General features: G+C 38.1%; 9 protein-coding genes across 14 annotated transcripts; 6 read left to right on the top strand and 3 right to left on the bottom strand.

Moving 5' to 3' along the window:
• Positions 1 to 451: 451 nt before the first annotated feature.
• On the bottom strand, positions 452 to 2,132 carry lrrc10 (leucine rich repeat containing 10). The gene is made up of 2 exons (XM_084397287.1): positions 2,017 to 2,132; positions 452 to 1,760 (listed from the first exon to the last, which is right to left on the bottom strand). Exon 2 carries the CDS (start codon positions 1,733 to 1,735, stop codon positions 923 to 925), a length of 813 nt encoding a protein of 270 aa, XP_084253413.1. The 5' UTR covers positions 1,736 to 1,760; positions 2,017 to 2,132; the 3' UTR covers positions 452 to 922.
• A 2,017-nt stretch (positions 2,133 to 4,149) lies between these two features.
• Positions 4,150 to 16,402, top strand: cnot2 (CCR4-NOT transcription complex, subunit 2). The gene is made up of 15 exons (XM_084397277.1): positions 4,150 to 4,231; positions 5,312 to 5,431; positions 6,520 to 6,592; positions 6,707 to 6,854; positions 6,941 to 7,120; positions 9,490 to 9,566; positions 9,693 to 9,818; positions 10,005 to 10,129; positions 10,327 to 10,447; positions 10,931 to 11,087; positions 11,186 to 11,247; positions 11,329 to 11,378; positions 11,459 to 11,559; positions 11,661 to 11,805; positions 15,753 to 16,402. Exons 2-15 carry the CDS (start codon positions 5,324 to 5,326, stop codon positions 15,837 to 15,839), a joined length of 1,560 nt encoding a protein of 519 aa, XP_084253403.1. The 5' UTR covers positions 4,150 to 4,231; positions 5,312 to 5,323; the 3' UTR covers positions 15,840 to 16,402.
• Positions 16,403 to 17,374: 972 nt separating this feature from the next.
• Positions 17,375 to 35,198, bottom strand: washc4 (WASH complex subunit 4). The gene is made up of 33 exons (XM_084397275.1): positions 35,017 to 35,198; positions 34,120 to 34,259; positions 33,972 to 34,025; positions 33,736 to 33,801; positions 33,149 to 33,194; positions 32,730 to 32,797; positions 32,557 to 32,639; positions 32,433 to 32,475; positions 32,249 to 32,352; positions 32,004 to 32,124; positions 30,021 to 30,144; positions 29,804 to 29,931; positions 29,564 to 29,724; positions 27,712 to 27,838; positions 27,290 to 27,415; positions 25,761 to 25,868; positions 25,538 to 25,684; positions 24,865 to 24,944; positions 24,199 to 24,304; positions 23,986 to 24,102; positions 23,502 to 23,670; positions 22,404 to 22,558; positions 22,252 to 22,326; positions 22,062 to 22,166; positions 21,016 to 21,150; positions 20,816 to 20,924; positions 20,648 to 20,714; positions 20,294 to 20,380; positions 19,095 to 19,242; positions 18,906 to 19,002; positions 18,631 to 18,827; positions 18,454 to 18,550; positions 17,375 to 18,371 (listed from the first exon to the last, which is right to left on the bottom strand). The coding sequence occupies exons 1-33, from the start codon at positions 35,075 to 35,077 to the stop codon at positions 18,310 to 18,312; spliced, it is 3,513 nt and encodes a 1,170-aa protein (XP_084253401.1). The 5' UTR covers positions 35,078 to 35,198; the 3' UTR covers positions 17,375 to 18,309.
• Positions 35,199 to 35,665: 467 nt separating this feature from the next.
• Positions 35,666 to 45,619, top strand: slc41a2a (solute carrier family 41 member 2a). The gene is made up of 11 exons (XM_084397278.1): positions 35,666 to 35,967; positions 36,897 to 37,282; positions 37,359 to 37,466; positions 40,245 to 40,316; positions 40,395 to 40,539; positions 42,616 to 42,762; positions 42,862 to 43,009; positions 43,131 to 43,210; positions 43,290 to 43,421; positions 44,627 to 44,775; positions 44,846 to 45,619. The coding sequence occupies exons 2-11, from the start codon at positions 36,905 to 36,907 to the stop codon at positions 45,005 to 45,007; spliced, it is 1,521 nt and encodes a 506-aa protein (XP_084253404.1). The 5' UTR covers positions 35,666 to 35,967; positions 36,897 to 36,904; the 3' UTR covers positions 45,008 to 45,619.
• Positions 45,620 to 46,478: 859 nt separating this feature from the next.
• nfybb (nuclear transcription factor Y, beta b) lies at positions 46,479 to 50,580 on the top strand (the record flags this gene model as incomplete). 2 transcript variants are annotated; one of them, XM_084397218.1, is made up of 7 exons in its annotated part: positions 46,479 to 46,595; positions 47,483 to 47,576; positions 47,886 to 48,019; positions 48,229 to 48,426; positions 48,570 to 48,648; positions 49,599 to 49,678; positions 49,827 to 50,580. In XM_084397218.1, the coding sequence occupies 7 exons, from the start codon at positions 46,479 to 46,481 to the stop codon at positions 49,857 to 49,859; spliced, it is 735 nt and encodes a 244-aa protein (XP_084253344.1). In that variant the 3' UTR covers positions 49,860 to 50,580. The 2 variants fall into 2 exon arrangements, with proteins under 2 accessions (XP_084253344.1, XP_084253345.1); XM_084397219.1 differs by lacking the exon at positions 46,479 to 46,595 and adding an exon at positions 46,665 to 46,737.
• Positions 50,581 to 55,619: 5,039 nt separating this feature from the next.
• Positions 55,620 to 67,623, top strand: LOC311282843 (uncharacterized protein). Its single transcript, XM_084396900.1, has 4 exons — positions 55,620 to 55,733; positions 61,286 to 66,052; positions 66,136 to 66,195; positions 67,111 to 67,623. Exons 2-4 carry the CDS (start codon positions 61,336 to 61,338, stop codon positions 67,242 to 67,244), a joined length of 4,911 nt encoding a protein of 1,636 aa, XP_084253026.1. The 5' UTR covers positions 55,620 to 55,733; positions 61,286 to 61,335; the 3' UTR covers positions 67,245 to 67,623.
• A 293-nt stretch (positions 67,624 to 67,916) lies between these two features.
• Positions 67,917 to 70,705, top strand: LOC311282849 (protein AMN1 homolog). Of its 2 annotated transcripts, none has more exons than XM_084396911.1 (7): positions 67,917 to 68,100; positions 68,183 to 68,347; positions 68,441 to 68,570; positions 69,030 to 69,247; positions 69,791 to 69,847; positions 69,933 to 70,044; positions 70,140 to 70,485. In XM_084396911.1, the coding sequence occupies exons 2-7, from the start codon at positions 68,309 to 68,311 to the stop codon at positions 70,211 to 70,213; spliced, it is 630 nt and encodes a 209-aa protein (XP_084253037.1). In that variant the 5' UTR covers positions 67,917 to 68,100; positions 68,183 to 68,308; the 3' UTR covers positions 70,214 to 70,485. The 2 variants fall into 2 exon arrangements, with proteins under 2 accessions (XP_084253037.1, XP_084253036.1); XM_084396910.1 differs by having other exon boundaries at positions 67,921 to 68,100; positions 68,218 to 68,347; positions 70,140 to 70,705.
• A 2,357-nt stretch (positions 70,706 to 73,062) lies between these two features.
• etfbkmt (electron transfer flavoprotein subunit beta lysine methyltransferase) lies at positions 73,063 to 75,314 on the bottom strand. The gene is made up of 3 exons (XM_084396909.1): positions 74,900 to 75,314; positions 74,650 to 74,780; positions 73,063 to 73,764 (listed from the first exon to the last, which is right to left on the bottom strand). The coding sequence occupies exons 1-3, from the start codon at positions 75,181 to 75,183 to the stop codon at positions 73,409 to 73,411; spliced, it is 771 nt and encodes a 256-aa protein (XP_084253035.1). The 5' UTR covers positions 75,184 to 75,314; the 3' UTR covers positions 73,063 to 73,408.
• An 8,002-nt stretch (positions 75,315 to 83,316) lies between these two features.
• Positions 83,317 to 98,689, top strand: LOC311282844 (uncharacterized protein). Of its 4 annotated transcripts, XM_084396901.1 has the most exons (24): positions 83,361 to 83,447; positions 83,740 to 83,975; positions 84,068 to 84,132; positions 85,238 to 85,517; positions 85,662 to 85,759; positions 87,359 to 87,482; positions 87,589 to 87,714; positions 90,025 to 90,150; positions 90,241 to 90,345; positions 90,538 to 90,726; positions 91,269 to 91,495; positions 91,626 to 91,893; positions 92,521 to 92,622; positions 92,778 to 92,912; positions 92,998 to 93,071; positions 95,003 to 95,087; positions 95,188 to 95,269; positions 96,050 to 96,126; positions 96,211 to 96,312; positions 96,407 to 96,447; positions 97,099 to 97,165; positions 97,260 to 97,451; positions 97,960 to 98,020; positions 98,173 to 98,413. In XM_084396901.1, exons 2-24 carry the CDS (start codon positions 83,796 to 83,798, stop codon positions 98,268 to 98,270), a joined length of 2,904 nt encoding a protein of 967 aa, XP_084253027.1. In that variant the 5' UTR covers positions 83,361 to 83,447; positions 83,740 to 83,795; the 3' UTR covers positions 98,271 to 98,413. The 4 variants fall into 4 exon arrangements, with proteins under 4 accessions (XP_084253028.1, XP_084253029.1, XP_084253027.1 ...); XM_084396902.1 differs by lacking the exon at positions 97,960 to 98,020 and having other exon boundaries at positions 83,317 to 83,447; positions 83,789 to 83,975; positions 98,173 to 98,689; XM_084396903.1 differs by lacking the exon at positions 97,960 to 98,020 and having other exon boundaries at positions 83,348 to 83,447; positions 98,173 to 98,689.
• The last annotated feature ends 4,451 nt before the right edge of the window (positions 98,690 to 103,140 follow it).

Genomic DNA, 103,140 nt, shown 5'->3' with positions numbered 1-103,140 from the left:
ACATCACAAAGAAAGAAAGAAAGAAAGAAAGAAAGAAAGAAAGAAAGAAAGAAAGAAAGAAAGAAAGAAAGAAAGAAAGAAAGAAAGAAAGAAAGAAAGAAAGACGTTGGCACACTTCATATCAAGAAAGCTGATACCCTTTAATTGAAATATTTGTGTTACAAATGGCAGAAAAAATATGTGTAAATTAAATATTTAATATTTCAATTCATAAATATAAATACTTTAATTCTAATATCTAATATATGTCCCAATTGTTTATTATGAATCTGATTAATATATATATATATATATATATATTGCAATTATTTACATTTAAATAATTTCTATACACTTCTATAAATCTACTATAAAATATATACTAGTGCTGATTTCACAGACCAGGCTTAAGCCTATCCAAGCCTAAAATGCATGTTTGAGTTGTTTTAACTGAAAGAAACTTGCACTGGCACACTGTAAAAAAAAAAAAAAAAAAAAATGAAAGAGTTGCTGCCTTCAATTTTAAAGTACAATCAACTTGGATGTTTAAGTCATTGTAACTTAAATTACATTAAACTGACTTAAAAACTAGTTGAATCTTGTATAACTTGTGAAAAAAGTTGAAAATTGCTTAACTTATTGTGATGAGTTAAAGCAATGTAAAAACATATGTTGTCATAACTTATTGATCATAAATTTTTTTGACAGTTATGTCAGTGTCTCAAAATGCCTGATTTAACTAAGGCCTAATCCTGGCTTAATGTAAGCCCTGTCTGTGAAACCAGGGCTATATCTATTATAAAACCGATAAAAGACTATAGAGAAATCATTTTCACTTTTCACAAACACCCTATTCAGCAGTCGTCCTCTGCAGTTTCAAAAACTCATCATTATCTTGATGCTCTTTGTAGCTGTTTGCTCTACGGTTCCTCACTGATCTTCTTCACTCGGTGTCTTCCAGTGATCCCTGGACCTTCACGCTTGCTTGGACAACATTTCCATCACCCTCATCTTCCTCACCATCAGAGCTGTCGGCCCAGCGCCCGACCCGCCTCACGCCCTCAGCCACCACGGGTGCGTTCACACAGGGATTGTGGTCGTAGATGACGAGCTTCAATCCTCTTAAGTAGGCCAGCGACGGAAACTGCTGAATGCGATTGCGGTCCACATCGATCACCTCCAAGTAATGCATCTTCAGCAGCACAGGAGGGAAGTCATTTAGCACGTTCCCCGCCAGCCAGATGCTGCGCAGCTCCTCCAGTCGCCCGAGCTCGGAGGGTAAACTACGTAGCTGATTGTAGCCCAAATGAAGGGTCTTGATGTTGGGAAGCTGGCATATTACTCGAGGGAACTTGGTGAAGCAGTTGGTCTCCAGCCACAACGTTTTAAGCTCTGTGAGTTGCCTCAGCTCCTTTGGCAGCCCGTACAGTCGGTTATTACCGAGGTAGAGGATGTTCAGCTGAACGAGGCTGCATACGACCAGAGGAAGCTCTTCGAAACGGTTGAAGTCCAAGGCTAGAAGCTGGAGCTTCTGCAGGTTTCGCAGCTCCGACGGCAGGTTGCTCAGGTGGTTGTCGCTTAGATAGAGTTTGACTAGTTCATTGAAAGCAGAAGCTCTGGCTGGAAAGCGACGTAACTGCCGGCTACTCAGGTCTAGAGTACGATCAAGCGGCATCTCCTTCAAGTCGCCTACTAAGAAGCGTTGACATCTCTCGGAGGGCACGAAGGCCACGGCACCCCGCACAACATTTCCCATCTTCTGGTCCACACATTCATGGTCTCTTGAAACACAGTATAAGGGTACACAAGGGTCAAACATAAAGGTTTCTGGAGCAATGCTATCCACTCTTAAAAATAAAGGTTCTTTATTGGCATCGATGGTTACATAAGAACCTTTAATCTATGGAAGAATGTGAAAGGTTCTTAATGGAACCCACGATGCCAATAAAGAACCATTATTTTTAAGAGTATACATAAGTGATACGAATGACACAATGAAAAGACTAAATAAAAACTTAAATATTCCTTTCTTCTTACCAGGTTGCCGAAATGTAGATCTTCATTTACCATCGAGCTTTTTTGTCAGAAAGACTGAGAGCGCAAAATGGGCGTCAGTGTGGTGTTTCGTGCTCCTGTGTTCTGCTGACACCTCTGCCCTGCCAGTCGCCGAGAGCACCAGAGATGACATCCAGCATGCTCCTCCCCATTCCGGATAAATGATTTCTTCCAGCTCTGGAAGGTGGAGCTGGCCGGGAGCTGTGATAAGCCTAAAGGTGTCTTGTGATTAAGGAATTTGAGGGTCATCTGAGACCTTCTATTTAAGCGCTTTTATCTCAAGTCAGGACCCTCTGCATAACTGAGACCACTTGAGTGCACCACCCCAAAAAGATAAGACTCACCCAGTTATGGACAACCAGTAGAGGCTGTCAACATCACATGGCATGCCACAGTATTTGGTTGGGAAAGTTTATGAGTAAGAATGGGAAATAAAAAAAAAGAGTTTTTTTTCATAATCAAACTGAATATAATATATAATAAAAAATATCCTGTTAAATTTACGGTAAAAACTGTAAGCTGTGGTTGCCAGAAATTCACCGTAAATATACTGTGACAGTTTTTCCAGCTCAGAATGCCTGTATATTTTACAGCTTATAACTGTATATTTTACTAAGTGATATAATGTTAATATATGTACTTTAAATTACAAAAGTTACCTTTTTACCGTAAGACGTTAACCACCACAATACCACATGATGAATCAAGGTTCGTAATTGGCCTGTTCATACAACATATTAAATACTTAAGTAGCCTACTTATTTATAAGTAGACGGTGCACAAGGTCATACGTACAAAGACAAAACACCATCAGGGTAACATAAATGACTCTAAAATAATGCAGTACACATTAACTACATAACATAAACTGTAACACAAAACAGACTAATGTACCTTTCTGATAACAAAAATAAGAAGAAACCAAATTATTTATTTAAAAAAATGTAATCATATGTGATGTGTAAAACAGGGACTTCTGGAAATGTCATTTCAACAGTTTTATTACTGTAAATTATATGGTAATTCATAGTTCATAGTACTTGCAAAAAAACATAAATTTGACAGTATGTTATATGTGAGGTAAACCATTTACAGTGGTGTAACTTACAATTCTTTCAATTAACATGTTTGGCAATCTAGCATATATATATATATATAATTTCTAAATATATATACACACAAACATATAAATATGTCATTTTGATTAAAAGTAAAAAATTATATATGTATTATATATATATTATTAAACATAATTTCAATGTTTTTTTTTTTTTTTTACAAATGTGATGGACATGACAAACAAAAGCTAAAGCCTTCTATTCAATAAATTCACAGAATTTTATTCTTGTATTAATGCTTTTGTCTTCATTATGATATCAAACAGTTTTAAATAAAATCATATACTATAAAGATTATGTAGAAAAAAAAATAGGATAATAATGCATTTTCACCATATTTTATTCTGCGAAAATAAGATTAGCAGCACCGAAATGGTACTATCTTCGCTTCTGCTATACATAGCAATTGTATACCCAGTTGCTTTGGATTTTTAGGTTGTAGGTTAACATTATTTAAAGAAACACCTTTAATGTGATATAACACCACACTGTGTGGCTGTATTTTGGGATAATGACTGGCTGACTGTACATTATCCATTATTTACATGCTGCTTTCGAGTGTTTTCGAAACAGGCCTTATACACCTATCAGCGAAAAGTTTGTAACTCCTAGTATTAAATGTTGAAAACATCCCATTTCTGTATTACACCTCAAATTATGCATTATTAATGTTACCTGCACTTGGCTGCAGAGGTAAAATACACATATTCTGTAAGATAGTAAGATTTTCTGTATTCTAAGCAGGGCTTGTTAAATGTCAGACTACAAAATATTATTATAAAATATCATAAGTGCAAAATATAAACTAAAATCAAATGAAACTGTGCTGGTGTGATGTTTCAGGTATAAAAAGAGTGTAATGGTGAGTGTAGAGTGTAATGGTGTCATTCTATTATAACATAATACATTTCTCCTGTAGAGTGTCTAATATCCAGCAGAATGTGTCCAGCACAATTTTCAGTCTAGTATGAAATAAACTGAAGGTCAAGGGGTCAGAGGGTAAAGGCTATTCCCCCAGCATTCTCGCCTGTAGGATACACAGCCATCTTGGATCTGCGAGGAGAGGGTAAATTAATGCGGTTAGTCAATTTCATTTTCACCCTAAAAAATACATTGCACAACAGGGTTTGCATCGCATATACAGGGCCAAATGAACATTTGCAGCTTTATGCGTTTGTCCAAGCAGATATTTAGTAGCTGAATGAATGCAATGACACGTTTGCACGGCTTAACTGGTTTCTGTTTTTGTTCTGGAGGCCAGAGTTAGCCGACTAGCGCTGAGTGCTAACAAAAACAGTCAGCCGAGACAGGCCTAAACCATTTCAACAGATAGATACATGCGTTATGTATGTCTAGATATCTAGTATAAAACTGAAATATCATGACTAATATAGATTAAGAGGTTCAATGTGTTTTGGTTTTCATTCATCTTTATTTAAGCCGAAAATGTCTAGTTAGCAGCTACATGGCTATCGGCAAAGCTAACTAGCTGATATAAATGAGAACATTTCGCGACATGCCATTGTTTATTTTACTTATTTATCTCTGTAATTATGTTCGTAACACCATAACACATACGAATCAGTTTTAATAGTGTGAATGATGTTACGGTGTATTGAATTGTGAGTTTGTTAAACTATCTGGCTAGTAATTGATGTTTCTTTATGGATTTAGCTGGTGTTTTAAGCTGATTTTGTGTTTGTTGTCAGGTGTCAGTTCAGAAAGCGATATTTGTTTTGTTTTACAACCATACACCAAATATCTGCTGTGCTTTGAATAGATTAATACATTATTTGTTCAACAACGTACCGAAGTAGCAGGACAATATGCTCTTATAGCATACGATTACTCGCTGAATTACAGTTAAGTTTAATCTTTCACATCCTAATTGCGAAATTTAGGTGTAAATTGTGCTGAAAAAAACAAAACAAAAACAGCCTGTACGTTTTCATAATGCTTTTTAAAGCAGTATATAGCCTTATGTCTTGTTCTGCCGTGGTAATTCATTATTTATTACAAGTTCTCAGTATTGCCATATAGAGCTGGTTAATGATACGTCCACTTGATGTGTGCAAAGATAATCTGATATGATTTTGCTTCAGATATGGGTGATCAGGAATTAAATATCTTGGTTTTAACCGTCTCCTCTTTTTCCGTAGGTGACAAACGGAATGTTCAGTGCAACGAGAAAGAAGTTTGAGGGGGTCGATAGTGACTACCCGGATGAGAGCATGTACTATGGCCAGCAGTCAATGTTTCCGCATCGACCGGAGAAAGACGTAAGAACAGTCGTTAGTTAATTCTGATTGTTTTGTCCATCGTGTCTAATGCTTTTGTTGACCATAGGTCCAATAGAATGACAACATATTACAGTATTATTGGCTTCTTTCACATGCACTGTGACTGCGAACATTTCCACTGACCTGACCACCAAAACATTTGTTAAAATGTTTTATTTCCAAAATAATAATTCATTTTTTTATTTTGCAATAGTCCTTCATAAATGTATATATGGTTCAAAACATTACTGAAACTAATGTGAATGCCACTATAGTGTCATAATTTCCAGACTTTAGAAGTTGGTAGCGTGCCAATAAAAAATCACGGCGGGAACAAATTATGACTACAATTTAGCTGCTTTGTATTTCCCATCTGGCAACACAACAGAGATAAAGCACACAGATAAAGCATCCAATACACATCTAATGTGCGTCATAATTTGTTTTTATGTCGCATTAGTGCTAAAAAGCGCCATTCATTTCTCAGTAAGGGGAATAGAGAGAAATGTAAATGAGAAATATACAGTACCATTCAATAAATATATATATATATGTGTATGTATATATATTAAAGAAGTTAATAGTTTTATTCAGCAAGGATTCATTGATCAAAAGTGACTGTAAAGACATTTTTGATGTTACAAAATATTTCCATTTCATATAAATGCTGTTCTTTTGAACTTTCTAGTCAAAGGAATCTTGAAAAAATGTTTCACAGTGTCTACAAAAATATAAGCACAAGTATTTTCAACATTGATGATAATAATAAATGTTTCTTGGGCAGCAAATCATCATATTAGAATAATTTTTTATGGATCACGTGACACTGAAGACTGGAGTATTGATGCTGAAAATCACAAGAATAAATTACATAAAAAAACAAGAATATGAATAATAACAATAATATATTTCACTATATTACCTATCAAATAAATGCAGCCTCGCTGAGCATAAGAGACTTCTTATGTACATTCTACAACTTATGGATATGTGTTCATGTAAATATGTATATGAAAAAGGTTTCTAATATGTGTGTTTAATAATGTCAGATCTTGTTTACATAGTATTTAAAAAAACTTGTTTCACAGATGCTGCCATCTCCCTCGCCGTCATTGTCAGGTCAATTGTCACAACTTGGTGCGAGTTTGTATGGTCCGCAAAGTGAGTACAAGTCTTCGATCTGGCTTATATTACTGATAAGTTGTTGTGCTTCTCATAAAAGCACTTTGCACTCTGATTCTGAGCACCATTTGATCAGTGTTTCTTAATTTGTAGGTGCACTAGGTTTCTCAACAAGAGGTATGAGCAACAACAATCCTCAACTGAACCGGAGTTTAACACAAGGCACTCAGTTACCGAGCCATAGCACCCCAACCACAGGCGTCCCAACAATGTCCCTCCACACACCACCATCGCCGAACAGGTACGCCATCTCCTCCGTGTGATTTATGTTGTGTGGGATGACGTGATCTGCTGTGCTAAATCCCTGCCTTGCTGATGTTTCCGCAGGGGCATCCTTCCCATGAACACCAGGAACATGATGAGCTCGCAGGTAGGGCAGGGCATGGGCATGAGCGGCAGGACCAACAGCATGGGCAGCTCTGGTCTGGGCAGCCCTAACCGCAGCTCTCCCAGCATTATCTGCATGCCCAAACAGCAGCCAGCACGCCAGCCATTCACCATCAACAGGTAAGACTGGCCACACGCGAGTGAGCAAACACAACTTGATTTGGTAAGGCTTTTTGAGGCTGTGAGTTTAACATGTCAGTTAGTACAGTTTACTATTTAAAAAAAATTCATGTACAGAAGTACCAGTGCCAAGACAGTGGTCAGATTGTTGACTTCTGAAGACACTTTTTGTAACGTCGAATGCTTTCTTTTTCCACAGTAATAGAATGTCTTTAATTTATCTTTATCGTTTATGGCACGGCTCAACAGTAAGGATTGAGGGTTAGGCTAGCAGCCAAAAAAATACATGCAAAGTGTCCCTATTATGCTTTTTTTTGAGAGGCTGCTCACTGTAGAGCCATGGGTCGAGTGTGAAGTCCAGCTCCCCCTCTCTGAATGTTATTTGGGTGTAATGGGTGGAGCTAGAATATCCAATCTCACCCTAATCCTAACTCCATAACTCCACCCATAACATCCAGAGAGGTGGAGCTGGACGTCATTTGGCTCTGCAGTGAGCATCCCTGTAGTTTGTAATATAGCTGTCTTTGAATGTAAAATCTCTGCAAAGTTTCGAAGAACAACGTGCAGATAAATAGTAGGGATGGGCATTTTTGTCAATATTTTTATTTCGAGTACTGATATATCTCAAAAATGACTACTCATGTACTCAGGGGTGGGGCTTGTGTGGGGGCGTGGCATGTCCGTCAGGGTGATAATGAAAATATTTCAATTAAAACATAGGCCTGTTGAAAAAATGACAAGAAAAAAAGAACACTGCTGGATTATTAATAATATCAAACTTTTTTTTGTTGTTGAAAAATTAACTTCTAAAAGGAATATGACTGTCTCAAATAACCAAATCATAGTCAATAATGTCGGGCATTGGCTATGAGCTGACGCTGAAGAGTGATTGAACACCGGTAAACTGAACCGCGTTGCTAGCGGGTTGATGAACTCAACCAAACGCATTCTATATGAGATTAATCAGGTACATACAACATGAAAATAATATTACGACTTACTTCTGCACAAATGGATGCGAATGCGCACGTGAACTTGTCTGAATGTGTAACTCCGTTGTGGATGCGCTCTTCCCGTAACAACTCTGAAACACGGGCAACTAAAGCACAAAGAATTCTATCACAATAGTGTTTTCATTATAATGTTATGCAAATGGAAGATTGGTGCATTTTCATGATCAAAGTGATTCCAGGCATCACTGCACACTTTCAAATCAATGTTTTCAAAAAAACATTTAGTCACAGCGATCATTGTTTTTCATGATTGATCGTCGCTATCACACAGAGTACTCGTGCTCATCCCATATAAATATTGTTATTGTCTCCTAAAAGAAAGAAGCGATTCTGAACGACCTGAAACGAGTCGTCAGTAATTGCAGTCTTTCTTCCTGCATGAACCTACGTAGGTTTGTAATACTTTTGCATAATGGGTACCCGTAGTCTTCATTGGCTGCCTTTGAACAACGTCTGCTTTTACCCTCGAACACTGTAGGTGTAGCTGAGACTGGAAGAGTTTGATTCGTGTTGTTGAAAAGAGGTGATGCGGCAATGTTTATGAGAAAACTAAAGTGTTTTTTGACCTTTGATGCATGTAAATATATCATAGGAGACTTCAAAACAACATAAGCAGCCTTTAAAATAGCATAATAGGAGCGCTTTATGATTATTACAGCATTATTTTGAAATATTGTTAGAATAAAAAATTACTGTTAAAAAAGCAGCCATTACTCCACTATTCAGTCTTCAAAATCATTCTAATATGCTGATATTCTGCTCAAGAAACATTTATTATTATCAATGTTGAAAACAATTGTGCTGCTTAATATTTTTGTGAAAACTGTGATCTTTTTTCCCCCCAGGATTCTTTGATTAAATTTAAAAGAACAGCGTTTTTTAAATGGAAACCTTTTGTAATACTATAAACGTCTTTACTTTCACTTTTGATCAATGTAATGTGTCCTTGCTGAATAGAAGTAGTGTGACCCAATTGCACACTTTCGTCAACTGGATCGAAACCGGATCAGCAAGCCATCCTTATTGTTGAGCCTTGTTAATGGACTTTTCCCATTTTTTCCCATTATAACCGAATAACGGGCCTAATTTTTTGTTCCTAATTAATGTTTTCTCTGCACATTTATGGTTGATGGGCACACACCATCTTGTTAGAATCTCCTTTCTTAAATACACACTTTGTTCCTTTGTTTATTGCTAAAATTAAAGCTGATTTTATGTTAAAAAGTGGATTCTCATAATCTTAAATACATATTATGTATTTTAATTAACTTTCACCTTAGGCCAAGATAAGGCCAATCAAGACTGATTAAGACTGACCTTAACAAAAGGGTCAAATCCTCATGTGTGTCATTGTAGTATGTCAGGATTTGGAATGGGCCGGAGCCAGGGGTTTGGAATGAACTCCTTATCCAATAACATCTTCAACGGGACAGGTGAGTGCTTCATTGATCGCGCTTGGTGATGACACACCATGACAGGAAACGTGACGCTTAAATTATGTTCTAGAAAAAGAAGCATTCTATTCTCATTTTATTCTTTTTCTATCATCTGTGTGGCAGACGGGAGTGAAAACGTGACAGGAATAGATCTCTCAGAGTTCCCAGCACTTGCAGACAGAAGTCGGAGGGAGGGAAACGGCAACCCAACACCGTTGCATAATCCGCTGGCTGGAAGGGCACCCTATGGTACGAGTTCATTTTACACAGTCGCATCACTTAGCAGCCGGAAACCCAAACCCTCTTCGTTTTTATGACTAAGCATGCTTCTCCTTCAATGGATGATGTGTTGTGAATGCATGACAAGTTCAGTGGTTTTATTTTTATTTTCTCACAATTACCCTCAAACCTTTGTTAAAATGTATCTCTGTGTAGTTGGAATGGTCACAAAGCCATCGAACGAACAGTCGCAGGACTTCTCGATTCACAACGAAGACTTCCCAGCCCTACCCGGGCCCAACTACAAGGACCCGACATTGAGCACGGATGAAAGCAAATCAGTCAGTACTGCCTGAATTTGATCTTTCATAAGCTTAATAGAGAGATATAAATAAACGTGTAAATAAATAAATAACGTGTCATTGTTTTGCAGGATGGGTAAGGATACTTGGCTATTCAAATTTGAAGTGATGCTGTCCAGTGCTGTGACTGTTGTTTGACCTTTAACTCATTGTTCTGGCTTCTGCTGTCTCCACAGAACTTGAACTCCTCAGGCAAGGGCAGCTCAAGTGCAGATGGACCCAAATTTCCCGGCGACAAGACATCATCAGCACAGAATAACAACCAGCAAAAGAAAGGGATCCAGGTGTTGCCTGATGGTGAGGCTCCCTAGCAACATTCACGGATGTATTTCAAACAACTTCCAGCTTTGAAAACATAACTGTTGAATAAAACAAGTAATGTGCTTTTTAATCAATTATTTTAAAGTATCAAGAATCTGCTCAGGCAGGTTTCAATGCACCAGTCAGGGTTTCCATTTCAAGTTTATACATTTAAAAAATATAATAATAATAATAATAATACTTCCAACCCCATGAAAAGTCATGGAAAGCAATATCTTACCCAAAAATGTATGTCATTAATGACTCACCCTCATGTCGTTCCAAACCCGTAAGACCTTCGTTCATCTTCGGAACACAAATTAAGATATTTTTGATGAAATCCGAGAGCTTTCTGACCCCCCCATAGAAGGTTATCTCATCTGATAATTACAGGAAATAAATGAATTGGTCAGAAGATGTGGGAACCCTGTCCGTTGGAAACACTAAATCAAACTTGACATTCGTTCTCGTCTTTTATAGGCAAGGTAACAAACATTCCCTCAGGAATGGTGACGGATCAGTTTGGAATGATTGGACTCCTGACGTTCATCCGGGCAGCTGAGACGGACCCTGGGATGGTTCACCTGGCTTTAGGAAGCGACCTAACAACGCTAGGACTCAACCTCAACTCTCCAGAGTACGATGCTTTAGTTTTTTGCCAAATATTGATTTCTTGTCAATGCTCTCTTTTCGTCCACACATTCATTTCTTCATTTCTGTTTTAACTCCTTGTAGGAATCTGTATCCTAAGTTTGCATCTCCCTGGGCTTCAGCTCCATGTCGACCACAAGACATTGGTAAGAGTTCATTTGACCTAACTGGTAAAGATGGCCAACTCATTTTGGCTCTTCAGTAATGAATGCAACTGTTTTTTTTAGACTTCCATGTTCCTTCAGAGTACTTAACCAACATTCACATAAGGGACAAGGTGAGGTGATAAACACTGCAATAAAACAGCATTGAAATTGTGATGCGCACCCAGCTGACCTCATAATGTGCTCTACACAGCTGGCTGCAATAAAACTGGGGCGATATGGTGAAGACCTGCTGTTCTACCTCTACTACATGAACGGAGGAGACCTCTTACAACTCCTCGCTGCCGTCGAGCTGTACGAGCTGATTAAGTCATTCTTTTCCCCAAAATTTTTTTTTGGTAACCAACCACAGGTGGACGTCGAGAGGTTAAATGGAACGCTTTGTTGTATTGCAGTTTCAACCGGGACTGGCGGTACCATAAAGAGGAAAGGGTTTGGATTACAAGAGCACCTGGCATGGAGCCCACGCTAAAGACCAACACCTACGAGAGAGGAACATACTACTTCTTTGATTGTCATAACTGGAGGAAGGTCGCTAAGGTAAAGATACTGAAATCGGTGTCCTGAAATCTTTTTGTCTTCAGCTACGGAGAGCTGGTGATAGTCTTTTGCTGATATTTCTGAAACCTAACATTGGATTTGTGCCATTTCTAATGGCTCATGCCGATATCTAAGAGAGCAGCAAGATGACTGTTACAGTAATGACATATAGTGTAAATAATAGTCGTGACCAATATAATTTTTTTCAATTATACAATATGAGATAACTCTGTATAAAATATCCAGAAAGTGTAGATGATGTTAAATAACCATAATTTAAGGAGTTCACCCAAAAATGAAAATTCTGTCATTAATTACTCGCCCTCATGTCGTTCCAAACCCATAAGACTTTCATTCATCTTCGGAACACAAATAAAGATCTTTTTGATGAAATATGAATTGAGTGGTTTAGTCCAAATTTTCTGAAGCGACTTGATCACTTTATATGATGAACAGATTTAATTGATCAGTGAAAATAAACTGCTCAACCGAACCTGCTTGAACCATTCTTAACACACTAGAATGAACCTCATTGGTTCTTACGGAAGCTCAAACGTGCTGCGTAACATGATTTTTTAATCTCATTGGTTCTTGCGCGAGAATGAACCTCATTCGTTTTTTGTGGAAGCTTAAACCTGCTGCATAACACACAAAAATGAATCTCATTGGTACTTGTACGCGAGAATGAACCTCGTTGGTTCTTTGTGATTCTTTATTTATTAAACATTTTGTGTGTATATCTATTTACAACAAAGCCCAAGATCTGCCCATAACCATAAGACTAAATAAAAATAAATAAATATGACAAGAAATTAACATAAAATTTTGACCAAAACTATGTATAGAAGGATCTCAAAATCTTTTTGGTAAAGCCTCAATAAGGTCCAACCAAAATTGTATTGTCTTTCTGTTAGCACCAAGCACTTTAGTTGTGGTACACTCCAAAAGGGCAATGTCCAGCAAATAGGACATCCAGATAGACATAGCTGGGGTAGTTGGTTCCAACCACAGTTTTAGGATAACCTTTTTAGCAGCAATAAGGTCAGCGGACAGAATCCTCCTTTGATTGACAGACAGTGAGGAATCATCCAGCAAAAGAAAAACCAGAGGGTCCTTTTGGATCGGAATCCTCAGAAGATCTGTCAGTAAGTCCTGGACTGATAGAGTTCCAGGTTTTGATAGAATGGCATATAATTGGACCAAACTTTTCCAGAACTTTCTTAGGTATTCAAGTAAAAGGTAAATCCAAGTGGTCTCATTTGGTATGCTAAAATAGGACCAAAAATCTGGTAGCGATAAGCCTCCATGAGGTTTTAGCCTGTGCATAGATTTGAGATGAATTCTAGGCCGTTTATAATTCCATACGAATTTTGTTACTGCTGTACGAAGCTCTTTAAAGTAACCAATAGGTGGTGCCAGAGGTAAAGTTGAAAATAAAAAGCTCAGCCTATTAATCTTAATAGTGGCCATCCTACCATGAAGAGCCAAGCAGAGTGAAGACCAACACAGAAGATTACTCAAAATGTTATCTAGAAGAGACTGGTAGTTCCACTTAGAAATGTGAGATAATGAAGAAAAAACTCTAATCCCAAGATAATTAAACTGGTCGGTCGCTGACTGGAATCATAGTGAGTAAGGCCTGAATCTCTGATTTAGCTGCTAAGTTAAGGGGCAAAAGTACGTATTTGCTCCAGTTAATTTTATAACTGGACAGTTTACCAAATGTATAAAATAATTTGAAGCATTCTTTAACCGAATCTGCGATATTTGATAGATATAATAGAATGTCGTCAGCGTAGCATGAAATCTTATGAGACATATTCATACAGCTTATAGAGGGACTTTTGCAGAGCATTGTCTAATCGCTTGGGCCAAAGGCTCTAATGATAAATTAAAAAGCAAGGGTGACAGGGGACATCCTTGGCGAGTGCAATTGCCAAGACGGAAGGAAGGAGAAATATGAGGACCAGTAAGAACTCTGACTGAACAATCAAAATAGATAGTTTTGTCAGCTTGCACGAAAAAAGAACCAAACCCAAAACGCTCCAGGACAGAACACAAAAAATTCCACTCAATTCTGTTGAATGCTTTCTCTGCATCCAGAGAAAGGACTACAGAGGAAGCTCTATAGGAGTCTGCTTGTTGAATAATGAGGAAGCCTACGTATATTGTCCGCAGCAAATCTCCCCCTCAGAAAACCTGACTGATCATACTTGGATCAAATCTCCTACACACCGATCCAATCTTAAGGCCAAGACTTTTGCCATCAGCTTTGAATCTGTGGATAGAAGGCTAATTGGCCTATAGCTAGAACACTCAAGAGAATCCTTCCCTTTCTTCAAAAGCAAAGTTATTAAAGCTGTGTTTTGGTGCCTGTGCAGAGCACCTTTTTCTAAAGAAAAATTAAAAGTAAGTATCAAGGGAGCCACTATGTCCCATAATGTCTTCAATAACTCTGGGGGAATCCCATCTAACCCAGGGGCTTTATTACTGCTGTCTAATATATCGCGCTGAGAATCATTTAATTTGGGAAGATATAAATGCTTAAGGAATAAATAAAAATTTGTTGGGTCAGTGCTGGACTCTGAAGTATACAAATGTTGATGATAGGATTCAAATACTCTATTTACATCCTTAGGTTGAGTATATGCTGAACCCTCATGCCTAATAGCAGATCTGCTGGCCTTCACCATCCTTCAACCTCAAAGCCAAAAGCTTAGAGGGCCGTTCTCCATTGAAATAATAAGATTGTCTAGTACGGTGTATGAAAAATTCAGCTCTATGCAAATATCTAGATTTTAATTCTGACTTAAGGACGTTTACTTCTTTGGTTTTGATCTCAGAAAATGTACCTTTTAATTCCTTCTCTAGTAGATCAATTAGTTTTTCTAATTCGATTTTATGGCTTTCTACGCTTTTTACTGAAGGGTGAAAAACTTTTTTAACATGAGAATGAACCTCATTGGTTCTTGCTGAAGCTCAAACGGGCTGCGTAACACCAGAATGAACCTCATTCGTTCTTGCTGAAGCTCAAACGTGCTGCGTAACACGAGAATGATCCTCATTGGTTCTTGCTGAAGCTCAAACGTGCTGCGTAACACGAGAATGAACCTCATTGGTTCTTGCTGAAGCTCAAACGTGCTGCGTAACACGAGAATGAACCTCATTGGTTCTTGCTGAAGCTCAAACGTGCTGCGTAACACGAGAATGAACCTCATTGGTTCTTGCTGAAGCTCAAACGTGCTGCGTAACACAAGAATGAACCTCATTGGTTCTTGCTGAAGCTCAAACGTGCTGCGTAACCCGAGAATGAACCTCACTGGTTCTCGCACATTAAGCGATCATGCTCGAGTTTCCGTTTACCACGACTGATGTGTGAGTTGATGATTGTTTATATGTGAATAAAAGCCTAAATTCAATCTGTTCATCATATAAAGTGATCATGTCTCTTCAGAAAATTTGGACTAAACCGCTCATTTCATATGAATTAGTTTTACGATCTCTTTATGAACGCTTTGAAGCGTCAGAGTGTTAGTTGCGTAGCTGTCAAAGATTTTCCTTCGTGTTCTGAAGATGAACGAAAGTCTAATGGGTTTGAAACGACATGAGGGTGAGTAATTAATGACAGAATTATATTTGTGTTTTAAATGCATTAAAATGAATTGTAATAAATATTGTTTAATTTGATCAAAAGTACTTTTTATGGGATTCAGTTAATTTTCAAACGTACATGGCAAAAATGTTTGAATCGATCTGCTGCAGTGTGAACATTGATTAAATATTACTCATTATTTACAAAAAAAAAAAGTTGAAAACTGAAAACATGCACCTTGAAGTACTTATTTGACCAGTTGTGCAGTTACCTGTCGATGCTGATAGTGAAGTGCATGTCATATATATATATATGTGGCTAGACGTCAGCTCTGTGCTTTCCTCTCGTCTCTCAGGAGTTTCACCTGGAATACGACAAGCTAGAGGAGCGGCCTCACGTGCCAACCACCTTCAATTACAATCCGGCCCAGCAGGCCTTCTGAAGCTGCGTCCATCAGCACCCGTGAGCTCTAGGAGCGATCGGCCAGAGACAGCCAGCCGACCTGCCCGACCACAAAAAACCTGGTTTTATTCCTCAACTGTCTGGACAAGAACTGCGGGAGGGGGAGGGGAGGGTGGCAGGGGTCTCCACCTTGAGAACTGGGGGGGAGGGACCCTGCCTTACAAATTATGTGCTGCCCGAACACAAAAAAACACTTCTATATATTTTCATTCTGTTTTTAAATTCCCCTCTTACGTTTTTTTTCTTCTTCTCCCTCCATTTCATTTCGAGCAGGGTCAATGTTTTGTTTACTCCTCTGATGGAAAGCCCCTTTTGGTGTTTGCCTGGAGTCTTTGAAGTTGCAGTACAGCACACAAACACATCCATTGGTATTAAAGAGAAAAAAGAAAAAAATACGCAGTTCGCGCTTTGTTTTCCGAAGCGCGCTGCGCTAACAAACAGGACAGACACAAAGACAAATCCAATACATGTGAATACACAAGGGCAAAAGAAAATGCAATGTTCATTGTTGCACTATTTAGTAATAAAAGAACACAAAAATTGTTTTCTGCTTTTTTTTTAATGTGGGAAAATCGCTCCGCTCACATCGTTGTCTGGAAGGACGCGCGGCCCTGTCATTAACATCATGGAGGTGCTTCCCCCCCCCCCCACCCCCTTTTCTTTCGTTTGTCATTCCTTTTGCTCCATCCACCTGCGTTCCTCATCCCGAGCTGTTTTCTGCTTAGTTTCAATAAACCCCAATCAGACTGTTTCAGTGACCGTTGCTGGGCACAAGCCGCGGACCAGGCGGTTGTGAGCTTATCAAGAAACATTGTTCCAGAATGAATACAAACCCTTTTCAGTCTTTGTTACGATTTTGTAATAAACGTGTACATTTTTTTAATTTTTTGACATCACATGAATAAAGATATGTATGTATGAATGTGTATATATATGATATATATAGATAGATGTATCTATATATATATATACATTACGTCTATTTTGGAAGAAGTAACTATGCTTGACCTCGTTTTTAGGAGGTAAACAGAAATGGCATTATGTGGTAGAAGCAAAAATGCAAAAGACAAAAAAAATTAGTGAACAGTATGTTGAGCTGCCAGACGGGGAATCACGTTTGTTACCCTGTGCACTTAAAGACCAATTCAACTAAACGAATAAAGGCGACACGGAGGGCCTACCGAGGACATCTGTATTTCGGGGAAAAAAAACCCACGGGGGTGGAGACATTTCAGCTGCAGCTATTTGAATAGAAGCATTTCGTAGGAAAGGGAAAACCGATAGTACGAAAAACAGACCAATCTTGTATTTTCTGACCACATTTAAGGCTCCCTTTCTTTGTAATAAAGCAGAACGGCTTTCCTGAACCAGTGTTTGGACTCTGTATGGGACGGGGTTGTGTGGGTGAGACCGCACTTAACAGTACCAGCATGCTGTTTGTAATCTCTCTGTAATGCATGACTAAAACTAACATGCCTTTTCCTGTTTCACATGAGCAGACGGTTTGTTGTTTTTCCTCCAAGTATTTTAATAAAGATGCCATGAGGTTAATGGTTAATGCACACAAACTACTTACAAGCGGTCAAAATAGACAAGAAAAATCAGATGGAACGTCACTGATGTGTAAGTGTGCTTTCCGATCACTGTTGAATACTGTAAGACGGCAGAAGCAGCTTTAAGGCAAGTGCAATTCAACTTCCTCCATCACGGTGCTCAAGGACGTGTGTGTTTTTGGACACATTTTAAGCTGCACAAATATCATACGTGGCACATTTCAAAGATGATGGAGTTGAATAAGATTTGGGCATTAGTAAAGTAAATTAGTACTCTTGAGTCTTGACAAGAAAAAAACATTCTAGTTTCCATAAGTCAACATTGAAATACCAAAAATGAAAGGTCTGTCATCATTTACTCACCCTCATGTTGTTCCAAACCTGTATGAATTTCCTTTCTTTTGTGGAAGAACCATTTTTGTTCTAACAATGAAAGTAAATGGGGTCCAAAATAACTCTTATTAGTCCCCACTGTCTTTCACTCTACTGACCAGAAAATGTTCCACACAATAAAATACGGATTTTAATTTGACATGAGGTTGAATAATTTTCAGAAAATTTCATTATTCATTTTTGTATTTAAAAAAAAAATTGTATTGTAAATGGTGGTTTTATCATCTAAAAATACTTGTGATGTTAAGATACCTTCATCTACTAATCACATTTCTCAAATTTACATGAGCTTGTCATTATCAAAAACATAATGCTTGCATAAAACATGTAGATGCATAAAAGAAATATGGTCTAGATCCACAGTCAGTTCCAGTCTAATGAGTGCAGGTGGCGTAACGCCAAAATGAGTTTAAGACGCTGTACAGACTCCAACAGAAGTATAGTGGCTGGAGGATCAATGTTTATAACCTCCATGATTTATATCATTCAAGCCGCTTCGTAGTTTCACTTGCCGCTTGGTTCGCCCTCAATCGGTGAGGAACCGGGACCCGTTTTGGCAACATCCTCTGTAAAGAGAGCTTAAATAAGTGTCTACGGCACAAAAAGTCACTACAAGATGTTCTAGAGATCATGGATCCATTAACCAACCTCTGTCCTTCTTCTCCTGGGTCTCCTCGGCTGCTGTTTTATCGGCCCTGAAGAAGATCCGAGCGCTGCTCAGAGAGAAATAGAGCAGCTCGAACTCCTACAAATGGAGAGAAGATGTGAATAAACAAAGCGATTGGCCATCATTGTTTGAGGAGCATGAAGATGCGAGTCCCACACCTGCAGATACACGTCCAGTCTCTTCTGGGTCAGGTTCATGGTCTGCAGGAGCTTCTCATCTTGGCTGGTGGACTGAACGTTCTGCTCCTTCACTACTGCGTTCATTTCCTTCACGTACTTTTCCCTCACAGCCTGGAACCAATGGAGGGAGTCAAACTCCTGATACTGGTCTAGAAGCTTCAGGATGTAGGCGACGCCTGGAAAACACGGGAAAGGTCCTTGAATATATCGTTCATAGATAAAACACCATTGGTGCAAGCGCAATGAACACGTACCCATGGCGAAACCATCGTCTGTAAACGCAGCTCCCACTTTGTTCTTTTTGTTTAGTTTTTCTTTGCAGCCGATGGAGTGCTCCACGAAATTGACTGTCTGCGAGGGAGAGGAGAAATGAGCGTCACGCACGTGATGCTGCAGTTTGCAAGAGATTGACACGTCACATTTTCACAGATCTGAAGACCCACCAGAGGAGGAACAATCATGTAGAAGTTCCTCAAGTGCATGTTCTTAACACTGCGAAACTCGGGTGCGAAAACCCCCACCAGCATCTTGAAGTACTCGGTTCCTTCAGCTGAGTTGCTAGTCAGGTCGCTAAGCACACAATCCAGTTGGCTGAAATAAAAAATAAATAAATAAATATACAGTATATATTATTATTGGTATGTTTTGACCATTATTTTTTAAATTAATAATTTACTAATTATTATTATTAGTATGTTTATGATTGGGGGCTTTTACATTTATATAAACTTTTGAAGGGTTTGTGAAGACGATACCGTTATCATCTCTGTGTAAACTACAAAAACACGAATTTGTGCAAATGGTGACATCATGCGCGTAACATGTTCAGTCTACAGACATCGCCACCTACTGGCCTGGCATGAATAATACAGTGTTTTAAGTAGTTTTCACAGATCCGTGTGAACGAGATCGTTTTGAAAATGTTGTCGTCAGTACACGAAAAACGCAAAGTTTTTAGTACATTGTTGTTGTGTAAACATACCCTTATTATTTATTAATTCTGTAGTAATTCTGTATTTTAATGATTGTTATTATCAGTGTAACCAATAAATATAAAAAGACAATAGTAATAATTACCACTTGTTTATTGTTAATATTATTGGTGTTTTTATTATTATAATTAATTACTAATTATTTATTGTTATAATTATTTATCATCATTATTATATTTCAGTTATTAGTATTTTTAGTATTTATAAATTATTATGTTTATTATTTATTTAATAATAATAAAGTATTTTATATTATTAATAGTATTTATATAAAAACATTATATTGTTATACATTATTATTCATATTATTATTAATGTTTTAGTATTTATGGATTAATAATAACTAATGAATACTAAAAACTATTAAAAATAATAATTATTTTGATTGCTTATTGTTATTTTTGGTATGTTTTGATTATTATTAATATTGTTGTTGTGTTTATTATTTTCGTTATGATTTATTAAGTATTATTAATTAATTATCATCACTACTTTATTTATTATTAATGTATTATTATTATTATTATTATATATTTTTTAATTGTTATGTTTTATTATTTGTTTATTAATTCCATATAATATGTTCCCATGTTGCGTGCAAGCCAGCATGTGGCAGAGACGCTGATTGAGTGAGTTATGATGTACAGTACCTGGCGGCCTTCTGCGTCTCGTCAGAAAGACCTTCCTCTTTCACAAGCTCCTCAAAGTTCACAATGTCCTCTAGATCAGGAACAAACCTGGAAGACATCTCAGTGTGAATGCTAAATGAATATTTTATTATGTGCATACCATGCGTGTCTGTTTTATCTCTGAGTTCCATGTGAGACGACTTTATCTAGCATTAATCAATTAGTCAATTATTACTATGATCTGAATGTCTCAGTCAAATAACATTTGAGTGTAGTAGTCAAGTGTGGCTTCATTTTTCTACAGTGGAAGGAAGCGGCGACAGGCTGTCCATCGTTTTTTACAGTCTATGATAGTAGTAGAAACTGATGCTCTACCTAATAGCGCTACTGCAGCAGTGCAGCCCTCCCGACCGAATCATGCGCACATAGCCCATTGCATTGCCTGGAAGAAAGCAGAAGAGAGGGAATGAAAGAAACCTCATGGGATCGTTCACCCATCATTTAGTTCTAGATGCGTTTAAAAACCTTTAGACAAAAGTTTACCGATCTGACTGATGAGCTGTCTGTACTGATCCAGGTAGCTCTGACCATCGGGAGTAAGACCCAACTTCCTGATGCCCCGGTTGAACTTCTCCGCTCGCTCAAAGGGGTACTTCAGACAGCAGACACCAACAGAAGAACACGTCTTCAAAAAACTGATATTGCTTCACGAAAAAACGACATGCAAATGGAAACCAACATACTTTCTGATCGGTCTGATCCTTGGTTTCCCTGAAGAAGCGGATGTCTTTGATGAGTCTGGATTTGATGTGCTCGTCATACATGAACTGACTGAAAATGTAGAATTTCTTGCGGAGGAACTGATACGTGAAGTTCACCTGCAGAGAGATACTTCAGACCATCAACATTAGCGGTCGACCGATATATCAGCCGATATTTATCATGCTTTAAGGCCGGTAAGATTTTCTGTTTGGCAGATGTCAGGAACAGACTTTTATTTTGACGGTGTGTGCTGGACTTTTATTTTGACAGCCCTGAGAACACCAGTGCCTGAGAGTTGGAGCTCTCGTTCTCTATCGTCATTAGTTTACCGTCTCTGTTAAATAAATAAAGTAAATGGTATATGAAAAAGTAGGGATGTGGCCAAAGCTGAATATCTTATTCGGATAGACACGGACAAAGAACGCATTCTACGGAGCCCCTAAAGGGACATGGTTAGGCTTGCTGCGGTAGAACGAAGGATCACAAATTCGCATATTGATAGCGGCTTTATTTTATTTATTTTTTCTAACAATCTCATATTTTTCCCATAACCATGTCCCTTTATTGTCCCTTTCAATTCAGTATTCAGCTTATTGTAGCATTTGCTTTTCTATTATTATTATTATTAGTAGTAGTAGTAGTACCTATACTAGTATTACACTTTAGTAATATATAGTAATAGTAATACAGTAAAACACTACAATAGCACTACAAAATCAAGAAGTTGCCATCTAAATTATAAATCTGTTCATTTTATTTATTTATCAACAAGTAAAAACAAATTAATTTGCTAATTATTTATTTCTGATTTAATAAATATGTCAAATAAATCTAAATTTAATTTCAGAAACTGGTGTGCATGCGTTTTTACCATCTTTAAATTTAATAGTTTGAAATCATTTGTCTCGGCTTTAAATCAGCCACTTTGCTCTCTAAGATAAAAAAATAAATAAATCAATTTCGGTCGACCATTAATCAATATGATGAGATATTTCTGTTCACGTAATACAGACGGATCTCTACATACCGTTGTGTTCATGATACCCGTTCCATGAGTGCGAATGGAGTTGGCAATGTGGCGGATGTTAATGGTATTTAAGTGCTTGTTGTTGCTGGTCCTCTCAATGAAGATCTACACACAATGGAGAACAGGTTTTACACAAACACGTCAACTAAAGTACATTTGTGGACCGATAACTTCAGAGGTAAAGTCTTGCCTGGTTGTTTAGGTTGTAGAGGTAGCGGGAGACGAAGACGTGAATGTTCCTCATGATCTCAAGGACGTCCAGACCCTAGAAGACAACAAAAGTGACGCGAGGCTGAATGCGACATGTCATTTTTGAGCTGATCCGTTGAGTGAGGTACACACCTGCTCCAGAGTTTGGCTGGGGAGATGGGCTTCAGTCATGACCAAACCATAGCGCTGTGTGGCGAGATTCCTCATCTCACTGTACGTGGCCCAGTCATGAAGAGCCACAGTCGTCAAGTTGTAAAATGTCTTGTCTAGATAGTGAGTCACATAGGCTGCAGGGAACAGAGGACTTAATCTTAATATCTTACACATCTGGCTTAGAAGACAGAGATAAGGCTCAAGGTTATGACATTATAACCAAGGACCCCTTAATATGATGATCCCAAGAGAAAGGCTCTTTTTCACTTTATTTTCATCTATAAAGGTATTGTTTTTAAATCACATATACATAATACACAAAAAATGTAAATACATATATATATATATATATATACACATTATATATATATATATATATATATATATATATATATATATATATATATACACACACACACACACACATATATACATTATATATATATTTATATATATATATACACACACACACACACACACTGTATATATTATAGTATTTATTTTAATATTTATTATAGTATTTATTTAAGAATAACATTGATATTTTCCACTTTACTAAAGCTATTTATTACAAAGTTAACTAAATTCTATAAAATTATACAAAATTACATATAAAAAAAATTCAACCCATGATTAATGTTAAATACATCTTTTTACTATGAATTATTGTTAAAAATAAATTCTTAAATATGTAAAAAATACATTTAGTAAGACAAGAAAACAAGAAAAAAATAATAATTGGGATTAATCTCATTATTTTCGAAAAGACAGAATGAAACAATAATATCAGATTAAATAAATGTGTTAACACATTGTTTAAAAAATATATATTAATATTTTAACAAGTTGACTTGCAGTGCTTAAAATACATTTTGTAAAAAAAAATTTATAGTTATCAGTATTAAAGGTACAGTACTAAAAAAACACTAGTTTATGACTGTTTTTGATGTGAAAAACCTTGACTAACATTATATAAGTAAATTTCAAGGACAAAAGACAAACATGCAGGATATGTTCCCTTTAAAGAACTCATTATATAATTTGTGTGACTCATGCATTCAGTCTTTCATTCCCTACCTTTGATGTCGATGAAACGGTTGAAGAAGCGAATGGGCTTGAGAGAGAAAAAGTGTGCCAGATCCTTCATGCCCACTTTGAAAGGATTTCGGTCATCCAGTTTGAGGTGTGTGTGCACAGACAAGCGCAGGTCCTTCTCAATCTCCTTACACAGCTTGTCTAGCAGGTGCTAAAGATCAGAAAAATGACTAGTGTAAGAAATGAGTCTGCCCCAACCCAGATTCCACTCCAAAATAGGTGGCTGATCATGCTCATTCCCTAAAATGGCTTAATTATCATAGATAAGAACAAATTAAACAGTTTTATTGTTTCTGCACCATTTGAGTGGATTACATCGTGAGTAAATGGCCATCAATTGTAGAATGGGAGCAGGTGAGGGACCCTGAGAACCATCTCAGACAATAGGGTGTATCATCAAGATCTTCAACGTTATCATCATCTTTTATTACACAACAAAAAAACATGCATCCAGCACTTCGTTTACCTCATTGAGGATTTCCATGATCTCAGTGTCATAACACTCCAGTAGCTGATCACATGACTCCATGTGTTTGGCGTGCAACATGGTGGGTACACAGTCTCTGAGAGCACTGAACATGTACTAGAGAAGATATATACATATTAAAATGCCATGTAAAAAATAATTTCACCAAAACTCTAAGTGGGCATTAAGGATAGATAGTGTTATGCGTTTTACATGAATTCTGGCCGCATCCACAGCGTTTTCATACACGTCATCCAGGTAGATGGGGAAGACAGTTCGATGCCAGTACAGAAAACTGCAGTCGCATTGCACTTTGACTCTGAGGAGAGAGGATATCCCATCATGCACTTACAACACAACCACAGATGTCAGTAGCCGCGTTTCCATTACCCTTCAAATTGCGCAAATTGAAATTGTGAATTGAAAATACACCCAATGGAAACACATCAATTTCGCAAAAACTCCCATTTATCGCAAAAAAGTTCTTACGCTCGCATGAGGTGGTTTTTCAGGCAATTCGAAAAAGGAATATTTTGCAAAACTGCAATGGAAACACTTTTTGCGCATTTACAGGTCACCTGACTTAGAAGGTGCGGTGTGTTTGGACAGAATACGAGACGGAGTTCTTTATTGAATTCATAAACGACAAAAGAATGACAGAAATACTGGATTCTAAACCTCAAAGAAAGACCTCGGAGCAGAAATGAATGAGAAAAACCCAGAAACACTTCATATGTGCCGCTCACAATATAGCCTAAGGGTCTTTCCTTGCCATTAATGCTTGGATAACACGCCTACGTTTCCTTCCATTAATAATAATAATGCAAATCTTTAATGGAAACGCGCCTACAGACTCAAAAAAACAAATTCAAGGCTCACCGCTCTCTTAGTTCACTGATTAAGTCCAGCTTTTTCAGCACAAGCTGTAAAGGCAGGAGCTCCTCATCCTTGAAGGTTTTCTGTGCAAAACAAAAAACAAAAATGCAATGAACAAAAAAATGTTTTTACATCAAACATAAAACATCAACTAAAAAAACAAAGCATAAAATAAAACAAAAAACAACAAACATAAAAAATGAACATAAAAAAACATAAAACAACGAACATCAAACAAAACAAAACAAAAAAAGAATATACAACGCATAAAACGAAACCAAAGACAACGAACATCAAACAAACAAAACATAAAAAAAAAATAACTAACATCAAACAACCCCCCCCAAAAAAAAAAAAAACATTAAAAAAAAAGCAAAGAACATCAAACAAACAAAACAAACACAAAACAATGAACATCAAACAAAACAAAGAACATCAAACAAAACAAAACAAAAACAAAACAATTGAATAATAAAAGATATTTAATAAACAAATTAATAAAATATTTGTATTAATGAGAAAATAAACTCCATGGGCATTTTGAAACATAAAAAAGTCAAATAAACTGGAAGTAACTTTAAGGCTTCAGAACGATATTTATTTTAATAGTTTATATGCGAATGTCACAAATTGGCCATTAATTTGATTCAAAAGCACTCAGTGGATTTATACTCACCATCTGAGTGCCAACACTGAGAGCCAGAGACACTATCAGTCTCCTCTCTTTGGTGCTGGGCCCGTTCAGAGTGTTCTCAGCCAGAACCAGAGCCGACAGCACGTCCAGCCTCTGCTCGCTGTACTTCTTATCAGAGATCACTCGTTTCTGAATGAGGACAACCACCAATCATTAGAATGTCTGGTCTACAGAGCTGGTGTATGTGAAACGGTTGTGTTTGTACCTTAGCAGTAGAGATGGAGGCCAGAGCCTGAGACTGCAGCTGTTGCGTGATGTGAGACACAGAATCTGCTACGACCACTGAGCGCCGGTGGAATGTGTGCTCCACAGCCTGTGCTTGACAAACACTCACATAAACACTGTGCACTTCCGTAGCAGATCCGTAATGCACCCTACAACTACTGTAGAGTACTTGACTTATGGGGGACACTGCCTAGTGAACTAGAACTAGTGCACACAGCCTAAAGAACGCTAGTGCACACTATCTATCACTGCACAGTGGAACTTGCATACTACCTAGTGTACACTTGGCATCTAGGATAGCCTGTACATTACTAAATAGTTTTTTAAAATGTACTAGATTTATAGTGCACACTACTATTAGTGTTTACAAATTTGTGCACACTACAACAATCATACTGGATATGTAGTGAACACTACTACTAATGCGTAAAATAAAAAATGTCTAAATTTGTAGTGCATATCATTATTAGTTTCCAAATGATTGTGCACACTATAATATACTATATTTTTAGTGCACGCTATTAGCGTTTAAACTGTGAGTACTACAACTAATGCACTAAATTTGTGCAGACTATTATTAGCGTCTAAATTGTTGAGCATACTAAAATGTACTAGATTTATAATGCGCACTACTACTAATGTATCAACATTTTTATGTAGGCTAAACTAAACATACTAATATGTAGTAAACACTACTATTCATTTCTAAAACTATATACTAGATTTTTAGTGCACATCATTAATGTCCAAACTTTTGTGCACACTACAAGTAATGTACTACATTTGTAGTGCACACTATTAGTGTTGAAAAAATGGTGAGCACTGCAAATAATGCACTAAATTTTCAGTGCGGACTACTATTATTGTCTAAATTACTGACACTTACAATGCATTAGATTTATAGTGCACACTACTATTAACGTTGACATTTTTGTGAACACTACAACCATCATACTAGATATGTAGTGAACACTAATATTAATGTATAAATTAATGTACTAACTTTGTAGTGCATATCGTTATTAGTTTCTAAATTAGTGTGCACACTACAAGTAATGTACTACAGTTGTAGTACATCAGTGTTTAAACTGAGCACTACAAATAATGCACTAAATTTGTAGTGCAGACTACTGTTATTGTGCATACTACAATATACTAGATTTATAGTGCACATTACTATTAATGTTGACATTCTTTCACACGGTCAATATATTAGTTACGTAGTGAACACTACTACTACAGATAAAATATTGTCCAAGTTGTGTTCTTATGTTGTCCCTACCTTATGTTTTATGTCCAAAAACTACAACTAATGTACTACACTAGAAGTGCACAATATTAGTGTTTAAACAATATTAGTGTTAAAAAAGTATTGTGTAAATTACTGTGCACACTACATTGAAGAACAGCCGGTATATAATAAACACTGCTCGCATATGAAAATAAAACGTTCCTAAAAATATGTTAAATTATTTGCAGTTAAAAAATATTGATGACTCATCAACCCACTTTTAACAACTCCACCAATCGGCACAGGGCCTTCACCGAGGTCTTGGTCATGGGCCGCTGCATGGACATGTACATATTCATAGTGGTCTTGATGATGGTGCTGATGCTGTAAGCGTACAGGATTCCCTGTTGAAACACAGACACATCTGGGTAACACTTTAGTTTAGGGTCCAATTCTCACTATTAACTAGTTGTTTATTAGCATGGATATTGACTGTTTATTAGTGCTTATAAAGCCTTATTCTACATCCCTTAATCCTACCCAATACCTAAACTTAACAACTACCTCACTAACTATTAATAAGCAGTAATTAGGAGTTTATTGAGGCAAAAGTCATAGTTAATAGTGAGAATTTTCCAACTCTTTTAACAACATTTTTAATCCCAAAAATAACACAAAAGAAGAAAACTTCGATCTCTACCTGCACAAATGTATTACACCTGTTGCTCAAGTCCTCAGACAGTTTTTCTGGTTTTGGTTCTTTTGATAATATCGACTCCATCTTCATCATCCAGGAGGTCACAAATATGTAGTAGGACTGCATGTCTCTGCACACAGGAACATAATCAGTCAATGGGGCTTTTGCACCCGGTAGTTAAAGGAACTTAGTTACAGGAACTAGACGTTCCTAAATGTTCCCCTAGGGCCATTTTCCTGATTGCATTCGCACCGATAGTAGGTTGCATTTGTTGTTGTGACTTATTTTGACGGCGCTGAGAACGCCAGAGCCTGTCTCTGTCTAATATGTATAACAGTCCTGTCTAATATGTTATAAGATAGAACTGTTATACAAAGAAAGTAGACAGTTTATGAAAAAGTGTTAGCGTTTGCCACGTGGTTGATGCCCAATGTCGCTAGCTGAGCAGAATTACAGAAATATCATTACATAATCACTCAAAGTCACGTTGGATTTTGTCCTTTGCGTGAAGGTTAAAAGGTCCATCTTTCATTGTTTTCCATGTTCGTAGAGTTAGTTTCTGGAGTAAATATATAGGCTAAAATCTGTGTGACACAGATTTTTTTTTTTTTTAAATGGCGTGCGTTCGGCCAATCAGCATACACTTATGTCACTGATAGTTCCTATTGTGCTGGGTTAGACCCTACTCTGAAGCAGAAGCTAATTTAGTTCCCTCAAAAAGGCGTTCCTAAAACTAAAATCATTCCCAGGTACTTCCACCTAGTGTTGCACGGTGCACCGATACTTCAAAAGTATCGCTATTCTCGGAAATTTAAAACGTCACGATACCTAAATTTATTAGTATCGATACTTCTAAGAATGACCGCGTTCCAGATTTGTAAGGCCGGCGACATACTGGCTTGGCGTGTCCGTTTTTATTTCAGCTCCCATGTTAAGAGCTAGCGTGACACGCGCGCATGCTAGAAATAGAACCAACGCCTATTTTTCACGCGACACGCAAGCGTGTTGGAATCGTTTCCAGGCAAAATAGAATAGGAAAAGATGTTTCTATGTCATTTTGACACAAATGCATGTTAATAAATTACATTTTGATGTTTGAAAGTCTAGGTTTTGACATAAATGCAGATATAAATGTAATTTAAAAAATATATATATTATCGATTTTCAAATACTGCACCTCTCAATACAGAACAAAATATTCTATAGCCTATTTTGCCGTCAACACGGGCCGAGGTTGTCTTTGCTGCTATATATTTATGTTTAACATGAAGTATAGGCCTTCCACAACTCTCTCCCCATATGTCAAATATATCACCAATGAGGCTTATCATATGTTACCAATATTAAACATTGTTTAATATAATCACTGTTCATATTTTTATTCAAAGTTCATAATCAAGATAAAATTATTACCGGTAACTCTTATGTTTCTTATGATAACTGAGATAATGCTGCTAAATTTATTATTTTTTTACCTTGAATGTCATTGCTCTAATTTATTTTTTCGATTTTGATATTTCATATTTTGTTCAAATGTTTAATATATCTGCTGTTCATATGTTCATTTATTAGTGTGTTATATGATTAGAATGTTGTCCCGGTTTTAAAATAAAGCACAGCAGTGATATTTGAGAGTGTTTCTCCCTTTTCAGGAAAAGTATCGAAATCGCAATTCTTGACTTGGTATCGGTATCGAAACAATTATTTTGGTATCGTGACAACACTACTTCCACCATTAGTTGTAGGGACTATGAAAAGGTTCGAAAGCCCCTAATATAAGGAACCATAAATCTTTATAATGACATAAGATACACGGGCAATGAATGAATTGTTGAGGCTAAATCATAAGTCTTACTTCATTAGTGTCTGTGCCTTTTGCTGCAGGAACGCATCTCTGCTGCTGCGGATGCTCTGGATGCTCTTCTTGTCCAGTAGTTTAGCTGCCGCGGGGACTTTGTTTATCAGAAATGTGTCTGGAAACCAGATTATATTAGCTGCTAATGTCACTGCAGGGACCTGGAGGATTAGAGAAGGGAAAGAGTTTTGATAGAGCAGATCTACACGTGCATAAATCCCACTAGTTAAGTGTACTCACCTTTTTACACACATCTATCAGGGATTTGTAGATCTTCTTGTCCACTGCCCTAAAGATGTGGAAGTGCAGCACAAAGAGACCACATACGCCCGTGTACTTATCCCGCTGGTCAATCTCTGACGGCTCACCTGCAAGTCACATGGCTGTGTTGTCAGTTGTCTATAGCTAAAACAAAAAGTCTCATTAATGCGGTTTGGAATTCAAAACATATACAAACCAAGCTTTGACTCAATGTTGGCAAAAATGGTTCTGATATTATACGCAAACTCCTCTGCAAAGGCACCGTTTTTAGAGACCGATACACCTTCTTCTGGGTTATCAAACCTCTGCTCCACACAAGCCTGCACGAAAACGGGAAAAAACTCTTAATAACCAACAGCCAATATAGGTATGACGTGAAAACCTGGAAGACTATTTCGCCAGTGTTTCGCTTGAGATTTTCCTATGGGTTTTTAAATCTATGAGTGAAATAAGGTTTGTGATAAACATAAGTTGACGATACTTGAATGTTTTGTTCTACAACATAAATTACACGCACCCATATCGAAATCGCAAATTTTGAAGCTGTAATGTTTTTTGTTTTTTTTAAGCGTATGTTTCAAATAAGTAACTAGATAAGAACGTTTGGGGATTGAGTGTGTGTAATTTACGTTGTTGAAGAAAAAGTCTAATGGTGCCTTCACGTGCTATGGTAATTATGGTAAATACCAAAAGCCGACATGGGAAATGCACATGAACACCCCCTCATGTGGTATTTTCCACTGGGCAACTCGTAGAATATTTTGATGCACGAGTTGCCGAGATGAGATAACCTTTGACCTTTTCAAAATGGCGGAGAGCACCGCAAGAGTCGTGAATACTGTTAGCATATAGTTTTTGTAGCCTTTACAATGTTGTGTCATTAACGATTGTAATATAATGCGTTAACACTCAATTTTCAACTTCGCCGCAATTTCCTTGGTTCATATTTAATCATTTTATGTCATGTTTTTTTTTTTTTTTTTTTTTTTTTTTTTAAATATGTTTTAATCATCAGAAAGCACCACATTTACGTTTTTTTTTTTTTTTGTAAAGATAAAAAGATAGTCTACTGACACAGAGCTCGTGGGTACTACATTACGACAACAAAAGCACTTGAACACAACACACTGGTAAATACCAGTCCACAAGTGGAAAATATCATCTTTCCCATAGCACGTGAAGGCACCATAAGTATCGAATTAGTCTTCCAGGTTTTGACATCATCCCTGCTCCACTCTATTATTTTATTTATTTAAACTTTAAGACAACACATTCACAACACATTTAACTTCTGTAAAGTGACATTTCAGTGACCAATAATTCAATAAAAACTTTGTGAATGATATATGAAAGATATCATAATTTTTTTAATAAATGTATACATATTAGGGCTAATATATTATATATATATAAACAAACTTTTTTATGTTAGATGCGATTAATCAATTTGACTGCACTTTATATATATATATATATATATATATATATATATATATATATATATATATATATATAAAAATTATATATATTTAAATATAATGTTATATTATATATATTTTTATTTTTTTTATTTTTTTTTGGTGCAAATTGATTAATCGCATCTAACATAAAAAAGTTTGTTTATATAATACATGCGTGTGTGTATATATATATATATATATATATATATATATAAATAATGTATATGTGTGTGTGTGTGCATGTACGAAATATATATATATATATATATATATATATAGAGCACACACACATAAATTATATAAACACAAACTTTAATGTTAGATGCGTTTAATTGATTAGACAGCACTAGTATATGTTTTTGACTTGTACTTTTTTTATATTATTAAATATTTGTAAAACAATTGTTACATACAATAAAGTGTACTGAGAAATTATAATAATTATAATAATATTAACATAAATGTAACATAAACACACACAAACACACACACACACACACACACACACACACACACACACTAAAGTGATGTCCGGAGGGAATATTTGTTTTTAATGAAGATCAAAATATGAGAAGTATGTTATATTGGGAAGAACAAAACACTAAACTTGGTTATGGTGTTTATCAGACAAAATTATTGGCAAATATTGGCATTAAAGGCAAACTATAGCTACAGACTTCATTTTACTATGCAAAAAAAAAAACCTGAATGGTGTTGACCTGAAAGATCATGCTGTCCAACAGCTGCCCCTCCAGCTTCAGTAAGAGCTTCTCAAAGGGCTTCAGTTTCTCCTCTGGAATGGCAAACTTAGCCGGGTTATGATGGACAGATTTCAATAACCTTCAGAAAACAACACAGAAAAATCTCTTCATCAAGAACCCCAACACATTTCATAAATCCCTTCTTTTTTTTAAGTCTTCAGTTCATTCACATTAATTTCAACATCTAAATGGTCCCACTCTACCTTTTATACATCTTCCAGTGTTCCCTCAGTGTGGCGTGGTTCTCCATGATCTCATCCAGGGTGATGAGGACCACCAGAAGTTCTCCCAGATGTTCGTACACTGCCTGATTGTGGACAAAGAGAAACCGTCAATACATAGACGTCAGGTTATCAGTGAAGAACCACTTGAAGATTACACAATTACCTGAAAGTGTACGCCTGTGGACTCAATGATTTTTGTTGCACCCCTGAGATATAAAAAAATAATGATTCAGCAACACAGCATTCATGTAACACTACATAACAAGTAAATATTGTATATTTCTCACTTGCTGCTGTTGTACAAAGCAGCCAGCTGGTGAACCATGTTGACCACCACCTCAAAGCAGCGCGACACAAAGCAAGACAGCTCCTGTTACATAAAAGCAGAAAAAATATATATAAATCTATGCGTTCAGGGCTCTTAATTTCTTTTGAATGCAAAAAGATCATGATGTCAAACCTGTAAGAAGGAAATGAAGCGTCCCATCTGAATCTGAGACTCTCCCTCGACCACACTAGTGTCTGACACTGCAATCCAATCAAATGGAGTCATCACATTCAAATGCCGTCATGCAATACATTTTTATTATTATTAAAAGGCACAGGTTAGTTCAATCAAATTAAAGTCGAACATGAATAGCATTCAATTCTAGCTGGATAAAATAATTTCCCGTTTAATATCCACTCAGATATATGATTATTGAACTAAAATGGGAATAATGATTCCCATTCCCAACAATGATCCCCCCTCTGATTTGTAAGTCGCTTTGGATAAAAGCGTCTGCTAAATGACTAAATGTAAATGTAAATGTAAATAATGTTCAATTTAAAAGATTTGCATGCAAACTGAACAGCAAAAACCAAAACAACAATCGTTACCTCCTTCACCATAATACAACAAGCCATTGTAGAACTTGGTTTCAGCCTAAAAGTAGACAAAAACATTATCAGCTTTGCTAAATTTACATCAGATTAATTGACTTTATAATCATCTGTTCAAAAGATTGGTGTTGGTATTGTTTTTAAATACGTCTCTTATGCTCACCACTGAGGCTGCAATTTATTTGATCAAAAATACAGTAAAAACAGCAATATTTTGACATATTATTACAGTTTAAAATAACTGTTTTCTTTGTTTTCTAAAATGTAATTTGTTACGGTAATGCAAAACTGAATTTTCAGCATCATCGAACATCACATGATCCTTCAGAAATCATTCTAATATGCAGATTTGCTGCTCAAGAAACATTACTTATTATTTTCAATGCTGAAAGCAGTTGTGCTGCTTAATATTTTCATGGAAACTGATCTTTTTTCAGGATACATGCTGTTCTTTGGACTTTCTATTCAACTGAAAAATAAATTCTTTGTTACGTTTTTAAACGTCTTTACTTTTGCTCAATTGAATGCGTCCTTGTTGTATGTTCTTGTACTATTTCCATTTATTACTCCAGTCTCCAACTTACCTCATATTTCAGTTTTTTAACCTCACTGCAAAGAGCTGCGTACACTGTGATGACTTTATTAAGCACCTAGTGAAGAGAGAAAGAGAGAGAGAGAGAGAGAGAGAGAGAGAGAGAGAGAGAGAGAGAGAGAGAGAGAGAGAGAGAGAGAGAGAGAGAGAAGAGCAACAGGTAAACTCATAATACATTAATTTCACCAAACTGCACATTGTTCAAAGTTGAAGCAAGAATTAGCATACCTTATTTTCTGTCTTGATGAGTTCCAACAGTGAGGACTGTTCATACGGCAGGAGCTGGTGTGGAAGAGCAAAGACAGTGATCTTAAATAAACGCAATTCGACAAGAAATAATCCCTGATATGAAGATGTAATAATAATTCCACAACACCTTCAAAGCGATGGGATCCAGAGTGAAGTCCCATACATCTCCGATAGAGTCGTCTAGGGCTTCTTCAATACCCTGGAGCTGAGCGGTGTATTCTTCTAAAAACTTCTCATAGTTTTTGACCTGCACCTCTGTGTGTATTTCTGCACAGGAAGGAACCAAATACAACAGATCAACGAAACAGTCACAAAACCAGCAATAAAAGCTACAAATGATTTCCTTCCTTATTTGGATGAAAGGAAATTCTAAAAAAAACATGCATTTGTTTAAATAAAAATGTATGTATATTTATATATACAGTAGTCAACATTTGAAGTGAAAGTTAATCAAAGTTGTCAAAATCAAAATCAAATCCATGTATAACTTTAATGAAATCTCATTATCTGACATTATAGTAAGGTGATATCTTGTATAAAACAAAATAAAAAAAGCTATTTTATCCATCTGGGTCTTTAGGTCTGTAAAGTTTGACCTCCCCAGTTATAGACCAAAATAATTATATTATAGCATGTATTATATTCGGAGTTTTGGCATGTAAATCTAACTTAATCATAACTTAAATTAAATAATATCATGTGGATGAAAAAAAAGATTAATATTCCGAGCACTGAATTCACTGGCTAATTAAATGAATTACATATTTTGGCATTAAAATAAATCAAAACCTCAAACACAATGATGTGAAAACACTTCCAAATGAAAGTGACAGTCTTCCTTATCAAATGTTTGTGCAGTCAATAAAGCCCACACACATTAGTTCTAATCAGAGTGTTTGAACTTGGCCACTTTCCCTGGTCATCTGACAGCTGGCTAATATTTCTCAGCTAGCAGCAAGATCTATACATATTGTTCAGATTTGTACACATTCCTAATGTCATCCCGATCAGACGCGTTACTTACTTTGTGATCCATCATCAAAGCGGTCAAACTCCCAATCAGGAGATAACGAATCCACAGCCATCCTGATAGAAACGACACAGACTTCTGTTTTCAGTCAGCTGCCATTAGGTCAGTCTGTTGGGGGTTTACTGCACAGGAGTCTGGAGTCACATGATTCGCACAGTCAAGAGAATTTCCGGTCTGCGCTTCTGGGTGAAATTCATAATAAAAGCACGTAGAAAAATTGCCAGATGTTTATTTCGCCCAGACATTTACGTTTTGTATTTTTTTACATATATTTTAATATATTTTAATATATATATATATATATATATATATATATATATATATATATATATATATATATATATATATATATATATATATATATATATATATATATATATATGAACTTTTAAATTATGCTCTGAAGAACGTTTTTTTGGATAATAATGATGAAAAGTCGTAATTTTGATCAAACAAATACAAGAAAAGAAGATCAAATTAAATATTACATTTGTGTACATTTATAATCTCCGATATATAAAAAAATAAAAAACATTGCTGTACAAGAATCAGTGACTTTTGACTTGCAGTTATCACTCTCTCCTGCGGGTGGCGCCATAAAGCACAACGACAACACAAATGATGGAACAACTTTCTCCTCGTAATTGTACGATAGAGAATTGTACAGATGAATGCATTGTTATATTTACCAGTCTGTTGAACCGCAAACGCCTGAAGGCCACATTCATAAAGTTTTAGTCTGTCCTCGGTTTTCTAATGAGAAATGTGTGCCAAATGAGTTCATGGTCAGTATGAGCTCAGCACAAAGAGATTGACTGACTTCAGTCACACAGTCAGTCTGCTATTAATGTGTATGGAAGGCTGAATGAGAGAAAAAGTAAAAAATGTGCTCGGCAACCACCACATGTTCAACTTGTTGGTTTTAGGGCTTTTTGCCGCTTTAAGGTAAGGTACATTTTTGTAAACATTGAATTGAGGTTATAAGTTTATGATTACTTTCAGTATAGTGATTACCTGAGCACATCTTATTAAATATTAAGCATTTAAATGTTCTGTTTATATATTGGTATGTTAGACCAATATAATCACATGTACTGAATGATAATTCTGTTTGTAAATGTAGATGAGAAATATGCACTGCTCTGTGCTTTTATCAGTTTAAACTCTAATGACATTCGCTCTCAAACTTGGCTTCACAAAAGCTGAAGAAACATCTTCACAGCAACGTTAGTTTTTTTGTAATTTGATGGTAATTTGGTAATATAATACAAAGTATAGTGTTTTAATATATTTTGAATATATTTTCAAAAATGACCGTCATTATCACAGCTGTGAAAAAGATCCATTATGCCCACACTGTGCCATAGATAGCCACAGAATTAATTTTTCATCTTTCATCAAATTGGTGAATTCGTAGAAAAAAATAAATTTTATTGCTTATTTTTGGACAAATAAAAACCTCTAACTTTGAACTTTATGCTTAACGGTTAAAACTTGATTTACAATTTTAATTCACACAAACGAGACTGTACAATATCAAAAGCTGACTGTAAATATGTTAATAATTGGAGAGCGTGTCAACCCAATGATGTACAGCACAAAATAGTGGTATCATCTGCATAAAGATGATACCTAACATTATGAATATTATCACAGATGTTATTTATATATAAAGAAAATAACATGGGTCCTTGGACTGACCCCTGAGTAACTCCTTCAGAGACATGCAAAACAGATAAGGTACAACCCTCTAAAAGGTTGATCTAAAATTCATCTGTACACATGATTCATTGTATCAAATATCTTTACATAATTGACTTCAAACAAACAACTCTTGGTACTTTGAATTCAAACACCTCAATTCTTTTCAAAAGGTTGTGTAATGGGATCCATCACTGAAACAAACCAGAAAGAGTGTGAGGTGACCTCAGCCCACCTGCCATCCGGAGAAAATGGGCATCAATTTATACCAGAGACCAGAAGACCTGACATAGAATCAAGCTTCTCTCGTATCTGCAGTAAGGAGTTTTCAGAGTCAGATCCTCTGCTTCTTAATGCGGGAACAAAACTTGGACAACATCAGGACAACATCGGGACAACATCGGCTTCCTGGGCCATATCGCAGGATGGTTCTCAGAATTTTCATGTCCAGGAGATGCCAAGTGAGTCGATGTGGGCCATGGTGATACAGATTTTGGTTCCATTCCTCCTGGCAGGTTTTGGAATGGTGCTGGCGGGGATGTTGCTGGACCTAGTGCAGGTGAGTGTGGGAGATGATCTTGGGTGGATGTTTTGGATTTTTGTCTCTAAATTGTTGTCTTGTGTTTATAAATTAGCACTGGGAAGTTTTCACTTCTGTGACCGAGATCTTCATACTTGTCCCACCTTTACTGGGCCTAAAGGGGAACCTGGAGATGACAATGGCATCAAGACTCTCCACCGCTGTAAGATTACTATGTTATCTATATACCTATTAAATCCCACTGGACCAGCATTCATTTTCAGCCTGGTTTATGCTGGTTTTGTGCCAGTCTAAAAGCCATGCTTTTCCCCAGAAAAAGATTTAGGGATGCACAGTATATTGGTACCAATATTGGCTATAGGCAATTATTTGTTGTTTTTTTTCAATTCAATTCTATTTGCTAATTTTCTCTAATTACCTTTGCTGTCATTTATTGATCACTTACAATTCATCTTTAAAAAAATGTATTACACTGCTAAATGTAATTATTTGCACATCTCAAATTGAATATCATTTTTAATGCTGTCAAATCGATTAATCGCGATTAATTGGATCTAACATAAAAGTTTTTGTTTACATAATATATACAGTATATGTGTGTGTAATGTATAATGTATATATCTATAAATATTAGTGCTGTAAAATCAATTAATCATGATTTATCACAATTTTTGTTTATATAATATATGTATTTATATATATATATTATATATATATATATATACATACATATATATATATATATGTGTGTGTGTACACACCTATACACTCAACTAAAGGATTATTAGGAACACCATACTAATACTGTGTTTGACCCCCTTTCGCCTTCAGAACTGCCTTAATTTTACGTGGCATTGATTCAACAAGGTGCTGAAAGCATTCTTTAGAAATGTTGGCCCATATTGATAGGATAGCATCTTGCAGTTGATGGAGATTTGTGGGATGCACATCCAGGGCACGAAGCTCCCGTTCCACCACATCCCAAAGATGCTCTATTGGGTTGAGATCTGGTGACTGTGGGGGCCATTTTAGTACAGTGAACTCATTGTCATGTTCAAGAAACCAATTTGAAATGATTCGAGCTTTGTGACATGGTGCATTATCCTGCTGGAAGTAGCCATCAGAGGATGGGTACATGGTGGTCATAAATGGATGGACATGGTCAGAAACAATGCTCAGGTAGGCCGTGGCATTTAAACAATGCCCAATTGGCACTAAGGGGCCTAAAGTGTGCCAAGAAAACATCCCCCACACCATTACACCACCACCACCAGCCTGCACAGTGGTAACAAGGCATGATCCATGTTCTCATTCTGTTTACGCCAAATTCTGACTCTACCATCTGAATGTCTCAACAGAAATCGAGACTCATCAGACCAGGCAACATTTTTCCAGTCTTCAACTGTCCAATTTTGGTGAGCTCGTGCACATTGTAGCCTCTTTTTCCTATTTGTAGTGGAGATGAGTGGTACCCGGTGGGGTCTTCTGCTGTTGTAGCCCATCCGCCTCAAGGTTGTGCGTGTTGTGGCTTCACAAATGCTTTGCTGCATACCTCGGTTGTAACGAGTGGTTATTTCAGTCAAAGTTGCTCTTCTATCAGCTTGAATCAGTCGGCCCATTCTCCTCTGACCTCTAGCATCAACAAGGCATTTTCGCCCACAGGACTGCCGCATACTGGATGTTTTTCCCTTTTCACACCATTCTTTGTAAACCCTAGAAATGGTTGTGCGTGAAAATCCCAGTAACTGAGCAGATTGTGAAATACTCAGACCGGCCCGTCTGGCACCAACAACCATGCCACGCTCAAAATTGCTTAAATCACCTTTCTTTCCCATTCTGACATTCAGTTTGGAGTTCAGGAGATTGTCTTGACCAGGACCACACCCCTAAATGCATTGAAGCAACTGCCATGTGATTGGTTGTTTAGATAATTGCATTAATGAGAAATTGAACAGGTGTTCCTAATAATCCTTTAGGTGAGTGTATATGTGCGTGTGTATATGTCTATATATATATATACACAAACACATGCGCACACATACACACACATATATAATATATATATATATAATAAGCCTGGTGGAGACACTCGTACAAAGAATCTCTTTTACATTCTTGGTTAAATGTTCTTATTATATTTAAAATGTATTAAATGTGTCTTTGCATCTGTAATCCACAATGTGAAAATGTCCAGTATTAAAAATTATGGTTCCTTTTATTGGCATCTACTGTATATGGTTCCATGAAGAACTTTTAACATCCGTAGACCCTTTCTAGTGCACAAAATGGTTCATCATTGAGGAAAAAGGTTCTTCAGATTATTAAAATTTTCTTCACACTAAGAAAAAATAGTTATTTCAAGAACTGTAAACTGAAAGGTTATTTTTAAAACCCCAAAAATAGTTCTTCCATGGCATTGCTACAAAAAAAACAATAACTTTTAGAACCATTATTTTTAAGAGTGAGGGGAAACTTGGAAATATCTGGGTCATTTAAAAGGGGAAAAATAATGTAAGCTAATTCATTAATAACTCAATTAATACAATATTTAAAAGCCATTGACTTTTTATAGTAATTACTCATTTTTATAGTTATGCTCATCAAAAAAAAAAAAAGCTTTAATCTGCTAGATTTTGATTTTCTTCCTTCGATTTTGACAGTATTCACAAACGACTGGAAAAGTCATGGAAGTTTTAAATTGATTGAAATATGTGGGAAGTGAGAATCCTGATCTGCCCACTGTCCCATTACACATGATCTACTTTTTCCTCCTTGTTGAAGTCTGATCTGCTGTATTGTATCTGCGTTGTGTTCTTTCCCCTTCATCACATGCTTTTGTCATGGTGAGGAACTTCATACCATGCTGTGAATAAAAACAGCCCTCAGGGTTATACAGGGTTATATTTAGTTTTGTAATGCTTTATATTGCATAAAGAAAGCAAATAAACACTCATTCAACTCTTCAATATCAATATGGCAGGTGAATGTAGGCAGAATGAACTCTCCAAGCGAGAAGTGGAACCTGATCATCGGAAATCTTGCCCTCAAACAGGTTAATGCTGCTCATTTACTCATTTGATACTTGTGTGGTTCTGTTCTGTTCTTCATTCATCTTAATTTGTCTCTTTAGATACAAGCTACAGTTCTGGGCTTCCTGGCTGCTCTTGTAGCATCGGCTCTTGGATGGATCCTGGAAGAGGAGCTCTTCATGAACCACGTAGCTCTGCTTTGCTGTTGCAGCATGGTGACAGCGTTCACAGCATCTCTGCTGCAGGGTTTGCATCCAAATTTCTGACCAATTTCTATCGACCTAAAATAGACCATTTATAACACCATTAAATGCTTCATGGTCATCAAATACGGAGGACAGCATCTTTGTCGGTGCTGATCATGAGGTTATTCTCACTTGAATGGCTTTTGGCTTGTGATCTTGGCCACGCAAACCCATTTTCCACACAGGTCCCGAATATAGACCCAATATCCTCAGGCCACATAGCTCACATTATCAGTATTTAGCATAAATGGATAGAACTGTCAGTGTGATCAATGGAAGCAGTTCCTTAGTGATGACAAACAAGGTTAAGCACGGTTACTGGGTAATAACAAGGTTATTTCTGTCATGACAACTCAGGAGATTGGTATGGTAATAGAGATTAGCATGGTAATGGATATGGCAATGTTAATGTATTTGGTCAGAATAGATCTGCTACGCTTCTGCTGCTGCTGCAGAGCAAGTACCGAGACTTGCTACTGCCAATACATTCACAGACATTGCTGTGAGAATGTAAGACATGCTGCTGCTGCTGCACATGTAAAGCCCGGGACACACCAAGCCGACGGTCGGCCTTCGGGCAGTTTTTGTGCGTCGGCTGAAAATTGGTCCTCGTCAGCTTTTTTTCGGCCGATTTGACATGTTGAAACGGTACAGATAGAAGGCTGTTCTAATGTTATGTCATCTTACCTGAGTGTTTCTTGGTGAATATTTCAATATTAACATGATCAGAGTGGAATAAAGAAAGTGTTTAGCAGGATTGATATTCAAAACGGCAAGCACGCACTGCTTTGTTAATGGTTTGTGCATCTGCAGCGTCGGTTTCCCTTTTTGAATGACGAAGCTAGATTAATATATCTTCAGAAATAGATAGTGTTCTCATTTACACGCAGGTGTAGAACGCGCATTCTAGCTGACAGTCGGCAGTAGTTCGCTTGGTGTGTTCAAGTGCAGCTTTTTTTCCCCCGACGCAGGCGACAACACTGTCGGCTTTCATCAGTGCTAGTTCTTTGGCGTCCGTTTTTGGTGTGCCACTATTTTAAAGGGATATTTCACAGCTGGAAAGATGAATGTGTATTTAAATTGGGTCATTTATGTAGTAGAAATGTGAAATTATTTTAGAAGTTGGTGCCTTCTAGACTGAGAAAAGCCAGAAAATGTATGTTTAGCTCATGTGGATGAAGACAACAACTCCCAGAATGCACTTCCTTCGCTGCCCTATGAGGCCACTCCCAAGCCACGCCTACCGGTTACAGAGGGCAGTATCGGAAGAAATGATACAACTAGGCTACTAGTTGACTCGAAATTGAAAAGACGCCGTTTTATCGTGAAATCCCACCCCCTATGGGCGGGTTGAAAACATGCGGAACGAGCTCCTACTACTGGCTGTAGTCTCTAGCCTCTGGCCAAAAAAGCCTCTGATGACGCAAAATTACGATTTTTGCGTCATCTGAGGTTTTTTTCCAGAAACACAATACAGAAATCTCTCGTATCAGGGGAACATGAGGGAGGGAAGCACGGTCATTCGAAAATACTACCGGGATTCTACTGATACAAAGCTTAGTGTTAATCGGTGAACTATCCCTTTAACATACATGAATTAACCCCTGGCAGATCTATACAGGTGGAGCTGGGGAAGGTGCAGGGTTTCTGAAAGAGCGATGTGGACTGCTAACATGCTAACAGCAACACTACCGGTATTTGTTTAAATGTTAAGCCGCAGCTCATTGGCCGCTGATACAACAACAACCAATCAGCTGTGCTATGTGGATAATGACGTGATCGCTACCAAATGAGTTAAAGACCTATCAGCCTGCACCATCTAGAGTTTCATGCCAGAACTAGGTATTAACCCCCACACTCTTAAGGTGCGGTCATATTTACCGTTGTTTGGTTTCTGTAGGAATCTACCTGTTTGGAAATTTCACGGAAGGGCGAATGATTTCCTCACACAGATTTTTGCGATGAGTTTCCGTACGAGTTAACTGACCCCAGACTTAGTGTACATAAGAATTTATTTGTAAATTTCATACCACGTATATAAATTCTGAATTGATTTGATATATTAATATTTTTCCAGGGATCTTAATGGTTGGTGTGATTTTGGGGTTCAAGAAGGTGGGCGTCAACCCTGACAACATAGCCACGCCCATCGCTGCCAGTTTTGGTGACCTCATCACACTTGGACTGCTCGCCATCATCAGTCAAGGCTTTTTTTACTGCATGGGTGAGAATGAAAGACCAGTTCACTGGACAAAGATTAGTTTACTGAGAGGCTATTTTTACTCTCTTTAACACCCTTTTATTTTGTAACTCTGGTTTGTAGAACCTTACCCTTATATTACCTACCTGGTGTGTATTGTTTTCCTGTCCCTGACGCCGGTGTGGGCCATTCTTTCACTTCGGCACCCTGAAAGCCAAAAACTGCTGTTCTCCAGCTGGGAGCCAATAATAACCGCACTGGTGATCAGCAGGTAAATGTTCATCACTTAGTACATCAATATAAGTCTATCATGGACCATTTTGTGATGATGCAACTGTAATTAAGTTGGTACAACCAGCTTATCTTTTTGTTTTTTTATTTCATATCTCCAGTCTTGGAGGACTGATTCTGGACCGAACCGTCGCAGAGCCAATGCTTGAGGGAATTGTTCTCTACACTCCTGTTATAAATGGTGGGTCAAGTAAAACTCACTTGCTGTGTTCTGATCAACTGTGTCTGTTTTAAATTTCCAATATCAACCTTTCCTTAAGGTGTTGGTGGTAATCTGGTTTCCGTCCAGGCTAGTCGTGTAGCCACGTATCTTCATTTTCACTGTCCGCCGGGCGAACTTCCAGACGACTCTAAACGATGTTACTGCCCCTGCCGCAGCTTTTACACCACAGGTAAAGGCCCTGATAAACTCACAGCGAAGTTCTTTTGTATTCTTTACTTTGGGGTAAAAGACTTGAGGTATACCTTTGCAGTGGTGTACTGTTAGAGAACATCCTGAAGCCATCCATACTGTTTGGAGCGACGTTTAGATGTAAATACGTGCTGCGTGCTTTCCTCTCAATAACAAAATAAAAACAGTAGTTAAGAAAGCATCTGATCGTAGGCGAAAAACAGTATGTGACAAAAGAAGTATGTCTGAATTCACAGTACTCATGAAAGAGTAGGCAAAATGTATCCAGATGACCTACTTCTTGCAAGATTCTGAAGTGTGCATACGATGGACACTTTACTATCCCATGAGGCCGCGGGAAGCGAAGTAATTAACGCTGGTAGGTCACATGATAATGACAACATGGCGAATATAGTACGTCCAGATTACATTCATACTACACACATTCATACTATTTAGAACACCGGTCGTGAAGTACTTACGTGAAGAAAAAATGGTCGGAATTTGCAAGCGGAAAAACTGATAGCTTCTCTAGCGAGGAAACGGATTTGCTCGTGCGTGAGTATAAAGCGAGCGAGAAGACCTTCTACGGGACAACGTGTACGCGCGTTGTGGACCCGTCTATAGGCGCACATTACTAACGCCCTCTTTAAATAACAAAAAAAATATTGCGCCATTGACTTTAGACCAGGTTTCAGTTGGTTAATTGAGCAATCTATTTCAGTTGCCTAAAAATAGCAACGCACCAACAATGCACCAGAACACACTTCGTTTTCAGACCGGCACGCCCATGGGCGCACAAATGGGCGCAAATGCATTTGCTATTTAAACAACGTGGCTCAGGATGTGAAAAAGATAACTGCGTCGGGCTGAAACTAGCAAAAAACACTGGCGTCACGCCTGGCACCGCATTGCGCCGGGTGTATGATGCTTTTGCTTACATTTTGAAATAAAAGTTAATATATTAAACACTGTTTCCTGAGCTTTATTTGACTGTATCGCTTTGTTCTAAGTGACGGGGGCGACTCAAGATTCTCAGGTTAGGAGGGGGCGGTGATGCTGGGTGCAACTAAAAAGGTTCTGTTGTCTGATAAGGCCCGGTTTCAGACAGTCGAAGGAGAGGTGTAGGGAAGGGTAGGGTAGGTGAACTAACCCTTTAAGGTTTCAAAACAAAGACGAATATCACCGTTGCATTGCTTCTTACAGGGCCGAATGGAAGATCAGCACAGTTGCTGCTCATGTTGGCCATCCCAGGTCACCTGATCTTCATCTACACCATTTACCTAATACAAGGCAGCCCGGCTCCACCCACTGCCGTCTTCATTTCCTTCTATTTGGTAGCAGCTTTCACACAGGCAAGTGATGTTAGCGTGTGTCTTATTGAGGAGAGGAGTGGTATTTGACTCTGAATCTTCTTCCATTCAGGTGTTTCTCCTGCTGGGCACCGCTGATGTGATGGTTCACTGCTTGTGGAAATGCGGCAGGGACCCTGATAGCTTCTCTATCCCGTATCTGACGGCTCTGGCGGATTTGTTGGGCACTGCCTTTCTAGCACTGTGTTTTCTTCTAGTGGCACTGGTGACATAAATGTTGAAATGACATTGTCATATTTCATTAAACAGGTTAAATCTAACCTATCACCACTATCTGATGTGCTGGTTTACATTACTCTGCACAGTTGAACATTAGTGAATGACTTTACTTGAAATATTTGAAATATCAATCTCTCCATACATGCAGATCAATGAATCACACATGCTACCTCATGTGACAATAGTACTTCTCCAAGTCACATGACCATCTTCACTGAATAAAGAACAGCTGTTTCCATATGTTATTATGTTAAACATATGACTGATTTGCACTCATCTTCATTGATCAGTATTTAGAGCAGAATTTTCAATATGGTTCTAATACATGTGTTTTATGATTCAGAAATGTGTATTTAGGTACATTGAGATGTGGCAGGCCGTTAATTAAATGGTATTGATGTCCAAATATTTGCGTTGGGCAGCCTATACAATTTACCAATGCATGTGTATTTTATTTGTCTATTTATTAGATATTGGTCAGGATGGATTAAAACAATAATGTCTTGGTGTTGCTAGTTTATTATTGTATTATATTGTGCTGTGAAGGACATAAAACGTATCAATTCACTAATTTGTATAAATAAATAAAAATCATTTAAATTATCTGAAAAATGCCTGGTTTCCCACGTACATGACATTTATTGTTATTTAACATTATTTAATATCCACAGTTCAAATAAAATCCTTTTTACTAGTAATTTGTCTTTATATGCGTGATATTATAAAAGGACGACATTAGAAATTATTAAAATTTTTCTGAGAAAACTTTTATTTGGTTCAACTCTTTTATTTAAATTTCTGAATAATGTCCATCCAGGCAACTGAATGTAAACAGACTTCTTTATACTGTGAGAAACATTTTATACAAATATTAGCATGATTATGATTAGCCTATACAAACAACATTAAAATAACAGCTTTTTATATTGTTACTGTACTTTATTCAAAGCAAATAATTAAAATATCACAGAAATAATCAAAATCAAACCATTTTAGAGTTACAACACCATGAACACAAGAAAAAATCGACTATAACTGGAAATGACAGTCAAAAATATTTGTAATAAATGTATTTTTCTTCACACATCTCATATTTCATCTCAAGCTCTTCACTGACACGTGTCGTATTTTTAAATTTTTTTTTATAGTTTTAAAATGTTATGTTTTTATGATGGATTGTTCACGACTGAAGGTCTCAGTCTTGGAAAAGGGGGGAAAGCCCACGTCTGTACACACACACACAAAACATTTGAAAAGTAGCAGAAATAAATCATGAAGACACAGAAAAGTGGCCTTGATATAACAAAAACAGAAAACATTCATATCTGTTAGGGGAATTGATGCTAGACTGATCTTCTCAAGCCAATTTTAGTGCAGTGTACCAATCACTACCAATAGGAGGCGCTGTTTCGACACATTACGGTTTTATTTTTTTAAACTGGACTATAGCGCCACCTGGTGTCCGAATGAGGCTCCTCCTCGAGGACTGTTCAGCCCTGCGCAGGGACTGGCTCTCCCGCAGCCATTTTCTGTCCAACCAAACGGCCGAACTGAGACGCGAACCAACCAGGGCTTCATCGCAGGTTAGTGTGCGGCTCCGGCCAATGATTGCTAACCCATATTTTGTTACATCGAATGGAAATCTCCGCGCGCGAGTGTTTTATTATTAGTTGGCGGGGAGAATGAGAAATTAGCGCGCGATATGAAAAGCAGCTCGCTGAACTGGTAATAATTGTAAAAAGCCCGTCATGGTGCTCGGCCCCTTTGTTTACCACGACCAGTTTTGACGGATACACTGGTGCTTTGGCTCATCGTCCTTGTTATCTTCCCTCTTCTGCTCTTTAATGTGTTTATCAATTATAATAATTCATTTGAGCAACTTGTCTGAATATTTCAGGGGGGGAATGTGGTGTGAGTTGATTTAGCGTGTTTAATCACATGTTCATTGATATCACCGGTTGTTTAGCCAATAAAATACACCAATGTGGTTTGCTATGTCGATACAATATCAATATAATATGATACATAGTTACACAGTAGAGTCTTATTATTAATTATACATTGAAGCCAGCCAGTTTAGGCTAACGTTACATATGTCATTTATATGACAAAAAAATCCTAGGTGTGTGTGTGGCTACATGAATAGCAAACCTATAAAATGATTTGTTTTGTTGTTCTTTAAATGAAAAATATATGTTTGTGTGAAATAAAATGATCCATTGAGCTGACCGTTCTGAATGAACGTTTATTACTGAATAAAATAAAGGTTACATTTATATTAATGGTTTATTAATTGTACATATATGATGACAAGATGGCTGTCTCAAAATATTGGATGCCCACATGTTTAGATAAGTCCAGCAGTGCACTGACTGTGATGGCAAATAATGCTGTCTAGGTAGGCAGCTCACTTGGTTTTAAGACAAGACCATTAATGTACAGATGTAATACAATTGAATTTATGTTTCAGATGGACGGAGACAGTTCAACCACAGATGCCTCCCAGCTTGGCATAACAGGAGAATATATGGCTGGTAGTCACTTTGTTCTCCAAGCTCAGGATGGTAAGTGAAGCCAAACATCATATAAAATAATCCAAATGATTTATTTAGCATTTAGATCATTGATAAATAAATAATATTATATATAATATATTTTTATATCATATTTTATATCATTTATTAATATTTAAATGACAAAATAAATCATTTGGATTCATTTAAATATTACTTTTAAATAAATATAATTATAAAAAATTGTATATATAAAAATAAAATATTTAAATAAGAAAATAAGTCATATTTAAATTATTCTGAATTATTTATTTATTATTTAGATTATGCATTTATTATTATTATTATTATTTTGTAAAGATGAAGGTGATGAGGGACTCAATGACCACGAGGATGGGAATGGAAGCAAAGATAACCTACGGGAGCAAGACATCTATCTCCCAATCGCCAACGTTGCCCGAATCATGAAGAATGGGATACCACAAACAGGAAAGGTAATTAATTTTCCGGGCAATTAAATGCTTTTTTAAATGTTAATTATTTTTGTTTATGTATTAAAAAGATGCACAATTTGATCACCTTTCTATTCATTTCATTTATTCAAAGCTGCTTATTTAAGGCCCACTAAGCGAAAGTGAAACTTTCAAGTCAAATGCATGTTATTCAAAAAGAAAGATTTTTTCCCCCCCGTCCATCCAATCAGATTGCAAAAGACGCCAAGGAGTGTGTGCAGGAGTGTGTGAGCGAGTTCATCAGTTTCATCACTTCAGAAGCCAGCGAGAGGTGCCATCAGGAGAAACGCAAGACGATAAACGGGGAAGACATCCTGTTCGCGATGTCCACGCTGGGTTTCGACATGTATGTGGAGCCTCTGAAGCTTTACCTGCAGAAGTTCAGAGAGGTAGCGTTAACATTTTTAATGCCATGCCATCATATATCATTGAAATAAGGGCTCTTTGGAAACACTTTGCACAGCTGTCAGAGGTGTGTCTTTCTCGTTTTGATTGGTTCAGATTGATCTTACATTTGTCTGTATGTTCTCAGGCTATGAAAGGAGAGAAAGGCATAAGCACTGTAACTGTAACCGAAGGCATGGGAGAGGAGCTGACAGATGAGTCTTTCAGTAAGTAACTTATGAACTTGATGGGGTACGTTACTGGTGCTGCGGCTTTCTACATACAACTGAATTTTGTTTATATACTATATAGTATTTATTCATATTTTGAGTTCCCAGATAATTCCAGATTTCATTTTAATGAATGGTATATTTTTTCTTTTAATATTTTTCTGTAGCTTCATTTGTTTTCAGTTTTCAACATAAACTTGTTTTATTTTATTTAGTTGCAAAAGTAACATTTCTCATTTTTGTTTAAAGTGCCCCTATTATACTGTTTTAAAAGTTCCTAATTTTGTTTTGAAGGTCTCCTTCATGCATCCAAGATCAAAAAAATATTTTCTCACAATATACATTGCAGCATCACCTCTTTTCTCAAAGATTCTGAAAACTCTGCTCTGATTGGTCAGATGACCCAGTCTGTTATGATTGGTCTACTCTGCTCTGATTGGTCAGGTGACCCAGTCTGTTGTGATTGGTCTACTCTGCTCTGATTGGTCAGATGGTCCAGTCTGTTGTGATTGGTCTACTCTGCTCTGATTGGTCAGATGGTCCAGTCTGTTGTGATTGGTCTACTCTGCTCTGATGGTCAGATGGCCCAGTCTGTTGTAATTGGTCTACTCTGCTCTGATTGGTCAGATAGCCCAGTCTGTTGTGATTGGTCTACTCTGCTCTGATTGGTCAAATGGCCCAGTCTGGGGTGATTGGTCTACTCTGCTCTGATTGGTCAGATGGCCCAGTCTGTTGTGATTGGTCTACTCTGCTCTGATTGGTCAGATGGCCCAGTCTGTTGTAATTGGTCTACTCTGCTCTGATTGGTCAGATGGCCCAGTCTGTTGTAATTGGTCTACTCTGCTCTGATTGGTCAGATAGATAAATAGATAGATAGACAACAATTAGATTTATACATCACAAACATCATGATCTAACTAACACAATGAAATATTTTTCTTTCTCAGCAAATCCACTACCTGCAGGGATCATAACAGCTGATGGACAGCAACAAAATGTGATGGTGTACACCACCTCCTATCAGCAGGTGAGAATGCTAGCATGTTCTTTATGGCCAATAACATCACAGACATGATCTTTCATCTATTGCCTACATCAAACCAAGTGTCATTCAATTTAAATGAAGATAGCACACTTTTCAAACATTTTGAGTGATGCTTTTATTTGCGTTGCAGATCCCGGGCGTGCAACAGCTCCAGTTCTCCTGAAGATGTGCTGCACTGTCACATGCAGAAATCCACACCTAATCTTCACAAATCAAGCCTCTACACTTCCACATACAAGTGAAGGTCCTGAACGGTGGGGTCTGTGTGGTTGGTCTTCAGCGGACCCTCTTCTTCTGCTCTTACAGGTCGCAGAGCTGGACTTGTTTTCATGTGTGCTCCGTGTGTTTCTGTGCACACACATTATGATTTTAAGTGACTAGTCTGTTGGGTGGTTCTTTTGTTTGTTTTACATCACACATTTGGAGTTTTAAAGGGTTCAGGGTTTAAAAAATAACTCGACCTTCAATTAAAGCAATAAAATAGAACAAATGTGAATCTTTCTCATAGTGGAATGAGTGCTTTGCTCCTTTATATATTTAGATGATAACCATGTTGCATGTATAATTTCAGTTTGATAAGATGTTAACACAAAACAAAATGGGGTATTTTTTTGTAAATAATTTTTTGTGTTTCTCAATGTTTTCATGAATTTGTATTGATGCAGTTTGCTTAACATGAAGAACGCATTTTAAAGCAATCTGCATTTATCAATCAAAGTCCAAAAATAAACCTAAATTCTAGTCTAAGTTCCCATATGTGGCCCATTTTATATCAGTGACTTTCTTTGGATGAATTTACATTAAATTATTGCTGGCCACAATTAATTTTGTTATTATGTGTTCATTAAATATTATTTAAATAAATACAGCCTGATTCTCCTCTCTGTTAAAGTAAAGTCATCACTCCTCTGCTGCCCTACGGTGTCCCTAAAGGGACAAGACAGCGATGGATTAACTGTCGGCACAATACATCCAAACCAACCCTGCTGAATGAGAAATTGGGACGCTCCGTCTTAGATGGTTATGGAAAAAATATATTTTAATGCTTTTGTGTTCACTCAAAAAAGTTTTGCTTTCTCCTGGGAAACGTCTCCAGTTACCAAATGTAACCTCTGTTCCCTGAGAAGAGGGAATGAGACATTGAGTCAGAGCTGATGCTACAGGCTTTTCCACTCCTTTGTGTTTTTTGCGAGCTAAACCTTTTACGAGGGAACTCAAATATATTTTGAGCGAACACAAAATTTCTCGGGGGAATGCAAAACCTTTGCTAGGAAACGCAAAGTTTCTCGGGGGAACGACACACATTTGGGAGTGAACATGTTCTCATATTTTTTTCCATCACCGTGTCCCTTTTAAGGGCTCCGTAGCTGTAAGTTTCACAACCTGTCAAAAAATTTGATTGATTGCTTCCTTTGACCTTGACCACCCACATCACGCTCACCTTTGACCTTGACCACCCACGTCATGCTCACCTTTGACCTATTCAAAGGGTCATTGTGCCCTTTGACCTTTCATATTTGGAATACCTATGTAGCCCTTTGACCTTCCATATCCCCAGGGGATCAATTTGACCTTTGACATTACATATGTGAACTCCCCAGGGTCGTTTTTTGACCTTTCATATCCGGCCACATATGTAGAGCATTTGTTCATCACATAAATACACAGATGCTTTCCATCTCATGGCATTTATGGTCTCCCCCTCCATAGTCATGTGAGAAAAGGGTATTGGATGATTCTAATGATGAAAAAACAAACAAATGTCAAAAAAAAGTAAAGGAATAAGCATGTTTATATTAACAAGTGCACCCTAAGGGATATTGTGGAGCACAATATATAAATATATACACACACATGTTGGGTTTTATGGGGAGATTTCCATAGGCATAAAAAAATGTATACTGTATATTCTATCCCCTACCCCTAAACACAACCCTCACAGAAAAATTTATAAGCTGTTTTGCTCATGGGGACAAATTTGTCTCCGGTCAGTAATGTGTGGTATACCCTTTTGACCACATTTTGTCCACACAACATACGAGTTACACAATCTAGAGTTAGATAAGTCCATACATACCCTTTTCATCTCCGTGCGTGCCGTAACTCTGTCTGACGCACCCATCGCTAGCCTAGCTTAGCTTAGCACAAAGACTGGAGGTAAACGGCTCCAACTAGCATTCTGCTCCCAATAACGTCATAATTTTCCTATTTACATGTTGTGATTTGTATAGTCACAGTATGTACAAATAACAAGGTCACATGAGACACAGCCATCTTCTAACCGTATACATACTGGGAACTATATTCTCTTGGGTGGAGTGATTTGCTCGCAGCGCCTGAGAAGCCCGTGGTGAGGAGCAGAGATTTCGCTCAGAGCTGGAGTAAATCACTCCGCAGAAGTAGTATAGCAGTGCTTCGCCTTCTGAGAACATAGTTCCCAGTTTGTATACGGTTAGAAGATGGCTGTGTCTCATGTGACCTTGTTATTTGTACACGCTGTGGCTATACAAATCACAACATGTAAATAGGAAAATGTTGGAGTTATTTTGTCACTTATTGGGAGCAGTATGCTAGCTGGAGCCATTTACCTCCAGTCTTTGTGCTAAGCTAAGCTAGGCTAGCGGTGGGTGCGTCAGACAGAGTTACGGCACGCACGGAGATGAAAAGGGTATGTATGGACTTATCTAACTCTGGGGGATAAGGTGAATAAGCTAAAGTCCCAAAAAGTCGGCGTGTTCCTTTAAACAACTAGTGCTGAAACCCCTATAGGCCAGGAGCCGCTACAGCTATATGCTATTGAATTAACATCTGAACAGTTATTTGTAACCAAAATCATCCTAATTTTGGTATTATGCTTTTGGACTATTGCATTTGTTTAATGAACAATCATAGAAAAGATGCAATAATTATAATGAATAAATTATAGGTAATAGAATCTAATAGAACATTTGTTATGAATGTGTTGCCTGCAGCACTGACAGTTTCAGCCCCCCATACAGTCAGAGTCAGCGCATAACAAAGGCACAGTCTGAACGACATCACACCTCCAGGGAGACTCCCTACCGCTTCTCCAGCCAGACTGTCTGATGGGGCGGTTCACACTGTTACACTTCAGATTGTGTCCTGTCTCAGGCGAGGAGAGAGGATGTTCTACAGTCACAATTGAAATACTGTATTTATGTAGATGTTATTAAAAACCTTGCTATAGTCATTTCAATGCTATGTCAAAATTGTATTCAAATTTATGATAATCATATTTTACAGCCCACATGTATGTCACATTAAGGACATCATGTCCAACCATGTTTTTTTCTTTTAAATGCTGGCAGGGTGCGAGAGATTTTTACGATTAATACCGTTCCAAATTATCCTACATCCTATCCAGGACATATAGATAATCCCGCGGTAACTAAAGAGCGTATCCTTTAGTCGTGCCCCCAAGAGTTAGGCGATCAGTCTCTACAAATTCGTATTCTGTTATAAAGATAATAGATTTCCCCTTCATAGTATAAGTCTACCTTTTTAGGTACTCTTCAACCGTGTTCGCTATACAACAATAACCCTGTCGTAAGCTGCCTCTTTGGCTAGGTTTTTTAATCAATCAAATCTCACAGTGATTATTCTTATATCAAAAGAATACTCACCCTCTTGTCGTTTTCTCCAGTTAGGATCTTCCTGATCCAGATAGAAGAATGTGACACGTACTCAAGAATCCAAGGTCCAGTCAGATGATTATAATAAATGTTTAACAATATTTATTAAAAGAATCAAAATAATAAGAATACTTGTTACAGATTCCAAAATGAGTACTAACTAGCTAGGCTTAAAGCTTCTTGCATCTGATAACTGCTGGCGTATCAGACTGGAGATTGCAAGGAAGAGCGAAGAGTACTGTCCAGGTCTCTTTTATAGTCTGAATTCAGCCGTCTTCATCATAGTTGCTGTAAGGCACATGACTGCTATTTCAATATCACGCGTATGACTGCTGGTCCCAGCAAGTGTAGTCCTGCTATTTCTGTACAAGCATGACTATGTCTAGCCAGCGGCTTGTTCTCCGAAGATACAATAGTTCCTTTGTATTTGTGGATAATGACCCTTGTCACTGCTCTCTCATGTGATTTGAGAGAGGCAGAGATGGACAGCAACCTCTTTATTCAGCATGGTTTAGATCAGTGATCTCAAACTCAGTTCCTGGAGGGCCACAGCTCTCCACAGTTTAGCTCCAACCAGCTCCAACTCACACCTGCAAGGAAGTTTCTAGTAATCCTGAAGACCTTGATTAGCTGGATCAGGTGTGTTTGATTAGGGTTGGAGCAAAATTGTGCAGAGCTGTGGCCCTCCAGGAATTGAGTTTGAGATCACTGGTTTAGATGGTTATATTCTTTATTAACCAAGTCAGCTCGCTGGCTGCATCTTTAGTTACAGATTTCTTATTGTGACCCTTTCTGCGTTGACGTCGAGTTGGAGGTGAAAATTAAGCGAAGGAAGTGCCACTCTCAGGTGGATCTCCCTCAACACCCAAAACAAGGGAAAGAGTTAAAGTACAGTTAATGATATAACTGTACGGTGTAACACAGTAGGATACTTAAAGTGCAAAACAATATATAAATAGTAAACTATAAATATGATGTAAACTTGCTGGGTTGTTTCAACCCAAAGAAACGGTTGGGTTTGGTCCATATTTCACCCAGCATTTCTTTGGGTTGAAACAACCCAGCATTTTTAGAGTGTATTTCTGCTGGAGAGCAAGGCAGGAGAGGTCATGATTTATATATTAACAAAATATAATTGACAGGAGCAGAATTGAAAAAATATATAATTGATTGTACGTCCCAAGAATTACACAGCGACTGCCACATGTGAACGCAATGATTTTTGCACATGACATGACATGATTTTTGCACAACAGAGCTCTAGTTGCCAACAATATCCAGTATTCGAACAACTAAAGTGTATATTCTTAGTACATGTGCACTGAGGGGGAAGGATGTTCTTAAAGAGCCCAACACTTTTAAAGTAACATGTTAGAATATACAAATTATATTGTACTTCTGTACAGATCATTTATCACAATGATCTACAGCAGGCCTTTGAAAGAGTTGTGAAAAACCGACAGACTGATTACTGATAACCTATTTTACCATGTATTGTGCATGCTTGTTTGATTTTGATCAAATAAAATCATAAAGCATTAGCCTAAATTATAATAAATAGTTGCATTGTTATTTTAGGTGCTGATCATGTAGGCCTACAGTGCAATATGAAAATGTTCATAATATGTATGAACAATAAGAGTTTGATGTGATTTGTTTTAAATACAATATTAATGTTAGCATAACAAATGATTATATTATCGACTGATTCTTGATGGTGATATAGTCTGGAGCAGGTTTTAGGTTAACAGGTATATGGTTACTAACATTACTGAAAGATCCTATATATATACATTTTAAATGAAAGGGTTAACAGCTTACTCTGAGTATACTGGTTTAGTTGCTAAATATTTGCTGAATTCCGGACGCGTAGCATACTATATTTCTATTTTTCCTATATCTTTCTATGGCTACAGAGCACCGATCGAGCATCATAACAGCAAGACACACTAAAACATTTGTTCCTCTCAGGCTATTCAGTCTGAACTATTAAACTCTCATAACTATACACTTATAACTTGGTATGTGGTTTCGAATTCAGCGACGTATCTAATGTCACATGTTGCCAGATCCCATTGATATTTTACGAAATTTTAAATAACTTGGATCAGTGGCGAAACTGCATAGACTATATGAAATAATGAAAATAATTAAGATTTCATTTTTAAATAATAAAACGTTGCTATAACAAATTTACAATTAACAGAAAAAAAGAACGGAAGTCCCTAATCGACATAACCAAAGGGACCTGGCAACACGAACTAACGGTCCCGCCCCTCGTGCACATTAAAGGCCTGAATAGATTGACTGAGAGGAAGTGTTCAGAGAAAGCAGCTGAATGAAATACATCGCAGACAGTTGAGTGTTTCTTACGAGATTCTTCAGTAAGTAATTTAATGCTTCCTTGCAGTGAACAGTTATGCTATTGTTTACAATTTGACCGTTTGTCTAAAAAAAAAAGAGCTCTTTACACCGCCGTTTTGGGGGTTTTCGTAAACAGCCAGAAATTCTCCAAATCACGCTGTTTTTCTCTAATAATAATTGGAGAGCCGAACAAAGACACATTTGCGTCTTTGTTCGGCATCTTGTTTTAACGTGTTCTATTAGAAAAGACATTCCTTCAAGAAACGGTTTGAGAGTATTTAAAGATTCAGTTCAGTTCTTTCTTAAATTATGTTTTGGTGAAGCAGCGTGTACTAGGTCAGTAAAAGCAGCGATGTTACAACTGAAGTAATTTATGGCAACCATCTAGTCAACGACATGTAGGCCTTCGTTTAAATGCATAATGTTATTATCTTCCAATAAAAGGATTTACATGCTGCAGAAATTTGTAACAGAAATGGAGCTGGATTGCCATATTACAACAACAACAACATTTTTTTCAGTAGGCTAAGTTACTTAAAGTTGTAACGTTATCCCCCCCCAAGAAACTGTTTGTAGCTAACGTTACTTTTGAAGAATCTTTAATATAACAGATGTGGACGTGCACAAAATTAAAGTTGTGAAGTTATTTTTATTAAAGATTACGAGGCCACGTGAATTTAAAAAATAACATTATGGAAGCTTACTATCTGGCACAAAATAAAAAATAAAAAAGCTATTTGCGACTTATATAAACTCACAATTGTGAGTTATTAAGTCAGAATTGCGAGTTATAAAGTTAGAATTGTGAGATGTAAATTCACAATTCTGAGAAAAAGTATTGTTACCCCCCTCAGAGTTGGACTTTATAACTCCCAATTGCAAGTTTATATCTCACAATTATGAAAAAAAGTTTGAAAGTCATATTTGCGAGATGTAAACTTGCAATTGCGAGAGAAAAAAACAGAATTGCAAGTTTAGATCTTTTTCTGAGAAAAAGTCGTCATTATCTTTTAAATTGTTTTATTCCGTGGCGGAAACAGGCTTCCAGAAAAAATGATGATGTGCATGGATCAATAATTTATTATAAACTAGGGCTGCACCATATTGAAGAAAAATGCGATATGCGATTAGGCCTACTCCTTAAATAATGCGATATTCGATATGTGATACGATAATGCTTAAAAAGTGTGTAAAGTAAACTTAAATTATCATTAAAATATATTTACAATAATTTAACCTACATATGTGTTTCACATTCTTTTTGTGACAAGAAAACCTCCCTACATAGATAGTATCTTGAGGCCACGAGTTAGTATCTTGAGGCCACGAGATAGTTATAATACATTTTTTTGACAAAGTGGGACTAGGGGGGGCTCCGTACTAATCAAATCTTGGGTGAAGTTTTGCACACACACACACACACACACACACACACACACACACACACACACACACACACACTTGATGTGTTTGGAGCCATCAATAGCAGCCATCAGATTTTTTTTATTGGTCAAGAAATTGCACTTAATATGACTTGTTCTGAATGTTGTTCTTTTATTATGAACCGACGTCTCAACCGTTTGGTAGAGGACTGTATCTAAAATACTCTAGTGTCTAATTTAAAAAAAAAATTGATTGTTGTTATCATAATTGAATAAAATGCAAAGAAAAAAAATTTCCTTTGCTTTTTTTCATGGTGCGTACCTTAAAGGGTTAAGGGGCATACATTTAATCTAAATGTTGGGGGAGACAATAAACAACATTTCTCAAGAGCAATTTTTGAAGGGTACACAAATAATACAGGCAAAATTGTACTTGCAAGGAAAGCCTTACTACTATTATTAGTATTACATGGAGAGGGACCGTGCCATTATCCTCCTCCTCAACTTTTCTCTCTGGTTCAATGTAAAAGCTAACTAAATTGACCCAAATATTCGGCAAAACCATTTATTTAGCCTATTTATTGCAATGTTTTGAAGTTGTTTACACAATCAAGCCACCAAATTAAAATTAAATTTGAACTTAAAGGTGTTATAAGTGATCTCACGCGTTTTTTAGGCTAAAACATTTTTTTTCACATACCGCAACATCTCCTCACTATCCGCTAGCTAGTCCAGGCGTTTTAGGAAAAAAGGGTGAACAAATTGCAACAGAATCAAACTCAACTGATTTTGTATCCTCAATATGTCCTGAGTAAGGAAAAAAAAGCCCGAAGAATCCCATTAGGGGAAAGTTCAGAAAAAGACCCAAATATAGCCTATTCATACGCCTATTCATTCTTTTTCTCACGTGAATAGGGTAAAAAATGTAACCTTTAGATATCACCATGAAAATTACTGAGTTGATTACTTATATCAAGAAAAACAAAAAATGTATTAGTCCCCCAGAAACAGTCCCACGGACCCAGCCCCAAACCCAATCTCTGCAATAATAATTAATAAAGGCTGGTTTCTAAAGTACTTCTTCCTACCTCTATGTATTAATGCTCATGGGTAGCCTAAATGGGTTCCATTCAGACCTTAATATTAAATATTTTACTGTTATTTGTCAACAAGATTCAACAAGACATTTTCACCTGGCTTTACCCAATGTTTAGACCTGTTGTGGTATTTATGCAAATTAGCACATCTGTAATTAGATTATGCGCCGTTTGTCCATGTTAACAAACAATTTAAAAAAAACTTGTAATACATTTTTTGTTTTTCTTGATATAAGTAATCAACTCAGTAATTTTCATGGTGAAATCTAAAGGTTAAATTTTTTACCCTATTCACGTGAGAAAAAGAATGAATAGGCGTATGAATAGGCTATATTTGGGTCTTTTTCGGAACTTTCCCCTAATGGGATCCTTCGGGGCTTTTTTTTCCTTACTCAGGACATATTGAGGATACAAAATCAGTTGAGTTTGATTCTGTTGCAATTTGTTCACGGTTGACCCCCATTTTGGCTTAAAACGCCTGGACTAAGCTGCCTGTCCCCTGAACACACTGTAAAAAACCACGGTCTCTGCAGACAGCCCAGCCTCCACAAACTGCAGCAAAAACAAACTGAGCAACAAACAGAGCGACCTGCACCACGAAACATAACAAACTGTTCCAGCCAATAACCGACAAGAATGATGTGGGGGTGGGGTTCGGGGGTTAGTGCGCGGATGAGGAGGAGGGAGGGTCTAGCTAGCCTCCGTTTTGTTTGATAATAATTCAAACATCAACAAAAGGGTTACGCCAACCGAGATCGCTTATAGCACCTTTAACTTTAAACGTAATGACCGTTATTGTGAAAAAGTGTCCCCATATAAAAGAAATAAAAGGATTTTGTTTCAAATAAAATTAATAGGTTGTTAGGTTATAGTCACTGCTATATATGTAGTGATAAAAAATAGAATTTTGACTTTAAATCAAACAGACAGGACAGGCACTAAACCAAAGTACCAAATAGCTGTGATGTCTCTTGCGTTTTCGTTTAGAAACGGAGAATTAAAACGAATATGATCTCCGCCCACACCAGCGTTTTAGCTGCGTATTAGAATTGATCTCCGTCCATATTAAAACGACTGAAAACGCGGATCACGTGACCATTCACCAACACTGGGCATGCGCATGCTGGTGTAAACCTAGAGGCTTTCAAACATCAAAATGCCATTTATTAGTATGTATTTGTGTCAAAATGACTTTTGTGACAAAATGATTTTACTGGTACTGAATATTATCTGTGTGTACTCCATGCCTGATGACACCCAATCATAGAGCCGAGCGTGAGCCACTGCGTCATCATTTCTAAAGTCCTCCCTTTTGACCCGTCCAGACTAAAACGCCCTCCGGAGATTCAAAACGAAAAACGGGTCGGCAGCGTTTCTAAACTTCTCCGTTTTGGGTCTCCGTTTTTGCCATTTTAGTGTGGACGGGAGGTGCAAACTTGGCAAAAGGTCTCCGTTTTTAAACGAAAACGCAGTAGTGTGGACGGTATTTGGTAGTTAGATATTCAACTGCTATACTGATCTATAGTTAATGAGATGCCCACCAGACGTTACAGCTCCTTTTGGGGTCAACAGTGGTCCAAAGTTGTGTCCACTTGCGTGGCGCAGAGTAGAGCAAGCGTTTTCAATTAGCCTAATTCCTATGGAAGTTTAACTTCCAAAGGAATGAACCGAAAACGCTCGCTCTTACTGAATTAAATTATTTTTGTTACTTTAAAAAAATCTAAATGGCGGTGACGAGGTGGGCAAGTGATGTAACCGGTGTTGCGGCTGAACAATGTGTAACACCGACTATCGCAGCAAGCCTTCTGTACTGCGCATGCGTAAGACCTCATAAAAGCTCACTGAGATGATACAGATGGAACAGACATAATAAAGATCTCATGCTATTCTTTTTGGCAGGATAATTGTATTTAGCAAAATATCTCGTCCAGGTCGCACTCAGTCACCATTTTATGTTTGGTCTAAAACGCAAGTGCTTTCATGGTTTGCCGCAGGACAGCAATTGCGAGTAAAATCTTTGCAGGACTGCGACGTGAAAAGTGTACAAAGTAACATCTTTAGCTACAGGTTCATTCCATGTCAAATCAACCAAAAAATGTTTTCGCTGTCCACATTACCACGCAAAAATGGACAAAACCGCTGTCTCAGTGTGGACGGAAGGCCAAAACAGAGAGCAAAAGATTTGTTTTCAAACAAAAACGTATTCGTGTGGACAAGACCTAAGAGTGGTGCATATGCATCTGAAATGCACTAGATAAAACACAATGCAATATCAATAAGATATTGAAGTGATGAAAGTTTTCTTGATGTACATGAATAGCCTAAGTGGCTGATTATGCATAAGGCAGAATTATACTCCTAACAATTTGTGGATGTGACTGGCAGCAAATATGACCTAATTTTGGGATGTATTGTGAAGAGAATTTGTTGGGTTGTTTTAAAAGTGTAGTTTTTTAGTTCACTTGAAACTGTGCAGTTCACTTTCTTTGACAGAGCCTGATGAATATTCATGAATTTCGCTGTATGGTAAATGGTTGTGGTTTGAAAATCGTTGGGACTTTTTTTTTTCTTTGATTTGTCATGCTTTTTGCCTTTTGGTGTGAATAAACATTGTTGCTTGTGAGACGGGGGTGGGTAGGCTATAGGCTACTGATGGTGTGAAACGGCAGGGGTAGAGATGACAGAAAGAAATCCTTTAATCTTAAGTGTTTGACTAAAACTTGTTTTGGTGTGGAAGGGAAGTCAACAGTAACGATAACCGGTACTAGAAATGTATTGCGAGACCTAGTTGTAGCCTACATTTTAAATATTTGTTTAATGGCATCTTTTTATGAAAGTAGACATCCCCAATAATGCTACTGATGCCTCTATTAGATTGATTTTAATAAAAAATATGAATTATAGCCGTTCAGAACTGAAGAACTAATTAATAAGAATTTTTGAACTCCTGTCATCTATTATTCAATTGTTTTTCTGGTTTTAGATTTTTCCCTTGGTATCGTTAGGTATTGGTATTGGTTGAGTATCAAAATAAAATTGGTATCGTGAAAAGTATTTTGTACGCTAATATTTTGCTTTGTTTTTGTTTTTTAGGGATGTGAATATCCCACCCCTTCTGGAGATAACAGTGAACATTCATTAGCATGCAAGCTAATTCACAACAATCAGGACAACTGCAAAATTTGCATGGAAAAGAGACCACACCTGGAGATGGGACATCTAATACTTTGGGCCAAAACTTTTATCAGCTATGTTTACCATCTCACGCTGCAAGCCCCTCCTATCCAGGACAGGGGGCCACTGGAAATTATTTGACACAGTTTACCTGCACAATCCAACCGACAACCAGTGACCAGATTTTGACTAGCAGCATTCAAGCTACCAAAGACACAAGGCTTGCACAAGAAAATCCTCTTACTTCAAAATATACTTTGCCGTCAGGTAAACAGGACTCGCAAATTATTTTGTGGAACATACCCTCTAATTGCCAGATATTCTTACCTGGTAACAACATAAATCTACAGTGTGCTCCTAACAGTAATGGGCCAAACATGTCACATTGTGCCTTCAAGTCAAATAACAGTTTATACATGCAGCAGCAAAATACCTCCTTGGCAGCTGGCCCACATAATTCACAACAGGTTGAAGGAAAAACAATGGACACTACAAGTCTTAATGAAACCAGAAGAAATGTGAACAATATCAGTTTGCATAGCAGACAGCGACATGCAAATTCTCCGACTAATTTGCCAAAAGACTCATCAAAAACAAGAACAAGCTTGCCATCTGATCTGAAATATTACCCCCCAACAGAAAATGCTCCTCATGGTCACAGTAGTTTGTTTGGTGGCTACAATTACCAGTCATTGGTTCCTGATAAGTCAACCCATGCTAATGTGCAAACACCTTCTACATGTGGTCAGAACATTGCTGCACAGAGAGCTGTTGCCGTTGTCATGCCATTATCTCCAATAGGAACAGCACCTGTTACTACATTAGCAGACAAATCTGCTAATGTGAAAATGAATGTAAGGTCTGTGCAAGAGGTTGTATGGCATCATCCAAATATTCCACATGCTTTGGAGACCAATGCTAATCTGAATGACCAAAAAGGAGAACCAAATGACCCAACAAGCAAGCATCAACGGCCGAAGTCAGCAGAGCCGAGGCTGAATGATGGACTTTGCCATGTTGGAGCCAAAAGTCCCATTTGTACTGATGAATCAACTGACCAAAGTCGCCGCACAAGTTCACTGAAGCTTAAAAGTGTGGTTGCAGAACAAAAAATGTCTGTGCCAACTCAAATGCAAAATGAACCAAGTGAAAAGATAAACCATAACTGCACATTCACAGACAAGAAAACTGCTGAAACGGAAACTATTCCTGTTATCGAATGGCCAATAGATCGAATGCACACCTTAATAGACATGATTCAGCAAATGGAAAACGGGCATCAGAAGAATGTCCAAAAAACTGATGCTGGGAGGGACATCTTAAAGCTTTTTTGGAATGGGGATTTTCGCAAGTTTTATAATACTGTACAAACTGGTATATATCAAAACATAATGCAAGAAGTCTATGCTTACTGTCCGATGAAAGAGCCTGTGATACTGAGGCAAATTAAAATCGATGCTCGTAGCAGAGTCAACAAGGATTTTCATGTTTTAAAACACAACGAAGAGCCACCGAAGATGACGTACAAGTCTTCTTGGTTAAATCTTAATGAAAATGTTGATGACATCGACAAGGAGTGTGGTTATTCTTGGTTCTATAAGCCCTTTCAAAATGCCCCTGACCACGAAGCACAAAACTCAAATGGTTGCACAAAGGAGGCACAAAAGGTTGAGAACGAAGTACCAGCAGAAGAGCCAACATTGGACAATGAGTGTCTTCATGAAAGCTTGTTTAATAGAAAATCTCCACCTGTGACTGACGCTGACTGCTCACCAACACGTGCAGGACAAACCAACAGTCAAACAAATACAAATTCTTTAAAGGACATGATTACTGTTGTGAAAGATTTGGATAAAAAAGGTGTCCAGACTCAAATGGCCAGTTCGGATGATACATTTAGTAATGATGTTGGAGCCCAAAGTGTTTTGTCGCCTAAATCAACCAGCCAAAGTGACTGCACAAACTCACCAAAGCTCAATAATGTGGTAGCAGAACAACCGCATGAAATGGCTGAACAGTGTGAGACTAGTGAGATGATGGAACATAATGCCATTGCTGCATCACCAGACAAGCATGAGACATCTTTGTTAAACACATCCCTAGAAATGAACAAAGTACAAGTAGAACAAACATCTTTGGAGAAAAATATGTACAAAGAGAGTCTTTGTGAAAAATTGCCAGTTCCCTTTAATGCTCATTCTCCAACTGCGACTGATAACTGCTCACTGAAGCTTAATTTGGTTAAAGAACAAACCAGTTGCCAACCAAATACTATAAATCCACTAAATGGAATGAAGAGTCTGGTAACGACATTGAAAAAACGTGATTGTTTATTAAGAAAGCATCAAAAGTTATTTGATAAAAGCAGTGGTTGGAAAAGAAGGCATCAGCACTCCTCTAGAATATTAAGACTGAACAATAGTTTTGGTAATGGTGTGGAAACCAGAAGTCCTGTGTTGACAAGTGAATTATCCAGCCAAAGTCACCCAAGAAGTCCATTGACAATTAATCATGGAGTTGAAAAACGTCTAAGATGTGAGATTAATCCAAAACCTAGTGAAGAACTTTCTGTGCAAATGGATGAAGAGGAGATTGATGATGAGATGGATGCTTCAGATTCTATTAGGATTAATGTTCTCCCTCATGAAGTGGCTGAACAATACTTTGCTGGTCAGTTGATGGAAGTTAAAGACATAGCTGCAACACCAGAGATGAGGTTGGAAGAGGCTGATGGTAACTGCCCACTGAAGGTCTATGAGGCTGTGGAACAAATCAATTGTCCATCAAATACAATTCATCCACTGAAGGCCATGGTTGACCGTTTTTGCAATGGAGTCAAACGTCCGGCGTTGACTGGATCAACTAGTCAGATTGACTGCTCAGGTCCACCCAAGGTTCATCCTGTGGTTGCAGAACCATCTCAAATGCAATTCAATGAAGAAATGCCTGAAATTGACTGTGTACTCACAGATGAGGGTGTGAGATGTGAGACTGATCCAAAATCTAGTCAAGAACTTCCTGTGCAAATGGATGAAGATGAGCTTGACGAGATGGACGCTTCAGCTTCTATTAGGATAAATGTTCTCCCTCAGGAAGTGGCTAAACAATGCTTTGCTGGTCAGTTGATGGAAGATCTAGACATTACTGACTTTAGTCATAAAGCCAAATGTTCTGTGTTGACAACTGGATCAACCTGCCAAATTGACTATAGCAGTCCACCGAAACTTAATCCTGTGATCGCAGAACTATCTCAAATGCGAAATGAATTCAATGAAGAAATGCCTGACATTGACTATATGCTCAAAGATGAGAGTATGAGATATGAGACTGATCCAAAACCTAGTCAAGAACTTGTTTTGAAAACAAATGAAGTGGAGACTGACAACATGGACGCTTTAGACTCTATTAAGATCAATGTTCTCCCTCATGATATGGCTGAGCTATGGTTTACCGGTGAGATGGAAGTTAAGGACTTGCAGAAAGACATTGATGTTCATATTACCACCGAGGACCAGGTTAAACTTCAAGTCCTGGAGCTCATGTCTGAAAAAGAATTACTCCTAGAAAATGTGAAGCCAAAAGAGGGGAAATGTCAAAGTTCTATTGGTGAAAAGTTAGAGTCTTACTGTTGTCTTGCTAAATGGTTTAAAACTTTAGAATATGGAGATGGCTCATTGTGTACGTGCCAGAGAAAAGCAGAGCTCAGAGAAGAGACTAAAATTGAGGTCCACGGTACAAGTTTAGAGTTGCAGACTGAAAAAGAGGTTCCTAATGAATTGGTGAAACTGGACAATTCTGCTCTTGAAACAACAGATGATTCTGAAACAACAGATGATTCTGAAACAGAGGACGAAGTTCCAAGTAGGGTCGTTCAGAAAGTAGTAAAGGAAAATATTCTGAAGGACATATCAAGTTCTGAAGAGGTTTGTAAGATGGACACTGAAATTGCAGAGCAGACAAGAGACGACTCCCCTTCAAAATGTGCAACAAATGTGACCATGAAGAATGAGATTGAGCAAGCGACCCCAACTCCTGATTTGATGAGGAAGACCAATACTATATGTCTTGCACTGTATGGGTCATCTTCTGGAAGAAAAGAAGTGAAGCTAACTAAAAGATCTAAAGGGAAAGAAAGCTGTGAAGAACCCCCAGAAACTCTTCAAATAACTATACTCTCTCATCAGAATATTAAAAGGAAGAGTAACCCAACGAATTGCAAAGGGGTGAAAGCACAGGATGAAGGTGTTGTGGATAAGAGAGCGAGATTACAAAAAGCATCCTCCATAGACCTGGCTCTGCATAGAACCTTGCCCTCACATCCCATTTCTGAACTCAGCAAAAATGCACTTTCATCTACCTCAATCAAAAAACTGCTTGTTCCAAGTGCTAATGCAAAGAGTGGCGTCCGTTTGGGTAAGGGAAATAAGCGAAAGAGACCACACAAGTTTTCTACGCAACAAGTGTCTATGAATAAATATGTTATCAGAGGGAAGACTGCGCCATCCAAACTATTGCATTCAGCCGAGAATGTAACAAAAAGTAAATACGAGTTGGGGAACCCTGCTTTGATGCCATTGGAGGAGGGTCTTTCATTGGAATTCAAAGTATTGCCAGAGTCTTTTAACTTTGAAGATGGAGCTGAACTCAATTGCGCTCAAGCTGACATGACACGGAGTACGCAAAATGGTAACTTCTGAAAATATATACTCTCAGTGCATGTAAGTTTACCAAATGTACACTTTTTAAAATTCTTGTTCCCTTTTCTAAAGGGATGTCAGGCCCAGAAGATAAAGTTAAACCGATGGAAACTAGTTGTTTGCCAACACAAGGTATTGGACACAGAATTTATGTTGTTAATTTAATATGTAGTAAATTTGTATTTGCCTCTTATGAAGTTAAAGCTAATTCCTTTTGAATAATGATCAATGAACATAATGTTATAATAGTCCAATCATTTTATGAAAAAAGGTTGAACAAATTGCAACAGAAGCAAACTCAACTGATTTTGTATCCTCAATATATCCTGAGTAAGGAAAAAAAAGCCCTGAAGAATCCCATTAGGGGAAAGTTTAGAAAAAGACCCAAATATAGCCTATTCATACGCCTATTCTTTTCTTACGTGAATAGGGTAAAATTTTTAACCTTTAGATATCACCATGAAAATTACTGAGTTGATTACTTGCATCAAGACAAACAAAAAATGTATTACAAGTTTTTAGAAATGATTTGTTAACATGGACAAACGGTGCATAATCTAATTACGTATGTGCTAATTTGCATAAATACCACAACAGATCTAAACATTGGGTATAGCCAGGTGAAAATGTCTTGTTGACACATAACAGTAAAATACTTAATGTTAAGGTCTGAATGGAACCCATGAGCATTAATACATAGAGGCAGGAAGAAGTACTTTAGAAACCAGCCTTTAGCTTTTTTGAAACTTTCCCCTAATGGGATTCTTCGGGGCTTTTTTTTTTTTCCTTACTCAGGACATATTGAGGATACAAAATCAGTTGAGTTTGCTTCTGTTGCAGTTTGTTCAAGATTGGCCCCCATTTTGGCTTAAAATGACTGGACTATAAGTAAATATCCAATAATCACATGTTAATGTTCAATCCAAGTTCTAAAGCCTAACCAGGGTATATTGTGAGAAATGAATCCTGTATCTACCTGCCATAAAATGGTACATGATAGGCAGTGTATCACTCATCTAAATGGGTTTTGTGGTTGTCTATCTGCAGGTGTTTGGAGTTTCAGCCCCTTGAAGAAAAAGCACACTCAGCCAATCCAGGTCACAGATGTGTCCGGCTCATGTAGCCTCTTCCAGGAGTTTAAGAAGAGATATCACAAAAATAAAGAAATCACCTCAAAGTAGAATTCTAATGAAAGACCTTGATTCCTTATTAAAATTTAAGCAAATGGGGTTCTTTTTGTCATGCAATCCTTTTGTTGTGTTACTCCCTGTTAATAGGATGAATCTAACAAATTCAAATTGCAAAATGTACTGATTCATTTTTATGGTGTACTTGAAGTTTTGTATTATATTATAAATGCACCACTTGCACACTGATCATACAGTTCAACAGCTGCTATTAAACATGTTTTATACTTTACATTTTCATGAAACATGTTTGCCGTGGAGGTACATCTTTTTAATTGCATATATTGTTGTGCTTTTATTTTTGATTCCACTGGTTTGTAAAGATTTGACAATCTATTTTTGTACAACTTTTTTAAATAAAACCATTTTGTAATATCTTTTGTGGTTGCTCCTGGATTTTAAGGTTTGTTATACCGTGATTTACTGAAGTCGGTGATTTAATAAGTAAACAATTCAAAATATTTTCATAAATTAGCGTTAAATATTCAACATACGTTCACAGAAATAATGGCAAACCCAAATTAAAAATAGGAAATAAATATAAATGTAAAATTTGGAATACCTTAACGTTAATACAAAGAAAATAATTCAAAAACAGAAGAAAAAAAAAACAATTTGCTTTTGGTTTTGTCGCTTGTGAATGACGTAATACTATTATTGTGTCCCGCCCACGCTGATGCACGCGAATGAGATTAAACCAAAACAATGTGGCGAGTGACGAAGATGCCAGAAAGACAGTCGATGCTGTGAACAAATAACAACAAAATGAACGTATTTTCCTCGTGGTTAGCTATATAAACAACGCTGAAAGCGACCAAATCATGGCTACCGTAGATTCTCTTATGAGTTTGTGAGTAACACACACACCTAATGTTACTAGATAAACATGTAAAGCTGTAAAACTATTGACACAATTCTAACATGCATTCCAGGTCTGTGAGTGATACAAATGTTTCTCCGTGCACAGGTGTGCTTTTAGTGTTGCTCAGCGATCTGAGAAGTATGATGAGATCGGGTTATTGCCTGCTGCCGTCAAAGACAGAATATTACGAATTAAGATGTCTTCTGGCACGGTCACCAACTCCGACATCACCCAGGTAAGGTGTCCTCTTTGACAAGAGCATTTGTGATGATAATATGCAGTGTAAAATATGCAGTGTCTTCGCTTGGGTGTGTGGCTTGTGTTTCAGCTCGTGCACGCTGGAACTCACACACTGGATCTGCAGAACTGCATGGTGTCAGACTCTGCGCTTAAACAAATCAACTGTCCGCAGTTGAGGACAATACTGTTAAAAGGCTGTGCAGAAATCACATCTGAGGGTATTCTTTTCACGGATTAATGGTTTATGGGGGTCATATAAATATTAGATGTTAAACTTTGAAAACTAGCCCCCGGTTTCACAGACAAGGCTTAAGCTAGTCCTAGACTAAAATGCATGTTTGAGCTGTTTTAACTGAAAAGTCGGTGCCATTGTTTTGTCTCAAAAAGCCCACCAGTAATGGTTTTCTCGAAGGCATGTTTATAAAAGCTAGCCTACTTAAATATCCTAATTTAACTAAGGCCTAATCCTGGCTTAATCTAAGCCTTGTCTGTGAAATCAGGCTTAGAAATGTTGCCTTGGTGATTAACAGAAATACATTTCAGTTGAAGTACTATTACTAAAATGAAAACTGAAATAAAAATAAAGTCATGTAGATTTTATTTTTTTAAATATTAAAAAATGACTTAAATGGAATTGTTCAAGACATCAACCTTCACTATATTTGTCTTTCCCACAGGTGTAGAGGTGTTGGCATCCCGCTGCCCCTGTCTTCAGGTGGTTGATCTCACAGGCTGTACGGCTGTGACAGATTCAGGGATTCAAGCTCTCGCTCTACACTGCAAAAGTTTAGAAGTGATTTCGCTCCATGGCTGCAGTGCTCTCAGTGATAAAGCCCTGCTGGAGCTGGGGTCGAACTGCAGGAGGCTGCAGAGCATTTACTTTTCTTCGACAAAGGTAAATTACACTGTTCTTGGGCTTTCAGACTTGGGTATACAATATTACAGATGAGCCAAAACATTATGACCTAGGCTACTGCCTAATTTGCAGTTGGTCCTCTGCGTGCTGACAAAACATCGCTGACCCGCTGAAGAATGGACTCTACAAGACTCCTGAAGGTGTCCTGTGGTCTCTGATGTCAGCAGCAGATCCTTAAAGTCCTGTAGGTTGCGATGTGGAGCCGCCGCGGATCAAACTTGTTGGTTCAGCACATCCCACAGATACTCAATTGGATTGGAGGCTTGTCCTTCCACCGGCTTGTCGTCCTCCCACAGTGCGTCCTGGTACCATCACTTCCCCAGGTAAACGGCACACAGACCTTAAAATGCAGCCTTGTTAGGAGATGATCAATGATATTCACTTCACCTGTGACTTCTCATAATGTTTTGGCTCATCAGTGTAAGTATATAGCATACACCAAAATCAAAATGCGACTTGCTTGGACTCATTGATGTTTATTGTTTTCACCAAATGCTTACTACTTGTAAATTCTATTTAAAGGTAACTGATCAAGGGGTCATTGGACTTGCGACAGGAGTTTGTTCACTTAGCCTTAAGGTATTGCATAGTGATTTGAATTTTTTCATTAAGACTATTTACATTTTTTTACTATTATTTATTAATAACTTATTTATCATCACAGGAGTTACAGATGGTACGATGTCGCAATTTGACTGATCTGGCTGTGACTGCTGTTCTTGCAAACTGCACAAACATCAGAATTTTCAATTTCCATGGATGTCCCCTGATGACAGGTAGTCACATGGTGCCTGACATAAAACACAACATATATAGTGTTGCCCAAATATGAAATTTCAGTGCATTCATACCTGTTATGTGTCTGTTTTAGATGAGTCGAGGGAGGCACTACAAAACCTTATTGGCCCCGACAAGATCCAACAAGTTTCTTGGACTGTGTACTGATGTGATGGACTGAACTGAGCTACAGCACACCAACTTTATTGTCATACATGTAATGCACTCATCCAGGAAGATAAACATCATCCTTTTCAAACTGACTAAATTGTCAATGTTTGAGGTAAAAAAAAAAAATCTAATAAAATCTATACGTCTATCTATCTATGTTTTACAGCGTTTGCATTGTAAATGTTAACTTACTGTATTTAACATGAAGTATATAATTATTATGTAAGAATGTTTTGTTTACTGATTGTAAAATAAATTGTAAACCAACCATTTGATGTTGGTTGTCAACTTTTATTTACTATTACTAGAATGAGATTGAAGTCTGAATTTGACAAAATACATTATGCTGATGTATCTGTGAGGATTATTTAATTATAGTGTGCTTAGATCATTCAGGGTAGTTAGCTGCTCTTTTCTGCTGATTTATTCAAATAAAATGAGGAACTGCTACTGTCAACCACATGATAAAATAAAATTAAGAGACAATTGAAAGAGGTGATTGAAAACCATACCAGACTGCTCATATACAATTGTGGTCAGAATTTACATGGGTTCAGTTTGATTCACTCGGTTTTCTTGAGTGTTTTATTTTTTTAAGATGAAACCAGACCATGGCTTCTGGGATGCCTGCAAATATAAATAAGAGCGACTACACTCTGCAACGAGTGAGGGAGAGAGACGAAAGCATGGCTGTAGAGAGAAGAGGAATGGACCTTCAGCTCCACCCCTGCAAGAGGAAGCTGATATTTCTGAGGGGCTGGCATTTATAAAGACTATGCAAGAACAACAATGGAAACAAGCTGCCATGAGAGGCAGAGAAACACAACTGCTTCCAGAGTCAAAACGCTGATGCCCCCCACCAGATTCTCATCACAGACTGACGGACCCAATGCACTGGATGAGGAGTTTATATCTCGCAATTCTGACTTTATTTACCCTGGTAATCCAGAGTTCTCGCGAGAGCACAAGTTGAATTTGCTCAGCGAGTTACTCTGGTGTCGAGTAATGATGCTCATTAAATATGCCCCTCGATCTGAGCTGCACCAATCACATCGGGTTATCTGATATAGGCGGGCCAGAGGCGAGCTAAACAGATGACGACAGCGCTGTGACGTCGAAGTCATTAGTAAACATTGCAAGATGGCTATGGATGAACACCAGTTGTTTGAAACGGCTTTGGCCACTACAATGAACGAGTTAGACTTGGCTTTTTATCTAAAACAGGAACAGAAGACGCCGCTCGAATCGTTCCTTTGCAAGAAGGACGTTTTTGCTGTTTCGCCGACCGGATACGGTAAGAGTATAATCAGAGAATGTCTAATAAGGTTAGCTCTGCTGGTAGCTGGGGTTTATTGTTGTGATTGGTCGTAGTGTTATTCAAACGCGCGCTTGGTGCTGCCCCTCGAGCTGGGCAAATTTCATTAGTCTACGCCAGACCATTAATCTTTTAGATTTAGGTCTGGATTTCCAGGCTAGACTTTATTACTTGCAATGGCTAATTCTAAGATTCAAAGAAACTCGCAATTGTGAGAAAAAAAGTTGCAATTATCTTTTAAATTCTGTGGCAGAAACAAGCTTCCATATGTTACAGAGTTCTCTTAAAAAAGAAAACAAAAAAAGAGAGGACAAAGAGGGACATGAACCCCCCGGTTTCACAAACAATTTTAAAGCCTAGTCCTAGACTAAAATGTAAGTCTGAGCTGTTCCAACTGAAATAAACTTGCACTGACTGATCTTAAAATATATCAGTGCCTTTGTTTTGTCTCAAGATGAACACCAGTAATGTTTTTTTTTCTAAGCATGTTTATGAAAATTATTGAAATGTCCTAATTGAACTATGGACTAATCCTGGTTTAGGCTAAACCCTGTCTGTGAAACCGGGCCGAAGTGTCCAAGAACAAAATGTGAATGGTAAATCTATGATATCGGTCACCCCATGTTGGTTAATAAATATAATTATTTAGGGCTAAGTCTAAGTAATAACTCCAAAATTCCTAACTCATGCAATCACAAATGCTCATTATCAGTGATTATGAATACATGATGTTAGTGTTTTGGCCATGGATATATAGGCTAAGGAGATCTCCAAATTTTTATTAGAGCAGCTCATGAGCAACACCAAAAAGATAATGAAGATTACATTTAAATTACATGAAAAATTGCATTTAAGAAATTAGAATTGGTTCTCTTAACTAAAGCATGCCTAGGTCTAAAAGATTATTTGATCAAATAGATATGATTCCAAACGCTTAGACGCTGTCGCACGGGGAATGCCACAGTCCCTACGTTCAGTAGCTTCCGTCACCATCGAAGTTGTGTTATTTGATAAGACTTGATGCTATTCCATCTCTAACCATATACATTCCCCATTCAGTTCACTGTCTGTGGAGGCAGTGACAAAAAGAGATGATACTCTGGCCAGAGAGAGAAAGGGTGTGTGAGTGATGGTGCACCAAAGCAAACAAAATGCAATGAACAACTGCACACAAATTGGATTATGCTCCATAAAATAATGGTCATGGATGAATTTGGTTCGCTTTCCTGGCCTCAAGTTATTGTTGAGTCAGATGCGTGAGATACATTGTGATGGTTAACGTTAAAAGTGGGCTGAGTGTTTTCCAGGTAGAAAAGATGAATTGGCTAATGATTTTGTTATCATGAATGAAATTCATTATATATCACACATAAAGAAGAGAAATGAGAGGAAGAAAAAAAAAGAATTTTGTATGATATTGACAGAAATTGGAATGTCATGAGTTCAAGCCCTGCTCAATATATCGGCGGTGGACATTCAGTACATTATTTTTTTCCACAAGTCACTCTCCAATGAAGACCCACTTGTTAATGAGTATGTGAAAGAATTGTTTTAATTAATCATAACTAGCATTTCTTTGTCTTGCAGGCTTAATATTTCAACGTTTTTGAGAACAAAATGTACCAACACTTTAGCCAAAGTTAGTGTGTTGAAATAAGGGAAACATAAGGCTAGACAGATTTCTAAAAATAATAACCTGTGACATTGAGTAATCAAAGAACTATTAACCCCATGACTTGGGTAGAACAAAATTTGTTTTGCAAGTAACAGAGAAGGGAGGGGTAGCTGAATTTTCACATATATAGAAACGTGCAAATCATTTTTTTAAATTGATTTAATTATGTACATGGTTTACATACACATGAATGCATTAGCTGTTAAAGATTAGGTTTGTAGTTGTAGCACCACACTGTGCTACTTGTTAGTCCATAATTCTCCTCTTTAACTGAGTCTGGTAGCTCAAAGTAAGTCAGCTGATGTAACAATTTTCTAATGTCATGGCTTTCAAATTGAGCCCGTCCTGGGTCACCAATGAGCACTCGTGTTCCATGTGTGCTTATACACGTCTGGAGCCACTTCTGCAGATGATCAGCCAGACCTTCATCATAGAACATGTCTCCTAGAAGAATGAGATCCCAGGCCTCGGGCTTTGAACCGATCATGTTGTCTGTCACACAAGGTAAAGGGTCCACGTTGTTCAGTTCACAATTCATTTTTGTGGCAATGGCAGCAACTGCAATAACAAGATAAAACACTTATTTATTCATATTTAATATTATAGAACTTTTGTTTGTCAGTCAGTGTGGTGTAAGCCATGTGACAAAAAAAAACATTAAATAAAAAATAATTATGACTGTAAAAGTATATATGTATATATATATATGTGTGTGTGTGTGTGTGTGTGTGACTGTTTGTGTGTATTGTGGAAGAAATTTAATATGTTCTATATGTTTGCATTTTTTTATATTCATAGAATCTTAGAAACATGATAGTAATTAGATTAAGGTAATAAAATGCACAAGAATTGCATGTGGAGTGCCATGATTCTCTGCCACATTATTAGAGCAAAGACCTGTTATGAATGTATGTATAGTGTATGACCTCGTATAGGTGACAAAAAGTTAATGTGTGACTAAGTGTATGACCGAGACAGAGGGTCTCTATTCAAGGGTATAATATGATAGACAAATCTAAACAATGTGTTAGTTATGGCTGAGACATATCTTCAGTTCAGCCTCGAGAAATAACCTTGGGGGAGCCAGGACTATAAAGAAGGACAGATGCCCTCCTCTCGTTGTCACACTCTGCAGCCACTTTGTATGACTGTATGATTGCTGACCTATCCTTGCAAGGGAATAAATCATCTTTAAAGACAATTGATACATTTCTCTTATTCAGTAATAGAAAATTGTTTGCCACCACAATATATATATATATATATATATATATATATATATATATATATATATATATATATATATATATATATATAAATTTGCTTTGGCTTTGTTTGAAAATGACTAACTCTTCTAGAATGTACATCTCTAAAGGTGCTCTAAGTCGGGTTGAATTCCACAAATCACAATGTGAATAGATCTTTTTTTTTTAGGTATCTCACTTGGATCAATGTCGTTGGCCACCACATGGGAAGCTCCACTGAGTCTGGCAGCGATGGCTGCTGCTCCACAACCACAGCCGAGATCCAGCACCTTCCTGCCTCCACACACCTCGGGGTTATTCAAGAGATACCTGACAAAACAGTTCACAGCAGCATCATCAATAAAAAACGACAAAAGAATGCAGGTAGCCTGAGCGTATCTTACAGTAGCGTTCATTATTACTAATGACTTGTTAATAAACACTGTTACCTAGCCAGCGCCTGTCCACCGGGCCAATATATTGCCCAGTACGGGTCAGGGAAAGGCCACAATTCAGGTTTCTCCGTCCAAAACCGGCAGGTGGGTGTGAACAGTCTTAAAGAAATCTCTGGGGTTAAACTTTGGCCGCTTACTACTTCTGTGTTGTCTATAATGAAGTTCTTTATATCGTCCTCTGATCTGACGTTGCTCACGTATAGACGCATTAAACAACACATTCCTCTTTGAAATGCGGTGTCCTGACCGCGGAACCACATGATTATTCCTCTGTACATGTCGTTAATTCTGAAAACTAGTCAAAAATCATCGTAATGTTTACATTTCTTCCAGCCACATGTCTGTCACGCATGCGCAGACGCGCTTGACACTTGTGAGACGTCACTGAGCTGATCCCGTCGACTTGAGCACTACTTGAAAAATACTGCAAAACTATATATATAATTATTTATTTTTCATAAAGATATATTAGAATGTTTTTGCGTACAATAAAAATACATATACACATTCTACAAAAGTTACATATACACATTCTACACTGAATGACTTTAAGTTATCTTTTGAGGCAATTCCTCAGCCAAATTTGATGTGCAAATAATGAATCGCCACATCGTGTAATTAATTAGATTTATTACATTTAAACGCTTCCATATGGCAGAGGGACATTGGTGAAGAAATTGACTCAGACAAATGGTCTAGCATTTTGGTGTGGTGTGGTATAAAGGTCAAAGGTTGTGAGAAGACAAGACAGGAAAAGTACCTAAAAACCATGTATAAAGTCTTTTTTTTTTTTAAAGGCGCATGCGCAAGGACTTGCCAATAAAAATAAGACATCGATGCAGGTGTTTCCATGGGTGTTTCTAATCGTGGCAAAGTGACGAGGAGGGGCAAAAAGAAAAAGACTAGAATGCATTTCCGGAGGAACTGCGAAGTGTGCTTGCTCAGGTGCGATTCACTGACGTGAGCAGGTAGTGGATAAGGGTGCGTTGAAGTTTGCTTGATCTGAGAATTTTAACAATAGTACTTTTTTCAAGATTGTGCAAAAAGGTGAAAAGTTATGTGCATTAAGAGACATGTCTGCAATGTAGACTAGTGCCAATGGCATTGTTTATGTGGCTTGGTTGTTGGTTTTGAAATATTTGGTTATACAGCAGAGAGTGGGAGTGTTTTGGGTGATGAAATAGTATTGAAAAGAAGTTGACAGTCTTCATTTACTGTATCCAATAAGCAGGGCCGCATTAAGAGCTCACTGGGCCCCGGGGCTATGAGTTACTGCAGGGCCCCCCCACCACTTTAAGTCACCAACTACAGAGAGAGAGAGCTAAATGTTATATCATTATACAAGTCATTTTATCTATCTATAATATACTTCACAGTCAAGTTATATTACTTTTAATAAGATTTTTATTATATCAAAATTTAATGCCACTAAAATTTCATAATTCTTGTGACCAATTTCAATATCACAAAAAATAATAGTAGCTTAAGCTTACTGATGACAAGAGTCACAAATAACAATAGAACAAAGGCACATAAGAAATCGACCTACTTGAAAAATTTAAAGCACTGAATAATATTATATTGTATAAAGTAATCAAATATATAATACATAGTTTTCATTATAAATTCAACATTTATTCTTATTTATTTTACAAAAGTGATTCAGTCAAGGGCAGTAAATTACTTTCTTTCTGATGTTTGATTAACATTATTGACACAAATGGCGACAGCAGCTTTATTAGCAGCTTCTGTCACTTTAAGACCTCAGGGTCGGAACTCAAGTGCACTGTGCAAAACCATCTCAAGTTCACCATGGTCTCAAAATGAGCATTTACAAAATGAATTGTCTCCCGCTGCTTACTGTGCCTGAGCAGTTTAAAATAATTTGTATCTAAACCACAATGCTTAAAAACGCGTTTAAATTATAAACTTAAAGGAGCATTTCACCCATGGGAACATTGATCTTCATTGAAAGTGGGTCATATATGTAGTCGAAATGTAAAATAAATTTTGAATTTGGTGCCTTCTTGACCGAGGAAAGAAAGAAAGTAACTTCAGGACGCATTTGTATGAAAGACAACAACTCCCACAATGCACCACATTGCACAGCTGCGCAAGCCACTCCCACTAATCCAGAACAGCATATGAATTACTCATCCGTCCATAAGGCTAGCTACCTACAACCGGAGCTTGAAATTCATTTCACACAAAATGTCTAACGTTAGTTATTTGGCGAACTCATTAATGAATTACTCCTCATTTGTATTTCTTTCGAAATGGTGAATTATTGCATGGTAACGTTACCGGGATGTTCAGTCAGATGCGGTGCGACCGTGCGAAACTAGAATGGTTCACAACACAAACGTCCGTGTCCTCGTCTGATTCAGAGATTTCGTCTAGGAGAAATTCTTTGCCGCAGACGGACTCTATCTCTGTGTTCGTAGCGGTTCGTAGTTGCATAGTGAGATCACCGGCGCCACCAGTCCGCCCTAACTTGAGCCAGTCTGGGCTTCTCGTCCGCGACAGGCAGGTCTTCCGCCTCGGCTGCTCTTCGCTATAATGCGGCTTGTAAAGGTAGCCACAAACACCCGATTCGAGCAGCAGACTTCCGAAATCCTCTTCTTCTACATCATATTGAGTAACGTTACCCTCCGCTATTGTCATATCTTCACAGCTGGCTCCACAGTGCCTGTTAGCTTAGCTTCCAAACAAGATGGAGGATATTGCTTTCAGTTTCAGAAAGTGAAGTCCCACCCACTGATCTGTAATAGGTCTGTAGCGTGAGCGGGTCCCGCCCCCTGGAATAATGAGGAGCTAGTGTTTGTAGTCTCTACACTTTTCAATGAAATGTGACTTCCTGCTTATTATGACGCAAAATGATGATTTTTACGTCATAATAAGCAGGAAGAAAAACACTTAAATCCTTATTTCTCCCATCTCAGGGAAAAATGAACGAAAAATCCACGTTTATTATAATATATGACTGGGTTTCTAACAATACAAAGCTTAATGCAAATGGGTGAAGTGTCCCTTTAAGTTACATCATGATGGCGCAGCAAAATTGACATATTTCTACCGGATATATTATCGCCAGTGCTTTAGGCGAATATAGAGTTTGATCAAACACAAAAAGCCACATGTGATGACCTACCCCAACCCCAACCCCGCCCCTAAACCTACCCGTCACTGGGGCTGCCGACGGCGGCTGCCGTGAATGCGAATCCTTGCCTGTTTCGACCTTGCGGGCTCGACAGGCTTTGTTCGCCATCAAGTCCGCTGTTTCCACGCCTCCTGCTGGGCCGCGCCGTAAAAAGCGCCGCTCACAAAGGCCACCAGAAGCCTCTGTGAAAGAGCACTGGCCGGCGGTGTCCCCGCGAGCCTCTTTCTCTGAGTCCCCCGTCTCATTCCTCGACGGCCAACGCCCCGCTGCCACGGCGGCCGACGAGATGGAGCGGGTTGTCGCGGAGGATGACAGCTGTTCGATCCTGGCATCCGGGAGCGAGGACTGGTCAGGATCCGTCCCTGACCCCACCCCGTCGACTCAGGAATCCAGCGTGAGGGCTTCCGTCGACGCTGAGCTTCTCCGCCTCCTCACCAAGGCCGTAGAGGACCTCGGCCTCGACTGGTCGACGCCCAAGGAGCCCGCGCCTAACAGGTTGGATGGCTGTTTTCTGCCTGGACGCCGCTCTGCACCTGTTTCAAGGCCCGCTCCCTTCCTCCCCGAGCTGCACGAGGAGCTCTCCAGGCAAACCAACGCTCACTGCCCAATGTTCTTTTCGAAAGAAAATGCGTTGGCCATAAACTGGCCCAGGCGCCCTCTATATGCGTTTCCCCCCGTCGCCTTGTTACCACAGGTAATCAAGCGAATCAGGGAGAGCAAATGCTTGATTCTCCTGATAGCTCCGCTATGGGAGAATCAAGCCTGGTTCCCAGAACTGATGGAACTGGGGAACACAGCCCCATGGCCGATTCCGCTGAGAAAGGACCTTTTGTCCCAGGCCCAGGGTGCAATTTGGCACCCATACCCCGAGCTGTGGGCCCTACATGTGTGGGCGATCAACTATCACCATCGCGCCTCACGGAGGGAGTGCTGAATACGATCACAGAGGCCAGAGCTCCGTCTACTAGACGGCTTTACGCGTCCAAATGGTAAGTAATTCATAATTTAAACCTGCTGAAAGGCGAGGTAACGGTGGTCCTTTCTTTCCTACAAGAGCTGTTGGACAGTGGGAGAACCCCTTCCACACTCAAAGTATACGTGGCAGCCATAGCAGCGTTCACGAAACCTGTAAATGGCCAGTCACTGGGAAAGAACGACCTCATAATCCGTTTTCTCAGGGGTGCTAGGAGGCTGAATCCTCCTCGGCCACCCTCGGTTCCGGTTTGGGACCTTTCCACGGTCCTTGAGGCCATGAAAGGCGAACCATTTGAACCATTACACACGGTGGAGCTAAAATACCTGTCATTCAAAACCGCTTTTCTGCTGGCACTAGCTTCAGTAAAACGGGTGGGCGACCTGCACGCGCTCTCAGTAAGCGCTTACGTGCTTGGAATTTGGGCCTAACGACTCTAAGGTCATCCTCAAACCAAGGCACGGTTACGTCCCAAAAGTGCTTGCGACTCCCTTTAGGGCGCAAGTTATCTCCCTTTCGGCCCTCCCTGCGTCCGACAGCGAGGCCGGGGTTAACTTCCTCTGCCCGGTGAGGGCATTGAGGATTTATGTGGAGCGCTCTGCCGCTTTTAGGCAATCGGAGCAGCTTTTCATTCATTCGGTGGCCGCATCAAAGGGCTAGCCATCTCGAAACAGACCCTGTCCAGATGGATAGTGGACGCTATTGCGTCAGCTTAAGCGTCCAAAGGCCTGAACTGCCCTTTGGGGGTTAGGGCCCACTCGACTGGAGGTATGGCCTCGTCGTGGGCATGGACAAGTGGGGTTTCAATCCATGACATTTGTATGGCAGCAGGCTGGGCCTCGCTGTCTACATTTGTAAGGTTTTATAACCTGGAAGTACCTGCCTTACAGGCCAGACTGTTCTCAGTCTGATTATGCTATATTAACATTGTCTACCCAACTCAATTTGATTAGACTGTTGATATGCTGCAATGTCCTGTGGCTTATGCAGTTTTAAGGTGGTCATACTGCCTTAACTGTGAATATATGTGCATGCACCTATCTCATAACACAGAGTCGTCCCGCCCTGTTCTGCCGTTGCGATTACTTCACTTATACATGAGCACCGGGCTACTGCCCTTGGGACATAAGTGCTGGGGACTTTACATAGGGTTCCCGTGGCGTAAGCTAAACTTATGCAACACGAGAGTACTCTCGTAAGAGAACGACACTCGGTTACTAACGTAACCTCGGTTCTCTCTAGAGAGGGAACGAGTGTTGCGTAGCCTGCCGTGCTTGTGCTGTACTTTGGTTTCACTTCTAGTCGACTGAAATCACTTGTGCAACCTGGGCGAGGGGTTTATATAGGCTCAAGCCACACCCCCTCTTGGCAGGCCATGACGACAGCGCGGGAAGGCTTCCCATTGGCGCTGGAGTCATGCCAAGACGCACTGATAGGTTGCAGCTGTTGCCACAGAGCAGCCAATAGGCGCGCAAGCTGTCTCGCCTATGTCTGCCTGCTGCAGCAAATGCATTTTACATTCTAAAAATTAAAGGATAATTTTTGCTTCAGTATTCTCGAGAAAAGGAGTTTTCCCGTAGCGTAAGCTAAACTTACGCAACACTCGTTCCCTCTCTAGAGAGAACCGAGGTTACGTGAGTAACCGAGTGTCGTTTTCAATTGTTATGCGCAGCATATTTCCCGCGCGCACAAACACACCCAAAGACAATGAATTGTTCGGTTAGCGAAGAAGAGCATGATCATGATGATGTATTTTGTATAAAGTTTTTTTTTGGTTTTGTTATTAACTGTTTTGAGAACTGGAAATGCACAATTCATGCATACAAATCTGTAGATATTAATAAATGAAGAAACGTGACAGAGTTCCTGAGATATGGATGACTTCCTGTTTGGCGACTACGCCTCTGATTTCGTTTGGCTGTGACGGGCAAACGCTTCTGAAAATCAAAAATCCTTCTAGTAACTTTTGTGAGGCTTGGTCCAAGGATCATGTACGTCCAGTTTCGTGAAGTTCGGACCAAATTTGTGACCTGTCAATCCAATATGGCGGACGAACGACATGGACTCTGTAATGGAAATTTTACATTTAGATGTGTTTTTTTTACTTTCACAAGTGTGCAACTTGTGTTAACGTTGAACATTCATTTTTTTACTCATAAGCATTTAAAGAAATATAATCATATAAGCTAAAAGTACATTATTAAAGATATGTAACCAAGTTTAAGATAAGTTTGCATAAGTTAAGATAAGCTTACAGGAACGAAATGTTCTGGGTGATAGACGACTTAGTCTCTCCCTATGGAGGATCCCTCTACCACTATACAGATAAGGCGCTGTCTGGAAAATTTGTTTCGCGTTCCTACCCCAAAGCAACAAAATAAAATAAAATTCTTTATCAAAATTTATAAGGAAAGACAAGTACTTTGTTTAGGCTTGGCTTGTAGGGAATTCCAAACCTGCGTATTTTCAAATGCACATAACTATAGAACCCATTCTAAATGCACATGTGAACGCCATCAGCGTTTCTCACAGGTTCGCGTTTAAAGTCTGTGTAGAGAGAATGGTGTCGTCTTAGCGGCCCCTAATTTAATAACAAATGATCGTTGCGACGGAAGCAAATCAATCAAAACTAACTTTAGATGGAAAATAACTTAACTCTGCTATAAAGCCAAAACAATATCTGTTACCTTAAATTATACGCTTATCTCTGTGAAGCTGCTTTGAAACAATCTACGTTGTTAAAAGCGCTATATAAATGAAGATGACTTGACTTGACTTAGTAGCAAAGAGACTATGTGTACTCAAAGTGACCTATTGTTGTACTTCAAGTGTGAAAAATGTGTGCGCAGCTTTGATCGAACTAAAGATAGGCAAAATGTGTGAATAAGAGCAGCAGCTAAAAACAGGAAACTTTTGCAGACGTGATATTGTTCTGTCTAGATAGAATTTATGTTGGACAAGAGATCTTGAACAAAGACGTTTCCTTTTAAGGTAACTAAGGCGATCTTTTTTGCTTTTGAAATTATATACAAATTATGCTTCTGAAAATATGTTTTCCCCCTCTTTTTTTTCTTTTTTTTTTCTTTTTATTATTCAACTTATTTGTCTGCGTGCCTTTTTTTGTTTATTCATGCAAGTGGAGTGGAACTCTGTATAAACCCAACTGGGTTTCGTTCCCCTCCTTGTACTGTATCCATGTGATATTTGTGCAGAACAAAATAAATAAATAAATAAATAAATAAATCTTTTGAGACAGACCAGGATGTGTTTTGTGCATATAAGCTGGGCAAAAAGGAGAAGTCAGCGCGCTTCTCATATCAGACTCTGACTGATGTGTGAACAGCCTTTCTTGCAAGAAATAAAGCTGATCTTTGTTAACCTTTGAGATATCCTACTGTCTTACAATTATTGATAAAAGTTGAGAAAAGAATTTCCACGACAACTCGTGATGTCATCTTCGCGAGCAACTTACATCGGTACTGACCGGAGGTTTTAAAGTTGGAACGGTGTCTCTGTCTCAAAGGTCCTAGGCGCAGGAGCTGGCCAAAATTTATCTCCCAGGAATAATAAGAAGAAGAAGAAGAAGAGGAAAACTTAAGAACAATAATAAGTGTGCTGCTTTCAGCAAGCACACTTAATAACTATACGAACGATAATTGGACACCAAAAGATAAGAAAAAGGTATAAGACTTGAGCACAGACCATTGTAAGATCAGATGAACAGCTGGCATCTCACTTTATTGAACTGCTCAATAAAGTTTATTCTTCTGAGACCTGAAACTTCGACTCTGAAAGATTTCTTTTGAAGACCTGAACCAAAGATCGTGAATTTGCCACCAATCTATGCTTAACCGAAGATGTTAGAGAGGAGGGATTGTCTCCTTGGGAAGAATTCTAGACACATATTACAGTAAGGTCACGAAATGAATAGATAACCACTTTGTGTTTTGTCTTGTACTGTATTTTATTTCATGGTCAAAATGTGCCTGTAGGAACCTCTAACCCTGTTTTTATCATAATGTACTCCTGTCACCTATCAACCTTCCAAAAGAAGCAATAAAAAAAACTTCAATTCAAAAAACAAAAATGTAAACGCTTGACAACCCTAATATAAAAAGATTATGTCGATTATGACTCTTAAATATATATTTCATCGTTGTTGACTGGTTACAGTGTTTTGACAGGTACATGCCATGGTAAATGTTCATCATCTTACCTTCCAGAAATAGCCTCATGAGCTCAACAAATGATTATTCACTGAAGAGGTGGGTTGGACACACACTCTCTTGTGTCCTGTATTATGACAGTCACCATAGATACCTGCTGCCAAGCTTTCTTTCAGCAGGAAAGTACTGAGTGTGCATATCGAAAAAACAAGGAGGAAAAACAACCTTAAAGGATAAAAAAAGGTATGTTATTCTGTTCTGATGATTATGTACTTGTAAATTAATAATAGACTGCATTAGTGGTACATTCATCTCAATTAATAGGAGGCTGCTATGAATACTTACTCTTAATAACATGCAAATTATGAATGAGTAAACACTACATAACCCTTTCTGCAACAGAGACTGTCAAGTAACCAAGTCTGAATGAAGATTATAGCAACAAATAAACATTCAACTTTGTTTCCATGTTGCTGTGCCACTCTGACGTGCTCCGTTCAAACTCTCTGGTTCGTGTGAAATTGTTTTGTATAAGGGCAGGACAATCTGCAGTCGAGTATACAGTATCTCAACTGACTTTCCAGAGCTCTCATGAACATGGCCAACTGGAGAGGAGAAAGACGAAGCCTTTCACCTTCAGATTTCTGGAATGACCAGGAATGGGACGCGGACCTGGGCCGTAGATCTTTCCGGCACACTCTTAGGTCTCTAAGTCCCCTCGCTCTCTCGGATCTTGACTTTTGGGATAGTCGATCTCTTTTTAAAACTCGGGTATGTACAAACTGAAGCTGTGGGGATGAATTATTATTATTTTTTCATATTCTTCTTTTATGTAATTTTAACAAACATTTCCCTTCCTTCAGAAATCTCCAGCATGGCGCTGTATGGGCTTACCTGGATCGACTCTCCGCCCAAAAATCAGCACCAGGTTAGTGCTTCAAAGTCACCATGAAATCAAAATGGACAGTTCTTATTTTTATGGAATATTGCAGTATTTGTTATAAATGATTTATCTGTACACATAATTTCTTTTATTCATGCGCCCTCATAATCTTTAATCAAAATAACTTCTCCCTTGTGCAGCGTCATCTCTTCTCTTCTCTGATGACGGCATGTTTACTGGCATGAGGGTTTCATTCAAACGCATCTGGTGCCATCTTGTGCCTCAGTCATTCGACTGTATTTACTGTAAATTGAAAAACATAGTAATAGTAGGCCTAAACTGTTTGGCTTGTTGCTAGAATGATTGTTTTGTACCTAAAAGATAATAAACAGGTAAGATTTTTTGAAATGTTTTTTTCTCAAATCAACGTTTCATGTCTCCGTCCTTATTTATGTGGTGAAAAGCTGTCTAATAAGTGATACGACTGTACATTATGTCTGAAAGTTGGCATAAAATGGACATTTCTCACATTCCTGCTGTACATTTTGAGTTGTTATGGTGGGAACACACCTCCAGTACACAAGGGGGCGATAGTTACCTACAAATGGCTGACATTCAAAAAATGGCATGCCCAAGTTGCAATTGTCTTTTCTTACCTATTGTGATGTATATAGAGTGTATAGTGAAATGGCTTCTCGAACATGAAAGATTGTAGGTCAGGGCTTGATTTTGTCCAGTGGGAATTGATTGGATGGTTGTGGTTTACTATTGGTGGATCTCATGTGAGTGACAGGTTGTCCCGCCCTCACGCCAGTAAACACGTCATCAGAGAAGACGCTGCAAGAGTTATTGGAAGTTATTTTGATTAAAGATTATGAAGGCAGGTGATTTAAAAAAAAGTATGTGCAGGCTCAAAGCTGTTTGCTAGAAACTGTTTTTCTTTGTGGACGCTTTGCGTTTAATGAGCTAATAAAATATTTAAACTCAAATAAATATTTTGTGTCTAATTATTTACTTATGTGGCAAGTAGCCGTATAATAAGCGGGATAATGTACATCGAGCCGGTTGTTATCTAAAAAATAAAATGATGTGTCTGGATGCACATTATCCCTTACTTTTGTCGCATACTTAAGTGTTCTCTCTGTATCAGCACTCTTGGCAGTGAGAAGCAAAAGGGCTCTTTGGGCATGACGAGATGGTCATCTGCATCTCGCTTGGCTCCAGAAGGAGCTCCACCATCTCACTCTTCTTCTGAGGACTTTGAGCTCAGAGCTGCCCTGGAGGAAAGCAGCATGAGGAGGGCAGAGCTCATCCAGAGGCTCCGAGAGGCCAAAGGTCACTTGGACACTCAGACAGACCATTTGAAAACCAAAGGGTCTCAGCTTCAACAAAACCAGAGCATCTCAAACATTCTGGAGATGAAGCACAAGGTATAGATGTCTTGCTTCCTCATCAACTGACTTTTGTGTTTTGTTTGATATTGGTTTGATTGGCTGAAAAAAGGAAAGAGATATCAAAGTCTGCTGTTGTATTGAAGGAACACTCATCCCTGTTGATTTTTTCCTCTCTCGCAGCAGTTGTCTGAAGCATTGAATGCTCTTGAACAAGACAAGGAAGCTGCAGAACTGAGTCTCTTTGAGGAGAGCCGTCGCCGAGGGGAATTACACGACAAGTGAGTTAAACAGTCTTTGCACTATGAATGGAATCCATACATGATATAACAAGTACACTAAACTAACATTAAACATGCATTGCTACGTAGCACTACAAAGTATTTCATTTATGCACACAAAATGTACCATTCAAAAGGTTAGGGTTGGTAAGATTTATTTCATGTTTTTAAAATGAAAATACAATAAAAAAGATTAATATTGTGAAATATTATTACAATTTAAAAAAACAGTTTTCTGTCTTAATATATGTTAAAATGTAATTTATTCCTGTGATACAAAGCTGAATTTTCAGCATCATTACTCCAGTCTTCAGTGTCACATGATCCTTCAGAAATCATTTTAATATGCTGTATTTTTGCAAATTTACTTTTAGGGTACTTCAAAAGAACAGCATTTATTTAAAATAGAAATCTTCTGTAAGATTATAAATGTCTTTACTGTCACTTTGAACAATTTAATGCATATATTGGCTGAATAAAAGAGTTATTTGTTTAAAAAAAAAAAAAAAAAAAAAAAAAAAAAAAACTGTACTGTACTGTGGGGTCCAAAAGTCTGAGATTGCATTGAAAATTCTGGATTTTTCTCCCCTTAAACCTGGAAATGAACACATTTTTAAGATGTTGAAGGATTTAAAATAAAGCATAATGTTTATTTGAAAATAAGTATGGAGAATTCTGCACTATTTCTTGGTCACACATTTGTGACATTAATTGATCATGCAGCTTTGTACGGACATGCTAATTTTGAATGAACTTTTCACTCATTGCTATGCCAATAGTATAAATTGCAATGAACATTTATCAATTAAAGGTACACTATGTAACTTCTGGCTCTGTGTGACTGTGCTGATGAATATGGTGATCCTACTGCTTATTAAACATTTATTTATAGCTTAAGCGATTTAACCAGTTTAGATGGATCTCTAGGATCTGAAGATGTTACTGTCACTATACCCATTAATAGACACGGTACTTCCTTAAAGATAAATTCCAGCCATAATGTAGTGACCCTTCATAATAGATTATGCTTTACAATAAACTATGTTAGAGGGCAACATATGTCAATTTATCTGTTCAATAAAATACTGTACTCACCTGTTGAGTTATAAAAACACCATCACCGCGTCGCTTTTACATTTCAAATCCCTCAGCCACTTCTGAAAAGCCAATGTTGATTCTCGTTTTATTACAAGCTTTGCCGCGGTTTCTTTTTTGCCAGCAGACTCTCCTCTGTTCGCCGTTTGTTTAAAATGGGCGATTCCCTGGAGGTTTGAGATTAACGTGCTTCATGTCAAACTTTCTCGCTCGTTGTGTCAACTAACCGTATGCCACTCCTTTTCTCTTTTTACGGATATGACTGATGTATGCATGCAATTTCCTGCGAAAACCATCCCGACAGGTCTACAATATAAACACTTTTAATAGGCTTACCATAGTGAATCAGTGTAAGACAAAAGCACGTTTTGGAAGATGGATTGATGATGCATTGACTTTGAACAAAAAAAAAAAAAGTTACACAGTGTCCCTATAAATGTGACAAATGTAGACCACGCTGCATATTTCTGCATTGATATGTTGATTTACTCTATGTAAACTAAGAGTTGTGCAGCTTGAGTTGGACATTTTGAAGATGAGATCGAACCTAGAGAGAAGGACTTCACCCACATCCCCAAACCCACTCAACAGAACTCTGCCTGCTACAAAAGACGAAGCCCTCGGAGAGGTAGAGCTCATTATGTGTGACAAAAAACCCTAACATTTTACAGGATCACAATAACAATTGCATCTCAATCAACTATGGTTTTATATGCTGCTGCTTCTTCCTTCAGGGACAGAGGCAGGTTGAGAATGAGATAAAGAAGCTCAGAGAAGCTCTCAGAACGGCAGAGGAGAAAACAAGCGACCTGGAATACGAGAAAGACAGTGCATTGAGACGGCTCCATTCCTTTGAAATGGTTAAACATTCATTCAAAGTTTGATAAAGTTTTAGTTCACCCAAAAATCAAAACTCACCCTCATGTCGTTCCAAACTTGTATGACTTTCTTACATAGAACACTGATGCAATGAGGAGATCCAGTCAGATGATACAATTTTATAATTCAATTTTTATTTCTTAGCAGCAGATAATGAAATAATAATACTTTATCCATAAGCAGGAGTTAAAGTTTAATAAAAAAACATAACATGAACAGTTAAAATCTAAGCCACACTCGTAAGTATAATATTCTTGCCTAAAGAAAAGCAAAGTTGTCGAGAGCGCTCTTTCTGTAAGATCGATCGCAAAAGAGCAAAGGTCTGAGCCCAAAGTATAGACTGACCTGTTCAGAAATCTCTCTCTCTCTCTTATGCTGTTAACTTAGCGGAACAAAGCCTGGTTCCTCTTTCATGGTATATTGAAGCAAAGCAGCCCCACCAGACACAGCTATAAGATTAAACATATCTGGCTTTGATGGTTTCGCACCCTAGGGTGAGAGTACAGACACACATCGTTCTGGACCATATGTGTCAGGAAAGACGTCTTTTCTGCAGACATGATAGTTAAGATAACATCTTGTATAACTTTAACAAAAACATTGGCTCCACTGTGGTCTGTCTAGTGGAAACCTTAAGACTTCTGCTAACATCTTACAGAAAGAACAAAAGGTTAACCTAAATCAGCTACATAGAGACATGAAGATTAATAAGAGAAAAGCATTGAACATACATTTCAATGATGATAATGATAAACACAACAAACTATATGTTTTCTTAAGATATGATTTGATTATATTTGATTAAATGATAAAACAAGAGATCTGCTTCATCAAACACAAAAGAAGATATTTTGAAAAATGTATCCGTACAATGCATACTTAGTTTTTTGTCCGTACAATGAAAGTCATGGGGTCTGAAACTAGGCTATTATTGGTAACTAAAACTATTTCTGTCATTACAACTCTTGAATAGATATTTAGGCGGAATAGATATTTTACGCTGCTGCTGCAAGTACGTGACCTGCTACTGGACTTGCTACTGCTGACACGCTGCTGTGAGCAAGTAAGACATGCTGCTGCTGCTGCTGTACAATATAGCGTACATTAATTAGTAGCAGATCTAAACAGGTGGAGCTGGGGAGGTGGAGGGTTTCTGAAAGCACGCTGCAACTGCTACAGCAAATGCTAAGTATTTAAAGGTTAAGCAGCGAGCTCATTGGCTACTGATACAGCAGGAACCAATCAGCTGTGCCCTAAAGAGAATTATGTGATTGTTAAAGGGATATTTCACCGCTGGAAAGATGAATGTGTATTTAAATTGGGTCATTTATGTAGTAGAAATGTGAAATTATTTTTGAAGTTGGTGCCTTCTAGACTGAGAAAAGCCAGAAAATGTATTTTTGGCTCATGTGGATGAAAGACAACAACTCCCAGAATGCACTTGCTTCGCTGCCCTACGAGGCCACTCCTAAGCCACGCCTACCGGTTACAGAGGGCAGTATCGGAAGAAATGATACAACTAGGCTACTAGTTGACTCGAAACTGAAAAGACGCCATTTTATCGTGAGAGCTAACCCTATGGGCGGGTTGAAAACATGCGGAACTAGCGCCTACTACTGGCTGTAGTCTCGAGCCTCTGGCCTAAAACAGCCTCCGATGACACAAAATGACGATTTTTGCGTCATCAGAGTTTTTTTTTCCAGACACACAATACAGAAATCTCTTGTCTCAGGGGGACATGAGGGAGGGAAGCACGGTCATTCGAAAATACTACCGGGTTTCTACTGATACGAAGCCTAATGCTAATCGGTGAAGTATCCCTTTAAGGACCCATCAGCCTGAGCCATTTAGAGTTTCATTACAGAATTTTGTATTAAAAACATTTTTGTTAATTGAAATAAAATAAAAGATAAATTTAAGATGAAAACCTTAAAACTAAACGAATGCTGAAAAATGAGAAATCAATTAAACCATTAATAGTAATATGAAAAATATATAAATAATGGTGACAAAATTACTAAAATTAAAATGAATTTTAAATATTATATAAATAATATCAAAACAACTCTTTTATGACAAAAACTTCTTCAAAAATGTTTTTTTGTGTGTTTGACAGAAGAACGAAAGTCATACAGGTTTGGAACAACATGAAAGTGAGTAATCGATGACAGAATTTTCATTTTTGGTGAACTGTTCCTTTAAAATTTGGTCATTGTGATTAAAGTTAACATAAATGCACAGAAATGTTATTAAGATTAGATCTAAAAAGTATGCAAACATTACCCACCTAGGGTAAGCAAGAGGCAATAAAGCAAGCAGAAGAGTTGGAACAAAGACTGAGCATCTCCATCCAGACCCAGGCAGAGCTAGAGGACCGGCTGAACGAGTCCCGCAGCCGCCTGGGGCAAATGGAGCTGGTACAAGCCAAAAAGCTGTGCTACACTCTCTAATTTTTCATTATGACATGACCCAGTACTGCCAGATTAACTGTTATCTCTCTTCCTCAGGAAAAAGACCTGTTTACCACTAAGACACAGAGACTAGAAGACAATCTGAATGACTTAAAGGTCAAACTATCTGGAGCTTTAATGGACAAAGACCGTCTTGTCCAGGTCTGATATTACTTACATTGGACATTAAGTGGCGACTCAACTTAATCACACATTACATTTATCATATGCATTTACCATTGATTCCCCCTGCTGTACTTGACCATTTCTAGGTGATAACCCACCAGTTGAGTACCACTGATTTAAATTAGTTAGTTAAATACGATGACCCTCTGTGTATGATTGTCTGTAAAGGAGAAAGCAGAGCTTCATCAGAGGATTCAGACTCTGGATCTGCAGTTGCAGAGGGAACAGAAGAGCAAACAGGGCTTCAATGAGCAAGTGTGTGAGCTCCATTCTGAGATATCTCAAGCTAAGAGCCAGGCCAACAAACAGAAGATAGAAACCATGCTGATGAAGGAGGAGTTGCTTTCCATTAAAGAGGTCACCGTTTACACAAAAATATAAAGCAGCACAACTGTTTTCAGAATTAATATTAATAAGAAATGTTTCTTGAGCAGCAAATCAGCATATTAGAATGATATCTGAAGGATCATGTGACACTGACGACTAGATGCTGAAAATTCAGCTTTGATCACAGGAATAAATTACATTTTAAAATATAATCAAATAGAAAATTTTGAATTGTAATAATACTTCACAATAGTACAGTTTTTTCTATATATAAGTTATAAATACACTTATACATATAAATATATATATATATATACATATTAATATAAATATATACATATATATAAATATATATATATATATATACATATAACTTATTTCATCTGGTAAAAAACATTCAGGAAAGTCAGATCATTTAAAATAATAACATGAGAAGATAATAGCATTAATATTATATAACACAATAATTATTTATGCCAATTAGATTGGCATTCATTAAAATACTTTTGGATTTTAGCTAGTTTGTTCTGAATTGCTCTAAACAACCTTTTCTTAATGCTTTGGACATTCAGTTGAATGAAAAGCTGTCGTCGGATCTGACCAAGTCTACAGAGAGGCTACAGGTGACCCTTAACCAGCTACACGAGCTGGAGGCACAGAAACTGATCCAAACCAATCAGATTGCGGCACTGGAGACTGAGCGCTTGCAGCTGATTGGAGAGAAGGAAGAACAGAGGAAAACGCTTGATGATGGACTTCACGAGAAGATTAGAGAGCTGGGAGAGAGATACCAACACAGGTATGATAGCACTGTCCATTATTTAACTTGTCCATTATTTAACTTGAATATTAATATTGATTGTCCAGATTTTTTTTTAAATGTCTCTAATCCTTATTATTCATTTCATATATCCATTTCATATATCAAGGGAACTGCAGGGCAATTTGGAGCAAGAAAATCATACTCTGCAATTAAAATGTCAAGACCTGGAAAAAAAATTCCAAATCTCAGAGGCGGAGTATAAGCAAAAAGAGGAGGAGCATCAGTGTATGAGGGCGGAGTTTGAGCGGGAGAAGGAGGAGTTAAGGAAAGTGGCCGCTCACTGGAACAAGAGATGGCTGGATGTGGCGATGACGTTATGTTCGACACAGGAAGAACTTGATGAGCTCAGGAGTCAACAGCGTGAGAATGACAAAGTAACTTTCGTTTTTTAATATTTGGTCCCCTTTTTTTGGTCTAATTTGACCATTTGGCAAGTGTGTAGTGTTACTGTGGTGTGTTCCCTAGTGAAAAATAAATATACTAAAATGTATTTGAAATACATTTATTTTATGCTAAGTATACTACAAATACCATTACATACAGTATGTAATACCCTGCAGTTGTACTTTTAGTATACTAAATTGGTATACTTTAAGTCTGCTACTAATTTTGTACTTAATCTACTTTAGTTATCCGGAAATAGTGTTGAGGTCCAACTAAAGATATACTTAAGTATATTTGATTGTGCAAAAGTGGAACTATTGCAATGCAAGTATACTTTAGGTACACTTTAGATTTCTTGCATTTAAAGACTGATATTACACAGAGATCATATTATCCTTACTTATAGTGATATTAAAACACATTTTAGGCTTAATATAAAGAAATGTTCATTGTGCAATAAAGAAGTTCTCCAAATCAAGTTCAGTAAGTCTCAAGCGAAGCGATATGTCAGTAAAAATGGATTTGTAGTATACTTAATATGAAATACATTTATTTTAAATACATTTTGGTATAGGTTTTTTTCACTAGGATTAGTATATCTATATGTTGTCTTACAGCGAGAGGCTGATGTTTTGGAAGTGCCACTAGATGACTGCAGGGAACAGAAAGAGCCTGAGATGGACAGAAGCCATGGGTACCAGAGACTCATGGGTAGCTCTGTATGTCCTTTGTTCTTCTTCTTTCCATCCTGATCTCATAGTCAAAATTTCCCACATGATCTTTTGAAATATATAATATGTATGTAAAGAGCTATTTAATGATGTTGATTTGAAGGCCAAACAAAGTTTTTTTTTCCACATCATGTCCTCCCAAGGTGTCTCTTGAAGACATGGAAGAAGACATGGAAGGAGAGTTAGTGCAGGAGCTGCTGAGGGTGAGGGACATGCTGAAGATCAGAGACACTGAGCTGGAGGAACGGCTACAGGAGCTGAAGTCTGCTCGCGGTCAGGTGGGGCCTGCAAACCTCACGGAAATCTGTGTAATCTTGGTTGGTTTAATGCGAGGATGGGGATATGATTTTTCATACTGTGCAGGTGTCACAACAGAGCGGTGAAGTCCAGAGGCTGGAGCAGCTACTGGCAGAGAGAGATCAAGAAGTTAAAAAGAAGTATGTATTTTACTAATAATTCATTCCCATACAGATATAGTAAACACACACATACACACAGTATATACAGTATATGATATATATATACACTCACCTAAAGGATTATTAGGAACACCTGTTCAATTTCTCATTAATGCAATTATCTAATCAACCAATCACATGGCAGTTGCTTAAATGCATTTAGGGGTGTGGTCCTTGTCAAGACAATCTCCTGAACTCCAAACTGAATGTCAGAATGGGAAGGAAAGGTGATTTAAGCAATTTTGAGTGTGGCATGGTTGTTGGTGCCAGACGGGCCGGTCTGAGTATTTCACAATCTGCTCAGTTACTGGGATTTTCACGCACAACCATTTCTAGGGTTTACAAAGAATGGTGTGAAAAGGGAAAAACATCCAGTATGCGGCAGTCCTGTGGGCGAAAATGCCTTGTTGATACTAGAGGTCAGGGGAGAATGGGCCGACTGATTCAAGCTGATAGAAGAGCAACTTTGACTGAAATAACCACTCGTTACAACCGAGGTATGCAGCAAAGCATTTGTGAAGCCACAACACGCACAACCTTGAGGCGGATGGGCTACAACAGCAGAAGACCCCACCGGGTACCACTCATCTCCACTACAAATAGGAAAAAGAGGCTACAATTTGCACAAGCTCACCAAAATTGGACAGTTGAAGACTGGAAAAATGTTGCCTGGTCTGATGAGTCTCGATTTCTGTTGAGACATTCAGATGGTAGAGTCAGAATTTGGCGTAAACAGAATGAGAACATGGATCCATCATGCCTTGTTACCACTGTGCAGGCTGGTGGTGGTGGTGTAATGGTGTGGGGGATGTTTTCTTGGCACACTTTAGGCCCCTTAGTGCCAATTGGGCATCGTGTAAATGCCACAGCCTACCTGAGCATTGTTTCTGACCATGTCCATCCCTTTATGACCACCATGTACCCATCCTCTGATGGCTACTTCCAGCAGGATAATGCACCATGTCACAAAGCTCGAATCATTTCAAATTGGTTTCTTGAACATGACAATGAGTTCACTGTACTAAAATGGCCCCCACAGTCACCAGATCTCAACCCAATAGAGCATCTTTGGGATGTGGTGGAACGGGAGCTTCGTGCCCTGGATGTGCATCCCACAAATCTCCATCAACTGCAAGATGCTATCCTATCAATATGGGCCAACATTTCTAAAGAATGCTTTCAGCACCTTGTTGAATCAATGCCACATAGAATTAAGGCAGTTCTGAAGGCGAAAGGGGGTCAAACACAGTATTAGTATGGTGCTCCTAATAATCCTTTAGGTGAGTGTATATAAGTATATGGCTTAATGAAATATATATTTTTAATTTAAAATATATTTCATTTAAACCTTCTAAGACCAAAATCAATATGTACTTCAAGGGGCAAGACAATACATTTCTATATATATTTATATTAGATTGACAATATATAAAAATGGCACAAATATATAGAAACAAATTAGCACTGTCAATCGATTAATTGATTGACAGCACTAATTTGTTACAGCACACACACACACACAAATATATATGTGTATATATTGCAGTATATATACATATATAAACATACTGTATTTACACACACAAACTTTTATATCACGATTAATCGATTTGACAGCACTAGAGCAAATACTTTTTTAAATATATTTTTAAATATATATTAGCAATTCTTTTTCATATTGACTGACAAAAAATGTATGATTATGGCATATGAAAATGAATAAATCATGTGACTGTTTAAAGGAGTTAGACAAGTTCATCAGGACAAAGGAACCCATTTATTTCTAGTGGGGGGTTTAACGGTCATGAAATGTGATCATGCAGTGCTATTAAAAACAAGTAAAACTGGAAGCAGTTGCGTATTGTTCCTTTAATGTTTCATGTCATCAACTCTTTTTCATTCTACCACAGGGATCAAGATCTGAAGAACCTGGAGATACAGAGGATAACAGAGAAAGCAGAGGCTCAGATCAAGATATCCGCCCTGGAGCAGGAGGTACAACGACAACCATGACTTTAAAAGTTTCTCACAGCAGAACAGATTAATCTAATGATGTTTCATTATGCCACATCTTTGTGCCTCTTACCTCGGGCAGATTTTTGGACATAAAGGGCTTCATTCGAGAGAGGGAGTGATCAGTGAATGCAGTCCTGAGTCACTGAAGGCCTTGCTAGAAGGTATCTCCACATGCTATAAATGAGTAAAGCCTGCAAATTTGTTGCAATTACATGAACACGAAAGCTCATAGTTATACAAGCTGTTGTTGTGTTCCGAAATGTGTCAGAATTCAAAAACACAACGCAAGAAGGCTTAGCATTTACACGAGATGGGGCTCTGTACCGCATTAGCATTAGCACATCTGCTATAAAAGCGGTGCAACAGTTTTAAATTAAAACAAGTTATGGCTAGCTACCTGAATACTAACTCATACTGTTTAAAACAGGGGGTTTTGGCCTTTGAAATCCACATTCCTGCAGTTTCGCTCCAACCATAATCAGACACACATGAACAAGCTAATCAAAGTCTTCAGGAGTACTAGAAAGTTGCAGGTGAGTTTGATCAAGGTTGAAGCTAAACTCTGCAGAAAAAAAGTGGATTTTGAGGGCCAGAGTTGAGTTGCGTTTAACTCCACTTTTAGACATACACTTGCAAACGTCTCTTAGCACTTCCCCACCGCCATTTTGAAATGCGTTACGTCAAGTTGGCGAAGGAAGTTTATTTGGACAGACCCTCAATCACTCAATTTTGACAGAGGGAGCGAGTCTACTCAACATGTACACTTCAGGCAGGTTAAAAAGCACAGCCATTTGTAGGTGACTCTATCGCCCCCTTGTGTACTGGAGGTGTGTTCCCACCAAAACAACTCAAGAATGCACATTTTGTACAACAGGAATGTGTTACCTCAGAATTCATGCTCTCGGCCTAAAACTTTGCTTGTGTTTATTTTGTGGCCCCAGAAAACAAGAGGCGAGCTGAAACGCTTGAGCAGGAGAGAGACCAAGCCTTACAGGGTATCAGCCTTGTACCCTATCAGGTAATGATTGCCGTTTGTTTGCACATGTGTGCTAGTGTTTATTCATTGATACTTAGCTTCTTTAAAGTCAATTTCTTTCCATAGGGTAAAGCAGAGAAAGAATCTCCACCAGAGAACAAAAACCAGAAACCTGTTAGTTCAGACCTTGTAGATCCCAACCAACAGAGGAGGCTAGTCACTGAGCAGGTGCTATACAGTGTGCATATAACACTTCAACATACTACTTACTATTATAATAACATCCTGTCTGTGCTTATTTGCTTCTATTTCTGTGCTACAGCTGAAAAGTCTGTTCAGAGAGAGAGAGCAACATGGAGAAAGGTCAGTAGTAAACAATGAAGACACTGTCAGTTGTCAATCAGTTTGATTCATTATCTCCCCCCTAAAGGTCCCCCTTTATTTCCACTCCTTCCTTATATAAAAATGAGACAGTGGGGAAATTCCAGACTCAGAGGCCGCAGCACTCTCCCCTCCCCCTTCTCCTGTTCCCAACTGAAAATCTGTGGAAAAATCAGTAAGTGAGCCGCTTAAATGGATGGACAGACACACTGAATGGGAGACACAGTGAATAAGATCAGTCAAGGTGTGTCTCACTGCTTTTATCGAATTGAAGGAAATCCTTAAACCACAAGGTTTTGAAATCAAAAAAGAAAGTAAAACACTTCCTGAAGTTTTAAGGAGTTTGACTGGTGTTTGTTTTGTCTTGCTTAGTTTTCTTTGTTTGTTAATCAAATCCTTTAGTTCTAAATTGACAGCATATAAATGCTCCCGCTCCCAACTTTGACGCAATATATCTGTGTGAATCCTGGCTCAGGGAAAGGAGTGGGGGTGGGAATGCTGGAATTTTCCCAGTGTCATAATTCACGTTTGACAGGAGAGGACATAAAAACCCAACTGGAGAGGAGGCCATAAATCTTCTTTTTTTTTGACGTTTGACAGAAAATGTTTACATATGTCTTGTGTACTATTAAGATCTCCAGTGTTCCCAAGAAGACCTAGCTTGGTTGAAAGCGGGGTCCAAAATGCTACAAGTATTAAGGTAAGCACATTTTCAAGTGGTAAGTTTGTTTTTTGGCCATAAATCATGATACCTTTTAATACTGAAATTAATAACAGCTGTGTGACACATTTAGAACTGGAATGCTGTTGACACATTAAACCATCCGGGAAGAAAAACACAGAAAGTGGAGCAAGAACTCCAGCAGGGGGCAGCAAAGGGGTCTTCATCCCAGATTTCAGTCTCTCAGGGGGGATCGAAGAGGTCTGAGAGAGGGGAGGAGCAGAAACAGTCAACCAACCAGAAGCACCTCAGCAAGACGGCCCAGGTATGTTATGATGAAGATTATTGTTGAGAATCTACTTAAGAACTCTACCTTGCCAGTCATATTTCATTAACATACTTTAGTTCTGTTCTAATTCTAGTATAGTTGAAGACTAATTCATAATCATCCGACTGGAATCTGTGATATCTTAGAGAAGCAAGTCTTACAAACAAAACAACTCCATGCAAGAGCACATCAGGCCATAGACTCTTATTGAAGTGTCCTGATCTAACATTTTGTCTTAATCGAAGAGCATGCTGGTATGGATGGGGCACATAAGCAGCTTTTAGGGTTGCAGGAGGGCGTCTGCAGAGGATGAGGTCAGAAGCAGGGATAAAACTCAACAGAAACCCTGTACTGAATGAGATTTCTAATGTGGTATAGTTGTTTTATCCTTGCAATACTTGGAAAAGAACTACAGTGGGATAAATAGCTTTTATGCTGTGGTGTGATATTATGAAAAAAAAAAAAAAAAAACATTAAAATATCCTACACTTACTTTCCCCGGCAGATGTCAGCAGTGAGAGATAAAAAGGAAAATCTAAAAGAGAGAAATGAAAATCTCCTTGAAGGTGAAAAAAGTGACAAAAGTCCAATCATATATTGAAATTGGGGCCAAGTTTAGAAAATTTGTGTGGGGTCGTAATTATTTGTTTCTGAATGTTACATTTAAATGTTATCCATAGAAAGTGTAATTGTGTTCCTTTCTGTCTTGCTGGTCCAGCTAAAGTAACCTCTCCTCATCCAAACTTCCCCCTGGGCTGCAAGGATGGAACATTCCTAGCAAGGCAGGTTGAGGTTTGTGACTCGGATACAGAATAATCCATTTGAGGAGAAGGAAAGGGGAGCAAACTGCTGGAGTGATAATAATCCATCGCAAAGATTCATACTGCACTGACAACTTATCTATATGCATCTTCATTTCCATACAGATCAGTTAAGCTATTAAAAATTAAACTTTTATAAGGATGTTGCCAATTTTTCAGTGTTGTTGTTTAGTACTGCTTGAACCAACTGTGAGGCACATTTAAAATTTGACACAAAACACCAATGAAGTCAGATGAAACTTTATTTATCAAATTTGCAATTATCAATTTTTCTATATACTAATTTTTATTGTCTTGAATGCCATTTGCAGGTTGTTTTGTAAAGACAATGTTCAGAGATATTTGATTTCACTGATATATACATTTGCACTGAATCTATACAACAGTAACATAATAAAAATATTATTTAGTTCTAAATATGATTTAAAGAGATTCATTTCTAAAACAATTATAAAAAAAGTCTTCCAACATAGGGTCGAGGTGATTAATATCTATCCATGGTTGGGTCAGACTTGAGGTCATCATGTCAGCTTTTCATTTTGCATTTATGGTTGAATATAACATGATGTTGCGCAGTATCCACTTCATTCATGCTACAGTGAATCTGTCCCTCTTCATCGGCCTCCAAACCAATATAAACATGCCCAATGACATGAAGTAGGTGCATCTCTGGCAAAAGAAATAAGTGAAATATTCAATAAAATATGCATTATAAAGAACCAATCACCAGACCATTATGGTGGAGATTGATGTGCACATGATAGTCTATTATAAACATGTACATGGCCTACACTGGCCTTTTCATCATTCTCTACACCTAAATATCAAAACCCGTGTTCATGTGTAGTCATAGAACATGTGACGTGCCATGAGATTTCATTGTGGTATCTATGGGGATAAATGCTATACAAGTGAATGACCTCATGGTCATGAACTCCCATTGCTGAGGTTTGAGCAGATCTGTAATAAAAAGGATCGGACTGTCGTCTGAAGGATTGAAGAGGGAGGGGGGATTAAACTACAATGTCATTAAAATAGGCTGATCTCCTGTGGATCTTGGATCCTGTAAGACAAGCATTTAATCCTGAACATTAAAAGCAAACATTTAGGCTTAGTTTATGATGGATAAATCCTTTAGCTTTTACATAACAGTCATGTAAGCTGGACTTGCAGTATGCATATCATGACAAACATATTCATTTATCTGATAGGAGGGATTTGTGGTGCAATATGCTTTCATGTACTCCCAGGACATTAAACAATTTTCTGGGAACTATTTTGTGTTGGTTTTAGACAATATGTTACCTCTTGACATTTTAAGCTTTTTGTAATTTTTTGTTAATGTAGAATTTAAAACATGAAGTTGTGTGTTTTGTGAGGAGATTATGTATGACTAATTTGTTTGCTTCCACAGGACAAAAAAGGCCTTCCACATTTTTTAATAACAATGGAAAAGGGAATTTTTCAGAATTGTTAGCCTTTCAGTTAACCTTTGTGCATCCATCGTCTGATGGTGACAATAAATTCATGCCAGCTCTGTCCATCACAAAGTTAAGATGCATATGCCACTTCAGATGTGCTCACCTCACATTTTTTGGCCCCACCCTAACAAAAAACTGAAACTGCTTATAAAAGGCCTTGTCCCAAAGGCAACCCTCATCTCTACACCAAGTCCACACTTTGGTGATTCTGCTAAGACTGCCAGGTAGAAGTCTGCTGTAAAGTCTGCACCAGTATGGTCTTGGCGAAAGGGCACATTGATGTATAATAGCACACTTCTGATTAATAAAATGATTTTCGTCCCCTTTTGGGATGGAAAATGTCTGTGAGTCTGGGCAGGGATAAACAACCCAACTCCTTGAAGACTACCTTCCTGCAGACTTCAGTTCCAACACACCTGCCTGTTGTTATCAAGTAATCCTGAACACCTTGATTAGTTGGTTTTTGCTCTGTTTGATCAGGTTTAGAGCTAAACACTGCAGGATGGTAGCCCACCAGGAGCAGAGTTGGCTACCCCTGTGGAAGGGAATTCCATTTATAATTTTAGGTAGTCTTCAACTCTAGTCCTAGAGGGTAAGTGTCTTGTAGACTTTAGTTCCAATTCCAATTTGACCCACCTGTCTGTAATGTGCAAGTAGTTCTTAACACGTTGATTAGCTTGTTCAAGTGTATTTGGTTAGGGTTCGAGCTAAACTCATCAGGACACTGGCCCTCTAGTGTTGGAGTTAAAGAGCCCTTTTTAGGGTTCAAAATGGTGGGGTTCACTGGTATGGAATTCAGTGTGGTCTACATCAGTGGGTGCTTCTCATTTCTTATTTGTGCATCCTCACTTTCTTTATTCGCATCTTAGCTTCACCCCCTTAGGATGCGAGGGAAGGATACACCTGTGTATCCTCACTCATGACTCCTCAGGAAGCTTCCTCACTTGTACCTCATGGTACAATTTGAGAATTGAGATGTCCTTCAAGATGGCTGAGTCCAATCGATTTCCGGGTCACAGGCTGGAGGACCGAGGAATAGAGGAAGCATCAATTTGAGTATTGAGAAGCACCCAGTGTTTCTGAACTCCAGTCCTAGGGACCAACCTAACAGAATGTTTTAGCTCACTAATTAAAACACCTGATTCAGTTCATCAGTCTTTTGAATAGACTAGAGAGACATCTAAAACATTCTGGGAGGTGGGTCCTAGGGAGAGAAACACTGGTCGACATGATCTATAAACTTGAATAACTAATATTGGGCCGAGGGTACCATTTGGGAAAGAATGAGAACATTGTATTGTAGTTTCACCTGGAGTCTGGTTGGTAAAATTGTCTGTTTTCAGGATCAGGACTTTAAGCTGATGGACTGGTACTGCAACAAAATGAAGAGCTGACCGTAGACCTTGTGACCTCTCTGAATCTTGAGATGTCATTTTCTAAGGGACATCAATGTTCATATCTTGAGCATGCTGAATAAAATATGAGCCACTCTTTTCCTTTGAAAGAGAACAATGAGGTGTAGGTATTTAAGATGTCCGGGTTGATGTTTAAGACTTGTCTAGTCTCGTAACAAGAGCTATGAAGTAACCTTCTTGGTCTTGTCCACAACTTGCCTTAGTTCTCTAACGAATGTGACAGGCCTGTCTGGTGTCCAGTCAAGACCACTGCAGCAAACTTCCAGCTCCTCAAATAGGGATGTCTTTGGATTATCCTGAGTGAAGACGGCCAGTCTGAGTATGCAACTCCTAAGCCCTTCTAAAGATCCGACATTGACCACCAAGTTCTGTTTATAGAGTCCGGAGCTAAGGTTGTAATCTTGGGCAGATATAACCAGAGGTCCAGGGCAAAGTGGGGGAAGCCTGACCTGGATAGTCACTTCTTCTAGATGATGGACTACACCAGTAATACCAACTAAGGATAGAGTGAGTGTGTTCTGTGTTGAAGAGAAGGTCAGGGTGAAGTGCAAGAAGGGATCTGAGGTCTTGCTGCAAGAATTTGAACCATAGTTAGGTAATAAAGGTTCTTCCTGTAGTAGGCCTTGAGTTTGAAGTTGAGAGAGGGTGCAAGGTGATTGTAGGTTAGGAATAGTGAGCCTTCTGTGTTCACTGAATGAGTAACTATCCCCAGCCACAGTGCAGTGGCGTTCCAGAACCTTCCGGGTCTTTGCGAGAAAACTACGTCTTGGTAAAGAGGGGAGAGAGGAGCGGCCACTGGCCATGGGCTTGTATGGAGAAGAGGAGACAGCTGGAGAACTGAGTCGTCTCATTTGGAAGCATGACGTCTGCTTGTTAACTTCCGAGAAAGTAGTGAACTCTTCATCTGATGGTGTAGAGCTCGCAAAAGCAGATGGGTAGTCTAGAACCTCTCCTTCCAGCTGCTCATACTGCAGTTTGGTAAATGTGGTTCCAGATGAAGGGGAGGAACTTAATGCCACAGTCACATGATCCACAGAATCAGGGGGAGGGGGGGTCCTCACAGTCTTTTCGTCTTTATGTGGTTTGTGTCTGGTTTTTAACCAACAAATTACGCAGCCCAGGATAAGGGATAAACACAGGACCACCAAGCCCACACTCAACAGAATCTGTAGGTGGACTGAAGAGACAGAGGCTGGTTAGAACAGCATTTTAATCCGAAACTATCATTCTAAATGACAGAACAACTGTTAAGTCGTAATCCGCAAACAACGGAAACAATTTAATCCGCATAAAGTCAGTGTTCAGTAACAGAATGGTAACAAACCAGACATGAACTGCAGTACTTAAATTTGAAATCTAAGTCATCTAAATAATGGTTGGTTTCTCAGACCGAATGGACAACTACTTGTTCACAACTTTCCTGGCAAACACACCCAAGTATTATATAGTTTGCTTAGAGGTTAGGTCTACCATACCTTCAAGTTGCTTTGTGAAAAGCACCTGCACCAGCAGCCAGAGAAACAAGAGAACAATGATTCCCTCGATCATTCCCTTACAGCTAAACATTAGCACAGACTGCCACACAGGTTCCCCAGAGTTCTCCTCCTCCTCAGTAGGCATGATGACCACAGCTTCTCACCGCATCTTCACCTTCTGGAGTAACATCACGTATCTTCACAGGGGTGACTTCAGAACTGTGAACTCCACTCCATCTGTATGCATCTCGAGAGTTGAACAACTCTGGTTTCTGTCAAATGTTCTACAAGACACTAATGTCCTTTTCTAAATTGAAGTCAGAACCGAATTTTGTCGAGTCTTTCTTTTGTCGAGATGAACCTTAAACCTGTTTCCCAATTTAAAGCAACAAGATCAGGTGTATAATACCATCCATCAAGTTGTCCGAAGCAATTTTCTATATGATTAAATTCCAAATTGTCGCTCAGTCTAAATAAAATCCAATTTATTCTGC

This window comes from Rutilus rutilus (assembly GCF_951802725.1).
Source record: "Rutilus rutilus genome assembly, chromosome: 23".
NCBI lineage: Eukaryota > Metazoa > Chordata > Actinopteri > Cypriniformes > Leuciscidae > Rutilus > Rutilus rutilus.
The sequence above is the reverse complement of the archived record's forward strand: the minus strand, read 5'-3'. Positions and strand labels throughout refer to the sequence as shown.

Bases quoted from the DNA above. Each gene is read 5' to 3' on its own strand.
- lrrc10 (XM_084397287.1), bottom strand. From the start codon at position 1,735: ATGGGAAATGTTGTGCGGGGTGCCGTGGCCTTCGTGCCCTCCGAGAGA.
- cnot2 (XM_084397277.1), top strand. From the start codon at position 5,324: ATGTTCAGTGCAACGAGAAAGAAGTTTGAGGGGGTCGATAGTGACTAC. The intron at 10,448-10,930 runs GTGAGGCTCCCT...CGTCTTTTATAG, and splicing joins GATCCAGGTGTTGCCTGATG to GCAAGGTAACAAACATTCCC. The intron at 11,088-11,185 runs GTACGATGCTTT...AACTCCTTGTAG, and splicing joins CTCAACCTCAACTCTCCAGA to GAATCTGTATCCTAAGTTTG.
- washc4 (XM_084397275.1), bottom strand. From the start codon at position 35,077: ATGGCTGTGGATTCGTTATCTCCTGATTGGGAGTTTGACCGCTTTGAT. The intron at 29,725-29,803 runs GTGAGTACACTT...CTAATCCTCCAG, and splicing joins TGATAGATGTGTGTAAAAAG to GTCCCTGCAGTGACATTAGC. The intron at 18,551-18,630 runs GTGTGGGACTCG...CTCCATTTGTAG, and splicing joins GACTGGACGTGTATCTGCAG to GAGTTCGAGCTGCTCTATTT.
- slc41a2a (XM_084397278.1), top strand. From the start codon at position 36,905: ATGGGATCCATCACTGAAACAAACCAGAAAGAGTGTGAGGTGACCTCA. The intron at 40,317-40,394 runs GTTAATGCTGCT...TTGTCTCTTTAG, and splicing joins GAAATCTTGCCCTCAAACAG to ATACAAGCTACAGTTCTGGG. The intron at 43,010-43,130 runs GTAAATGTTCAT...TCATATCTCCAG, and splicing joins ACCGCACTGGTGATCAGCAG to TCTTGGAGGACTGATTCTGG.
- LOC311282843 (XM_084396900.1), top strand. From the start codon at position 61,336: ATGCAAGCTAATTCACAACAATCAGGACAACTGCAAAATTTGCATGGA. The intron at 66,053-66,135 runs GTAACTTCTGAA...CCTTTTCTAAAG, and splicing joins GACACGGAGTACGCAAAATG to GGATGTCAGGCCCAGAAGAT. The intron at 66,196-67,110 runs GTATTGGACACA...GTCTATCTGCAG, and splicing joins TAGTTGTTTGCCAACACAAG to GTGTTTGGAGTTTCAGCCCC.
- LOC311282849 (XM_084396910.1), top strand. From the start codon at position 68,072: ATGGCTACCGTAGATTCTCTTATGAGTTT. The intron at 68,348-68,440 runs GTAAGGTGTCCT...CTTGTGTTTCAG, and splicing joins CCAACTCCGACATCACCCAG to CTCGTGCACGCTGGAACTCA. The intron at 68,571-69,029 runs GTATTCTTTTCA...TCTTTCCCACAG, and splicing joins TGCAGAAATCACATCTGAGG to GTGTAGAGGTGTTGGCATCC.
- etfbkmt (XM_084396909.1), bottom strand. From the start codon at position 75,183: ATGTACAGAGGAATAATCATGTGGTTCCGCGGTCAGGACACCGCATTT. The intron at 74,781-74,899 runs GTAACAGTGTTT...CTGTTTTGTCAG, and splicing joins GGTGGACAGGCGCTGGCTAG to GTATCTCTTGAATAACCCCG. The intron at 73,765-74,649 runs GTGAGATACCTA...TTGTTATTGCAG, and splicing joins GGCCAACGACATTGATCCAA to TTGCTGCCATTGCCACAAAA.
- LOC311282844 (XM_084396901.1), top strand. From the start codon at position 83,796: ATGAACATGGCCAACTGGAGAGGAGAAAGACGAAGCCTTTCACCTTCA. The intron at 95,088-95,187 runs GTACAACGACAA...TACCTCGGGCAG, and splicing joins TATCCGCCCTGGAGCAGGAG to ATTTTTGGACATAAAGGGCT. The intron at 95,270-96,049 runs GTATCTCCACAT...TTGTGGCCCCAG, and splicing joins ACTGAAGGCCTTGCTAGAAG to AAAACAAGAGGCGAGCTGAA.